At 34.8% G+C, this 113,511-nt stretch overlaps 1 protein-coding gene across 1 annotated transcript; it reads right to left on the bottom strand.

Moving 5' to 3' along the window:
- Positions 1-16,223: 16,223 nt before the first annotated feature.
- LOC140148623 (phosphatidylinositide phosphatase SAC2-like) lies at positions 16,224-103,266 on the bottom strand. Its single transcript, XM_072170640.1, has 18 exons — positions 103,073-103,266; positions 90,235-90,315; positions 82,003-82,139; positions 74,712-74,834; positions 66,855-66,926; positions 42,053-42,181; positions 38,570-38,750; positions 37,752-37,931; positions 32,775-32,967; positions 31,216-31,293; positions 29,097-29,217; positions 27,765-28,011; positions 26,799-27,006; positions 25,769-25,846; positions 24,481-24,554; positions 24,046-24,174; positions 23,566-23,653; positions 16,224-20,864 (listed from the first exon to the last, which is right to left on the bottom strand). The coding sequence occupies exons 1-18, from the start codon at positions 103,167-103,169 to the stop codon at positions 19,307-19,309; spliced, it is 3,774 nt and encodes a 1,257-aa protein (XP_072026741.1). The 5' UTR covers positions 103,170-103,266; the 3' UTR covers positions 16,224-19,306.
- Between the last annotated feature and the right edge of the window lie 10,245 nt (positions 103,267-113,511).

Genomic DNA, 113,511 nt, shown 5'->3' with positions numbered 1-113,511 from the left:
ATATGTGTGTATTGTCCCAAATTATTTGGGCCATCTGTTTTTAATTTGTTTATGACTGTATGAATTTTAAGTTAACTGGGATAAAAACAGGAGTTGTTTGTCTACAGCTAGAAATATAAAGCGATTCCTAACAAATAATATGACAGTATTGCATTTGCATAATGTACAGATTTTTTTTTATTTATCACTGTGATATATATCCATTGGAAAACAAAAAGTGAAAGATTCTTTGGACTTGAAATATAGACCCTTATATTTTCCAATCTGATGTTTTACCTAGAAGAATAAATTTAAATAAAATCAATGTGACATAAGCTAATTCAACCAGACAAAAGGCAATTTTGAGCTATATTATTCATCAATTTGCCCAGAAACCAAAGGTACAATTGCCACATCCGTAAATCCCCATCATTCTTTGGTGTGTAGCTTTTAAAATGCCAATTTTATGCATTTTTCCTCTTGTTTACTTCTCTGCTAAATTTGATGCTTTTGTAACCAAGTGCAAATTTGTTGCCACTGTCTACTTAACTAATTTCATAATTGTCACCTTTGGCCTGGCTGAATCAGATTGGGCTACTGCTGTTGAAATCCATATACACCCTGTAATATAAGGCAAAAACTTAATCTCCCACACAGGGATACTGAATTTAAAATGGGTTTTCCGGAATAGGTGACTCCATTTGAAATCTTCACCCCCTGTGTAGGAGATTATGGTCATGTCTTCCATGGATTTCAATTGGAATAGCCCATTTTGTCACTTATGAATCGGCTGGGCAAGAGCAGGGTAAGAGTAAGGTATTTAGGGCAGGGATTTAGAATAAGGGTGACTAACTCAACAGCTTTAAGATTAAGAGTAGGTTTAAGATAGGGGTAACAGACTGGACAAGATTAACATAAGGATTTTAATTTGCAGAAAGATATTGATAAGACTTAACTTTGAGTGACAAAATGTGTGTTTATGTTAAGAATAGGATTGGGTGATGTCCCTTGTTCTGAAATTACCCCCTTCCTATCCTATCATGTAACCAGTGGCATAGCCAAAAGGGGAGGGAGTAGCTTCACCTGGTGAACGTCTTCCCCCCTCCCCATGCCTTTCTCTCACCCATGGGATGCCGACAACCATGATATTTTTAAATTTTAGACCTTTTTAAAACCATTTTTGACAATTTTCATCAAATATAAAGTCACCTTGCCCCGCTGGACCAATCTTTGGAAAAATCCTGGCTATGCCACTGCATGTAAACCAGTGTAATGATCGTACAAAAATATTGACTTGGAATGAGCTAGTAATTCTAAAGCTGACAAACAAGACATGTAAACAGATGGAAATGATATTTATAATGTGGGTATTTGTTACGTACACATGATTTATAAACCATATGTTTGTTAATGCAACCCTTGAGGACCAAGCTATTACTAGCATGATTATACTATGTGTTGGTGTCTGTGTATGATACATGTGTAAATTGTGTAATATGATGCATCTCATTGCTTTGGATATCTACATATGATATATCTGGGCCATATGGCTTCATTTGTCTGTATGTGCCCGACTCTACAGCATCATAGGCCAAAGATTCCAATGATCTGATCATTAGCAAGCTAAAGGATAGATGATATTCTGCTTTTGTTCTGCATAGCAGGATATTTTGTTTCATGCTTTTTCGCAAAGGTAAAGTAAAACACAAGCTGCATTTTTTTAGCTGCATTTTTTTTCTGGCTCATAAGCATCAGTGGCTTGGATGGGTGCAACCTGCACAATTATCCATCCGGCAAATATGACAATTTCACAAAGCCACATAATTAAGTACCAACTCAATAATTATTCCCACAATAAACAAATATTCAATCATACTTTGATCCTGGTACCAGGAGAATCACCTAATAGAGACCTATAAATCAGTATTTGCATTGTGTATTTGATGTACATGATTGATGCATGGTATCAATGTCAAAATATCATTCATCATAATTGGCTTGTGTTGTTATAAATATTACATATTTTTTGCATGATTTGTCACATCAAATGTAAATGAAAAATTATTTATCACTATTTATTACCAAGGACACAATATATATTATTCTTGAGGACAAAGTTTAATCTGATGAGCTATATTTCAATGTATTCTTGATAATTTCTGTAAAAGGATACAAATGTGTTCTCTGTGAAGTTATAGAAATCTCTTCATTCAGTTTAATTCAAGGAAGCCATACAGTGTAAAAATGTATAATGCAAACAAACAGTGGAACATATACAGTGGAACCTCAATAGTTAACACACAATATGATAGTCTTAACACAAAAACAGATAAAAAACGTTTTAAGGTTTAAAGCATATACCTATAGATTATGACCTGATAACAGAAATTCCTGTTATCAACATGAATAAAATATTTTCATACGCATTGCCGCTGTTTCCCTAAAGAAATTTAGTACACTTAAAAACAACATTCGTGTAGGAGATGCCACCTTGTTGCAGCAGCTCAGGGCTTGGTGGTGTTGTGCTATTTACAGGATAAAGGCCTATCCTTAGGCCTACTTGCACTTAGACAAAGAGAAAAGTTGAATTAATTTGCCCAACAAACACCAAAACAGGGTAAACATTCTTGGAAAAACAAAAACTGACCTCGCCTCTTGCTGTTGAGATCTGGAAAATCTACCGGTTTGCCCCTGGCCCTGCCCGAAGGCAAATGTGAAAGTGACAACACTGCATCCTAATATATGCCTAACCGATCAATCAGTGCGTTATTGTCATACAATCGCTTTAACAAAAAAACATTGAACACAAAAACTAAAATTGGAGTCTTGAAAAAGAAGGCTCCACTGTAATATTATTTTGGAACACTTGCATTTTTCACTTCCATGTGGCAGTGACGTCAGTGCGCATTTCATATGGAGCACAGGTTCAAATCTCTAGTTTTCGCTCAAAGCGCTGTTGTAGACATTCACACAGCTGCCTCAATGCATTGACGTCACTGCCACATCAGGGTGAAAAATAGGAAGGCACAGTAGTAAATTTCTGACCAATTTTTTAAACAAATTTAGATTGCAACATGTATTGAAATAATCTAATGATTACTCATCAGATAAGCTATTGTTGTCATTTTATACATCATAAATATGTGTGAATTGTTTGTTGCAGCAAATTTACTGTGATATATTGCAATCAATTGTCTGAGTATATTACCATATGTGGTCTTGTTAAAATGTCAATGTCAGATTCTGCACACTGTAATTAGGGCAGAAATTATCAAAACTGAAGATTCACTACACAAGACTAAAGATGAACTGATAACCAACATAAAGTTATAATAAATTATTTACTGCACATCCTGCATTAAATGGTATTTATTTAATTTTTATCAACTTGATTGTATATGCGTTTGTATTTTGTATATGCGTTTTTATTTGATGACTACAATGATAACCTATTCAAGTGCTGACATGAAATAATTTGATCAGGCTTGTAAGCTTCAGAGGCTGTAAAGCAGTGGTTCTCTACCTTGGAATGCAACCCTATTTCTGTTGGACCACTCAGTGTAGTCTCCATCGCAGCCAGTTTGGTTCCGCTCCCTCCACACAAACAGTCTGCCAATGATGACGAACTGGTCCTTTTTGATTGGCTATCGGTTTTCTGACGACGTCATCCAGCTTGACGTCAAACAAAGCTTTCAATTGGTCGATCGGCTAGACGGCTACTTAATTATTCATGCGCAATTTTGACCCGCCATCTCGCCAACTGACTGAGGTCAATCAAGTTCCCGTATGTACAGCTCTTCAGCTACATACGTGTAGCCAATCAGAAACGGCGTTATAAGTGGCCGTTGGCAGACTGTTTGTGTGAAGGGAGCGTAACCAAACTGGCTGCGAAGGAGACTACACTCATATCATGCATACACTTTTAGAACCACATAGCCAATCAGAAAAGCTGTCAGAAAAATCTGCGGAGTATATAAATATTGTATATTATATATCACTCCATACAGTTTTGCGTACTGTGTTGGGCGTCAATGGCAGAAATTCTTTGTTGTGTATGAAACTGGTTAATAAATGCAGATCCCTTGTTACTCGAGAGATTGGACACAATAAATGCATTTGCGCTGAATGTTGATGTGTCCAATGCACTTTAATCAAGTCTACTTATGTTTAAAAAAAGATAATCCTAAAGCACCAAGATGTCTATTTTTCTTCCAGAACTTTAAACACTTTGAAAATATGTACAAAAATTATATTATTATTCAATTATATTAGCCTCCTAGTGGTACAAATAAATCGATGTATCACATAGTATTGCACTTGATACAAAAATATTGTCTTTTGACTGTGACAATATTTGTTTATCTTGTGCAATATATATTCTTGTATCACACTTGAAGCCATTCAATATTATAATTATATAAATATTCACTTTTGCATGATATTGATAATGATTATAATTATTATAATTGTACTTTTTATATCACAAGAGTACTGTTACCTTTGACCCACTATATCCAAGGAGTGGAATAATTAGCAATGTGTATAATTTATATAAAATAGTGATGGTGAAATTTTGTTTCAAGTTATAATCACATTATAAAGCACGATGTTGCTGTTGGGTGGTAATTGATATCAAAATAATAGAGGCTGCACTTGTCTACCAAATGATGTAAGAGTATAATAAGGAATATTAGGCTAATGTGGCAAGTTCTCTGTGATTTAAAACACCAAATTCCGCAATTTTCCGTGGGTGGTTTTAAATACTAAATTCCGTAATTCTGCGTTCACATTCCTTGATTAAAAATCACATTTCACATATCAAAATTAAATATAAGCGTATGTCTACTCTGTCTAGTTGTTTTAAGGTTGGTATCTTTGTAGACATCCATTTTTGTTATTTTTCATTACCTCATATTCTCATTATTTTTTCTTCGTTTTGATTTTTCTCAAGGAAAAACATGTTTTCTGCAAATGTCTGTGTTTTCCGTTTTTTCTTCTTAAATTCGTGGATTTTTCTGTTTTTCTGTTTCACAGAGAACTTGCCACTTTATATTAGGCTTATGTTTAAGTGAGTCTTGGTTCTTAATTTAAACTTTTTAAAGACATGTAAACAATTGGAAATTTTACATTATTGCTTTTAAGATACATTTTTGACCTGTAATGTCTAGAACCCATAACAACACTTCCAATGTGATGTCACAAATTTCAAATTTAAAAGAACTAATTTACTTTGGTTACTTCAGATCATATTGTGTAACAAAGTGACCAAAAATGTTGTTAAAACATGGTTGTAATAACTGTTTTGTACTCATAATGGTCTATTATGTGTCTAAATTGTGCAATGTTTGTCTGTATGTTTCTGAAGTCAACATCTTTCTAATAAAACATAATTTTTGCAAATTATAGAGATGATTACATTTTGTCTTTGTTATGTCATATCAAGATGATTATTACCCATGTTTCCAGTGAATAAAGACTGCCAAATGAGCACAATATTTCACACAACCAAATAGTATTATATGGTTTGTGCACCCTTAATTTCAATTCTCAGAAAAAATCATTTACTCCTGAAGTAAACGCCTGTTGGGCTTTTTGGCAACTGGGAGGGAAAGAAGGAAGTAATAAAGAGAAAAAATTAACAAGAAGTTGTTTGCTCTGGGTGGGATTCAAACCCAAGCACTAGGTTGCAGACACTTGGCCATGGGTCTTTCGCTTGCTGGCGTACCTATATATCACTTAGGGTGATTGCATCACATCCCATGGGATGCATGCTCTCGCATTGAAGTTGTTTGTAGTATTTTGTAGTCTGCTAGGGTTAAATTAAACCTATATACAGGGTGTCTCAATAACATTAGGCCCTGTGGAATGGTGTACATAACATAAACAATCGGCATGTAAAATACAAAATGTTTCAAGATTCTAGAACCACAAAGTGTCTTCTATAAAGTTCTTCAAAAACAAATAGACACATTTTTTAACCATTCCAATGGGGAAATACACATTAACAATAATGTGCTGTATTGTAGTTTACAATGAAAGAAAAAATGAAGTAAACTCCGAGTGTTCCTGGGTGGGAGTTCAAAGCCAATCAATGATTCAAAACAATCAATCAATCAACATATCAACCAATCTCCCAAAGAACGTTTTTCACCTTTCCCTTTGAGTTAACAATATGACATGTAAAGTATTATCTTCTAAATAATAGTGTTCACATTTCTCAAACTACATACTACAGTTAGTATATTGAAGTGGTTGAAATAACAGATTCTAAAGAAAATGGTTCCTTCAAAATGAAATGGTCCAGGGGATAGTAGTATTGATGGTGGTATAAACAAAAAAATGATAAATAGCCTATCCAGCAACACTGAGTATTCACATCATTTATTTCTCCCATTCTAAACTACAATGCAGCACATTGTTAATGTGTATTGCCCCATTGGAAAGGTGCAAAATTGAGTATACTTGGTTTTTTTTTCAATTATCTCAGTGATGCATGAACGGATTTTGATGATCCACCATTTTATGGAAGATACTTCATGGTTTTTGAATCTTTAAGAAAGTTTTAATTTTGCTGTCAATATTTTATGGTATGTCCTGCAATACACAGGGCCTATTTTTATTGAGACACTCGAGTTTGAATTTGCATCTAAACGCATCCTAAACACTTATACCAATCCTAAAAACTATGTTTAGCTTGTGTTTATATTATATACATGTTGAATTTTGATATCTAAACATGTCGTTTAGCTAAACGGTGGAGCTGTATCACTTTATACACATTAGGCGTTTAGGATGCGTCTAGATACAAATGGAAAGTGTGTTAACTTGTAAACCAAAGAGACGGTGTTGATTTTATTTTGGATTTGTGATGTGTAGGAGAATATATTTCAAAATATGAAACCTGTTTAATAACAATTTGGCTAAACATCTAACATGTTTAAAACATGTTACAGCTGGGATGTAGTGTATCCTTGTCAACAAGTTGGTGGTGCAAGTCCTGTTCAAACACACACAAGCAATGATTGAGACCAGTAAAACACATCTTTACATAATAATCCAAATGAATGATTTATTTGTACTGATTTATATTTTTGCACAAAGTTATAACATCAATTCATCATATATGGCAAGTGTTTTATAAATGGCAATTACACTACAACATTGTGTCAACATTACCACTATCATTGTACCATATTTCATCATCAGACATAATGGGATTCTATTACAATCTACATATAAAATTGGGCAATTAATTCCATAATTTGTGCTATTTATCAATTAAATACAAATACACATTTTACACTTCTTCCGAGTTAATTAATATTGATTATAAAAGACAATAATCTGTTAAGATTCAGAGCACTTGTTAAAAAGTGAACCAAATTGCCATTCTACCCGTGTGTACACGCCCCATGGGATTAGGTTAGCGGCACAATTCTAATCTGGCAACTGCGAAATCCAACATTGCTTTACTCTCAACTTGAGATGAAACAGACTGCGGTTCAAGGGCCAATCACAATTATTCGGCGGGCCGAATCAGGCCCGCGGGCTGCCTATTGATAACCCCTGTGTTAAATCATGTTGTTATCACTATGAATAGTAAGTGAAGCAGATAATAGTGACATGGTATTTGCGCATGACTATATCTTGCTAAGCAATACTGAGTGATACATATTTGAACTCAAAATTGTTATAGCACATAAATGGGAAAAAATGTATTAAATTACAGCATAACTACTAACAATCAAAACCATGTTTACAATTTAGCAGCGGAAATAAAATTAATATATTAAGTAACAATATATATGTGCCTATCAGTAAACAAAGTGGTTACAAAACTAAAATGCTGATAATTAAAATAAGGAAATGTACATTACATTGTCTTACTAAAATATATTGCACTCAATTGAAGCTTGGGGCCTTTTACGAAAGCTGCAGAAATTACCTTGTTACACAGAGCAATAAAATATATGTACACTGACTAGCAGTTGTGCATGTACATTTACAAAATTAAAACTAACAAAACCAAGGTAAAACTAAACAAAACAACGCCATGCATATCTCATATCAGGAGAATGACCAAATGCATGAATAAAAAGGAATAAAGCATACATTGAATGGTACAATGTTAAAATGTCAAATATGAGGAAGTTGAGTATTTGATAGTCATCAAGTATTAACCTCATAATTCATGGGTCCAACTAGATATAATCAGGGCATAACCAATTTTTATTTCTACACAGGTAAAATAAAATGGATACAGCTAAAACTGGTCACCATCTCATTTACCAACAATCCAAAATCTTCAGCCTATAATATTTTTCATCCCAATGTGGCAGTGACGACAACGCATTGAGGGAGCTGCTTCACGCTCGCATATATGCAACATTTTAAAGCTTGTGTGTGTGTGCGCACACCAGCGCTATGAGAGTCAGCTAGTTACTTGAAGCTGTGCCATTGCATTACTGATGAAACGTCTAAAACAAGAGTAAATTCTTGGACTTCCATTGTGAGTGTTTTAGCATCAATACAGCTCATCTAACAGTAAAATATGGGCTATATTTCCTAATTCTTTAGTCAGACAAGCATAAAATTTCATGTGTACAGAATGATAATATCAGTCATGAATAAAAGCTACAGTGTGGTATTTAGCCACAGAATAAAACCAAAAGTAACATAAGTTACATTACATTGCAAACCAATAATAAATGTCACACACATAAAACAACATATAAAGTGCACAGGTGCACACAACAGGTGAAATACATAAATATAACATAATCATATAAACATGATGCACAAATAATAGATTCTTTTTACATTACTTTCAATTCCCATCAATTTATGTAGAGTTCATTCACATTCAAATGTGCTCTGTAGTTTTGTGATGAGATAACTTCCATGTTTGGATAAACAATGACGATAGGAATATCTCACTGTTTTAGTTTCTTTAGAATAAGTTTCTTCAGAACTAATTTACACTATATAGCAGTGAAGACTCTGAAAATGTCAACTTTGCCACTACTTCGCATTACTTAAACTATCACATGCAGTTATAGAAAACATGTAGTTGTAGTGATTTATCCTTTACACCCAAATAATGAGTCTGAAGCAGTAAAACCGTAAATGATTATTTGAAAATATTTACTGCCATGCCAATGACACATTATTTGAGTATAAAGGAGAAGTTAACCCTGTATTTTTCCAGTGTTAGGCATACATGTATTGTGGAAAAAATCTATGCATAAATAATACTTTGCGTAGACTGTGTCACGCTTTATACAGATTTTCAGGGCACATTATTGCAGAATACTGTACCCTCACATGATGCGTTTGGATAAATTACAGAGCGCAAGTTTTGAATAATGGGCAGTGGAGCCAATAGAATTGAAAGTAAAAAGGAACAAAAAGTAAAATACAATGAAAACAAGCATTGACTCCAAATGAAATGGCAACTTAATATTACACCCTTTTGAAACTAATACTAATGATAATTATTCAGAATAACAAATACAGACAAGCTGAGCAACAATGGATTTAGGGTATTCTTAAGTATTCATATAAATATTAATGAATGTTTCAAGTATCCAATGACTCATCAGTGCAAAATTCCAGGGGGGGCACTCACATGTAAAGATGGTACGGGTATGTGCCGCAGTCAAGGGTTCTTTTTCAGGCTCTCCAGCAGTTTGGAAGACCTGCATTGGGGATCATACTCCAGTTCATTAGCTTGACTATTCTGAACAAAACAGTTTTTTCAGTTCTTAAAAGTTTGGCACTCCTTGCTGTACACCTTGACCATGTTTACCAAAATGGAAGTTGAGTGCCTGCTTGCACCCCGGTGCAAAATACATGAAATATAGTATGTAGCAGTTTCAAACCCTGATATTTAAATAAAAAGATTCCATGTCTTTTTTTTTGCTATTCTTTTAAAATAAATGTCTACCATTGACGGCTAAACTTGCAGTTAAACCCTGTACATAAATGTCTGAATACAAAAGCAAATTCGTCGGGAGCATTATATACTGACGGATGTCAAACTCGGTGCATTACACAGTGACGGATGTTGATCGCAAAATGGGCATCGGGGAAAACGTTGAGTAGGAAAATTGTATTGGGCATAGATTATAAACTTGCCATTAATGTCCAGCAATTCATGTGTCTATTAGAAGTAGACCCTTGAAAGGTATTTTCAAAACGTTAAAATGTAATAAAATCATACATTTCACATATGTAATAGATTGCCAAAGTGCTGTTACTATGTCTTGCGCAATTTTTTTGAGAGCTCAACATCCGTCACTATGGATTTTACCGTAAAGTGTAGATCCATTACTATGTAATGCACCCGACGATTATTATCATATCTGACCCTGTGTCCTTTACCTTTGACCTTCATAATTAACATAATGGTCAACTATAATTGATGATATCTGTCTCCTTATGGCTGTATCTTTTTCAAGTTAAGACAAAAACAACATGGAATCTACACTGTTTACATTTTGATAAATCTGAATTATATGATATTTGTAAACAAATGCAACATTATGATTTTGAAATTCAGTAATAAGTGATGAAAATATGATTCATTTTTAAATCAGTTGATAGCTTAGTAACATTTATGCGATTAATTGTTTGATTTACAGTACACAAAGTTTAGTAATCCCATATACCAATATACAAGCATTCATACTAATATAAGCACAAATTATTTACATGTACTTGAGCAAGTATTAAAAATTGAAAATAACTGGTATTATTTTGAGTACTTTTTCATATCAAATCCCTGACTACATTTTTAAAAATATCAAACACAAAGCTCCCCAAAATTTTGAAATCAAGTCGTAAAAAATAATTATTAAAACTTGTGTGAATTTGACTCCTATATGTGCAAGAAAATAAGATTTCATATACAAGAATTGTTAGAAACATGCATAGTCCTTATACCATAAAATGTTGGTAAAATTCCACCGTCATAATAAGATCGGAAATTACAAATGCCTTTTCTGGTAAAACCATTAAACCACTAGTATTGAAAGAAATCTCCAAATTTCAAAGATGTATACAACTGTCATACAATAATTATTTATCAGTTCTCATAAAAATATTCACCAATTTACTTGAATACATAAGACAAAGGCCATGCGCAATAATTACAATTCCATGTTTCAGGAATCATATCCCAATGATGAGTTACTGGAATACTGTAAAAACTCGATAATTAGCACATGTGACATGATCAAGGGGAATGAGTCACATGTCGGCAATTTTCAATTATAAGTTTTTTACATCATTTTCTGCCAGTTTACAAATGCTACATTTTGATGAAAACCCCATCAAAATCGGACATCTGGTTATTGAGTTATGAGCAACTTACCAATGGCTGAAAACAATATAAAACCAACAAATTTAAACACTGTTTTTGCCAATATCTCAAAAACAATATTAGCGACATCCGACTCATTCCCCTTGATCATGTCACAAATATGCTTGCTATCAAGCACTTTTAAAACATGCAAACATGAAGAGCCCCATCCACAAAAGTGTAAAGGGTTTTGAGCAAATCATCGATACACATAGTTATATACAAATAAGTAAACTTGCAAATATGTGTCTCAACCCCATTAGCTCAGTTGGTAAAGCGCCAGACTTTGGTACAATTTCATGTTTTCAAAAACGCTCGATAGTACGCACATATGTTGAAGGATTTTGCATTTATTATCAATTTTTGAGAAGTCATTTTTCCAGTCATTTGAGCAAATGAAAGAAGGAGCCGCAAAATAGATCATCAGTTTTTATAGGAGTTGTAACATGTGTATAGCATTAAAACAGTGGGAAGGAAACTCAACTGTTTGTCTCATCTTGAAATACACAAGCACATTGTAATTACTGTCCATCCTATCAAATCTACACGTCAACTCTCTGGGCACTTCACAGCCAAAGCACACTATATAATACTGTTTTGTGTGTGATCTAGAAAGCACGATCAGTCCATACCTTTGAAAGCACATGCTTTTTAACAACTACGATTTTCAGAATATATGCACAAATTATGTTACAATCTATTTTCCATGTAAATTCTGTTCTGTCTGCCATCAAAGTAACAGGAGTAAGTCCAGAGGATGTATAAAGACATTCCCATAACCCAATGGGGTTTCTGACCTTGGTATGTCTGGCTTTTGTACACATGTGGCACAGTTGACCATACCTTGCATTGGGATTGTGTGCAAATATCTGGTGTTTTCATCCTTTTATTTAACATTTAAAACATTGAGACTTACAAATAAAATTGATGCAGTGGGACAGTAAGAATGTTTTCTATAAGAAAATCCAATTTAATTTGATAAGTCTCAACTATTAGCCTGTTTGCTGCCATTTTAAAATTACCATTTTGTGTGTGTGGTAATGGGGACTTTGCCTTTAAGATTAGGTTATATTGATCAAATTTCCCAATCATAGTGCATTGTAGGAATGTATGTTAAGCCTCCTCTGGAGTAAGTCAGTCTCTCTGTAATGAACTGGCTGAGTGGAGTTGTCACTTTAAATGCAAATATCATATGACATACTGGAAGATGAAAAATATTTTGAACATGTAGCTTATACTCTGAAAATTACAGTACCTGTTCACATCATTTACTAAATTGATTTAGAAGACTAAACATAAAATAGAGCTTGGTGAATAGTCATAAGATTTTCCCACTGTATCATATACATTACAGCATCTCAATGCTAGCACTTCAGCACAACAACCTCTGCTGTGGTGGACAAAATTTCAACCTGTTATAAAACAGTTGATACACCCCATCTGAAGTCAAACATGCATGTATGCTTGGGTTTGCTTCAGTTGGCTTGACATCCCATTTCAAATTATGCGGCAGTAAATGCACAAGTTATCTTCTTGCTATGACTTAAATGCATGTGATTTATTACCCCATCCCTGGCACTGTACATTACTATCAGTATATCACTACCAATTCAAGACAAGATATTGAATAACACACCAGCATAGCAGCATCAATTGAAGTATTTCACTGCATAATCTCTTACTATGCTGCAGTACATTGCAGATCATGTTCATATAATGTACCACAAAAATTGAACAGGCCAAAACCCTATCTCTTGGTGTTTGGTTCGAATCCTCTGAATGATTTAGAGAGAGAAGTAATAGAAGTGCAGGGCCATGTAACAATCTTGTGAGTAGGATGTGCCGCTTGAAGTCCTGTTTGTGGAAAATCACTTGACCATTCACCATGGTCAGTTTTCACAAAAACTTACAAAAGCATATCAAGTGCCAACCTATCACAGGTATCCACATTGAACACATGGTACCAAGCAATGGGAAACTTATGCCAGATTGGCACAATATGGATATGCAATTATGCATGGGGCTATTCCAGTTGAAATCCACATACCCCCTATGGAAGACATGACCTTAATATCCCACACAGGGAGTATAGATTTCAAATGGAGTCACCCGAGTATAGATTTCAAATGGAGTCACCCATTTTGGTAACCCCATTTGAAATACACACTCCCCATGTGGGTGATTAAGGCAATGTCTTCCACAGGGGGTGTATGGATTTCAACTAGAATAGCCCATTTGGTCTTTGTGAAGCTGGCCTGTTTCAATATAAGCAAAAGGCTGAGGTATAAATACAAAATCATCAAGTACAAAAATAACAACCAGCATTATAGTATCAACACTTGGTTACATAGTATATCCCGCATCAGAGGACATCAATATACTCTAATAAAATAGTATTTTGGTACCAATTTTACTTACAGCACTGGCTTCTTTATATGTATATTTTCAGCATATTTTCTATTCACATATAAATTATCTATACAGTATGTATACATATGATCTATACATGGTAATCAAGCCTGGATTGACTAGGCTTTGGTGCATAATATGCTAGTTTAAAAACTTCAGAGGAATAGCTTTCAAATTGAATAATACATCTCATAAAATGATAGCAAAATAATATAAAACTGAATTTCATTCAATGAAGACTAAAATAACAGCAATATCCTTATATGGGTCTGTGAATGGGTTGACACTAGCATTAACAAGTGATACCTATTTGGTTTACTGTGACCAATATAAGGATATTGCCAACAACACAGATCTAGTCAATATCCTCAAATACCTTCACAACATGGCTGACTTCATCCCTGTAAATCTCAGCATCTTGGCACTAAGCTGAGAGTTCCAAGAGCACAGATCATCGGACCAAATTATTATGTTTTTGTTCAACACGTAATACTAGGCAAAACTATTTGTTTTTTGCTACTGTGCGCGTCAAGTAAGTCCTAACTTAATTCACATAAGCTTGAGCTGGTAATGCAATACGCTTTGACTATGTGTTATGCCCAAATGTGTGCACATCATTCCATAATCAATCTACAATGTTACAAGTTTGTCCTCTTACGAGTTGCACAAAGAATGCAGTAACCACAACATAGATTTTGCATTACTAGTCACTTTCATTCAGCTTTTTACATGTAACATGTAAAACGGGAAATTGACCCTCTAATGCATGATCATCTGTGCATCTGAGAAACCAAAGTCACACAAGGAAGCAGTATAATATAAATCAGTGGATCCAATTGTGATTGAATAGTATCATTGATACTGGATATTTATGAGGATATTGCCTTTGACCGGATATATGCTGCATACTGGAAGTTTTACAGTTTGGCACATGGTTATCTTTGATACTCTCACACATGATTTCCTGAAACTTACAGCAAAATAATCAAACAAAATTGTGTTTAATAAATTTCACTTTAGACAAATTGATATCTTATTAAAGAACTTAAAACATATATCATGTTTTTTAAAGGAAAGGACCCTCTTGAAATGTCTCTATGAACTCAGTCTTCCACAATAAGCAGCCAGAACGCACAGATTGTTCTATTCTTGATTTTTGAGCCTTTGATTAAAATTCCTTCATTTTAAAACACCAAACAAAGCTTTTAGAATAGAATAAGGAGAATTTTATATAAAAAGTTACTTAAAAATATGAAAGATTAATATCTCAATTCTGCCAATTATATAACACATAAATGTTAATTTACTGTAAAATGTAACTTGATCATATCGATTGAAAATAAATTTACCCAAATCAAGGGTGAGGAGCTGTTGTTTGCCCAAAACAGCCAAATAGGGCTTATTTTGAATGACTGCACAGAAAACCTATGGTTGGCGGGTTTGAATTTGAGGCCCCAAAGTTACACCGAGTAAACCCAGATCATTTTACTGAAAATTCTTGTACAATTGTTAAACTTCTGGTAGTAAATATTCCCTTCTATTCATTTCATTCTCACAAAATATGATATTCCTAAAAATCCATAAACCACACTCGAAAAAAACATTCTACCATGTTAAGAAAAAACATTTTTACTATGTTAAAATTCAAAAAACAAAGTCACTTCGTTACTGCATATTTGTTATGTTTTACTTGCAAACATGGATAAAAGTTATGTTTGGGTAAAAACTACTAGGGATATCAGATTACAATGGGTTAATACAATGTTAATATACAATAGTTCCTTCAAAATAGAATTCCTTTATTTCTTTACAAATACATTTTGAGAATGTTATGGTTAAAAGTCATTTGTACACTTACAAATATCCTGTTTGTCATTAAGTACACATTTTTGTGGTTTAAAATATAGTACAGAGCAGTGCATTATGGGTAACATACAGGAAGATCATTTGAATTAAAAAGACAAGATATAATGCAAGATATAATTGTGAATGTTGGATATGCTATATTTTTTTTTACATTTGACGTCAAAAATTGTTTCTTTTTTCCTATTTTGTACAGTTTCATTAATTAAGTAAAAGTATAACTTTTTCAAAGAGAATTGTGAAACACTTGATTAAAATTGTTATCGAAAGCACAAGTTTTATGTTGAGTTGAAAAATCCCAATTGCGTAAATTTCAAAATTAGAGTAGGTAAAAGTAATTTTCCCCATTATCAGAAAATCTCCTATTTAAAATACACGTAGCTGTAAAAAATTGTATGTACATTTCTGATAAGCCGTGTTACGGAAAATCCTGAAAAATGATGCTTTAAAGATGTGTTGTGTTCATGGTCAATGACACTTATGTTGAGAAATTTTTAAGAACAAGATTTGATCTATTTACTGAATATGCTATGGCAGCAAACAATTGTGACTAGCCACACGTTACTTGGACAGGGAATTGTGACTAGCCACACGTTACTTGGACAAGGCCATAGCAATACATTTTTTGAACACACTATACCCTTATAATCAAAGACAAAATTAAAAAGACTAGTTTGCGTTTGACATCATCCGTCAATCAAACTTGTGCACGGTTTGTTTACGAGTATCATGATGAATGAGTTTCTGAATGCAGCGGTATAACTGCATGCCTTATGATTAATTTGGCACCTTCAAATATACAAACCATCTCAAAAGTTAGATCTCAGTAATAGGAAACTTTCTTTCCTGAAGACACCATGTCAAAAATGCAAAGAAAAGTTGCTTTTTGCCTTGTAAAAGCACCGCAATTTTTTGTCATTTTCTGTGATTCCTTTTCTCCAATCAGCACCAGATGAATCAACCTTCCTTTTTTTGCGCTACTAACCAAGGGTTGTGAGGAGTTTGATTGATCATGACATCAGACGCAAACTAGTCTTTTTAATTCTGTCTTTGATTATATTATGCTGCTGATATAGTCTTGTTAATGTTTTAAAGGTCACATTAGGGGAGACAAATTTATTCAAACATTGGGTAAACCTAAATTCTAGCTAACACACTGATGCATGGTCACAGTTCATTGCATTTTTAAAAAGGTCAAGTTCAAACTTGCTGGAGTTGTAAATTGTAATAATATACAGTACCATATTTACAAAATAAGTACTGAAATATCAGAAAATTTACAGGCAAGATTATCCAATTCACAGACACTTGGGACACATAAAGGTTATCATAATTTGAATGTCTTCAATTGACCAATCAGACGTGAAGCTATGTCATTTAGATTTAGATGTCTGACTGATCTTGCCTGAGAATGGAATTATTTCCCCAAATTGGTGTAAAAAATTTGAGAATCAATTTGACAACAAAGTTTCATGTATTTTGAAGTGTACTAGAAACAATATAATTTGAATAAAAACAAAATTGGACAATTCATATAAAAAATGATTAGACAAAGCAGGAGGTGAAAGGTCATGTACAATCACTGGGATTTAAGTTTGTTCCTAAAGCAACAAAACCAAGCACAAAAATCATTTATCCTCCTCACTTCGACCCATGACCAAATAAAAGCTCTAAGCAAAATATTGGCATATTTTCTCCCCAAAAGATGGCATGACAATAAAACCAAATGATTTTTGAAGTTGCACATGATACACATTTTGTTTCAAGTTTCATGAACAAATATGAATAGCTAGCATATCATGCTTTGTTTATATTTACAATAAAATCTTAGTATTAAATATCAATAAAATATTAGGTTTGTTAAAAATAGCAACCTTTTATGTAGATTTCTCATTTAAACTTACATCTCATCACAGGTTCGTATTTTTCTTTAATAAAATGGTAAAATTTGTATCAAGCAATCCATCTTTAGCTTTATTCAATTTTAAATTTGACTGAATACTATTTCACTTCTCTCTTCATCATCTCAAGAGTCGATGTGTTTTATTAACCTGTTGTCCCTTTACTAACCTCAGTGAGTAATACCATGCTATATCAGAAATATAATCACATATCTATTCTTGAGTTTCCAAGTTTTTGCAAACTCTACAACTGAAAATTTTGGTCGATCCTTCATGTACTTATTTCGTGTAAGCTAATCCTAACCCTAACCCTACTCATAACCCTAATCATAACCCTAACCCTACACTAACCCTAACCTTAACCCTAATTTCGTGTAAAATTACATGAAGGAATAACCCAAATTTTGTAGTTCCATCAATAGTGTTTCTGCACTGAATGACCATTTCAACAACAGACTCTTAAGCTGAATACTCCCTACGTCATTAAGAGTGATACACGGTTGATTTTTGACCATTGAGGTAACCTCGGCTTTCCATGCTGAAGCGCTTGACTACTTCATTGGTCAAAAGAGTGTAAATTCAGCTTTACTATTCCAAAGCCTACAATATAGTGCTCTACTCAAATATAGTGCTTAATTATCTTAAAACATCTCTACTATTAGAGCATGTTATTATGGCATACCACAGCACTACACTGTCACTATGTCACAAATATTGAATATTTCCTTGATTCAACACTACCAATCTTACCTATCTGTACTATTTGATAATAACACCCTACAACGGTATAAACCACAAATTCATCTGCTCTAGCATATATAGCTATCATATATTTGTATTAAATTTGTCTTTAAATTGTACAGAATCTGCTAATTGAAGCTAGACTAGTTGCAGCAGTTTTAGGCAAGTGTTATTTCAGATAGCTTTCCCTGATTTGGGGAAGGTATCATTGCTAACAATGATTTCATTCCCAATTAATTTATTAATATCACAGACGTAACAATTCCACAACAGAACCCTTTGCACGGTCATCTCAATATGAGGATCTACTTGTCAAGTGTGTACTGTATGTGTGTACCTGATTCCAGAAAAATACAGCACAAATTTTTAGGAATTATAAAAATTATTTCTTTGTTATGCCAAATGAAACATAGTTACATCCTTATCCTTTAGGTAGTTCCAACTGGTAATAAAAGTAAAGTTTACTATTTTTGCAATTTGTGGGAAAATGAGCCAAAAACATGCAATTTTGCATGTTTTCTTACAACTTTTCTTAGAATTGCAGTTACAAAATTCTATGACTTGGCACAAATCAAGTAGCATTCAAAATAAAATATAAGCATAGGCCAAGAGTTGGGTCATAAATGTAATATTTTTTTGATAATTGGGAATGCATAACTTGAAATAATTCTTTGAACAAGTCATTGGGCTTGTTTGTCACAGCATACAAAATTATTTGGCAGAAATTGACCAAATATTAAAATTTGACTTTTATCGCCAGTTAGATCTAACTAAAGGATTAGGATTGAGCTATGTTTCACTGCAGGATAATATTTTTTAATCAAAAAAAAAAATGAGTGTTGTATTTTTATGGAATAGAGAGTACACCTTTCATATGCATGCTATAATTAGCACATAGGCTTGATAAACATATTCAAGCGTGTTGCGTAAATGCATGCAAAGAAGTAAAAGCAGGAAAGAACACAATGCACTTTTGTGCATGCTCTTGCATTGAGAACCTCGCTTTGGTAGCATGATGGCGGACCTGTGCAGAGGGTCAATACCGTTACCATTACACTTGTATAAACCTGGTCTGAGACTTTCTCATCTCTGTTTCCAGCTGTTGCTTAGCTTTCAAAAGACTTGCTCTCAGATTCCCACCTCTGTTGAAATTCACATTCAGATTAAAATTCACATTTCTAAATGGATTCTTAAATCTCTTGACTCCGCCCGAATCCTGGCTTGACTGGCTGAACTGGTCGCTCCCTGTCGAGTCATCCCGCTTCAAACCTTCGTTTCTGAGGTAGTCTGCGAGAGAGTTTTCGCTATGGGATTTCTGTGGGGACTTTGAAATAGGGGATCGTGGAGATGGTGCTAGATCGCAAAGTTGAAATTCATTGTTAAGGAATTCGGGCAGTGGATTCTCAGTTATTTCCATATCTTCTCCATCATCATTTGGCACAGACACATGGAGTTCTGGTCGTGCATGCTTGGACCTTCTCCTTCTCTGCTGATTATGCACTGGTGTTGAAGTACCTACTGGTTTGATGCGAGTTGTTTGATCACTACTTACTACCTCATCTCCTGTATTTTCTTCACCTACCCTGTTACCTTCTACCCCATTTTTACAAGTGTCTATGCCACCCGGGTTGCTAGGGTGGCCATCTTGTGTGATGTCATGTTCAACATTTGCATTTTGTTCTTTGTCATTTGACACAGTTGTACTAGAAGTGACCTTCTCCTCATTGTCATTTGGTGTTCGTTCCTGATCTTCATCATCAGAGCGTACTGCTTCGGATTTTGGCAAAATATCAGGGAGCGGTTCACTGGCTGGAATGTTTTCATCTTTTTGGCTTTTATTTTCTTCTTTGGATTGCACTGATTCATCAAAGACGTCATCGGCACCATTTTCCTCACCATCCTTCCGCTCTTCTGCCGAAGATTCCTCCGGTGCACTACTCAACAACATGGGACTTACTTCACCTCCAAATTGACCCATTAAATCTTCTGCATTTGCATCTTCATATGGCCCACTTCTCGACCTGGAACGCTTGCTTATATGTCTGCGGGATAAGATCCTATTGTTTCTTTTCAGACTTGTTGCAAGAGTTCCGCAAGAGTTCAACATCACCTCTTCATCTTTACCAATGTTAGGGATGTTAATGAATAACTCGGGATCTCCAGCAACATTTCCCCCAATTATATCCAAGCAATCTTCAATGCTTAATGCATCAAAGGAGGTGGCTGAAGATGACGACGACGATGACACAATATCATCGCTATCTTCATCATCTTTGTCAACTTCAAAGTCACTATCATGTGCTTCCCTACTCTCAGAATCTTTCTTGAATATGACCATGGGACCATTCAGTATCTTCTGCTTGAGTCGGACTTTATTCAGAGGATTGAGATTGGACATTTTGTTTCCCATGTTCTTGAAGTAACGGCCGACAGCTTGGTGACCTTTGACCCCTGGTCTATTGTTGAGTATCCTGGTACGGGCTGGATTTGATGGAGGTTCACTGTGCTTCTTGATGACAAGTTCTGGAACAAACTTATCCTGCAACCACATTGTCAGACGCTTTTGTGATGTAAGCTTGATGAGCTCCTCTGGTGGCTTCCGACGTTTTCTGTGAACAGTATTGAATAGATAATGTTACTGTTACTGTCTGTCCAATTATCTTAGAGACCCGTTTTTATTATTTATTTAAATATACATATGTCTTTAAAAGTATGAGCAACTTCACAACAAATTTTGAAAATAAACCGCGAAATGTTGGGTACCATTTAGTCAAATAAGGAATATTTCGATCAATATGGTACATCGGTAGATAATTAAATTTTGTTGTCTCTCTTTCTTAAAAAGGACTTGTAAGCAGAATGGCATTTAATATGTGACTAATATATATCTTGTGTATTAAAAATAAAACAAAATACATTGAGCATTTAACCTAGAGTCCGAAGTTTACCGTTTTCTAAAATCCATTTTCCGTGTTGTAATCTGTGTTGTAAAATTTGTAAATCCATGTTTTATGAATAAAGCTTAAAATGTATAAACAATGATTATGAATGATATTAATGTCACAATAAAGTGTTCAATATCGCGATCAATATGCTCTGATTGGAATATTCTCACGATAATAGGCCGACTGTTACGATGTTTGGATGGATAGGGGGTTCATGCCTTGGTAATATACCTTTATTTCGGTATTATTAAACAATATTTTTATCATAAAAATTGACACACACAACTCACGATTGTTTTTAACATATATTTCTCTTATCTTTTAACAATTTTGTCACATCATACAAAAATGTCATTTTCTGTGCTGTACCTCCGATTCCGTGATTTTTTTTCCGTTTTCCGTAAAACGGAAAACTTCGGACTCTAATTTAACCCAACTCTCTCTGGTTCCAATCATGAATCAGTACCAGTCAGGCCTATATAGCTCTCGATCACCCATAAATTTGAAATTCACTTTCCTTTCAAAAGTTTAAATCATAAGGAAAAATGATCTGGTCTTGACATGTTGTTGAAATGTAGTCAAAATTAAATAAAGTTAACAACATGTAGAAAAACATTTTCAAAATGTTTCCAAGGTCCACTAGAACATTTTTTTTCATGACTTTTTTAAACCCATATAATTTTTCAAATAATAAAACCGAGTCTCTAGGTTAATTGGACAGAAAGTAGCATAGTAACATCCAACACTTGCTTCTTACAATCTCACTCAAGTATTAAGATAAAGTTACACTTTTGCTTAATAAATGTTCAAAGAAAACAAGCACGGATGCTATATTAATGTTCAAAGACAACAAGCATGGATTCCTAAATACTCTGTGGACATAGTTCAAGGCAAACTTCAAGTAACCCAAAGTGGTTTATTATTAACCCAAAGTGGTTTATTAGTTAGGAAGATTGGCTTCCATTGAATGCACATTAGCAAAAGGCCATTATCTTTAATCAATGTATACTATTCTAGTTGTTTTAGAGAGAAAGAGAGAGAGAAAGAGAGAGATACCAACAAGTCATGCATGACTTTAGTCAGTAAATAAATTACAACCACAACTTGTATTTAAGGAGAGGATCCTGCACTCAATATTGACTAATTCTACTCAAGTATTATGAACAAGTTATACAGTGCAGGCTTACTTGCTTATCCAGATGGGTAGTGACGTTGATGTGTATTTCACTGATCGCGGTATCGAATCGGGCGGATAAAGTTAATCGCGCAGAGTGAAGATGCACACGTACAAGGGCGATTTATTTGAAAGCTTGCGGATTATAAAAGCAAAAAAGTTTTGACGTCACTATCAAACTTGAGGTGCACAAAACTATTCGACTAAACCAACCAACTAAAATTAGGCAGTACTAAGGGGATGAACTAAATGATAAATGAGACCCTATAAATGAAGCTAGTTACATGATCTAGTGCTATAATAGTCCCCTAGCTAGAACATCAGATGGATGATGGACCAAACTGGTTACAGAATGGATACCTAGAAATGGTACTAGGCATCCAGGAAGACGGAAAGGAGGCATGAAATTACAACATTTCTTACTGTGACCTGGATGAGAAAGATGTGGGATAAATCAGAGTGGCGTCTCCTTGGAGAGGCTCCAGTAGGTTGACGATGGCTTAGGATGATGATGATGATGATGATGACATGGGGGACCAAATGATCAATGAGGCCCTATAGATGAAACTACTTACATTGGGGTGGGGTTAAAAATTCAGAATTCAGACTACATCTCTTATGTACACTTAAACACATTGATGTTATTTTTGAACCACTTTCACCATCTATACATCGATTTGCCTCATATTCGGTAGTGATGTAGGTGCATTATTTTAATGGTCAGTTTCTAATTGCACACGTAAAGTTAATCACACAGAGCGTACACGGGCGGTTTGTTGGCACGCTTGCAGTGCAACTGTGAAAAAGCATTGATGTCACTACCGAACTTGAGGTGAACCAAATAATATAAGGCTTTATTTATTTTAAGCAGGTATTTAAGTACATGTAGCTGTTGAAAAATAACTCTGAAAAGGTGAGAGCGAAGCGAGTATGTAAGTGCTTGCTCGGGCACAATCTTTTTAGTGAACCTGAGGGATCAGTAAATAGGTTACAGGGGTATCACCCTCTAAAATATTTTTGCTCGTTTTATAATGAAACAATCATTTGTTTTAATTTTTATATCAAATCTGGGAAACCATAATCCGTTAAAAAAAATAGAAAACATGCATCTCTGATTTGTTCCCTAAATTGCTTAAAATTTACTGAAGAAGTATGATTGATTGACAGCTGGTATGTTGTCTATATACTTACTTCTCCATTTTGTCTTCAATCACTTTGAGTCCCAAACTATTGGAAGCCCTGGCAGAAGCAAATGACTCAACAACAGCATGGAGCATGTCTGAAAGGAGAAACCGATACACGCTTGGCTCAAGTTGTATAGGTACATTATCGTAAAGTACCATGCATTTTTGATGAATAGTCATGAAGAAATGTGGTAATATTTTTTCATTTTCATTTTTCATATAAAATATACAAAAAGATGGATTTCAGAAAGTGTGCTACAGTCTGTACTCAGCTACAAGTATTTTACAGTCCAAATTCCTCTCCCCCAATGCTCATGAATAATTGGCTTGCACTTTCTAATTGTTCCTACGTGTTAAAAACACAGACTTCCCCAGCACATATACATGTACGCTGAGCCAACTTCACAATTTATAGAGAGAAATTGCACCCATTAAGATGGTCATTTTGCTTGATTAGATCAGAAGAGATTAGGAAATTGTGTGTTACCTTCTGCCTCCTTGGAATCCTTTGTTGGCAATGCTTTGAGTGTGTGGAAATAATCTCCTTCATCACAGAATGAATGATAGATACGAATACATCGATGCTTGGTATGACTGAAGAATGCAGATGCTGAACCTGAATGCACAGATATAGGAAAGTATTATTTGTGAGATATTTTACTGGTGATTTTATTGACCTGAGTGCTGCAAGTTTTTGTGTGCACTCTCCCATTGTCAAATGTAGCAATTGGGCCATTCCACTTGAAAGACACTCCCACTTTAGGAACATTTTGGAATTCCAAGCAAATTCAATGGTTTATGTTTCCAAATATATATATATCTTTTAATTTGATTCTCACATGAAAGTGCACCAATGGGAAATATTCACTTTTATAGTATTACATACAAATATACCAACGACCAATGATACTGGTCAACTTACCAATGCCAATAGCTTCCATATCCTCTATGTTGATTCTCTCATACTGTGTGATTTTTTCGGCATCATCATCATAGCTACAAAAGATATTTAAAAAAAGTATTTATGAAATTGAAATTGATCTCTATCGTACAGTGTTTAATTTCATAGCGGGAGATTCAGGGTTTGATTTATAATGGCAACAAGCAGTCTGGATTGACTTCATCGGCAGGGCGTTCTATCCTTAATTACCTAGTTGATGACACTTTATATCCACACCACAAGTTTGAGTCCGCCAAAAGAATTCCCCAAAATCGGCCTGACCATAAATAGCACAATACATACATTTTGTTGGGGATACAGCACAGATTTTGTACAAGAGTTTTGATCACAGTTTCTCCATAGAAAATAATTCAGCATGAAAGCTTCAGTATTTCCGATATTAGGCGTGGGCTTGTCAATAAATCATTTAAAATTGGCGTTAACAACACAATTACAAACTCACACTGGCAGTGTGGTGCACTTATACTGCTTTCCATCATATTTTTAATGCTCTAATTCACAGTGACCATAAAGCATAGCTTTAATTAAGTGAAGGAATATAATAATGATCACTGACCAGGAGCAGAGCTGCTAATGCCATGCAATCTTGACCATGAAAATGTTGTTACTAATCTCATGTGAATTAAGGCCAAAGTGACTTGCTGATCTTCCCAGCCTCCTGATAATATATACTATTTTTACTCATAATGGGTTTCCATGGTGACATGGTCAGTAATAGCAAATTTGTTTACGTCCAATGTTAAGCCTCCAGCTGAGTCTAGTGAGCATGTAACAACCTGCCAAAAGATTTGTATTTTTTAAATTTCTGTATCTTTTTAAAGGTAGGGCATACGACACTTGAAATAATGAGAGAGAAAAACATGTTAGATAATATCAAAATAGGTAATCATTTGTATAGGTAGAAATTTGACCATGCATCACATAATTTCTGGGGCGGAGGTGACACCAAGGTCATCAAATTGGGTACTAGTGACCACCATTGCATTTCCGTCCAGAAACCGATGACGTCAGGGTAAGAAATTTGATGTGATATTTAAGTTTCATTGTGTTTCAAACAAATATGTGACACAATCAAAGGGGATGAGCCCAATGTCGCTAATATTGACTAAAATGTGCACTAATTATTTTGTTTCTCAATGTATTCAAATTGATAAATTTACTATAAATTGGTAACAACAAGTTCACTTTTATGGAGTTTGCATCAAAATGTGGCATTATTGAACATTTAATTATAAGTTGCATCTCCTACCTTGCAATGTAATATGCTTTCTCTGTCACCAGTAATATGACATCACGATCATTGATATCTTCAGTTTCATCAGGATCTCTGGAAAGAAAAATACAAAAATAATAAAATAAACATTAAATTAAAAGAACCTGTTAGTCACATTTTACATATTTAACATTTGTGAAGCTGATGATGTGGAAGGGTTGTACATTATTTATCAAATAAATAATGACTTCACACATGTTAGTAGTAAAAAAATAATCCCTTTAGTTCACATACAAAGTAACTCTACACAAGGTTACACATTACCCTAGTTCCTCTGTGATGAAGAGTCTTTCAATTGTTGACATGAAGTCTAAGCTTGAGTCTGGATAAATCCCTATGATTAGTATCAAGCCTTGAAATTGCCACTTGTCTGTCTGCAGACATTCAAAGTAAGCTGTAACAATGTTGTTAATTGCCTGGGTGTATAGTTACAAATTTTATGCAAGCATCAAGGCATATTATCGATGTTGATTCGATGCCGATGATTGAGGCTAACAAAAGAATGACCTCAATCATTGGTATCGAATTGACATAGATAATATGTTGAGGCTTGAGGTGGGCAGGTTCAAGCTTCAAATTGATGCTTGCATAAAGACACTCACTACACTAAACCTGCATGTGATCATGTACTTATCAAAACTATTGAGAAAAACATATTGCAAGTGGGAGATGCCTGTGGGTCAATGAAAACCATAGCAACTCATCTAATCTTCGCCAAAGAGTAAGTTGACAATTAAGTTATGCATTGGCCCTACTCCATGCAACAAGGTATGTCATCAAAAATGGAGACGATAGTATGAATTCGCATTAGTGACAATCCAGATGAACCTAATACAACCCTACTCACTATGTTTGTATTATACATACAGAACTGGGATGGAATTGGCTTTGAGTTAAACACAACCCTACCTCACATCTGGTTAGTTGATTAAACAGTCTCAAATTACGTTGTAACATCCAAGGAATATATGTATCTTATTCTACATGTATTATAGTGATTACTTACGAAGGGTCACAGTTGATGAGTACCCATCCTCCAATGTAATGCCTGACCTCATGTTTTGGTACAAGTAATTTGAGACAATGTTGTATGAGTTGTTTGATGTTCTCTTCCTTCACTTCTCTCCACATTTCTTCTACTGTCTCGTCTGCTTCCTTCTGTTCAGTAATCACTGATAAGTCTTCTTCTACATCAGGAGTACCTTGCATTAAATCTGCAAAGGAAAGGAAGAGCATACATATTAATATATGAAACAAGAGAGGAAAATCAATTATGGATGAAATAAGATGTATAACATAATGGCAATGCTAAAACTTTGAAGGTGAGTAGGACACACACAAAAAAGGGGCACTCAAAAGATAGGTATGCAGATATTAACATCATGAAGACCAATTTTCAAAAGGACTCTGTTTAGCCATCATATGTGACACGATCAAAGGAAATTAATCAGATGTCGCTAATATTGATTTTGAGATATTAGCAAAGAAAGTGTTGAAATTCTTTTGTTTTTTATTGTTTTCAGCGATTGATCAATTGATGTAAATTCAGAAAGAAAAGTCCTATCAAGACTGGGTTTTCAGTTTCTAAAAGCTCTGGATGTTCTCTTTAGAAAAATATGTAAAACTCATTTTTTTTTTTTCAACCAGGGTCGACATGTGACTCATTCCCCTTGATCATGTCACATAATATATATTATAATTTTTAAAGGTGGAAACAGGAAACATGATCCTGCCTGGGAATTAAACGAGGACCTCTGGCTGTGACAAGACCTGCGCCTTGACCACTTCGCCACAAAAGCTTCACGATTAGAAAATTCGATATAAAAGTGGTCACAAATTGATAATTTGATCAAATAAGCAATAAACGTGCCAATCCTAACTGTGGAGATGAATGTCAAGGAAAATGTCTGTCACTTCAGCCTCCCTTTTTCCTTATCATGAAGACCAATTCATTGAAAATCTGTATCCTTACCGATTACTACTTGTCTGTACGCATCCTTGAACTGAGTCTGTAGGTACCGATTGGCTGAATAATACCCATCTTTCATCAGTCCTGTAACCTTCCTTTCCCCGGTCCGGGTGAAGTCCCCTTTGAGTGCTGCTGTACCTGCGTATTGACGACTGATTATATCACCGTTGTTAGCCCACATCTCCTGATAGGTTGCTCGTATGTCAGGAGGGATAGTCTGCTCAGGAAGCAGTAAGCCTAATTTGCGTAACTATTGAATGAAAAGGGGAAACATTGCAAAAATAAAGGTTTTCATTTTCCATAAACCTGATCATAAAGATCTACAAATGAACACCAAGACACAGAGTCATGTCAAAAGCCCACATGTGACACAATCTCTTTCATTCAGACTATTACTAACTTATTGATGTTGAAATCACTATGTCCCTGACATACTTGGTTGCAAAGTTATCAACTTTTTATACATCAATTTTCTTATGCTTTTTATCGTCTTTCCCCCTCCTTATCATTGCCTATATCTCAATTTCATCATTAGCAACTTTGGTCTGACTGGATGAGATTGTGTTAAAATCTTACTTGTGAGTAAAGGCTCAGTATCTACGAGTAACAGGTATTGCAACTTTCAGAATCAAAGAAGTCTTGAAAATGCAAATGATAAAAAAGTGTCTAGAATGCTTTGTGCCAAAATTGAAATGACCTCATGTAACTCCAGTGTGAATGCTTAAACCCACTGCACATGCTTGAAACTATGTCATACAATGTCAATGTACATTTTATTGAGCATTAGCATTAACAGTTGATGGCACAATCTAAATTCTGGTGTAAATTATTTGAGCATGCAAATTGATCTTTTCAATTGGTGCTGCAGAGCAGGATATTGAGGGGTGGTACGTGTTGCCCACCACTGTCCGAGGTCAAGAAAATATTACCACGTTCAAGAATCTCCTTAAAACCCACCTCTTTCCCACTGATTAGCTCTTTTTCCTTTCTTGACTTTCTCTCTTTTAGCGCTTTGCCTAATTTTGTAAAAGGCGCTTTATAAATCACATTGTTTATGTTTATGTTTATATTCCACAATATCTATAGTACATGACATTTTTGTGGGGACTTGTCCAACATAAATCTGAAGCTGTAGTTACCAAATATATTTTAAAGGTCTTTAGACACACCTTTATCCTTTCACCTCTGAAAAGCTTTAAATAACAACCTCTTTTTAAAATGTCCTGTTGTGTACATACTTTGAACAAGTTGATGGGAATGCAACACTATAACCTCTTGTTTATACCTACAAAACCCCTAGATCATATTCATAGCACAGGAGTCAAATCCACTTACTTGCATACTGAGAACTGTCCTGGCAAGAGCCGATTGGACCACATTGGTCCGGTCCAGACAATCCATACAATTAATCCGGAATACACTGCGCTGCTCCAGGATCACTCCCACCTTGTCCACCCTGAATAATAAAACCAAAGTATGTGCATTACTCTTGATGCTAGTCTACATTTTACAAAGCTTTATGACATCTATAATTAAAAAATAATTGATCATGTCGCAGTAGCTAGACTGGGTTGATATTTCTTTCTCAAAGCAAGTATCAACTTGTTAAAGCTTTAAAATGGGTTTGGTTTATTCAAGATTTTGTTGATTCCATTTTTTTTCAGTTTTAATGGGCTAAATTTGATCATATCTATGAAACATACTTCTTGATACAATAACTTTTTTCTTTGTCACATTTTATATTTTGTTAAGGGCTCGGATAGCGACGTTTTCACATATTTTTTGTGGAACCTGAGAGCACATCAGACATATCGAATTGCATTTTGAATACAAGGAATGTCCTTCTGATATCAAATAATTTGAAATTCGCAATATAATACACATTTTATGGCAAATGATTAAAAATTGATATTTTTGAAATTTAAGGTGGTACTACATCCCCTGATAAATTTTGTGACCAATTTTGCATCTTTCTCAAAAAATAACTGCATACTGGTAACAAAAGTTATGTATATCATAGGGGCAAGGAATCCAATAACTTCACTGAAATTTCAGTGATTCAAGACAAGTGGTTCATTATATGTTAAGAAATGAGGTACTTTCTAGCGGTACCTCTTTTCTTATCATAAATAACGTACCGCTTGTCTTGAATCCCTGAAATTCCATTGTAGTAACTGGATTCCTTGCCCCTATAATATACATAACTTTTGTTACCAGTATGTTATTATTTTTTGAGAAAAATGCAAAAATAGTCACAAATTTATCAAGGGGTGTAGTACCCCCTTAACAATCCTCAAAGTAAATTGTATAAATCTAATGATATGTACTAAAATGTATGTAGCTGGGATGAAAAGCAGTCCATCATATGAAAATTTTGAACTTTTGTCATTGAAGATATAGATTTTTTTCCCAAAACACCAAAAATGTAGGTCTTTTTGGGAAAAAAATGTGTATCTTCAAAAGGTCAAAAAAAATTTCTAGCATAAATACTGAACTTTTTCAAACATTAAAGTCTTTCACCATCTTGTTAATAAAATCAGGTCACAGATATGACACAACCCAAAATATGTGTTCTTTAACACACTTCTCTCTACTTCAGCTGAAAACTCAATTTCAACAAAAAGGCGACGTTAACACCTATAGAAACAAGCTCTTTATTTATTTTCATATCCCATAGAAATGAAGATGAATTTGGGGCATGATCTTGACACTTCAACTAAAATGCCAAATCCTATATCACAAGAAAACAGCTATTATCATATTCCATTTCTGTATTTGTTCAGGGCAAAAAAAATGCTTGGTAAAAAATTCTAGACAGTGCTTTTATGACCCAGTTCAAAGTACAAAATTTAAAACATGAAAAACATATATTCCCCACACCAGATGTTTCATTTACAAGCCTATTTTATGAGGTATATATATTAACTCTCTCCACGCGGGTGTCGACTGCAGACGACAAGCTTCAAACATTTTTAAAAATTCAAAAATTTCCCAATTGTAAATTGTCTTGACCTTATTTGGAATCAGCATGAAAAATGCATTAAAATGAGCACAAACAAGCCTAGTATTGCTTCAGTGCTTCTTATGATAACTCTTGAAATTTTGAAAAAATATCTCAAAACTTGGGACTCGGTGGATAGTTAGAATTGTAACATTTCTATATCTGACATTTTACTCACTCTGTGTAAATATTTGAAAAAAATATCTGTTTTATACACTAGTCTACTTCATAGCTCCTTTTTGAAATTCATATTTCAATATCAAATCATCTCAAAATGAAATTACAAGTTCAGACCGAGAACCCCCCCCCCCCCATCCGAAAACTGTGATGCCCCAAGCCTTTTTCCCCTCTGGGCAGAGCAGTCACTGTGGATGCTGTGTGTTGTTAAAGGACACACCAGTTATGATTTGTTGATGAAAAAGGGACTGTAAAGCAGTCTAGTTCTATACTTACCAACAGAATCTCATATCCTTCACAACATCCTTGATGGCATCAATCAGTACTGACACATTCTCAAACTTCAAACCACGACTGCAAACAAAATTAACATATCACGTCTTGATCAGTGATTCACATAATATAACACCTGTTGTTGATTTCATTTGTTTTGAAATCTAAACATAATAATTTTCTACTTTTAGAAATAATCACCTGCTCATCACTATCTTTCACCAACTGTTGTGTGAGATCTATAGGATTATAATTATAAAAAATATAAATCACATCCTTGATATTCCTGAGATACAAATGTGTACTTACCTAGATTTGAGATAAGTCATTTATTGCCAAGATTTAGACTAAATTACTTAGACTTAGATTAAGTCATTATGACTTAGATTTAGGATAAGTCATTATGCCTAGATTTAAAGCCATTATTACCAAGATTAAGGTCAAGTCATTATTACATAGATCCTACCTAGATTTAGTCTAAAGTTGTACGTATATCTAGATTTAGGCTAAGTCATCATTACATAGATTAAGGTTAAGTCATTATTACCAAGATTTAGGATAAGTCATACTAGATTTAGGCTAAGTCATCATTACATAGGTTTAAGTTAAGTCATTTTCCCCTGAATTTAAGATACCGTATTCATTCTAATAAGCGCCCAGGGCACTTAACAAAGTCATTTTGGGTGGGCGCTTATTTTTTACCTGGTTTACCTAATTTTTTTGTAAGGGGCGTTTATTAGAGACAAATTTATGTATGTTTATAAAAGGGTCCTGAGATGTTCTAGTAGCTTTTCTGATGCAGAAAATGTATTGCAAGTTTATACAGGACTTCTAGTCCTCCAGCTATATCACTGTATCGACGTCTATCCAACACTTCAACATTAACGGTACCCTTTAGCAAATTGAAATTACTCTGGGTGGGCGCTTATTGGAGTATGGGCGCTTATTGGAACAAATACGGTACTTTAATTCACATGGATGTAAGAAGGCCTGAAGAAGAAACCTGAAAATCTGGGAAAAAATCAAGAAAAAACACCAGAATTTGGGCTGAAAAGCCTTCAAACGGCCTGAAAATAAGTTCTAGATTAATCCTAAAAACTTAAATCCTGAAATCATTTATAACCTAGATTAAAGATAAGTCATTGTGTGCACCTGTGAAACTGGCAGCAGATTGGCATAATCTGGGGTCAATTTCACTAAACTTTACGAAGCTTTGTAAGTCTCAAAATCATTCGTAAGTTGCATTTCATTAAATATACTTACGAACTGTATCCTTCGTAAGTAATAGGCATTTAATACAGGGACCCTTCGTAAAGTTACGTCTAGTATTAGGTATTCGTAACTTTACAAATGGTCACTAGAGTTACGAAGGGTTAAAAGTTTAGTGAAATTGACCCCGGAGGATACAAAATCAACACTATTCAATGACGATGCCTGATAAATATGAAATTCAGAAATCTGTCTAGGAAATGTATATTATATAAGAATTGTTCTTTCACAGTAATAAAAATATGTATGATATTATGGGGCAATGATTTTATAAGCATTATTCACAAACTTACCAATAATCATGGAAATCAAAGGTGATATAAGTAAGATTAGGACTGTTGTATTTGAGCATCTGTTTCATAAAGGCCTGTCCAATAATATCCTCCCTACCACTCTGTTCTATCAGGTTAATAATGGCTACATGTTTGTAAATGTTCACTTGCTCCTCAACATGCCGTGAAAATGCCAAGTGAGTCTCGTCAAAATCTGTAAGCGAGAAGAGACAGAATGTTGCACAGGATTAGACAAAGACAAACAGTGTCTGCCATGACAAAATATAGCATTGGTTTGGGGCATCAGGGATCTGGGATAGTATTTCTTTCTTTTTTCTCTTTCTTCCCTAGACAACAAGAAAGATAAGTACAAAGCCTATAATGGGCCTATAATGAGAACTTGTAATTGTTGAGAGCAGTTATAAGATATAAATTGGGATCAGCAATTGTATGTAAACCATGACAACCAAGACAGCTAGTAATCTGATACAATGACAGCAGAGGTAGGTGGATAGGTCATACAAAGATCGGAATAAAAATAAATCGAGAAGCAAAAAAAAACCAAGAAAAAAAAACCCAACAACAAAACAACCAATCCCAAAGTCCTGTTGCCTTGAACTGAAGCTAGACAAAATACTGTATGGCTGGATATTTTAGCAATATCATTTTTTTTGTGATTTGGGTTTTTTAAATTCATAGTTCCTGCTACACATAAAAGGGGCATGGTCCGATTTTTTCATGTTCTGTTTCTTTATTTTACATTCCATTAAAACAATTTTATGTCCAAATTTTGAGATGTATTGCTCCAGCAGTTTTGATATGAGAAGCAAATATAACGATACCCCATACGATAGTATATACTTCCATTTGTGGTTATCATAATTCATCACATATATTCACACCATCTAAACGAAACATATCTCGGGCATTAAATTTCACTAGTATGAAAAAAATATGAGGTTTCATGTGATACCAAATCAGTTTTGATTAAACAAATGAGGGACTAAGGCTGTTGACTGGATCATACCCCTTAAAAGCCTATAGGTAAAAAAAATTCATATCTTTTAATGTGGTTCTGAAATTAAAAGCACAAAAATAAAAACCGTGTGGAAATTTCCCACCATAAAGTAGTCTGATGTAGATCAGTTGCAACATCTGGGAGTAATCAAGTAACTCTACCATTCTGCGAAGAAATGCGACCAACATGTATTAATGAGGCTCTTGATGATAAAATCAATTTCAACATAATGATAGTGGGCAGGGAAAGAACATGGAACGTCTTAAAATATAAAAAATTATTTGAATCCAACTTTATAATTACAAAAAACAAAACAATTAAAGACACATAAATAAAACATTTGGGCTTTTCAAGTTTTCACTTTTCCAGCCTCATTTAAATCTGTTGCCCTGCTTAAACATTGCGATATATAATTTTTTTGGGTGTGATTTTTATTTGTGGATTGCGCTACATTAAGGGTATACGATGTATTGTTGGTCGAAGCAGCAAAAAAAATTTAGTTCACAGCATCTTGCGAATGGTAGTGAGCTTTAGCAAAATTGCATTGCTCAATTCATAGCGAGCGTGTAGAAGAATTCAAATATCACAGATATACTTTTGTAGGTCCTGTGGTTCTTGAGTTAGGTTGTAAAGAGGGCTGAAACAACAACACTTTTGTAAAACGTACAGAACTCATTAACAACACTAAATTAAGCAAGTTTTCAAAGTATAAGATTTGTAGAATGAACTTTTGCAAAACACCAAAGTGTTATTTTTCAATAATATATTGATTCAGATAATGAAAATCAATTTTTTTTGGCTGCTTCGACCAACAATACCTCGTATACATACCCTTAAGCAATCATATGACATAAATCTGCCACCCAGACACCAACAAGATTAGAGGAATTTTGCTATCTCAGCAACACAAAAGGAGTTTCACATTTTCTCTAACCCATCAACTGAATATGTAAATCAAATCTGGGATTCAAAGCAAAACCATTTAATAATAACAGAAAACTTTAAAAGGCCCACTATATATCTCAGAATTATCTTCTGCAAATGATTCATTATGTTTGATCATGTGCCTTTAAGGTATTTTCCACTTCTGCCAAATCACATTCAGAGCGGTAAGCCGTTTGAAATTGAAACTTGGTGTAAGCTCACTAAGAATGAAAAACAAGTGTATATATTCCTGTGACATTTACAGCGTTTTCTCTCCAATTCTCAAGGGGCGACAAAAGTAAATAGACTTTGCCTTACATTATTGATTTGTAGGACAACAGATCCACTTGTGTAGACACTGTTTGAATGGTTACATATAGTCAGTTAGAATGTCAAGATGCACAAATATTATTGTTTTCAACAAAAGTATTTGTCTCAGTATTACATGGTACAGCATTTGGCTTTTTATTTAATTAATGTTCGCTAAAAAATGACTTGTGAAATATGTGTGTTATGGCTTTTGTAAACACAGACACACATGAGAATCTATGTGCAATTGCGGACACACAGGAAATATGGATATCAGCAGTTCCTGGATGATGTTTCTAGACCCCAAACAGCATAAGAACGCATGACCATTGACTGCATTTCTGATGTAGGGTTAGGTCTGTACTTGGATAGTAAAAACTTGAAAAAGTCCAAAATAAGTTGAAGCAAACTCAAACAGGTGTGTCCAAAGTTAGATAATTAAAAACTCTATTTGGGTCAATATCCATGATTGCAGGTGTTGGTGTGTGTGTGGTGTGGGGATGGGAGTTTGTTTGGGAAAGTGGATGTGAGTGTGGGTGTATATTTCCGAAGAGCAGATCAAAAACCCACATTATATCTCCTCTCAAAAAACAAATACCAAATACACAAACAAAAATCCATACCTATTAATCATTAAACATTTAGAACTGTCAGTCTTGAATATTATAGCTTTTACGAGTTCTCCAAATGTGACCTATCACATCGAAACAGACCACTTCACGGCAGGAATGAAAATAGAGATTTAAACACTAGGATAAACTGCTGTTTTTTAGCTTTAAAATGACATCTTACTTGTTGAAATCAGATACAGTAAAAATGTTTTATGAGGCAAAACAAGCTCAAATTTCTCTTTATTTTCTTTATATTTTCTCATCTTCTTTCATTGTTATCAGCCAATGAAGCCACCCGCGAAGTGATCAGTTTCAATGTAATGGTCACAAATGTCATTTTAAATTTGTTTTGTTAAGTATTTGCCAGTGGAAAACTCCTCTTTATATTTTACATCAATTTCTAGTTTCTATGGGGCAAATTTATATGCAATACATTTGTGTAAGATGGAGCAAACCAATTCAGAATTTGTCTACGTAAAATCGCAAACCTATGCATTGAGAATACTACCTGCAGATGGTATATCAATTATACTGCAAGTCAGTGATTGTTAGGCACATCATTACACATGAGACTAGTACATTAATCATTTTTTCAGACAAATCCCTTACATCCAAGGCATCAAATTCCAACTGACAAATTCAAACAATAAATGAGCACAGGCAGCTTAATCAGGGTTCTCGCACAATTATTTCACTCGTTAATATCAGGGTATAGCCAGGAGGGTTTATCTGATGTTATATGATTACTCCAAATTCCAATAAAACTTGCACTTTTTTAATAGGGGAAAAAGTATTATTCCGTTTTGCCTGATGGAACAGCTAAATGCTAATCCTTTATTGGGCTATTCCAGTTGAAATCCTTAGACCCTCTATGGAAGACATGACCTTAATCTTCCACACAGGGGGTGTAGATTTCAAATGGAGTCCCCTGAATGAGCCACTCTATTTGAAATCTACACTCCCTGTGTGGGAGATTAAGGTTGTGTCTTCCATAGGGGGTGTATGAATTTCACATGGAATTGCCCATTTTGTCGCCAACTGGGAATAGATTGAACTTAAAATGTTCAATTTGATCAATTCTTTAAGAGAAGAAAAGGGGAACTGTATTTTCCCCCTGTTGTTTTGCGTGGGTGGGTTCTAGAACAATCAAGAATAATTTGCGCAATTACTATTTTAATATGTACTTGTGATAGTTGGCAAACATCTTTTCAAATATTGAATCTTTCAAATATTGAATCTCAACTAACATTACCAGTAGAGCAAACAGGGCTTCAAGCTAACCCTTGCAAAAATAAAGGAATAATATAGGAGCATTTTGAATGAAAATATAGGACAGCGGAAGTCAAATACAGTGGGTATCAGAGACCAGTAGCTATTGTTAAGGGAAAAACTCCCAAAGATATGTTAATTGTTGCATGATGTGTGCATCATTTTGGACTGGTATGGTGTCTATATGAGACATGATCAAGAGGAATGAGTCACATGTCGACCCTGGTCGAAAATCAGTTTTACTTATGTTTCTAACAAGAACATTTAGAGCTTTCAGAACTGAAAACTCTATGTTGATACAACTTTTCTTTGTGAAGTTACATCAAATTTAGCAATCGCTGAAAACAATATAAAACAAAAGAATTTAAACACTTTCTTTGCCAATATCTCAAAATCAATATTAGCGACATCCAACTCATTTCCCTTGATCGTGTCACATATACTGGGCAAAAAATAAACTGTGCATGAAATGTGCCAAAATTTTCAATTTTACCTCAAATTCCCTAGCGCAAGTGAAAAAAATATGATTTCCTAAATTTGGAAAAAATATAGGAATTATAGGACATTTTCTAACAATATATAGGAAAATATAGAAAGAGTTCAAAAATATAGGCAAAATAGGAAATATAGGGCTGTTTGAAGTCCTGAGCAAAGTTTACGCAAAGGGTTCATATTAAATTTTGTTGTAAAATGGTATCCTATTTATATTTGTTTAATTTTGAAAGATTAGTTCTGGATTATTTTGGAATAGGCATATATTAGTACATGTTTGTATGAACATAGCAAGCCATTAAAAGCGCTCTTTCAAAATTATGAAACATATGTATTGCGGTGCTCTTTCTCTCATATTTTGTTCATCATACCCACCTTTTTCTAGCCTTGGAGGAGGCTTATACTTGATACCAGGTTGACTCCAGAAGACAGGCACCGAGCCTCTTACTTGTACATATGATACAGTGTGGTCATTAGTCTCTATGATCTGCTCAGTTTCAACATAATTAGCACATGCTCCATCCTCAGCAATACCACGCCTTCTGTACCTAGTACCTGAAAAATATCATAACCAGCATAATTTAAAAAATAGGAGCAGCAGCAACTGTTTTTTTGATGAACTTGTGGCTTGAGATTACAAATGTTGTTAGTAAACATGTAGAAAAATCAGCTAAGTTTTGTTACTTTTGAAGGTTATATAAGAGAAATCTTTTAAAAGATACTTTCCAGCATCTCCAGTCTCAGGAACATAAAATAAATGACATGCACAAGTAACCTTTTCCACCAGTTATAAATTTTTAAAATTATCATAAAGTTATTCACAGGAATGGCTCTGATTTCTTAATATATAAATATTAAATGTGATAAATAAATTATCTCCTTTACTTAAAACGGTCTTTAGAAAGAGAATTCTTTAAAAAAAATCTTAATTAAGAGAAAATTTATTTGTTATGAAAACAAATTTTCCATTATAAAAGGAGCAAAATTTCCTCCCAGATAAGAGTTTTACAATTTCCCAGTTTTAAAAGGCCTGCTGACTGAGAAAACAGTGTCTTGGAAATAAGATGCTTTACACAAATGCAAACTACAACTTAATATTTCACTCCAATAAAAGTAACATAAATCTACATCTTAAAGATACCAAAATATTGTCGATTATGATTTTGACAGAAATCATTGTGAATCCTACCAACCTGCTCTGTGTTTGCTCCTCCTAGATATCAGCATCAATTTGAAATCTAAACAGACATCAGGATTAAGAGTTGGGATTTGGGTTTGATCTGGTTCTTCCTCATCAAAGCTCATGGTGCAGTCACGGATCTGAACATAGCCTTGAATGATTGGGATCATCCAATGGGATGCAAGCTCTTGATCCTGGAATCAAAACAAAACAATGCAATTGTGAATGTTGTTTCAGATGAATTGATGTTGGTCTTACCTGATTAATCATATTACAGAGGGTATTTCATGATTTTAGCATCTTTTTCCAGGTTATGTTTCAATAGATAACCTAAAAAAAAAGCTTGTTTCCAAAATTTCTGTTCATTTAAACATTGATTTTGTAAGTTATGCATAATTGAATATGTATTACAGTGCCTCATAAGCCACCGTGTTATATTTACAAATTAGATGTCTTTGTAAAATAACCGAATATGTAAGAAAGTTTATACAAAAAAAAAATATTAGTCCTAGGTTTCTGATTGTATATGTGACACGATCTGCTCCAAAGGAGACATTTTTTTTAAATTTGAGTTACAATAATTATTACCTTACACAAACATTAGGCTATCATATACTGAAAACACCAAAGATCTAGCATACTTGGTTCTTAAGTTCTGACGTTTTGTGAGGTCTATTTTAATATGTATTTTTTCTCCATATTTGTGCCTTTATCTCAATTTCAAATTTGCCGCCTTTGGCCCCCGTGGACCAGATCATGTCAAATATTAAAGCCTAAATCTCAATTTCTCTGGAATAAGTTGGGGGGGGGGGGGGGGAAGCTGTGGTTCACAAAGTGCCCTTTCAGAATTATGTAAAATGTGTAAGAAACATAATATTTGTCTCCCCTACTCATTACTTTCTTTCATACTCCATCATGCAAAGTAGCAATGAAGACAACCATGTATCATGTTCAGTGAGTGGGAGTGCTATGCTATACTTGTTCATCATGCCTTAGGCTTGTAAACATCAGAAAACCTATGCCTATACTTGACCAAATTGTTGAAGAAGTGATTGAAGCCCTATAAATGTAACTACTCCCTATTCCAGAAAAAATACAGCACTTATTTTTTGGAATTAAAAAAATATTATCTTGTTTTGCCAAATGAAACATAGATATCCTAATCCTTTACTTAGTTCTCACAGGTAATAAAAGTCAAATTTTAATAATTTTGCAATTTGAGGGAAAATAGGCCAAAAACATGCAAATTTGTATGATTTCTGACAATTTCATTCACACATTTCAAAGACTTGGCACAAGACTAAGCATTCAAAATTTGTAGGATGGGCTATGAGTTTGCTTATGAATAAATTTAACATTTTATGTTAATTTTGATAATTGTTTATGAAAAAGATTAGAAAATGTGTCTTTAGAATGCATTATTTGAAATTAGTCTTTGTACAAGTCTTTGGGCTTGATTGTCACAGCATACTTTTATTGCCAGTAAGTAAAGGATTAAGATTTAGTTATTTTTCATTTGGCAAAACAGGATAAAATGGTTTTAATCCAAAAAAATTAGTTCCATATTTTTCTGGAATCAGGAATAGTTTAGTTTCATAGCTGACCATGTCCCTCCCTGTCTGTAATGACACCAGAAGTGGTCAAATATTGACATTTATGAGCATCTGAGAAATGTAACAAACATTTTTAACTCTCTCCCTCTCTAGTAGTACATAAACTACTCCCATTCCAAAAAATACAGCACTAATTTTTTGGAATTAAAAAAATATTAGCAAGTTCTGCAAAGTGAAACATAGCTCACTCCTAATCAATTTCTTAAAAAAGAGCCAAAAACATGCATTTTCAGCATGCAATTAGACTAGGCTCCTGTTAGGCTTAAAAAACTCTGCGTCCGATCGGACGCACAACTGTAAAACCTGGTCGGGAAATGCGCGTCCCACAAAATTTGTGTGTGTCCGTACATGTTAATGTGTTGGGCAACAGGAAATACAATTTTACAAAGTCCCCGATTGCCAAATATTTGACTGTTTCCTTTCAGATTCCTGATGAGATTTTAAAGATTTATGTAAATATTATTGTCAATAACAAATTACGTGAATGCAAACTTGCTGACAATGTACGATAGTTTAGAAAGTTGTATATTTGCTCCTTGTGTTTGAGCAAAAGCTTATCATGTCTCGCTGCCGTAAGAATTTTCATTCATTGACTGGTTGACCGGGTGACCCGGAAGTGTTGCGAAATGGGAGTGGTTAAATGTGAAAGGTCAATAACTCGTGTGCTGATTGGTCAATATGCTGCTAAAATATTAATTTATACACAATAGAGGTTTAGAAATTTTCATTGCAAATGTTGAAATTCATGTATCCAAAGGCAGTTAGGGATATGATATAACATGTAACAGAATGTTAAGAGATATGTAAACTATTAGCAGCCAGTATGACAACCTTGACAATGCTAAATAATATCTTCGTGATGGGTATGTGGCAGTTTAAATTCAGAATGCATCAATAAGAATAATATCTTTCAATGGATCTTAAAATTAAGCGCATTCAATCTTAAGGTGTATGAATCAATAACTCATACTGCAAATGTTAAAATTCAAGTTTGTCAAAATGCAGTGACAATTCACCATTGGGCAATTCCAGTTTAAATCCATACACCCCCTATGGCCCGGTGGGGGTACTCAAGTTTGGTTTTGGTAACGGACGTGTCGCTGAGAATTTGAAAGTGGACCCATAAATATACCAATTTTTCAAGAAATTTGGACCCATTGATATACCAAAAGTCAAAATTTTTCGGCCGAATTTAACCCAAGGAAAAATTGGGCTATTTTCCGAAAAAATTGAGAAAATTTTGAAAAAAAAGTACCCATTCATATACCAAAATAGGTTGACTGGTTGACCGGTGACCCGGAAGTGTTGCAAAATGGGAGTGGTTAAATGTGAAAGGTCAATAACTCGTGTGCTGAGTGGTCAATATGCTGCTAAAATATTAATTTATACACAATAGAGGTTTAGAAATTTTCATGATTTTTATGATGATTAAGTTACGAAATAGGATCATTGCAAACACCAATTTGGTAAGCTTATAATCACTCATTTTTGGGCTGAATGGACGCAACGGGTTGATGAAATTTGTTGAACATTGCGTCCAGCAATACAAAAATGCATCTGGACGCAAGAATTCGCGTCCAGCAGGAGCCTTGCAATTAGAACTAAATGAATGATTAGGATTGAGCTATGTTTCATTTGGCAGAAGTTGATAATATTATTTTAACCCAAAAAAATTAGTGCTGTATTTTTCTGGATTGGGGAGTAGTTTTGTTCACATTATTTCTCATTGATCTTTTGGTTTGTTCCCTCTTTATTTTTTGCAGCACAACCTTGCACTATGAAATTTGTCACATATTATCCAGGTCCCTTTGCTATTCCAAGATTGAATACAAACAAGATACTATATTAGTATGCACCTTGCGTGTCAAGCCTGTGTTACTTACGGCTTCAAAAAGGTCTTCTAGCATGTGTTGATTCCAAAAGAACCTGTAATCGGGACCCGTATGAGACCTGCCACGATCCCTCTGCTGTGTGTTGGTCAGGTCACCTGTTGGACTGTAGTAGAACCATTCTGTAATAAAAATAAATAAAAATAGAAAACAATATTTTTTTTAGATTATATGGTTTAATTTCTTACTATAACAACAAATCACAAATATATTATTACCAGGCATGAGAATAGATTTCAATGAAAAAACATGAAAATTCTGAAAACGCACGTAAAATGTGAGTAATATTCTACAAAACTGGCTAAAAATAAATAAAAATTTGGAAATTTGAACTACAAAAAAGCAGGAATTCCTGCTTGGGCAGGAAAATTCTCATGTCTGTATTACACTGAATAATAATAAAAAATATTAAAAATATTCAATTCTACACTGGTTTCAAATTGTAAATAATCACTTTCTTTTGTTGTGTCAGCTTTTTGTTGTGTCAGTCTTGCATATAATGTAGAGCAATTAACTTCATCAAAATACATGTAGAGCAAACTAATTTTATGAAATACGCGGTAATCACAACAGTTGGCTCTACTTTATTTTTAAAAGATGCCATAGAAAAGTGTCTTGTAAATACTGTAGACACAGAAGATGGCGAGAAGCAATTTCTAGATGCGTTAGGAAGCATCCATGTACAAGGTTTTGATTTCATTATAGGGCCTAGGGAGGCAGGTGGTACGCATACACTAGTTCTTTCCTATGTACCTCTGAGGCTCCAGCTTTAATGCAGTAACTGCCTGCCAGACTAAATTACAATGTGAAATTTGGTTTACTTTTAGTAGGGTTTCTTTGCCATGGTTTATTGCTGGGATCCAGGTGGTACTATCTATACTGGTTCATCCCTATGTACCTTAGCCCTCTCCATGCGAGTGTCGATTGCAGACAACAAGTTTTTTTTTTTTAATTCAAAATTCAAAAATTTCAGAATTGTAAATTTTCATGACCATATTTGGAATCAGCATGGAAAATGTATTAACATGAGTACAAACAAGCCTAGTATTGGTTCAGTGGTTCTTCAGCTAGCTCTTGATATTTTGAGAAAATATTTCAAAACTTTGACTTTTTATGTTGAAGCCTATTTATGGCTACATTAGCACGCAGGGCATTAAGTGACGACAACCAGTTGAGACTTGAAACTCTTTTGCACTTTTCTGAAACTCATCAGCATGGAAGTTGAAATAACTAGGAGCTGAAAGGCTACAATTTTCTCAAAATACACTGATTTTTCATGATTTTACAAAATTTTCTAGGGAGACACCACTGATCAGAGAACACATCTTACCCTTCCCAGAATCCTTTGCAGCATGATACTTTACCTAATTTCATCAATTGACACTCCTATTACTTTGTGCATGTCATTTTGAGAATAGACTGGCTAAACATGGGTCGATAGTCAAGAAAGAAACATAATTTGCAAGATCTGGATGTGCTCTGTTCATTGAGGTACATTTTGTCACTATCAACCCATATTGCACTAGATAGCAATCAGTACAGAAAATTGAAATGGGAGAAATGCATTATGGGAAGTGTAAGATATCTTCTCTGACCACTGATCAGATTTGGTCATTTGGTATAAAGAAATAGCAATACATTTAATTCTATCTGTGAAATGCATCAATGTGTGATGAAGTCTTGGGAGAGCAGAGTGACATTTACTTGATTAAATCGAAATTCTACCTAAAATAAACATTCTGGTAGGTCACCTACATTTTGATCAAATTTGATCAAAATTACGATGATGTTATTAGCAGGAACATTTATAAATAGCTCATTCATTCATTCACATGCATAATAGAGCGCTATACTTCACTTGTTCATTATGCATGTTGATAAGGTAAGGCAAGCTCATCAACTCTACTCAAGCTGGTGTCGGCAACTATGAAATTTGAGTTATTATTAGCTTGCTCAGCCACTACACTTGCGAATGTTGAAATTCATGTATCCAAAGGCAGTTAGGGGTATGATACAACATGTAACAGAATGTTATAGAGATATGTAAACCATTAGCAGCCAGTATGACAACCTTGACAATGCTAAATAATATCTTAGTGATGGGTATGTGGCAGTTTAAATTCATAATACATCAAGAAGAATAATATCTTTCAATGAATCTTAAAATTTAAGCACATTCAATCTTGAGATGTACGAGTATGATTCAATAACTTATATTGCAAATGTTAAAATCCAAGTTTGTCAAAATGCAGTGACAATTCACCATTGGGCTATTCCAGTTTAAATCCATACACCCTCTATGGAAGACTAAGGAATAGGACAGATACAGTGGGTATCAGATTAACTATTGTTAAGAGGGAAAGTTCTAAAGATACTTTAATTTTTGCATGGTGTGTGCATCACTGTGGACTGGTATGAAAATGGTACAAAATCAGCATGAACAATGTATTACAATGAGTACAAACAAGCCTAGTTATTGGTTCAGTGGTTCTTCAGCTAGCTCTTGATATTTTGAGAAAATATCTCAAGTCAAAACTTGGACTTTTTATGTTGTAGCCTCCTATGGCTAAACATGCAGAGCACTAAAGTGATGACAACCAGTTGAGACTTGAAACTCTTTTGCACTTTTTTGAAACTCATCAGCATGGGGGTGGATCCAGGAGTGGAAATAACTAGGAAGGCTACAATTTTCTCAAAATACAATGATTTTGTACGATTTTAAATTTTTTTCCAGGGAGCCACCACTGATCAGAGAAGATATCATACCCTTCCCAGAAACATTTGCAGCATGATACTCTACCAATTTCATCAAATGACACTCCCATTACTTTGTAAAGGTTCTCTTTGTTTTCATTTTAAGAATAGACTGGCTAAATGGGTTGATAGTCAAGAAAGAAACATATTTTGCATGATCTGGATGTGCTCTGTTCATTGAGATACATTTTGTCACTATTAACCCATATTGCACTAGATAGCAAATCAGTACAGAAAATTGAAATGGGAGAAATGCATTATGGGAAGCATAAGATATCTTCTGTGGCCACTGATCAGATTTGGTCATTTGGTATTTAGAAATAGCAATACATTTAATTCCATCTGTGAAATGCATCAATGTGTGATGAAGTCTTAGGAGAGCAGAGTGACATTTACTTGATTAAATCGAAATACTACCTAAAATAAACATTATGGTAGGTCACCTACATTTTGATCAAATTTGATCAAAATTACGAAGATGTTATTAGCAGGAACATTTATAAATAGCTCATTCATTCACATGCATAATAGAGCGCTATACTTCACTTGTTCATTATGCATGTTGATAAGGTAAGGCAAGCTCATCAACTCTACTCAAGCTGGTGTCGGCAACTATGAAATTTGAGTTATTATTAGCTTGCTCAGCCACTACACTTGCGAATGTTGAAATTCATGTATCCAAAGGCAGTTAGGGGTATGATACAACATGTAACAGAATGTTAAGAGATATGTAAACCATTAGCAGCCAGTATGACAACCTTGACAATGCTAAATAATATCTTAGTGATGGGTATGTGGCAGTTTAAATTCAGAATGCATCAATAAGAATAATATCTTTCAATGGATCTTAAAATTAAGCACATTCAATCTTATGTATGATTCAATAACTCATACTGCAAATGTTAAAATTCAAGTTTGTCAAAATGCAGTGACAATTCACCATTGGGCTATTCCAGTTGAAATCCATACACCCTCTATGGAAGACTAAGGAATAGGACAGCGGTCAAATACAGTGGGTATCAGATGAGGAACTATTGTTAACCGTAACCCTCCTGTATACTACAAAATACTACTTGATATATGCGCTGCTTGTGCGTGCATCCCACGTGGTGTGATTACGCAATCGCCCTAAGTGATATATAGGCATGGTTTCGCTGGCCAGCGAAGCCCAAGACCTGTGGCAAAGTGTCGCCGACCGAGTGCTTGGCATGCGAGGGGTCTCGGGTTCGAATCCCACCCAGAGCAAACAACTTCTTTCTTTCTTTTCTCTCTTTATTCTTTCCTTCTTTCCCTTCCTGTTACCAAAAAGCCCTTAGGCGGTTAGGGTTAGGAAAGAAAAGTTCTAAAGATACTATAATTTTTGCATGGTGTGTGCATCATTGTGGACTGGTATGATGTCTATCACATTAGGCGGAGGGCCCTATTTAACGTTAGCTTTGGACATTTAATCATTTATTTATTTTTTACCTGGGTAAGTCGGGTAGGAAATAAACAAAATAATTAAATATTCAAAGCTAACGCTAAATGGGGTGCCTCAGCCTAATGAATATAATGGGTAAAAAATAATGGCCAATAAATTATATCGCTGACCTGCTGAAAAAATGACAACTGCGCGCAAAAGTGCGCAGAAATTTTCAACTTGACATAAAATTCACTAGTATAAGTGAAAAAAACAACATGTTAAGTTCTAAAAAATTTAAGTCCTGCCTTTGCGATGGAATCACAAATAACGTTGCCAATAATGTTGAATCTGATTTAAATGCACAATAAAGATGTGTATTGAATTGATGATACATTTATTAGGGGTTCAATAGCAAATACTTTTGGGATATACCAAAATGGCTGGTCTATTGTATAAGGTAATAAAGTCACCTTGAAAATAATGGTATCTGACAGATGATAGAGAAGGGCTTCTGCAAAACGGATCCCCAAATGTGCATAATTGAAATTTTCCATTTAACTCATTTGAAACATGACTTCCACACAGACTATTAACAACATTAAGTGTCAAAAGTAATTTTAAAATAAAAAAATGATGTTAACTTTGCCCTTTAAATTGGCAATAAAATAAAGCCACCTATTTCCGAAATGCCCTCTGAGCGAAAGGAAACGATTATATCTTCTTTCCCCCCATGATAAAATTGGATTACACAGTGTTCCTTTCACAATGTTGTAATTTGATTGTGTGTACTTGACACATTGCGCATACAGCAGCTTGGGAAAAATTGAGCATGAAAAAGGTCAAACATTCGCAGAAATAGCAGGCCAGGTAATAATCGTGAGAGTAAATTCTGCCCGCGGCTTTGCTGGATGTGTGCAGTATGCGCTAGCTGCCATGCTATATACCATAACCATGACTTGGTATTTTAATCAGCTGCGCTGTGGTGCCAAAGCCATGATTACTTTTAAATGCACTTTTTTCCGCTAGATGTCAACATGACGATAACAAGTAGTGGTGGAATCAATCGGTGTGAATTCTGACAAGATTGAAGCAAAATGTTGTGCTTCTTTATTATGTTGAGTTCAAGATGAAAAAGGAGGAGATTTAGAGGACAAGGACTGGGAAGGATGAGTGAAAACTAACCATGTTATCACACACTAAAATTGGATATTAAAAAAAGACACTTGGAGCTTAATCAGGAAGCCCCGCTTGGCCAGTTCTCCACAGAAGAACTGACTTACACCTGTTACTTTGATGACAGACAGAACAGAATTTACATGGATACATTTTAACCTTGACCAATTCCCTAAGGAATTTAGACCAAAAGCGGCGCTTCATCTTTAAGCATTTCCTAACCCTGATGTGGCAGTGAAAGCATTGAGGCAGCTGTTTCTTGCGTGCATCTATGCGGCATCTTTAAGTGTGTGAGTGTGTATGCCAGTACTTTGACCGAACACTAGCAATTAGTAGCTGCGCCCAATGAAATGCACACCCATGTCATTGCAACATCAGGGTGGAAAATGCTTTACAAAGTAATATAAACTTTTGAAGCACTAGAGTCATAGATTATCATGATATGGTTTGGTTGCAAATTGTAAATATAAGCTTTTGAATTATCTTTTTAGTTTTATTAATATATATATATTTTATGTCAAAGCTAATTAAGATGCTGTCCCCAACATAGCAGTTTAACTCCTGCTTGAAGCTTTACGTAACCTGGTTGGAAACAACAAGTTCAGGATGGGCATCCCATATACCGGCAGAAAAGGGAAGAAATGATCTCTGGTGGTTGATCAAGTTAGATCTAGGAACTGTCACAGCAAGGTTGTGTGATCTAACGAAGGTGTGTGCATCAATATTCTTTAAGTAGCTGGGATGACAGGTCTGGTGCTTCAATCATTCTGTTTCTTTGTACCACAGAGGGTTCACCTTAACTCTTTTGTTTTGCATAGCCACAAATTTACTATGCAACTTTTGCTTTGTAGAGCAATTCCCAAACTTTACATAGCAATTTTACAAGGCAGTAGTACCACATTACCAACATGTTATTTTGCATCCAATATTAATTACTTGAATGATCATGGAGTCAATGTACATTGACTAATGAGACTAATGAGTTTTAATGAGTTTAAATGGAATGTCAAATTAAACAGTTGCAAAAAAGATGTTTTACCATGTCTGTTTTAATTGCACAGGTGGAATTAAAAACAAAATATCAATCAAGATAGTCATGAAAGGTACTACCTCTGTTTGTTTGCTTGTATCTTTTATATTTTTATCGCCAATGTGGGGAGGGTTATGCTTGAACAGCATGTCATATTATGATAATTGGGCTGTTCCATTTAAAATCCACACTTCCCATTTGGAAGATTTTGGAAATAACTGTCACAGGAGGAGTATGAATTTCAAATGGAATGAACACGTTAGCAGCTCCATTTGAAACTCATACTCCCTCAGTGGAAGATTCAGGTTGAATCTTTCTCAGAGGGTGTATAAAATTCAAATAGAGCTGTCTAATGTGCTAATTCCATTTGAAATTCATACTCCCCTTCTGGCAGATATTTCCAAAATCTTCCACAGGGGTAGTGTGGATTTTAAATGGAATAGCCCATTGTTCAAAATGTACAGAACTTTGAGTGTTTTTAGAAAGCGCTTAATGAAAAGTGTATAGGCCTAATTATTATTTATTATTACAGTATACGATGGTTGCACTTTAACACCAAGATTCAACACTCTTACTTGTGGACTATTTCCTCGGTCTACAGCAACTCGGATACTTTCTTTACATTGAAAGCCTCACATTAATTTGGTTGTCATTGATTTTGCTTACAGGCAAAACCTCATCACAAAGTCTTTATTAGCATTCACTTAGCATTCCTAAAAGTACCCCATGGCTCAACACATTCTTGCACAGATTGTACCGTGCTACAATTGCAGTAGGTACATTCAAGCATATATTGTCAACACATGGATAAACAACTGGATCTTAATTCTAGAAATTTCACATTATGCCAAGTTCGAGTTCTCATTTATGTACGCTCGCAAAATGTGTTTATCACATGATTTGATTCAATCCCAGGATTCAATGCCTGATAGGTCATGCATAGATTATATCAGAGGAGCTTCTTTGATTATTATGTAGGCCTACCTACTAATGGTAACAGATGTCTGAAATTAAGCAAAAAATTGTCTACCAGTACTGTTATGGGACATTTGGGAAATTTGCTGCATTCTGACATTTATTATCATGCAGTAGACCTTACACAGAGGTGATTAAAATGTGACATTTATAAAAGCATTATTAACCCTTACAGAACAGATGTTGTTTTTTTTTGCTATCAGAAGGGGAAAAACAAATGGAAAATAAGAGAAGATGAACAAAGAAGTCACTTGGCAGGATTCGACCCTCTGACCCCTCCCATGCCATGCACAAGATCACCAGCCTGTACCCACAGGGTTTTCACTGGCCTGGCCAGCGATGTCATCGCATCACAAAATCCATGCATGCACAGTGCTTTTCATAGTGAGTTTTGTGAGTTTCAGTTCGGTTAGGGGTAATTAATGTTCTTTTCTATAGGAAAAGGCAGAAAAACAACAGCTGAAATCTGGTGTATTGAAAATTATTTACTCAGGGATTGAGTTTTAAGGCGTGCGAGTGCGATTCGCACGCGCCGCACGCCTGAAAATACGCCGAGGGTGCGATTTTTCGCACAAAAAAAAAAAAAAAAAATTTTTTTTTTTTTTTTTTTTTTAAGTTTTTATTTTTTATTTAGAATGTCCCTGAAACTTAAAAATGTCCCTGGAAATATTTTTAATTTTTTTTTAAAACTTGAAAAAAAAATTACAAAAAGATTTAAAAAAATTATAAATTCATGTTCAAAATAGGCAAATTTATAATTGATGTTCACATTACAACCTATTTATGAAGTAAAGAAGCATACAAAACAAATGCATTTTAAAATCATTCATAGATTATTATGTGAACATAATTTACAAATTTGCCTATTTTAAACAAGAATTTATAATTTTTAAATCTTTTTTGTAATTTTTTTTTTTAATTAAAAAAATTCCAGGGACATTCTAAAGTTCCAGGACATTCTAGGACATTCTAAATCAAAAAAAAAAAACTAATTAAAAAAAAAAATTACAAATGACACTAGCAATAAGTCCAAAGTCCAGGGACATCTATGCAGTATACACCATTCATTACCCCAGAGCTTTTACCATGGCCATTTAAAAAAAGTACATGTATGTTGTCACAATTGCTAAGTTTTAGCTGAAAATGAAATCATAGTCATACACCAGTTTTGAAAAAAGCACACCTTGGTTTATTTAGGTGTGCGATTTGCAGCACACCTAAAAGCACACCTCGGGTTATCCAGGCGTGCGATTTACAGCACACCTGTCACATTGCAAAACTCAATGCCTGATTTACTTCAAAAAACCTTTAAACAATTGGAATTTGGGTGAGATAGTAAAAAACAAAATACCCCTGATTTTCTTATCCCTAATCTCAAAGTCATGCTTGGAGGCTCAGCACACAATTCCATTGGATGGTTTCTGCTAGTGGATAAGAGAGAGAGAAGTTGTCGCACTTTTGTTTGATACGTCCTTAATCGGGTAGTGCTCGCATGTCCAAAAACCTAAATGTGCACCTAAATGGCATATCGCAGACAGTCAATTATGTACCCCTATATGGCGTAAAACTGCAAAAGCTACCCTAATGGTGTAAAAATAATAACAAGTTTTAATTCTATAACTTCCAATATCACCTGCCGAAGATAAATAGTAGCCATGGGTAGACAAAACAACTTACTTTTCTTATAAAACAAAACATAAAATAAGGCTGATTTCATTATATTCATGTTATACTTAGTCAATCAGCAACCCTAAACATCTCTGTTTTTGGCTGTCAGGTACCCCTTAGGTGTGTTGCCTTTTCAAAAGCATCCCAAAGATGATGATGCTCCCATACATAGAAAATGACACTATTTTCTAATACTTTTTGGGATGAGGATGAATAGCAGGTCACATACTGAGTGACCCCCTCTCGGACCTTGATATATTGACAGGTTTGACAAATCTTGACTTAAAGAGATACTGTTCATACTCCCTGTGTTGAGACTCTATGGTTCCATCATACTGTCTGCTTGATATGTTTATATGTAATTTCTTGCATGAGGAACTAAAACGATGTTTGCATATAAATAGGTTAATTTTGTCAGTTTACGTAGGCAGCACCTGCAAACACTTTCAGCTCACTGTAGTACAAGATTGACCCATTTTGAGTTAATTCCAAGGATGTCTAAAAATTATGCAATTGCCATGTATAGTTGCAATGATTAGCACATCCACATAATTGTGACAAATCGTGTCAACTTCACAATTATTTCATTGACAGAAGCAGCATTTTTTTGGTCAATGAAGTCAATTTAATTTTGGCTCCAAAATTTCTCAAATTGACTAAATTGTAAAACAGAATTGTAAATTCTTGTGCGCCCAATCTTATTTTTCGCTGGGCCAAAATTGTAACATACGGCCTCTGAATAAACACTGGTTCTGATAATACTATATTTGTGCAGTGAACAGACATCATAACTACTATAACAATTTATACATGCGACAAAATTAATATTTCATCAGTTTTTAATGTCTAGGCATTTCGTGATCCATATCTTCATCTCCCCACTTTTCTAAAAAAATGTTGAGACTATCAGAAACCTCTAGCTACTAAATGTTTTTGTGCAAAGAAATCTTGCAGATTTATTCGCTTGGCAAAAATATTGTAAAATATGTATTTATGTTTGGTTTTAAAAGCAAACTACAACACAGTGGCCTATGCAGCCTATGTAATCATGCGTAATTCGCAAATGCAAAATCAGAATCAACTCAAATTTTGAAAATAAATTTTTTTCATGGACATCTACTGAAACATACCATAAAGTAAATGCAAGAATCACAAATACCCCTTTAACAAACATACAAGCTGGTCTAATTTTTATGTATTAGTCATGAACCATAAGAAATAACATGATCATTGATGCTAACAATATTATTAACTGGACAGGCAGGCAGGCAAATCACAGTTGCAGACACAAATTACACTAGGCAGACATTCCCTTTTAAATTCAAAAAGCTAAAACACAGACAAGGGATCAATCTCATTTTTTATGTGCAATCAATTTTTTTTCTGAATTAATTATTTTGGCTGTCCTTATTTAAAGGCACATATATATATATCGAGACAAGACCGTATGATGGGTATAGTAGTCAATCATCAGATATTCATGTGAATATTTGTAGATATAACTTGCGCATATTAAATCAGGATTGGATTCAATGTCTTTCCCCTGGGTATGTATTTAATATTAATAAATTCCTGGAATGGAAACCAACTAGCACTTCACTGCCGACTATATAATGATTTCATTTGACCAATACCGATATGATAGTAATATACATATTTGAAGTGAGAGGTTCCAATTTGTCAAAGATTGTTGATAGTTTGTATAATTTTGACGGAATTTCTTTTCTGGACATGAAAAGAAAATCCAAACAATAACTTTTGGCCTATTAAACATGCATTATTGGTGAAATGAAGTTAATGAACACCCAAGCTCTATTATCATAGTAATAAAATTATTTACATAATACATTTTGTCAACTTTATATTGCAGTAGTATGTCAGGCTAAATGCTGATAAGATCTATTTTCTATTATTTTGATCCATGTTCCAGCTTCCAGGGCACACATTTATGCTGTTGTTTCTATGGCTAATGGAAGAAATTGTATCTCTAAAAAAATTCTCTATGTATCTAAATTGTCTATGACCCCATTTACATGTAGATAGTTGCACTAAATGAAACAAACTAATGTACAATGTACTAATGCTTTCAATTTTACTCGTACCTACACTCAAATGTTGTAAACGCAGGATATAAATTGAAAAACAAAATCATAAAAGCAATCAATCAATTCCTTAACCTCAACAGCAAGTACTCAAGGCATATAATTATGTTATTCATGAAAAGAAGAAATTCAAAACTAAAAACATCACATCAAGTGCAGCTCACCCTGCTAAATGACAACATGCCTAAGATACACAAACAAAATAATCACACAAATAATAGCGAGCAATGTAAAACGACACTGATCTACTTCTTGATGAGAAGGTGCTGACACAATAATCATCATATCGTATTAATATGTAATCTGTTTGTGTGTACGGAGGCAACTGAAAGCTGGAAACTAATGCATCTGAATATCAACATGATCAATTTCAGAAATATGATTTCCATGATTTTTTTGTGTAATTGACTATTTTTTATAAATGAATTAATAACATTCCCAATAAGTTCTTATTTTATGACACAACACTTTAAAGGAAAGGATTTTGAAACAAGTTCACAAAATTAGAAATGTGGTGCAGGGGGAATTTCCCCAAATCTTGGGATTTATACGCCGACGAAGTGACGTAATAAATCGGATTAACTACCATAGCAATAGGTGAAAACAATTTTGAATACACCGCACTGCACTAGAAGCAGGTTGCACTCATCACTTGTGTATGTCTGCAATCATAGTATTGAATACAGACAATACCGGTCTTTTCAAAGATACTAATCTTACAGGTGCCAGTGCAGCGCGGTATATTCAAAAATTGTTTTCACATATTGCTATGGTAGTTAATTCTATTATTACGTCACTTTGCCAGCGTATATTACCTCCCCCCACTCAAAATTAAAAATTAGGGATATCTTCACTTTATTAAAATCATTTTGGATCCCTCCTCGACTAAAATTATGGTACCATCACTGACAACGTTGCTTAAGGCCAATTAATTAGGAAATGGGTAGTAACACAATTTATTCCTTACACCAAACTTTTCTTTGTAGTTTTATGGAAAGTTCATCCAAAATAAAATTCTATAAATAGAATTAATTAAAACAGAATGTGAAATGTCACGGAATAAAAGAAAGTATGGAGATTGTCAACGCAAACTTCAATTACCTGAAAATGTTTTCTTTTTGTAAACACTAAAATCCAGCAGTGATGAAGCCACTACTCTTGATACCAAAAAAATACAGCACTAATTTTTTTGGGTTAAAAATATATATTAGCCTGTTTTGTCAAATGAAACACAGCTCAATTAGAGTCCTTTAGTTGGAACTAACTGGCAACAAAAGTACAAATTTTAATATTTGGCAAATGTATGAAAATAAGGGCCCAGACCACACGTTTTACAGGTGTTTTTGTATGCTGCGACAATCAAGACTATGAAAGTCTAATATCAGTCTATGAACTCCTAATGTATAACAAACACATTTTCTATTCTATTTTACAACTAATTATTGAAAATTGACATAAAATAATAAGATTAAGAGTACCATAATATCTCCGTCCATATTCATGATTCTGAATGCTTTCATAGACTTGTGTCAAGTCTTTGAATTTTGTGACTGCAATTGTAAGAAAACATGCACAATTGCATGTTTTTGGCTTTTATTTCCAAAAATTAGGAAATTATTAAAATTTATGCTTATATAATCATCACCAGTTAGTTCAAACTACGTGACAAAGATTGGGCTATGTATAATTTGACAAAATAGGATAATCTTTTAATAATCCCAAGAAAGTGCTGTATACATTCTGAAATCGGGAGCAGACTTGTGTAACTGAGTGGGTGGCAGATCTAGAAGAGAAGGAAAACACAGGGTCTTAGGGATAGGGTAGGGTGGGGGTGAAAATATGGCCTTCTCCAAAGACACAGTTATAAAATGTCAGTTCACTGGGGTAGCAGAGGGATAAGATCCTTATTCAGGAGGGGTACAAGGGCCCCCTCCCACTGGTTACAACCATGTCAAAATAGTATGATATGATCCACCCAATTACCACGCCCATGACACTGTGATTGACTCATACGTCTTGTGAAGATGTACAAATGGGTAAATATAGGGTGTGGTCTATTTTCGTATAAACCTTTACTGAATCATGATGATATTTTTACACAATTCAAAAACCACAGACAACAAGCTGCTGCTGAGAGATCATATTCACCAATGCTAAGTGTACCGTCCCACGCAGCCCTTACCTTGAGTTTATGTAAATGAATATATGATACAGTAAGATCATTTTCACCAATCTAATTGAGTCTAATTCTAAACTTGAGTTTGTCCTCCTAGAAAATTAATAATATTGGTACATTTCAAAAGTCTATGATTGCTATACATTTAGTCTACTTTCCATGGCTGTTTTTTGAAATTCATATTCTCATCAACTCATCTCGCAATGATATTACATTCATAACGAGAACTGCTCCCATCAGAAAACTGTGTGATGACCCTTTCTTCTCCGGGCCATAGACCCTCACTGGGGATGTGTTGTGGTTTGTGGAAGGGCACAGCTGGGGTACACATGGTGAATTATTGAGCAAAAAGGGACTAGAAAGTAGTCTACTATACAGGCGAACTGATGATTACTCAAATAGTGTGCAAGGACAGCAGTCATGAATATTCTGGTAAAAAATAACCAGTTTTGATTTGTCTCTTATTACTCTTTAAATAACATAATCATTGAATATTGAAAATTACTCCCACTTTCAGTGTAATTAAATCAACTGAGTTTTATTTGAAAGGATTAATGCAGTATTTTCTAATGTAATTTATTTTGTTCAATATACCACAAATTCATGACACTTGATTTTAGGCAGGTACAATATATCTAGTTCTCAGAAATCACACAACGTGTGCAAAATGCATGAACATTTGCCATTTGGAAGCTAAAATGCCCAAATATGATGATGAATTGGAACAAATGTGTGTGAAGCACGTGAAATGTGCAATTTTTAAAGCTCAATTGGTCAAATATGAGGTGAAGTTAGTAAAAAATATATATGCATTAGCATAACATTGGGGGAGGAATAATTGCATGGACCATCTCAGTGGTCGAATATTGGGTGTGTGGGAAATCCCCATCCCCCTGGGATCTAAGACTATGGTCATATCATTAAGTTCAGAAGCTACTATCAGAAACACCTTACTGAAATATTTTAACGAATTACTTAATTATGAAAGGAAATGAAACCTCTTTAACCTGTCATATTGTATTCTATCTATCTCTGACAATACCTCTGTACCTCCATCAATATATACTCAAACCAGCTGTTTCTGCTGCACAATCCATACAAAAACGCTTTAACCTGTTTACTCCATATCTTTCACCCTAAAACCCTTTACTCTTATCACACAAATTTCCCCGACTTGCAAACACTGCACTTTCTGTTGAAGAGTTACGTGATATAGTCCATCATTTACTGATGAGAGCAATCTCGCGATGACAGTTTAAATCCTGTGTTTACGACATTGCACGGTAAACCCTCATTCTTTTTCCCCCAACATCGCAAATGGCCTGAAGCCAAGCACACTAGCTTGAGTTTATACATGGCGTGGACTATCAAGGCAAATCCATTATGCATAAATAAAGCTGGCTGGATCTTTGGCCACGTATCTCATGTCTATCTTGTGTCAATTCTCTCTCTGATGGCTTTGCTATGGCTGCGAGTCAATATCCTATTTGATAAACACAACACTTTATAATTGAAATGTACAGTGCTTCATCCATGCAGACAGTCATTAAAATAATACGTCCTGTGTTTGTTTTTCTTTCCTCATTTAGTGAAATGTCAAAGGGTCAATAATATTTGTAGTGTTGTTTTGATGCTTTTTGGGAATACATTTCAGAGGCAATATCCTTTAGAATAGTTATTGCATGATCGCTTGATGCCTTAAAGTTCCTCATCAGAAACATCATAAAAAAACAAAACATCGAAAGCGCTTTTTCATAAATATTTTTAAAGGTAAACTACTCAAGAAAAAGATGACAACACAAATACAAATTCTGCTATATTATAATATTATCCCTTTCTTCAAAATACACCAAATCCTTTGCACATTGAATTTCAGAAATTCTTTGATCAAGCAACAACTAGTCTGTGACTCTGTGCTGGCTAAATTTGGAATAAAAAAAAATCAATTTAATACCCAAAACTGCAAACCTTGTTTCTACCCTAGGCATTTCAGTTTTACAGTAAGTTTCATTAAATCCAAGGAAATGATGAGTTCACAACTGCTTGTTTGTCACTATCAAACTGCTTGTTTCTCACTCAAGTAAGGCTTTTGGAAAGTCAATTAAGTTCCGTGTCCTGGATAGGTTGAAATCAAAGCTTCATTTCAATTCAGCATCATGTACATGTATGCACGTATGTCTTTTTCTTTATGTTACTATCTTCAGTAGATAGCACTTGCTGAGCAAAACACACAAAGCCTGCCATATTGTGCTGAGTTAGCGCATGTTTGAACTACCTGTAAATATTGTACCGTTCAGTAGTTTAAATTATTTTAAGAAAACCTACAGATGATGGAAAATATTTTTTAAAATCTTTTCTTGCTCATTTAAAAGTCATAATGTAGTGACGTCAATTAAACTCGCTGTCTGAACTTACTTTTTATTAAAGTCAGAAATGTGTGAACTGGCATTAATATCAACATTACAACCATTTCTGAATTCATTTGAACAGTTTCTTGAAAACTAGATCAAAAATGCAAAGAAAATTCCATTTTCAACTTCCAATAACCCAGATGATATTCACCATGCAACACTTGCTGCATTAACGCAACTCCCTAAAATCTATACCAATATTTAATTACATCACAAATTTGTTGACAGGTCTTTCCTGCATTATGAGAGGATCAATCGATGCGCGGTACTTAGCTAAAACCATCAAGGAAATTACATCTTCATCCTGTTCTTGAACATCTCCATTGGAAACCACATCTTTCTCAAGTTACTTTTAAAATATGATGCACTTGAATAGAGTTACAAATAAAGCTAGCTCATTGAGTTTAAAATAGAAACAAAAAGATTGATTTTTTTTGTCTGTGTCAATTATTGCCCTCACAGAGCCAGTACGCTCCTCTGTAGAGAGCTTCTTTTGTCTCTATACAAGTTTGTCATACATGTTTGCTTGCTTGTTGCATAGCTTTTAGTATTTTGTATTGTTCTTGTTTGTCCCTGTAAAGGGCGGCATATTTGCTTGGAGTATCACTTATGTAGTTTTTCCAAAATTAGGTTTGTCTTCACTGTGGTTTTCTATTTTTGACTAGTTTTACATTATAAATATCTTTCACATATGTGATGTGATCAAGCAAAATGAGTCGGATGTCGGGAATATTGATTTTTAGATATAGCCAATTCAACTTCCTTTATATTTTATTGTTCTGAGCAACACTAAAATGGACATATCTCAGGAATGGTAAGTCTAATTATAATGGGGTTTTCATGCAAAATAAAGCTCTGAGCATGGCTCATGTAATGAAATTGAAAACTGAATTTTGATTTTGATCGACATCAGATTCATTTTGCTTGATCGCATCACATATTTGGGAAGACAATAAACAAATTCAAATGACTGTAGCAGACTATACAATCAAACTATACAGTACTATGCTTAAGTAAAGTATTAATACTGATTTAAATTTCTGTTCATTCCTTATTATAATATAAAACAACAATAATTATTAAATAGTGAAAAGAGATCCAATTTGTATATGACATTTCCTATATGGTCCAGACTTTGAACTACAAATCATACTTGACATTAGTAACACTTAAACCATGGCTAACATGTCTGTGTAAACCTCGATAATGGAGTGCTGTGAAAACCGGACTGTCGCCTGCAAATGAAAACCGAACTGTCGCCTGCAAATGAAAATAGCATCATCTTTCATTACAAAACCAACATGATATCTATCACTTCTGACATAATATACAGACTGGCTGCAATTATTAATGCTCATGGCATGTGGCATTAGCTAGCATTAAAAAGAAAACATGCTTGAAAAATATAATTAAGTAGTTTGTGTGTGTTGGTGTTTGAAATCAACTGAGGACACACAAAAAATCACTGTGCAACATAAACAGTGGACATGCAAGATGTCCACAAACTATTATTTGTTTTAAAACGGTTAAAATGATTATTTCAATGCCTGAGCCTTTTAAACTCCAGAAGCTTTTAATCCTCATAAATCCACATGTAACAGAGGCTCACTGTTTGACGTAACAAATCCATGCTTGAGGGCACAGGTGACTTCTCCCTTGTTTTAATTCTGGCTATCTAAATCCATCAATTTACTAATACACTTTAATTGGATTGGGTGAAAACTGTTATTTAACCGGTCATTTCAATTGAAGCTATAAATCAACAAAATCTCATCCAATTTGTTTCCGAATCTCAATTGAGCAATGGGGATATTAGTCAGTCAAACAAAAACGTAACCACCTGCCCAATGTTGATATAAATGGTGCGGTGAAAATGTCATCTTTGGCCCCATGGGCACTACTGCCTTTATAACAGTTCCCCTGATTGGTTAATTACATGATAAAAACATTTGAGTAACCAATGAACATAGAGCTTTTAGATTTCTCACCAATTTTAAGATTAATTCCAATCAGCCATTACTTACTATTCTTACCATATCTCTGATTGGCTCAACAGATGATATAGCTCTCTTAGTAGCCAATCAAAATAGTTCTTAGAGGCTGATATATCCGCAGGTAGTCCCTATGGGGTTAAAACTGCACCTGGGCATCTGGATATTTCCAGGAAATCATTAATAATTATTAACAAGAGAGAAAGAGGCCACAAAAACTACTAAACTTGTTGCGATACTGTTTTTCTTGTTGACGTGGTTGGTCCCAGTAGCTTCTGTAAGAGGCTGGGATTTAAACATGAGTCTCTCATCAATATATCCTTAAAGAAGAAGCTTGAGTTCAAACAAACCGGTGACTATTAACTTAAATATATGGCAGGTGACAAATTCTTTTAAATTTGACTTTCTTGAAACACAGCAAATAATACTTTACACGTCAGTCTAGTCTATAATGATATTGAAGAGAGCTGAAGTAGGTTTAAATTAAAGTCACCTGAATGTCTCTTTCATATTAAAGACATGTATGACTTGACAGCAGTATATGCACATGAGGATTTATGTCAGTAATTGTAGTTGCATTTACTGGAACAAATTGAACACATTAAATCTTGTCAATTTATTGGATTGTTGTAAGATGAGATTAATACATATCCTATCAGGCCCCTAACTTAATTTGTTTCTGAAAATGTTGAGGGAATTTGGAGGGGTTTATTTCCCATTGTCGGATTGACTTGCTTCCGACAAGGCCTCAATCACATGCCTTGGGTCACAAATACAAACTAATATGTAGCTTGTTTGCCATTAAAATACACTATTCAAGAAGCAAAGCAGACAAGTTCCATATGACTTACACTTACAGAACCCTGATTCAAAATTTGTGTTTAGTTTTTCCATGGAACTTTCATACTACACTTTGATCAGCTCGTAATCGGCGGGAATTATTAGGCTTTTACCACTACGCCGAAAAGTAGACCCGCGTTAAGAAAGATATAATTGATCTGCCTGGTCTATATTGTGTGTTAAAGAATGTAGACAAAGTATAGGACTTATACTTCAGGCGAGATGTCACAAGACATTTTTCCAAATAAAATATATTGCTATTAATCCACGATGGAAAGGCCTGCAGATTATGAGCTGATCAAACTATAGACATATTATAGACATATTATTTTTAGTGTGATCCATGTTTTAATGTCAGCAAATTGCTCTATAAACCGGAAACCACACCATAATAACTCTTACCATCTGTTATTCCACATTGCCATACACGTTGTTCATTATTCTACAGTTCCTGGCTGAATATACAATATATCAATTACATACTGAATTTTGATAATGTTTTTCATTAACCTGCTGGTTACTAAAATATGTTCATGTAAATCTGTGATTTTAAACACAAGCAATAATAGTGCCTATTCAATATTTTCTGCTCATTATTTTTTCCTGGTGGTGCATGTGCAGGATTTAGGGGGAAATTGCCATTTGCCATTGTATATTTTGAGTGCTAGTATCAAACAAATATGTAAATTTGATGTTTTTTGGCTTCATTGCAACTAAATGATATGCCATATGCCAGTAAAAATGAATGAACACATCTGCCTAAAATTTAACACTGTATACTGTATTATGCGATGATCACAGGTGATAATTAAATCGCTTGCAGATGTAACTTATCAATATTCAGGAAAGCAATGCTGTTGCAACATTTCCTATCTATTCAAAATATTCTGATCTACATCCATGTAAATTATACAATACATGTAATTATGGGCAAGCACCTGCTCCAATGCAAATGTCACCAATGTCTCTGATCAAATAATTGAGTTTTTTGGAATTATACTTCCATGGGTTTGCAGAAAACAACACACTCATGCACAATTGTGTGCATACCTCAGGACCTGCCTTATCTAAGGACGGAAAAAGTCACTCCAATAAAATATGCAATTAATTAGGAAGGCGAATTAAAGAAAGTATCATTACAGCAAATTAAAGGAGTATTTCGTGATCCAAGCATCCTCTTTTTATGACATCTTTCAGTAGAGAATCCAAGAAAAAAGCTTATTCCCAAAATTTCAGTGGATTCCGATTTTGCGTTTGCGAGTTATGCATGATTATGTGTATTACACTGTACTGCTCCATAGGCCACTGTTGTAATTTCGTTCTGGTATACCAGAACGAAATTCAAATTTGACGATATTTTTGCTAAACGAAATAATCTGCAAGAAATTTTTGGTACACAAATATTATGTAGCCAGAGGTTTCCAGTGGTATAAAAATCTCAACTCTTTTTGAAAAAAGTGGCGGATGAGGCTATGTATCACGAAATGCCCTTTTAAGTAAATGATTTTTTAATTAATTTTTAATTTGTGACATTTCATACATGTAAATGTGTCAATGCCAATGGCATTTGCCACCTGTGTTTACAAACACATTTTTAATGGAAATAATATAGGTCTACACGTTATTACTAAAATAAATTATGCATCTATATTCCATCAATATGTATTGGTGTTAGTGGTGTGCAACCATACAATTTCTTCAGATATTTAAATATTACCAATTTAACAGTTGATAAATGCTAGTTGATAATTACTACTCTAGCTATATGCCTTATGTATTAATTTCCGCATAATTTAAAACCCATGTGTGTGTTGTATAATTGATGCATCACAGTTTTGACAGATGGTCTATCTATTCCCATATATCCAACCTGTCCATGTACAGGTAGTATATTTGCTAGCTGACATAGAAGTAGATTGTTGAATGCAAACCTGAACACCTACATCTATTTCATCTGTCTAGAAATTAAGTGGCTGACTTGCAGTGTGGGACGATGTCAAAACGTGTGACAAAAATCAAATAACCAGAATCACGCACTTCATCATTGTTATGTAGCAAGATGTGGGGCACCTGTTTGTGGCTGTATTTTTGTTTGCTTGTATGCTGCCGTACTTGACAGTGCTTGTCTGTTTGTTCATTACTCAGGTGTGATGTGCTTTTAGTAGCGTTGCGATGCCAATAATGTCCTGACCTAATTCAATACGCTAACCTTTTCACTTATAGCATTGACACACCAAACGATGAACTCTCACAAATAAAGTAGACTTAAAAGCACTTCCGTTTGTTTCCATGATCTAAATGTTAGTTTGCCAGTATACATAAATAGTCTCTGTACATGTATGTGCATAATGAAGACGCACCTGACAGAGAATATACGATATAGTCTTAAGATTTTTGTCAGGTTTGAAATTTCTTTGGAAAAGGAAGTAACTGTTTATTGTCTTGGTTGATTCATACAAAAACTAGAGATTTCTATGGCTATTTCAAGATGTAGGCTGTCGCTGACTTCTGTATTATTAACCTCGTCTGTTGCTGCAGTTGTTTTTCATTGCAACATTGTATGTAATGATTAGTGCATTGTATTGTTCAGTTCAACTTCATACAGCTGGTATGACACAGAGGTCACATAAGAGCCTCTTTAGCAGTAAAATGCTGATTTTGAAAGGTTCTTTTACTTACTTTAATCATATTTACCTCAATCAAGAGTCTAACGCCGTAAGTGCTATATTTGACCACATAATGTTCAAGATCTGATTTCTTTTGTGAAAGAGTTCACTAGATTAACATAACATTTTTTTACCAGTAAATTAACATTATTATTCACAAACACACGCATAACAAAACCTTTATACATGTAAATAAGAACCTATATCTAGTAAAATATAAAATATTTTGGTCATACAGTAAACATTTTAGTAACTATAAGTAATCCAAACACTGATACTAATTATATAAAGAAATCAACAGATGTTAGGTAAATTTTCATTGGGGCACCCTGTATACTGCCAGCCAGACAGCCGCATCAGTCACATTGATGGATTCATCCATGTACTCCAATAAATGCATTAATGCTATCAAAGTAAATGTAGGATGTTGTTCTTAGATAGCCACAGTAGACATGGTGGAGTGAATGCAGTAATCACCATATTGAAATGGAATTTGCAAATGGTATGATGATAACTTCCTTTGCTCTGCAATGCTTTCCAACAGGAAATGCTATACCAATTCAGTTATTTTCATTAAGTCTGATGTTGACTGAAATCAAATTCCACATTTTTATATATTTTTTGCATTGACTAGACCATTTAAAGTTTGCAAATTGGGAACCAAAAACAAAAAAGATTATTTGGCAGGCCGAGGGGGGGGGGGCAAGGAATCTTTGGCAGGCAGAGAGGGGGGTAAGGAATTTTTGGCATGCCATTTGAAAATTTTACTCCCCAGGCTTATAATTATTGCACAGCCCCTGAGTTGAGAGGCTTTTACAATGGGAATCCATAGCAAGCACCAAGGGTTCAACGAGTGTACCTTTTCAATCCGATGGCGCACACATGATTGTGGATGTTTCATACGAAATACTGACATGTTTCTCGTAAGTCTGCAAGCTAGACTTGCTGACTTTCATCTCATTTTGCTTGATCATATCACATATTATTAAACCTAAGAATGGAGATGTATGCATGATTTCACAAACTGAAGATCTAAGTTTCATATATGTGGTGTATGTGACCGTGACACACAGACATGGACATGGACTTATCTTTTCATTTTTTTTTTCAATTCCAACTTCCCCACCAACAAATTTATGCTATACTACATTACTATGGGGTATTGTACAAATATTCACCTGTCATTTTGCATTTATTTATTTAATGTGATGCATTGATATGATACAAATGTACCAAATATGTATACAGATTGAATAATTGAACTCCTAAGCAGCAATGTGACATTCAAATACATTGCCCAGGATACATCGCTACCTGGTATGTTTATCTAAAGTCTGCACAAAAAGTCACTCAGCTGTTATAAATACACCTATAGATTCAGAACTAATAATTGTTTTCACAATATTTTAACATAAAAAGAAGGATGATTTATTTACGCGCATTTTGATACCCCATTTGTCCAATCTTGTTCAATATTGACAATACAGCAGTGTTTTGAAAGAAAAATACCCCAATTTAAAAGTTGCAGTTATTTGTATTGATTTGAAGTAAGCGCGAAGATAATGGCGGGCTTTACGTGATGGTTATAATTTATAACCATTGATCGCTGTAAACTGCAACTTTTAAATTCGGGTATTTTTCTGTAAAAGCACTACTGTATTCTTAATATTGAACGACATTTAACGAATGGGGTATCAAAATGTGTGTAAATAAATCATCCTTTTTTTCTATGTTGAAATATTAGTTCTGAATCTATAGGTGTATTTATAACAGCTGTGTTACTTTTTGTGCAGACTTTAGATACATTTTACTACATTCAATGGGCTATTCCACTTAAAATCCACACTCCCCCTGTGGAAGATTTTGGAAATATCTTCTACAGGGGGTATGAATTTCAAATGGAATGAACACATTTATCAGCTCCATTTGAAACTCACCCTCCCTCAATGGAAGATTCATGTTGAATCTTTCTTAGAGGGTGTATGAAATTCAAATGGAGCTGCCTAATTTGTTCATTACATTTAAAATTCATACTCCCCCTGTGGAAGATATTTCCAAAATCTTCCACAGGGGTAGTGTGGATTTTAAATGGAATAGCCCAATGTAAGACACTCTGTATCGGCCCAATCTCTTTTACAACACAAGTGTATTGCTTTTTTTTACTCTGCAATCTTGAACTTGTCTATCTTGTCTATCTTTTTGTTGTTGTCTATATCTCACCAGCCTGTGGCCTTTAGTGACTGAAGATAAGTGTTGGACTCAATGGACTGTATTAGTCAAGGACTTGTACATGCTGGGGCAACACACACAATATAAGGCATGACTTGGCAAAACCTTCACTTGCTAGAGCATCTATTGAAGTTGTCAAAGAGTGACTTAGTATGTATGAAGTGATACACAGAGCATATGGAACCACTTTCTGATTTCATGAAGTAAATTTCTGTTCATGACAGAATGGAAACATTCAATGTACAATGTATCACTTCTTATTATATGAATGTCAAAAAACTTGATAAGAGAGAAGTGACAATATATATTGAACACAACCTCCTCTTATATTTTGTAAATGTCACAAGTAACTTTGTAAGTGTGTAAGAGAAGCATATTGCCCATATTATAAAAGGAGTTACTTTGTACATGTATCTATGAGTATTAGTGAATCATATCGAACATACATGTAGCTCCTCTTATATTATGTGAATAAATGTCAAACCAACTTTGTATGAAGAAGCGCCAACATAATGAACATGGTGTGCAGGTAAATAAATATGATGTTACAATGTGATTCCAACTTTAATCAAATGTACTTAAATTGTACCTAGATGTGTAAACATATGTTGACTCTTTGTATGAATTAAGGAGACAACTTTGTATTCTAAACACTAGAGCTGAACTGAAATGACTTTTGTCTACCGATCCGATATTGATGTTTGTACAAGGAAAAAAAGTTATTTTGAAAGTATTTTGGTCAAAGCTAAGCTGGGTAAAGTTGTACATTTGCAATTACTTTTGCTTCAATTGAACAGCTCCCTGTCTGATGAATCGAAGCAACAGAAAATAAACCAGACAACTTGATCAAGCTTTGAAAAAGTATTTCTCCACTTTCCAACCTTGAATAAAAAGCAGTTTAGGGTCTATAACTTCTTTTGTTTTCAATTTTGTACCAATTCGATAACCGATCCAATAGTCCGTTCAGCGCTACTAAATACATCTACTCCTGATTTTAAAATGTGGTAATTTGTTATGATTTGAATTTCATATTGAGGGGAAATGTGTACAAATATGACATTTTACTGCATACTGCATAGTCTACTGCACAATAAGAAAATATGAGGATTGAAGAGACAATTATCATCACCCAATCATCTTTCTGAGTAATCCGTCTATGTATTATTAACAAATCACTACATACCACAAACCTTGTGCAAATGAACAAACCTGTGATCCATATCTTTTTACTTCATGCAAAATTAACACACCATCATGCATGCACTCCAATTATATAAAGACTGCTTGTCAATGATAGATGACCAATCATTATATCTCAGCCAATGACTATTTAAATACGTTTCATAAGACTGGTCACACCACCCCTGAGACCGACTTACCGATTCAGTGAACATCTTATGGAGCTCCTCTGTGATTCTCTTCTCATGCTTCTCACGCTCCTTGACTTCCTTCTAGAATGCATAAAAGGACAAGATGTAGGGGTATACAGAGTTAACGCAAATGAACAGGTGATTCCATTAAATGCATTAAAGATGATATACAATGTATTAGAAGCAATGGAAGAAAAATTGTTTTGCTTAATTCAATATGACAAAAATGTTTCTTTCATTTCAAATGTATTCAAAGGCTTGCTATCTAATTATTCTCACTTTTACTATGTTTGCAGGTTTTACAATAGATGACTTTTAAATTACAGATGAATGATTGAATATGATTTTGATGAGTGTAAATGATAAAAATCAATGCATGCACCCTTTAAGTTTTTCACCAGAATAATGCACAAGCCCAAATGTGCATTGCGATCTTCGAGAAAACTAAAGGTCAAGATATAAAGATATTTTTAAGGGCAAGATATAAAGATATGTATTGTTATAAAGGTATTCAAATTACCAAAATCAAAAGCAACATAAGAACCCATCACTGGCATCCCAGAATTTGGCTTTGCCTTGTGTATGTATTTTATCTCGTTACCCAAGAACTTCCATTTATCATCTATCATTTTTGGCTTCATCTTCAATTATCTTCATTTATGATTATTATGGCATGGATTTGAATTTTTCTCCAAATAATCTTAACTGATTCTGGCTGTTTTGATATTTATTATGTACACTATACTATTATTCAGAAGTTTGCTTGAATGCAGAAAACTGGATAGTTACAATGTAGTTGCAACCACATGTATATATTCCAAAAATATGACCTTCCACAACTAATGGAAATATTTTATTTGTGATAGTTGCAACAACATTACAGTGCATGCCAATTGTTTTCACTGAATCTGTCAATGCAATATATTGTAACATATTGTAGAATCCCAAAAAAAGCACTTAAATAAAAGTACATTGAATGTTCATTTGAGCTAGACAGCGTTAGGAGACTTCAAATCCCGGGGCACTTTGTACTCTGGATCTTGCTTGTCCCAGATACATACCCACAAGTTTCTACAAACATACAAATAATGCAGGAGAAAGAGGTGAGGGAGCAGACGTCTGATAGGCAAATTGACCAGGTGAGAGGATGTTCAAGGACTGTAAAACTAAATATTTCACAACATATTTTTTTCACAAATCTGTTTAAGTCTGATATTTTACAGTTTACACCTTGTGATCTCCATTGTTTTTCATTTACCATTACATTGTCTTTAAAAACAAGGATATCACAATAACTTAACTTTGTTAACTGGAATCTCTCGTACATTGCACAATTAGCAAAACTGAATTGCTAACCAAATGAAGTTGATTTGAAGGAACATTTCCTGTGAAGTTCTCTCATCCTCACTTATATGCTTACATTTTGTCAGTAATATTTTACTCAATAACCAAGAATTAGATAACACTTTATTCTAAATGGGATTAAGATCTGCAACATGTGGGCTTTACCGCTCCTGTCACAATTTTGATGAAGTCCCACGGATGCGGTTTAGAAATAAAAGTCACTATTTTGTTGAGAGAACTGTCTAAAACATTTATTTTACCATGTGTTGCATAATAAAACTCATCTATAGTGTTACATTTGCTAAAACACTATTGATCCACCACTAACGATCACAGACCAACACTCGTTCTTTACATGAACTGTCTGGGTTTTAAAATAGGTTTCTACTTAGTGACCTAGCTTCTTTACTGTTGGAGTGATTGACACACTGCTTTTGTAAAAGCTTGACTAATGGATCACCTATGAAAATGAGACCTATTTTACCGACGGCAGGCCACAATGATGTGAGACTATTTCAAATTGATCAAGCCTAGGGTTTCATTCATGTATTGTAGTGTCTTGCCTGTTTGATAGATCTATCCAATCATTCTAGAATTTCTTTGCAGGTTGCATGATGTTTAAAGCGAGCTAATTTATTTGGAAACTTGTTCCAAAACTGATGGTACAAATTAAGGAAATTACATTAAGGATTTTGATGGTACAAAACAAGGATATATTACAGTACCTTAAGTTCATTTACTGGAATCTCTCGCACATTGCACAATTACCAACATTGAATTGGTAACCAAATTTTGTTTGGAAGTACCTTTTCTGCTAAGTTCTCTCATTCTCACTTATACAAAATGTATGCTTACATTTGTCAGTAATATTGTTCTTGATAACCAAAATAGCACTTTATTCTAAATGGATGAAAAAAATGCAACATATATGTTGCAAGTTTCATATTAAAACTCATCTATAGTGTTAAATTTGCTAAAACGCTATTGATCCACCACTAACGATAACGATTTATTCCAAACCTTGTCCCAAAACTGATGGTGCAAATTAAGGAAATCACATTAAGGATATTGATGGTACAACAAGGATATATCACAGTACCTTAACTGGAATCTCTTGCACACTGCACAATTATCAAAATTGAATCGCTCACCAAATTTTGTTTGAAAGAACCTTTTCTGATAAGTTCTCTCACCCTCACTTATACAAAATGTATGCTGACATTTGTCAGTAATATTTTCTCGATAACCAAAGATAATACTTTTTTCTAAATGGATGAAAAAATGCAACACATATGTTACATATATATGTGTTGCGAGTTTCATAATCTATGGTGTTAAATTTGCTAAAACACTATTGATCCGCCACTATAACGATAACAGACCAACACTCGGTCTTCACATGAACTGTCTGGGTTTTAAAAATAGAACACTCTATTCTAAATGGATGAAAAAATGCAACATATGTGTTGCAAGTTTCATAATAAGACTCATCTATAGTGTTAAATTTGCTAAAACACTATTGATCCACCACTAACGATAACAGACCAACACTCGTTCTTTACATGAACTGTCTGGGTTTTAAAATAGGTTTCTACTTAGTGACCTAGCTTCTTTACTGTTGGAGTGATTGACACACTGCTTTTGTAAAAGCTTGACTAATGGATCACCTAAATGAGACCTATTTTACTGACGGCAGGCCACAATGATGTGAGACTATTTCAAATTGATCAAGCCTAGGGTTTCATTCATGTTGCTACGTACTGTAGTGTCTTGCCTGTTTGATAGATCTATCCAATCGTTCTTTGCAGGTTGATTTTCAAAGGGAGCAGATTTATTTGGAAACTTATCCCAAAATTGATAGTACAAATTAAGAGCCCCAGATCATTGCCCACTGGGGCACTTACTGGGTACCTACATGTATGGGGAAAATCAATTTTAATCAAATTTAATACTGAAAGCATCTATAGACAACAAAAATCAGAATGTTGTTGCAGCCAGGCAAATAAAACACACTAGTGGTACAAAATGTATGTGTACATCATTTTATACAGAGAGATTCAAACCCAGTACATATAACTGTGTCCCAATCAATTTCAGTTGGCGGTGTTTGGAAATTCAATACATGTATGCATGATCTGTAGTTGGGGTTGTGAAAAATGATATCAATTTTAAACAGCAGTGAGACCCATATAATATATGGTATATTGCTAATAAGGATGATAACATGCCCTTTTTCAACCTTATCATTAGTAGTTGGGATTGGGTTAACAGTTTTCTTATTTATAATCCAAATGCTGACAGCAAAATTGTGTCGCTTGATTGGTTGGGGTGGCCTTTCTTTTCCAGCAATCTTTTTTCTTTTCCCTCCCCCAATACAGGTCAGCATACTTTATAGACAACCTTTTTAAATTTGCTTGAGCCTGGTTCCATTAGGACCCTAAGCGTGTGTGTACCCATGAACCGACTGGTTGAACAAACATTGATGCATTCTTGCACAGACTCTGTGCTGGGACTTTTATACCTGTATGATATGATAAAGATGTCCGGACAATCTACAATGTATGGTTAACTATGTTAACAGCTACAACTACTGATCAATCATTATCTTTCACCCTTGACAATTGTACCATCTCAACTGAAATGGGAATGGTTCCAAAGGATGAAGGTTCTGTCACATAGAAAAAAGTCCACAATACACTAATTGCTATCACAAAAGGAAACATACAGTACTTTACATCAGTAACTACATCCCGAACTACATTCAAATTAGTGATGTACAACAAAATCTATGAACTTTTATTATCAGAATGACAAACATTTACAAAAATAATGATAAGAGCCTCCATTGTAAGTGCTGTAATTAATGAAGGTTGCCTCTCGAGACGCCACTGTTCATGTATTTTACATGAAATGTGAAGGTTAAATAAGACTGTTTTATTTTTTTAATTCTAAATATAAATATTCATATGGTATAACTATAATAAATGGTACTTATTGCAATGATCTAATAAGCCAGTATATATGCAACGTACATTCTAATTCAAATAATCATTGATCAAGTTAATGTAAATTGTTGTACTGTCTCAATTAGCCAAATATTGGCTAATATGGTGTCCCTAATAAAGTGCATATTAAAAGGTTAATGCATTTGCAGTAGGTTCTGACATCAACCAATGCACAATTTCCTACATGGGGATCCTAATAAACATTTTCTGTAATTTACAGTCAATGTACTAACATTTAACATGATTCTTAATCAAGAGTTCATTTTTATTACAGAAAGAATGTTTATTGGTACTAGATCTTGGACCCTCTTTCCACTAGGAAAAGTCGCAATTTGATTTTGACCGCAAATTTCATTACAACAGAGGTTACAGGTAAAGTTAAAGGGGACAAATCTGTGTTCATATGCTGGAGTGCCTATCTCTCTTTCGAAGTGATTGGGCCAGACTCTTCCATATAATTAATGTTGCTGCAGGGGAATCACTACACTTCCTCCACAGCTAGTCTTGTTACGTTCCCTGCATTAAATCAAGCCAGTACACATTTGCCTAAGTGCACAACATGTCAATGCAGCAGGATTCTAACCCATGACCTTGAGCTACCTTGTGACTATGAGTCGAACTCAAAAGTCTTATATCGCAACACCACCGTAGCCCCAGAGGATGACGACCCCAAATTAAATTAAGTCAGAGGCACGTGTTTGCACTATCAGGGAAGTTGACTTAATGTTTATTCAACCAGGGAAGTGACTGACCATTTATACCAAGAAAAGTCGCACTTTGATAGCAACAATGTCATGCTCCTGAGCAACATTCCTCGCCAGTCTCTCAAGTGAGTCTCAACACGCCCAAGCCGCGAAACACACCATCGCGTGGAAGGATGTTAAAGTGCTAGACCAGGACTCCAATTGGTTTAATCGAGGTGTAAGGGAAGCCATCAACATCCGACGCCACCCCAGTTCACTGAATAAGGACAAAGGCCGCCACCAGCTACCACCGGTCTATGAACCTGTTCTGTCACATGACACCGTCAGTTCGTCATGTGACATCCCAGATTAATAAACTAGTCACCATCAGTTTGAAAAAGACACAGAGTCGTTGTGTCGAAAGCTCACGTAAGTGAATAAATTTAGTTGTGTGTAACGGTTTAAACTCTACCAATAACATTTAATACTGACTTTTGAAACCCGAGTGTGACTTGAGATTTGGCACTGAATTTGATACACAATAAAATGACATCGAATTGCAACTTTTCTCTAGTGTAAACGGGGTCTTATAACATGTTTCCACCAGGGCAGTTAAGCCAGAGCACCAGAGGACTAACACCACAGGTATATGGTACTTCACAATATAGCAGTAATGGAAAGAAAAGTGCATGTTTGCCTTTTTTTGGTAAAAATAATTTTGACAAATTTCAAATGGTGTCACGAATGTAAACACCAGTCTTCTAATTTGCATATTCCTCCAGCTAGTTGTCAAAATACAACAACTGTTATTGGTCTATTTATATAATGTCTATGGTTTCAACCAACTTGCTACTGTTACATTAATTGATAATGGTATTATCATTATTTTATCTCAATTGGCAAATAGATAAGTGAAGGAATTACCAAATCAAAGGAATAGTTTACACAGCTTGAACATTTAGATACATATGTCATATTACAATGTATGCCGGAAAAGGAAAAACAACTGAAAGTTTAGATTTGGAATGAAATTGGGACACATGTAAAATCAAAATTACAAATTATTAGCTCTTCATCTGGTTGATTATGTTGTTTAATTTACGGTGTACAAATATGTCAAAAAGATTTTGAAACTTTAATGAAGATACATTTTATAGTGAATGTGTTCTCTTTATAATATAGCTCCAAACCTCCAACAGCATTTCGTCAGCTCCTTGCATACATTGGCAATTTATCATTTCCACAGGGTTCGCACACACACATATTGATATCATCGTAATGAACACAAGGGTGATAACAGTGTGAAAAATCATTCATCATTTTTTATTTAAAATATTCACAAATTGCTGTTGTCAGGGTGATTGATTAAAAATGTATTAATTGTATGGTTCTTGTAATCACTGTATTGAATGAGTTAACAAAAATATATGGTGTCACCTATAACAGAGGCATATTGCATGTCTAATTAGTACATATGTATTTTTGTGATAAAATATATATATGTACACAATTTCACTTATTGGCAAATCCTATTATTCAAGTGATTTAAAGGGATCATAGTGTATTTATCTCTAGGCTGGTTGTGCTGCAGAGGTTGCGCTGCTTTCTGTGAATACTACAATTTTGTCCATTAATTTATTCTTCTGTTTTTGATTTTTTATCTTTGCTATCTGATAACATTCATGTGACGTGCATATTTGAATGGCTTAACTTCTACATTGTACCTCCTATTTAATTCCAGATGAAGTGTATGTCTACCTTTTTCAATTTGAATTTGCATTTTTGGTTAGTAACCTTTGCCTGACAACAATAATTTATATTTGTTAAACAATGTGTTTACCTTACCTTGGATTGTGTCAAAATAATTATGTCAACCTTTTATCGCAAGTTGTACAATCAAATATTCTAGTATTTTTGATATGTCAAATAATGTCCTCAAGAAATTGTAATTACGAGTTCAAATGATGCATCTAACCTTTAACATGCATGCACCCATGATGTGCAGGATAGGTCCCAAGTAGCTGGATTAAATGCCTACAATGAGATGTACAGCAAGCTACTCACACTAGGCTGGGGCTATTCGGCATGACTTCTACTGCTAGGTCACTGATCATGTCTTATAAAAGGGAGCTGAAGTCTAGGGTATAGATTGTCACTAATGGCTGGTATCAGATGTACCTTAGTTTTATATATGCTGATTCATCTTCAATAGTAATATTAAGAGTTCTTGTTTAACAGTATAGGCAGTAATGGAAGACATGCCTTTTGTCAGTTAGGAATCTCAATGATGTAAAGCATCCATTGTAACATGCAACACGAGGAAGCACAACCTGGCGTTAATATTCCTGGCAACATTCTGTACATATATATGATTCAACAAGACTTTCTGAAACTAAAACGTAGTACAAGCCTCACCAGAAGGATTGATTGCATCAATCTTGAAAAGAAACAGCGATGAATTGATGGTGGGAAATAAGATCTATAAGGGAACGGGCCAAAAGAGGCATGATGTCCTATAAATGAAGGGGTAAGTATTGCCCCCAAGCAAATAGGGGTCGAAACTCGGATCCTCCATTGAAGCATGTACAAATGGTCAACTCATGAAGGAGGGCTTCCACCTACATGGTTGTTACACCACTGAGTTACAAAGACACAAGTCATGAAAATTGTCTATCAAGTGGGAAAGATAAAAAAATTGTCTTTCAAGATGAAAATGTATGCTACATGTGAACTGTTCTGGAGAAGACTACATGTATATATTGTCAACACAGTGACAAATATCATGTATAATATATTTTGTAAAGAGAAACAAGATTTAAACCAGCCCTATTTACCTTTTTGACTGTTGCTGCAGCTTTGAGTTGGTTCCATGTTTTGCCCAGTGGATTCTGTTGACCCTGTGCAGGTATCATTATCATCTTGGTTTTCTTCATTCCAAAATGGTGCTTCTTGCATCTCTGTAGAGGAATAAATAAAACATGAATCGCAAATTAACAGAAATGTTAACTCACTTTAGTTTCTTTGATGCACAGTTGCAGCGCCAAAAAAAGGGCCATTACCCTTCACATTTGAGCATTTTCCCCACAAACTTGGGTTCTCCCTCACCATCAAAAAAAAAAAAAAAAAATTGGTATTGTAGAATTGTAGATGGAGGTATACATACATGTATGTATTATCTTTAGTTGCAACTTTTTCCAATTCCTATAAAATATGAAATGCCTTAAATATCACTATTAGCATACTTTTAAAGATAATAACAATACATTAAAACAATATTAACCAAAACCTTTCTTGCACAACACAGAGTGGTAGTGCTATTAAAATGATACACATTCTAACTATTTGGTGCTTAATCTTGGTACAATTTACAGAAAGCTTGATTTTAGATTTAACACTCTCTTAATTCAAATTTAATTTTCATCAAGATTTAATCCTAAAATGAATCTTTCTACTTTCTCTTGGTAACTAACAAAATCAATACATGTAGTACTTGATGAAGAAAAAAAAACTGACACAAACTTTATTGTTTCAATTGCTTTAGTTTCAAACAACATTCACTGAGAGCCAAGTCTTGAAATGGCAAATTGAGACAAAGACAACAGAAAACAAAGTACACCAAACAGGTGTAAATGATACAGAATGTCAGTATGTCACCCATCCACCCATCAATCATGATTACATAACACCCTGCAGCTGGTCATCTATACATGGTTCTCCACTTGCAGTGCCTCTCTCATATTTACACTCCTCCCCTATTCTGAGGTCTATGCACTCCAAATCTATTGTCCATTGTTATGGGTGATGTATATGGGGAAATCAAATCAGAAAACTGTATTGTTCCATTCATTGGAAATGAGGTTATTCCAGGTCTGCAAGATGGGTTCATCAGTTGCTTATGATGATGTAATAATATCTTCCTTAGCAAGTAAAAAGCTTAAACTGGTTAAACATGTTAAAGTGTTATGCATACATTTTTTATTGTACCAGACATTTATTTTTGGAAATGCATCAATCTTCCAGGCGAGTACGAGCAGAATACACAGTCTGCAGCCTCTTTGTTTGTTATGGTTGGTGTCATTTTTATTCTTTACAGTACTTTATCACAGAATGTATAAAGTAGCATTTACTTGGAGAAGACACTAAAATAGTATTTTAAAATAAAAAAAAGTTGTTCTACGATTTTTAAATAAAAAATGCACAAAATAACTTTGAGGAACCTTATTTGCATAAATGTGTTATTCATTTTCTTTCTTTTTTAAAAATGACACTGAACTTATTTCAAATTATTTGCCACAAAATAAACCCTTAAATACATAGCACCTTTCTGCTAAGACTGCAAAATTAGCTTTTAAATCAACTAAATCCATTAATAATTAATGTAATTTCTGGAATTGTTACATGACACCACTGCCAACATGACACCACTGCCAATGAACCAACTAAAATTAAATAAACTTTGACCCACTTAATATACATTGTACATGTGTATCCACCTGCAACTGACGATAGAAAGGAAGAATTTTTATAATGAGATAAGTACTGATGCATATTTGTAATTGATACACTTTTGGTTGGTCATGATCAGATGATGCCATTCCCAATTGGGTCCGTGGTCAATTTGCTATAGCTGATACCCGGTACCCCAGGTCAACATAAAAAGTGGTAACCATGTGTGTTCTAAATTTCGCAGAAAAGGGGTATTTTGTTGACTGAAATCGCGGACCGCGAAATCGCGAAAAAAGGGGGTATTCTGAGCATTGTCTTCGCGAAATTTAAAAAAAAAGGGGTATTTCACAGGTTCGTTTGATCGATGTCTTCAGCCCTACATACATAGGCCCTACTGTGTAATTGCCAAAGGAATCTTGTAAATTCATTCCCTTTCCAGAGATATCGGCAAATATATTCGATTTGTATTTTTGTCCCGGTTTTTTTGTCTGTCGACAGACAGAAAATATACAATCCTATGGCTATGGACCATTGAAAATATACGTTTTTGTCTATATCTCGTCAATGGTAAGTCCCGGCGGTAAGTCCGATTTGTGGGAGTACAACAGACACAAAGTAATGTTCATACTTGCACATTTTGAACTTAATATATTAAAATATTTGGAAACATTTAAAAGGGGTGTCTGGAAATCTTCTCATTGAAAACCTTGAAAAAGGGGGTATTTTTACCCTGATTTTGTCAGTGATTTGGCAAAAAAAGGGGGGTAAAATCAATGAAAAATCAGTGAAAAGGGGGGTTTTGAAAAAAGGAAGAACACACATGGTTACCACTTTTTATGTTGACCTGGGGTACCGGGAGCTGATATGTCCAGATATATGGCATGGTCATCTCTCTCTATCTCCAATATATTTTATAATAATTTTATAGTGAAGGTAGAAAAGATATCATACACTTCTCACGATGGGGATTGGGTATATGGCGAGTTAAGGGATAGGTGAGTTACCGAGAGGCAAAAGGCAAGTTAGTGGACAAGAATGAAAGGTGAGTTAGTGGAAGGTGAGTTAACACAAGGGGGGAAAGGAGGGTTGGTGCACAAAGAGTTGGTGAAAAAGGTGAAAATCAAGCAAGTTAGTGGAAGTAAAGGTCAAATTCAACATGGTGAGATTAAATGCAAGTTTTTACCTGTTTTGACCTACATAATAATGCAATGAAGCAACTGAGTTTAATTAATTTGCTTTCTATTCAAAAATAAAAAAAAAAAGAAATATGAAAGTCAGCTTCTGCATTTTGGGCAATGTGTTTAATGTCATGCAAAAAATCCTTTTAACATTAGACTATTTCAAGGATATCATTAATATATGACAATACATTTACAATGCATGATCAATTTTAAGTGAAATGCTTTTGTAAGGGGGCTGACATTTTCTTTGGAAGGGGGTCCCAAATATGTTGGCGACCGGAGTCAATTTTTTATGACCCCCCCTATCGCGGGCAATTTTTTTTAACGACCCCCCATCTTGGGTCGAAATTTTTTATGACCCCCCCTTCCACCTACACAGACTCAAGACAAATTATTCATTGCCGGAACTAAGGTGTGGAGCGCGCCAAAACTTAAGAGTGAAGAAAAAGTGTGCGGAGTACGATAACATTTTTATCGTAAGTGTAAAGAAGGTGCGTGGAGCGTGTAAAAATTTTGCATAGATTGTACGCACATTTCGATTGTGAAGTTAATGAATGCGCACGCTGCCGCACAGCGTGCGAAAGTTTAATAAAGCCATTAATAATTCTATACCCCCCCTATTTTGGGTGTTAAAAAATTATAACCCCCCTATTTTTGGTCTGAAAATTCTATGACCACCCCCCTGTATTTTTGGGTCCCCCCTCTGAAGAAAATGCCAGCCCCCTAAATATATAGACTCTTTTAAGAGCCTAGACATGTTAACAAATCTTCAAATAATTTAGTCCTTGATAATAAACAAAAAGTACCGGTAATTATACTTTTCCAGCTAAAAATTACAAGACACAAGAAACTTTATAAAAGAAAGCTCTGCAATTTATGTTATTTACAAAATACAACCACAAAACCTGTACATGTGTGGTGCATAAAACTGCACTGGATGTGTACAAGGAATTGTCAGAGTTATTGAATGTAAAAAAAGGGTAATCGTAACACATCACCTTCCATTGAGGTCGGAACATTTGAAAGCTAGGCAGCAAGCAGCTAGCGAAAATAGCAGAAACTGTATCATGCCCACAGCTACAAGAGAAATAGGAGAGTGTCGTTGCCCTGCTGTGCTACTTGAATAAGGAGGGAGCGGAAGAGGATGTCATTATTGAAAATAAAGATGACTTCTACTCACTGGGAAATTGTGCACAAACCTGGCATGCTGAGGAAAATATATGATGCTTTAATTAGGAACAAGGAGGTATACTGAAACATATACCTGGGTGGATTTGGTCCACATCTTAATTGAAATTCCAGTGTCCTGGTGCATTTATTTACAGCTATATTTGTGTATGACGATTTTCATTGCGAGTTATTGTACAATTTTTTTGGCTGTTTATTTTGTTTTATGTTAAATTAAGTTTTTGGAATTGAGCACAACCATAAAAGCTCATCATTTAAAAGGGGAAACACTGAATAAATATTACTAATATCAGATCATTGAAAAAATTATTTTATAAGCGAGTCACTTCAAATTTTACTGAATGAGAACTTGCTAAGTTATATTAACCCTAACGCTCCTGAATACTACAAAATACTACTTGATATATGCGCTGTTAGTGCATGCATCCCACGTGGTGTGATGACGCAATCGCCCTAAGTGATATATAGGCACGCATGGTTTCGCTGGCCAGCTGAAGCCCAAGACCCGTGGCAAAGTGTCGCCGACCGAGTGCTTGGCATGCGAGGGTCTCAGGTTCGAATCCCACCCAGAGCAAACAACTTCTTTCCTTCTTTTCTCTCTTTATTCTTTCCTTCTTTCCCTTTCCGTCGCCAAAAAGCCCTTAGGGGGTTAGGGTTAGGTTACCACTATCGAAACTCAGTATAGGCTTCCTTAACCCAACCGCTCCTGAATACTACAAAATACTACTTGATATACGCCCTGTTCGTGCATGCATCCCACGTGGTGTGATGACGCAATCGCCCTAAGTGATATATAGGCACGGTTTAAGCTATTAGCGAAGCCCAAGACCGTGGCAAAGTGTCGCCGACCGAGTGCTTGGCATGCGAGGGTCTCGGGTTGAATCCCACCCAGAGCAAACAACTTCGTTCCTTCTTTTTTCTCTTTATTCTTTCCTTCTTTCCCTTTCCGTCGCCAAAAAGCCCCTAGGCGGTTAGGGTTAGAGTAGAATGGTCTGATGGGGGGGGGGGGTCCCTATCAACAACCTCATCCCCACTTTTCCAGAAGCAATGGAAAGACCATATCTTTCTCATTTACCCTGTGCAATATTATTATGGCTGAAAGATGTTTTGTTCAGCTATTGTGATGCGTGACATGTCTGCAGTAGATTAATCCACTTATTATTTATAATGTATTCTATAGGCCCTTTAAATGTGCATTTCAGGAAGTTGAGGATTAACAGGGCATTTGGTTCATAATGCAAATTAAATAAGCTCATTATTATCATGCCTAAAAAGGAAATATTAATGCACAAAATGCATGACTAACCAGTAACCACCCAGTCAATCATATTCATCACATCAATTGTTCCCCAATATTGTAGCAGGGAACAAAACTTCACACAGAAAATGGTATGGAATTGATTTATGTAGTATCTTGTCTCTCTCATCAAGCATAAAACAAACTGCACCGGAGTCACAACATGTCTCTATGCCTATACTTACAAAATAAAATTGCAAAATTACCCTAACATCTATTAACATTCATAACAACCTGTTTTTATTACATTTTGTACACAATGATAACTACATCTCAGATATCAATACCTAGAGGCAAAAGTTTTCATTATTTTAACATTATATATTCTGGAAAAACATTTCGTATGCATGAATGAAGTTTTGAAAACCGAAGGCAAAATATAAAATTACATGACGTGAATAAAAGATCTGAAGCATTGGAAAACTGTTGAAAAACTCCTAAAATTTCCATTTTGCAGAAAGGATTTTTAGTGTTTACAAATTGATTTACACGGCCTACTTTGGTGGGAACACAAACATAAGCATTCATCTTATTTGATTGAACATCAATTTTAGGATTTCTTGAAACACAACACCAAAGCAGCCCCGAGTAAATATCAAAGTGCCTCTGAACATTCATTTTAAGGGCATGCACACTCATTTGACAAGTAAAATAATCTTATGTCAACTCACATCTATGATATCATATTTCTTGTTTCAAATCGGTTGTTGTTATCCGCATTTGATCAAATCCAATAAGTGTATAGCAACATTTTTTGTTTTCAAAGCATTCAATTTGATGCTTATGCAAGCCCCCATAAGTTAATCCCAACTGACATTTTACAAGGAGTGTTTGATCTTTGTTTTCTCTTTGGTTCATCCGAGTGTTCTAATCAAATCCCTCAATTTGATCATCAAGCATCTTCCCTGATTAAAGATTTGAAGATTGCAATGATGATACCTTTGAAAGGTCACCAATTTCAAGTTGTTCAGTTGACTAGAGGATTGTCAAGTGCTTCAGAACTTGGATTTTAGGATGCTTATGGGTGAGTGCAGGAGATACTTGTGATAATTTACATTTTGTACAAGAGATGAGCTGCATATTTATTACGGTATCTTATAAAATGGGTCATAATGCTGACTACATATGCACAACTGGAATGTACATGTTATATCGAGTCAGTTACAATTAACATTGTCTTGAAGTTGAAAGTATGTATATCTTTCAAGAACAAATTTTAATAATCTTATTGTTTTCTTATATACATTCTTTTGATGAACCCCTTCCTCATCAAACAATAATTAAAATCATGAGAGTACATGTACACACACCACTTGGGCATTATTTTTAAACTACCAATAATGCTCATTTTCTTTCTTCACAGGCTGTAACATTTTTTAATGATCAGATTTGTACATCACTGTTGTGGTGAAGTCCACACCATCCAAGTTGAAATCCGAATCCTAGCCATCTGAGTCCGAGTCCACATCCGAGTGCTTGATGTCCGACTATCCGAGTCCGATACACATGTAGAGCCAAATTGAAGACTCCGGAAGATGCCAACAAGTTGTTGTTACACTGATTATGCAGCATGCAGCTGGTTAAAAATTTGGTGGGCTGGAAGCCTGGAATAATTCGCAAGTGCGGTTTTTGTTGTTTCCCTGTCATGCGCTATGATTGAAAGATAAGTCACCTAAATTGGAGAAAAGTCAGCCAATTGATCACGAACAATGCCGTAAGTCCCACAGATCACGAACAATGCCGTAAGTCCCACAGAAAACTGCAGTAATAAAATTGCAGAGAATAGTAATCACCCTCTGAAGTCACCATTTGGGATAATGGAACCGGATTTAAGGACATAGCTGGGGGAGGATTGGGGGTCCAAAAGGACCAAATTTGCCCATTTGCCCTTTCACTACTACTAGACTGGCAAAATCAGCAATATAATTTAATTTTTGACAAACAAAATGTATTCTTGTGTGGGGGACAGAGCAAGGGAGGGTGTTAACTTATAAGTTTTATCGCCTGATTTACCTCAATTTCCAGTTCAGGATGTCCTGTGTCAGACAAAGGCAAGATGACAATGCGTGTGATACTATAGACTTCATGTCCACCAGGGAGGGTCCCTACCAGGCGCCGTCCAGCTATCAGGAGTAGACGCCAGTCTGACTCTGAAATTAAAAAAAAAGGAAGGGAAAAGACATTATTTAGCTGAAATTATGGATTGTTAACAAATTAGTTAAAAGCGAGGACAAAATGTACTTTTGAAAGCAGGAATGCTAACTGTTAAAGGTTCAAATCTAGTAATAACTGACAAACAGAACAAGAGTAAGTAAAATGTTGATAGACTTTACACACATACATGTATGTAGCACCACAGTGATGTAGTATACTACACTTAAATTATGTTATACTTAAGATAAGGATAATGAACTGAGTGCAATGCATTCGTCAAGATAATCGCACGCGCCGTGGAGTTATTGCATTTAGCTTGAGAGACGATAGGATCGAAAGCTAAATGCAATAACTCCATGGCAAGTGCAATTATCTTGACGAATGCATTTACACAATACATTATCCGTCATACACTTTGAGTGTAGGCCTATTAAAACAATAGGCAATATTAATTGCTGCATTCATTATATTAGTTTTAATATTAGGGAAAATATCTTACATTTTAAAAACACCGTCAGGACATTGACCAGCTACGTAGCATTTAACTGGTAAAGAAAATCAATCCCTGTAATCAATGGTATCGATTGCGCCATACGTCATACTTAGGTAACTTATTCACGCATGGTTTAATTGACTTGACTTTATGTTGTGATCATTTAATATCGTGGCAGGCGGCTGACACTGAAAAATTTGCATGGAAAAATGACCCGTCTCCTCCGCAGCCAATTTGGTTCCGCTCCATCGAAATCAAGCCGGTCACGGAGGAGACTACCCTCCTTTGTGTTTGTTCATTTGTGTATGGAGAGCCCTTTTTGGAGTCCGAATGACTTAGGCTACGCTCTCAGCTAGAGTCCGACGCTGCATTGCACTAGAAATACCTTTTCTGTGAAATCGCTATAGAGCCAACCGGGAGCACGTATTCGTTTTGAAAATATAGCATTAAAATTAGTATCACCCTTGTGGCCACCGTGCAGTGGAAAACCTTCATTCTTTCATTAAAAGGAAATGAAAATTAAAACAAACACGGATCTACTTGTGCACCAATAAATTTGGCACAGCAATTTGTCTCAAATATGAATGAATTTTAAGAAACATACGGGTTATGATGAACATTGACCTGACGCCATGATAGTAGGATCTATTAGTCGTTTTATATACAATGTATATACCGTATTGTCATAATACCAATATTTGTCATTATATATAATGAGTAATATCTAGCAACGTAAATATGTGCAGTTCATATGCACAAACGAATACTGATCTTTATGATATTCAGGTTTTTGTACATCACATATAACATGTCACATAGGAGGTCATACGTGTTGACCTTCATCTATTGTATTTGTTCATCTGTGTATGGAGAGGATTAGCGCCATTAAACGCCATTAAAACGCCATCAGTATTAGGGCGTAGTTCAGTGAACTCACCGGATTGCTATTCCAAGTACTTTGATAATACAGATAATATGTATTAATGGGTCGAGGCGATTGCATTGAAAAACCTAATAAATTATTCATAACAGTTACGTAATCAATCGATAGTGCGGACACTTTTTATTTGCAAACCACCAAAATTCGTGATCTTTTAGCGTTGGAAAAGAAACCACGTGAATAGAGTGCCCTCTCAAGAATATCAACTCTCTGATCGTGGTTTCGAACACAGAGAGCACTGAACCAGTTGGAAACGATCGATTTAGATGTCAGACTAGTACTACGGTGAATATCAACTGGACTTTATAGCTCTATAATTTGAACTACTTATATTAAAACACACGACATTGGGATTTAACAATTTGTTCAGTATTATCATAGGCCTTCAAACACATGTGTTTGAAGGCCTATGGTATTATAAAGCATGATCATGATATTATGCGCTAGTGTGTGTTTCCGGCCCGGCTATGTTATTTTAGATATAGGCCTACATGTATTTCATTTGTAAAATGCTGAATATTTTGCAATGGTGTCATCTTGTATAATTATGATCCACCTGTTGTTGGCGCTTTTTAATTAATAGAAGCTCGATTATTCTCATTTGATGTTTGATTTATTTGAGGTCATTAATCATAATTTATGACAATGATATTTGCAAGGGTGCAACTCTACTAGTCTTATTACAAGACTGCCCTATCCCAACCCTAAACCCTAATCCTAAACTCCATAAACGAGGACTGGACTCAAGTCTAGCGAGTTGCACCTTATTCGATAATTGTACACTATTATAGAACACCGTTTGTAACTATACCATTTTAACACCACAGAATGTATATTCGTACTTTTTTGTTGGTATATATATCGAACAGACAATTATATAGTTATGTGATCTCTGTGTCTAAAGCGCCACCTAACTCTACTTTATGGTTATGTGAAAGTAGTATTTCTAGTATTTGGCGTGCACGTATTATCTAGAATCTATTGTTTAGCGTGCAGGTTTTAGATAATGCATTGTTTAGCGTGCAGGTTTATATAATTTGGGCTGTGAAGGGTAGTTCGCGAAAATAATGCACGGGAGAAGAATACATAACGATGAATAGAAACGGGCACTAGAAGTGTATAATTGTATAACTACCTGTTTAGGCCCTGCGTGTTTGTTGTTGCTGTTGTTGTTTTTGTTATTACACTTGTCAGCATTGCTGTTATTATTATTGATGTTGAACATTGTTATTGTTGTTGTGATGGAGGTATTTTTGACAAGCAGGAAAACTATTGGCACTTTTCATGTTCCGTCCATCAAACTCATCTTCATGAACAATCGGCAAGTAATCTAGCTGTCTGTAGCTTTGGTTGCATTCATACATGAAGAAATTGTGATTGCAAGCGTGGTAGACTTTTCCCCAAAACATGTTCAAGCGAGACAAAGTTGATTATTTGCATTAAGTATGTCTCTGGGGCACACACAATGCTAGCGACACACAGAAGAAATTAATACTGTACTAAGATTAAAATTGGATTTAATATCATCAGCTGAATTGTGCCTTCCTCCTTAACTGGGTCATCTTAGTTTCAATATAGAGACACTGCAATGTATCAGATGGTATCTACTCAACTATCTTGCTCTCATCTTTGGATTACCAAATAGGACATTCCAACTCAAATCCATACACCCCCTATGGAAGACATGGCCTTAATCTCCTACACAGGGGGTGTAGATTTCAAATGGACGCACCAATTTAAGTAATCCCATTTGAAAATCACACTCCCTGAGTGGTAGATTAAGGTCATGTCTTCCACAGGGGGTGTATGGATAACTGGAATGGCCCAATGTGGCTAACCAGATTTAACACAAAGAAGTCTTGATGCTCACTCAAATGTATTACTTTACCTAGCCTGGCAAATATAGACTAGACAAACAATAGGATGCAATTTCATATGCTGTTATGAAGTGTTCTACATGTACATAAATACAAGAGGTACACATACACACATTTTCCTTTTCATTTCCTTTGCTTGAGCTGCACTATAACAAACAGCTTAAAAAATAAAACAAAGCTAACGATAAATTTCTGTTCACTTTGAATAATTCAACATAGTTGGTTTCAAAATGATTGAGCATAAATTGAGCCAGGTCTCAAAGTTTGAGCTGGATTTATATTTCATTGAAGGTTCAAAATAAGCAGGAACCAGGGACAAGTTTGTCCCTGCTGAATCTGCAAATACCATTGGTTACCATGGAAATCTTCATGACCAGGGGGAACTTTTTATTGAAAATTAAATTGCCCCAATGCACTGAGGCACAATCATCTTCAGAACAGCATAATATTCATTTTTGTTCCGCATTTGCCCCAGGTTGATGTGAAATTGCTACAGTTTAAGAGAAAGACATACAAACCAGGGGTAAATTTCAAAAGAATAACTTTGCCCCTGCTTCATCAGATCTTATTTCGACCCCTGTATTTTGTAGCATCAGGCTTTATGAATGCAACTGACCTGCCACGTGTAACTACTCCACAGTAAAAGAATTTACAAACCTTCTACATCTTGAGTAACTTCAAAGAAAATTCCCAAAATAAATTATACATTTGCAATTGTGTATTCAAAAACATTCACAGCTGCACTGTGTGTTCATACATTGTACATAATGTACAACGTACATGGGCAAAATTAATTAATTGATCAATGTACATGTACATGTATGATGCATAATCATGTATCAGGACTATCCGGTATTAGCCCAATTTGAACTAAAGCAATGATGTACAATTTCCATCAAATTTTAATTTTGTTATTCTTGACTGAAAATGCTGAAATTATATATCAGGAAGGTTACCATCCATTTTCTGCTGAAATAACAAGGTACAGTCTAAACAAACCCCATTGGCTATTTTGCCCATACATGTACAATGTATAACATGGAGTTTTATGGAGGACTTAATGTCTGAATGCGACATTACCAATGTCTGAATATAATGTCTAAATATGACATTAAGGTGGTACGAAAGGCAAAATCAAGTTGCTCTGATTGAGATTAAAATAGACTTGTTGCAGAGAGATATGCAAAATAATCTTAATTCCAAAATTTGAGCCATATCGGACAAACGGTTTTTGAGATATTGCTGTTGAAAGATTCTTTGTATTCTATTGTTTTTGCCAATATATTGATGAAGTTAATGAGGAAAATTGGCAAAATGTGCTCATTAATATTAATTTTGCCAATATTTTGCCAATATTTTATGAATAAACCTTCATACTACTTTTACCTTTAAATTTTGACCGAAACTTTGCCAATGTGTCTCTATGACCTAAACCTTTAACATGTGATTTTCCGCCCATCTAATTTGCATAATTAATTAGCTTTAAGTATAATGCTAATTAATTATGCAAATATGCAAATTAGATGGGCGGGAAAATCACATGTTAATGTTTTAGGCCATAGAAACACATTGGCAAAGTTTCATGTCAAAATCATATAAAATAAAAGTAGTATGTAGGTTTATTCATAAGATATTGGTATAATATTGGCAAACATGAATATTCATGAGCACATTATGCCAATTTTCCTCATTAACTTCATCAATATATTGGCAAAAACAATAGAATACAAAGAAACTAAAAACATGTATATCTTGACAACCGTATGTCCCATTTCCTTCAAACAAAAACTATTTTGCTCAGTGTATTTAGCTTAACTTATTCAATCTATTCAAATGGTTCTATATTCAGTTTCTGTTTTCCAGAAACATCGTTTCGAACCCCCTTAAGTCAGTGTCTGAATATGACATTATGTCAAAATTGCTCTGTTGACCATGTTAACCTGACAAATACAACAAATTTTGGCTGATTCCATTTAGGTGTAAGTTGGGACATACATGTATGTATATTTACCTGAGTTATATTAAAATCTCAATAAAATTCTTCATCTTGAACACAGTGAAACTATGCCAAATAAAACAAGATTAAATTTTGCTTGTTGTTGCAAAACTCCATTTTTAAATTGTTTTCTACTTGGAATTATGTGAAATTTCTCTGTTTTCCATAAAACAGAGTTCTATGGTCCTAACATAAGGCACTTTCAACCAAACCCCCTCAGGTTAAAGGGTATTGTGTAGAGATAGAGATGAAAATGCCGGGTGAATATGATGTGTGAAAATCGGCATGTGCTATAATTTCACACCTACATTGTAAGCTATTGACTGTCTATACAATTCTCATCCCGGACAATTCTACCGCACATACATCCATAGTCATGTATTGACTAACACAGCGAGCTCAAGCTGCATTCAATTACTATACCGACTACCTTAAATGCTAGCTATTATAAGACAAATTACATCATTGGGTTTGCAAGGAGGAAAATGGCTTCAATTACCGGTACTGAAAAGAAATTAAACAACTTTCTTGTTGTTTCTTATACTACATTGCATTTTATAAGATGATGTTCAGCTAATAAAAAAAATCTAATTATTTTAAATAATTGGTAATTTACACATGTAGGTCAACAGTACTGTATATTGTTGTGTATACACCTTAAAATATTTTTATGCCCCAGAAATTTTAGATTCGACTGTCTTATTAGAAGCCACTGGTACTCTTAAGTATGACTATAAAGCATTAGGAGAGACATTGAGGACACCATTTTGGTAACTAATTTAATTTCCCAGGTTAGTGGATCGTAGCTAATGTGAACTGGACTTTAATTAGGAATGAGCTGGTAATATCACTCAGTAATCAATGATTCACTATGGATTGCTAACCTGTCCAAGGCTAGGTGTGTATGCAATTTATAAACGTGTAGTTAACCATAGACCATGGAAGACCTTCCATGGTCTATGAGTTAACTTAGCACAATATGATAAAGGATTATTATTTTGAGAAAAATAAATCCTTGCTTGTAATATTAGATAATCTAGAATAATCAGGATGAAGTAACTTGTTTTGTATCCTTAGTCAAAGGCAAGGGAAGTAACATGAATTTTGTCTTTCCTTCGTCAAGGCCAAGGGAATTTTTTTCATAGACTACAAGTACTGAGCCAGAGCCACATAGTGTCTGCATTCAAGGGACTGAATTCAAACTAAATTCTAGGCACATGAAAAATGTTTTTGTATTTTTTTTTGGTATTGCAGTTTTTTTTGTAGATTTTGTCAAATGCATTTTTTTACATTTTGACAATATGCGGGCCATGCATAGATTTATCATGCTGAATTATGTAACTATGTTATTGGCTCACCCTAGCCTGCTATTTACATGTAGGTTGTTTAATCTATATGTACATGTATCTAGCTACAAATAAAAAACAAATTATTAAAGTTGTTACAACAATGTAAAGAAGTGTATGGAGGAATGGATGGGCAGTAATTATATAATGTCAGAGCATGTTTACATTATGCAAAGTCAACATTCATTTAATATTTACTGCCCATTTTCAGGATACTGTTAAAAGTAATACTTTTTTCCTGTACAAATTAGGTATTATTCTTAGCCGCTGCCATGCATCTATCATATTATATAACATAGTTAACAGCATTTGTATCTGAAAGAGGAAGCCCAACCAGTGCAGTTCTTCTGGGGTGACAGGGTTATCTCTGAATTTGACAGGTGCTAATTGATGCAATAACATTAAACCATCAATTGGCACATCTTTCAAATTCAGAGATAAACCTCATCACTCATTAATTTGATACCCAGGCAGGTTTGGTTCACCCCAGAAGAACTGCTCTGGCGGAGCTTCTTCTTTATAAAGTAAAATAATGGGCCAAAAATAATGATGTCGCCTGTGTTAATGAAACTATAGATGCACAACAGCAGCTAAAAACATACATTTATTCTTATTTTTAAGGAATCAGATAGCAATGTTTGCACATTATTTTTGTGGGAATTGAGAGCACCAAATTGCATTCTAAATACGAGGAATGTCCTTCTGATATAAAATGATTTTGATTTCTTTTTTAATTCACGATGTGATACATATTTTATGGCAAATTATTAAAAATTTATATTTTTTATATTTAACAGACCTCGAAGTAAACTTTATAAATCTAATTATATGTACTTAAAGTGTATAGCTGGGAGGAAAAGCCATCCATCATTTATGAAATCTGACCTTTCAGATTGCAGATATATTTCCCCAAAAACAGGTCTTTTGGGAAAAAATGTATATCTTCAATATTTAAAAGGTCAAATGATGGTCGGCTTTCGCTCCCAGCTACACACACTATATACATGTCATTAGCTTTAACATCACATTTACTAGGACTGTTAAATGTCAAAGATATCAATTTTTAATATTTTGCCATAAAATTTGTTTCATATTACAAAAAAAAATTATTTGGTAAGGACATTCCTCATATTCAGAATGCAATGTGTCTGGTGTGCTCGCATGTCCCACAAAAAATAATGTGCAAATGTTGCTATTCGATCCCTTAAACACTTCAATTAAAATAAAAATATTAATCATACCAAATTTTAATGAAATTAAATCGATCAGTCCTGTTGTTGCTATATGCACCTCCGATTGGATCAAACAGCATGTACAAGTTAATTACAAGAACTCTCAAGTTTTTAAGAATTCACAATATTTTCCTGTACACACTGCTGGACCTGCCTCTGCTAATTTACTGGTAAGAAATCATTAAAAAAGAATCCCAAACTACTAACCTGGGTGGACCTTCAGCTTCCCAATGACACCATTTACGGTCCCTAAACACACTGGATTCCATGCTGTTGCTATTGCTGCTCCTGTAATAAAATAATAATGTGTATAAAAGTCACATAGTTTTTATTCAGAAAGGGGGAATCTTTACAATCTCAATGCATAAAGTTAGACAGTTTTAATTACATAATTTCAACCTTGTTCAGACCTTGCCGTTTGAGGTGTCGCCACCGCTCCTGGGCCACCGCTAGCCCAAACTTTTTTTCCCTCGCCATAAATATCGCTTGCTGTGAATGACCCAAAATTCAATCCAATTTACATTAAAGTTGGTATGAACCATGGCATGTTTTTTAAATGCCGAATTCCGTTTTCTTGAATTATATTCATTATTGTGTACTTTAAGGGATCTAAAAAAGGCGTTTATTATGTTTCGACAGTATTTTTTGTGGGACATGAGAGCACCTCAGACCTGTCGAATTGCATTCTGAATACTGAAGCATGTCTTTCTGATATCAAATAATTTTCATTTTTGAAAATCACAATATAATACAAATTTTATGACAAATTATAAAAATTTGATATTTTGCAAATTTTGATATAATACAGTCCTCGAAGTAAATTATATAAATCTAATGACATATTCTTAAAGTGTATGTAGCAGGAGGAAAAGCCGACGGTCAATTGAAAATTTTGACCTTTCATATTGAAGATATGGATTTTTTTCCCAAAAGACCTAATTTTTTTGGTGTTTTGGGAAAAAAATCCATATCTTCAATACGTAAAGGTCAAAATTTTCAATTGATCGTCGGTTTTTCATCCCACCTACATACACTTTAAGTATAAATCATCAGATTTATAAAGTTTACTTCAAGTACTGTTAAATATCAAAAATATCAATTTTAATGATTTGCCATAAAATGTGTATTAAATTGCGAATTTCAAAAATCAAAATTATTTGATATCAGAATGACATTCTTCGTATTCAGAATGCAATTGATATGTCTGATGTGCTCTAATGTCCCATAATAAATACTGTCCAAACGCTCATACCCCAGCCCTTAAGTTTGAACTGAAAAATTTTAGGTTTTTAATTTTTTTGACCAATTTTCTATCATTTTTAAATATGGTATTTCACCATTTTCCACATGAAATCGTCCACATGGTCAATGGTGGGAAATCTTGCCAATCTCGTTGCTAACGAGCGCATATTTATTTTTACGGGTACAATCGTTGACTGAATAATTACCACTCTTTTCAAAGACACGAGTTAGTCTTACACTTACAGGTGCTAGTAAAACATACAATGGACTCAGCATAATGTGAAATTTCTATAGAACTCGCCAGCAAAATGTATGTAATCCGATTATCACCATGTCAACTGAATCACGCTTTTGAGTTCTACACCACGATCCAGTTACCAGGGAGTTACATAACCACTTCGCTGGTGAATTACAATCCCAGTCAGTTAATGATTAGTGCAGGGCAATACATTTAAAAATCTAGTGTAAACCCATTGCTATGGTGGACTGTTACATCACTACTTCTACAGCGAATACAGAATGATTCAACCACTCACATACATGTATGTAGTATCATGCTAGTGAGTGATTAACCATATGAACACGTTTAAAATCTAGACGGAAAGGCCGGCTTGTTACACAAAATATTACATGTTGTACCTGTTAATATTAGGTATAATCCATTTCTTTCGTTCTTGTTTCTTTCTTTGACAGGTCCATTGTGTCTTCATGCTGAAGCCTATTTTGACCATTATGTTCTGATGAATCCAAGTGTGAAAATGTTGGATCCAAAACATTCTAATAATATTAATAATCAGACAAGTTGGGACTCAACTTAGCTGGTCAAAGGTCCTTTAAGAGTCACTTGCGGGGAAATACCTACATGTATGTTTGTATTAAGGGTACTTGCCTATCAATTTCATTCAGGGGCGTGTTTGAGAAACGGCACAGCGCATTAGTAAAAAGAATAAAAAATACTAAAATTTACACAAGGGTTCGAACCACTGCCAAGGCACTATGAATGCTAAAGATGCCTACTGTGCCACGGTGACTGTGGTTAACATTCGGCGATTTTCAAAGATATACAATACACATTTCTAGTGTATTGAAAATCAGATTTTCGTAGAAATACAGTCATAGAAAGACATATGACTCTACTTGTCTGTTTGTTTTTCATTTAATACAAATTAATTTTGATGAATTGAACTGGTATGACTCTTAGGACTCGTGATAAACGACAATTAATTTTGTAATAATAAAATGAAAACGATGGGTCATTCACGACATCATTTGTAATTCATGTCAAAACCTGGGGAGTGACCACGTACATCCGTGTATCGTCTTAATCGATACTCAATGATCCAGACAATACCATTTGAATATACCGCCCTTATGTATGCACCTGCTTGACACATCTTGTCACTTGCGGGAAGATATACTATACCCTAATAGCTTTCAATAGATACCCCATCGTAAATAGCTCTCTTCATTACATCGCTGTGCCAGTACATGTATATACGCGCAGTGTACATACTTTTGAACCATATTTTGTTCAAAAATGATAGGAAGGGACTGTTTTCAGCTAAAAGGTTGGCTATCAGCAAATGCCCAATGACTGGGCGGCCAAACTGAGAAGTCCCTAGTGATGTAATTGGTTGAAACAAACCCCAGAAATAAACTGAGTGAGTTGCTGAATATTAGGAAGGCACACAATCCGGGAGTAAATTGAGCAAGAAATGGTAAGATTTCTTGGGATTTCAACATTCTCAGATTCACAACAAAATACCCTATTTTTTAATTTCACGAAAAAATTCATTACATCGCTGTGCCAGTACATGTATATACGCGCAGTGTACATACTTTTGAACCATATTTTGTTCAAAAATGATAGGAAGGGACTGTTTTCAGCTAAAAGGTTGGCTATCAGCAGATGCCCAATGGTATCAGGAAGTGTTGCTGAAAGGTAAGCGTACTCATTATTTATTCAAAATTTATTTAAATTTATAAAATCCGAATGGGAAATCCGAAAAAAAATGTCAGGTCAAAATTCTCACCCTAGAAATACTGTGAAATCAAATTGAATCAAATTTAGGCTCCGCAAACAATGTTCAATTATTCCCAGAGGGGTTTGCTACACGCGTATAATAAATTATGATTTGGGGTTAATTTGAGAAGAGTTATGCCTCAAGTTTCAAAATACACCGAGTGCACCTTTTTTGACCAAAAACCTTGACAATTCAACACTCTGTAAAAACAAATCAAGAATTATCTGGGATAATTGCAACTAAATATATGAACGTTATGATCTTCAGATGCATCATTAATTTCATGACTATGATATTTAGTTGTGGAAAAATATTACTTTAATATTTTGGCGGGATTATTTCCCACCAAAAATTTCAACCAAAAAGAGAAAGTACCCTTAAGGGGGTACTACACCCCTGCCCAATTTTGTGCCTATTTTTGCATTTTTCTCAAAAATAACAGCGCATTGGTGACAAGTAAGATATGCATATTATAGGGGCAAGGACTACAACTACTGCACTGGAAATTTTATTTGAACAGCACAGACAACAGTTGTGGAGTTACAGTCAAAAATGAGGGAAAACCAATATTTGATCAATAAATCATAACTACTTGCCTTAGGTTGCTGAATTTTCAGTGCAGTAGTTGTTGTATAATATACATCTTACCTGTCACCAATGCGCTATAATTTTTGAGAAAAATGCAAAAATAGGCACAAAATTAGCCAGGGGTGTAGTACCCCCTTAAATGCTACTTCTCACACAAATTAAGCACCTTTGTACCCAGGTGTTGTCACTGCCTATTCAAAGGCGTAACGCATGATCGTTCCCAAAGTCAAAAATACTCCCCTATTTTGCATGGTTTTAAGTACATTTTCAGCATTTGTTACCCCTATTTTACACAAAAACGGGTACAAATTAGCCTTGAAAATTACCCCCATTTTTTGCATTTCAAGTACACTTTTACAAAAAGCACCCCTTTTTTAACATTTCAAGAACACAAACCAAAGAACACAGCGGCCAAACTGAGAAGTCCCTAGTGATGTAATTGAGTAAATTGAGCAAGAAATGGTAAGATTTCTTGGGATTTCAACATTCTCAGATTCACAACAAAATACCCTATTTTTTAATTTCACGAAAAAATTTCCTCAAATTCAACCTAATAACGAATTTATCATACCACTAAGTCATTCTAAATATTGAAATAATTATGTTTTTAAACAGTTTAATTCCTGCTAAATAGGAAAAATATTACAAAAAATAGATGACTGTTCCACGATTACATGTTGCGTGCATTGTATGCGTGCCGGTTTACGCTGATTCGCCTTTTATACGCGTACCTCCCGCACATCGCCAGATCGGCCTTGCGTAAATACGCCTCACTGACTAGATATAAAGCATAAAAGTACGACTCACTAACTAGATACGAAAATATATCAGGTTAGCTGTGTTCTTTGATGTTTACCTTAGTGGTATGGTAATTTAATTTATTGGAAGCAGTGCAGGGCTTCGAAAAGTGAGGAAAATAATGAGGTCAAAACAACTTTTTGAAAACAAGTGAAAATGACCAGGGAGTTTTTGTCTCAAAAATTAATTAAAATAATCATAAAAGCAAGAAACGTAACTTTTTAATTAGCATTTAGTTCCGTCACATGATCAGATCAGACATGCCAACTTTGAAATCCAGATTTCCGTACTTAGAAGAACAAAAATCCGTATTTTGCACCCTAAAACCGTATTTTTTTAAATATGTACCTTTTGCATACCTGCCAACCCCAGAAACCCCAAAAGTAGAACACATAATTGTGCGACCGAGCACGTAACGGCCGGGGTCCAGGGGCCCGCCTTACGAATTTGTAATCAAATTTGGCAATACCAAAGAACCATTCCATCAAGGTAATAAATCAATACAGAAAGATGCTTCCTTTACGAGTTATCACTCATTGAAAGTGCTACTTTGCTATACTTTACATGGAAGCAGTCATCTTAAAGTCATCATATTTCCTTAATTACACAACTGATCAAGCTGATTTTCGGATATGTGATGCACAGTTATAAATTAATTATTAAAAGATTTGGTGACCTCAAGTCGACCTTTGACCTTGTATGTGACCTTTGACCTCACAAAATTGGATAAAGTATGTAGGCCAAACAAATTGATATATTGGGTTTTGTTACTTCTAATGTTGTTAGAAGCATGCTTTGTTAAAACTTTCAAGTTCAGAAAATCATTGATCATCACCATCATCATCATTATATAGTATCAGTCGGTAGGCCTAACATCCGGCTTTGTTCATGTTTTCCAAAAAAAACATTCTCAATGCCAATGTTAATTAGAAGATTGTACTGGGTATAGCAGTTGTTATGCATGGTTAAAGAAAAATATTAAAAATATTAATGTGCCATTGCATGCACCATTGAGAAAACAAAGTCGGAAAGCATCTTGCAGGCTTATTCTTTTGCAGACCTAAATTAAATAGTTAACTAAATTCCTCCAGAAGACATAACATGTGTAGCAGTTAGATGAAGATGCTTAATAAAAAATATTAATGTGCATGAAAAGAAGTCAGGAGAAAATTATTTCGGAAACCATCTTGTAGGCCTATAAATATTTCTTTAATGTGCATGCATCGTGCCAATGTGGAAAGTAAAAGGAGGTCGGAAACCTTCTTGTATGCTTATTCTTTTGCACCAAAAGAGCTAAATAGTTAACTAAATACCTTCAGAAGACATAGTATTAGGTGGTTAATAAAAAATAATAATGTGCATGAAAAATCTGCAAGTCAGAAGAAAATTATTTCAGAAAGCATCTTGTAGGCCTATTAAATATTTCTTTAATGTGCATGCATGGTGCGAAAGTTGGAAGTAAAAGGAGGTCGGAAACCTTGTATGATTCTTTTGCACCAAAAGAGCTAAATAGTTAACTAAATACCTTCAGAAGACATAGTATTAGGTGGTTTATAAAAAATAATAATGTGCATGAAAAATCTGCAAGTCAGAAGAAAATTATTTCGGAAAGCATCTTGTAGGCCTATTAAATATTTCTTTAATGTGCATGCATGGTGCGAAAGTCGGAAATAAAAGGAGGTCGGAAACCTTCTTGTATGCTTATTCTTTTGCACCAAAAGAGCTAAATAGTTAACTAAATACCTTCAGAAGACATAGCATTAGGTGGTTAATAAAAAATAATAATGTGCATGAAAAATCTGCATTATTTCGGAAAGCATCTTGTGTAGGCCTATTAATTTTTTTTTTTTTTTAAAGTGCATGCATCATCGAAAGTCGAGAGAAAAAACACGTAGGCAACCACTTTAAGGGGTACTACACCCCTGTGGTAAATTTGAGATTATTTTTGCATTTTTCTCAAAAAATAATAACACACAGGTAACAAAAGTTATGTATATTATTGGGGCAAGGAATCCAATTACTATACTGAAATTTCAGTGACTCAAGACAAGCGGTTCAGTATATGATTGGAAATGAGGTACATCCTAGCGGTACCTTATTTCTTATCATAAATATCAAACCGCTTGTCATGGGTCACTGAAATTCCAGTGCAGTAATTGTATTCCTTGGCCCTATACTATAGTTATACGCAACTTTTGTTACCATTGTGTTATTAGTTTTGAGAAAAATGCAAAAATAGACACAAATTTATCGAGGGTGTAGTAATTTTAACAGACCAAGAAAGTGGTCAAATGATACCAGTAATTCAGTCGGTAGTCTAATCTTGCAGCTGTTTATCTTTTTAAGACACAACATTTTATTATTTTGGTCAAAATTCTGGAATTCCGTATTTTTTGGGGGGTGACCGTACTACCGTATTTTTCACGTTTTACCATACAAAATACGGTGAAACCGTACTAGTTGGCATGTCTGTCAGATGAGTGAAAAGTTTCAGGAATTTTGAGAAATATGGTAATTTTTTGGGGAAAATACATTACTTTTTTTGAGAAATTCACCATTTTCGCAGTGCAAAGATGTCAAACACGCTTGAAAATGCATGAATCGCTGGCGTCAATTACTGTCAAATGAGCGGTTCTTACATTAAGCAGACTGGCAGACTGAGCAGACTGGCAGACTGAGCAGACTGGCAGACTGGCAGACTGGCTTACTGGCAGATGGCAGAGTTTAATATCGGGCATATAGGAACAACCCCCAAACTTGATGCCAAAGCAAACACAAAAATTTTGAATTCATTCTGTTTTTCATAAATTAAATGATGCTCAAAAGCCAGTCTAATCACCTAGTTTTACAAAATATTTGAATTTGAGATTTATAGTGGAGACCACTTAGTTTTATGGTTCACTAGATGGGCCCACCCACCTCATTATAAAACCTTTTCCCAAAAGGGAGAAAAGAATTACCATTTTACTATGCTACCCAAAATCAGTGAGTTTGAGTATGGTGAGTTTACATAAATTTTGCAGGCCTACCATAATATCCCAATGCTAATATGCATTGGCACAATTTCAGATTTGACAACCACTCTTCATCCTATTATAAATCTAGGCCACCACCATGACCACACTAAATCTTTCAAACACAGCTTACCCAAACGACATTATAATGGCTACTAAGTATCATAATAGGATCACTAGAGGATGATCTATTGGCCTGTGGGTCAACCTATTATATTGCTCAATACAAGAGGGGTATTTTGTTCAAGAATTAAATTGACTAGAGATAATTTGCGCCACAGAGCGCAGACAATCGCAAGGCATGTAACCCTTTTAATGACCTTTTGACCTGACCTTTGACCTTCATGTTTCCCGAGGTTTGTTGTCACCGAAATTGAGCCCCATACCCCTTACAGAAAATGAAATTACGGTATAAGATTTGACCCCAGATAACCTTTGACCTGACCCCTGCAAAGTGTTCCAACATATTCCCTTGGTCATTAAGTTTATTGTCACCGAGTTTGAGCCTCGCACTCCAGGGGCATAGCCAGCTTTCTTGATGGGGGGGGGGGCAAAATACAATTTTGGGGGCACAGCAAAAAAAAATTGCAGTTGCATCATACAATACATAGAGACTGTATGTCTTGAGCTTCCTTAAAAGGGCCTTATTGGGATGATGTGCGGGCGTAGCTAAAAAAAATGGTATTTTACACTATTTTTTGCCCATTATCCGCTAAAAAGGGGCTCTATTGCAATGCTCGCGCGTAGCGTGAAATTTTTTTTTGTATTTTACACTATTTTGGCCCTGATTTTTTCTAGAAAAGGGGCTCTTTTCCTTTGCCCTCCTGATTTTCTCTTTCATTTTTTTGTCAGAGGGCACCTTTTCTTTCATTTTTGTGCCCCGCTGATAACTGATGGGTGTTTACAAGTTCCCTGATTGATAAAATTTGACCTCTGCATGACCTTTGACCTGACCCTTGCAAAATGTTCCCTGGTCATGAGATTTGTTGTCACTGAGTTTGAGCCCCATACCCCTTACAGATGTCCAGAAAAGGAAATTATAAGATTTGGCCCCAGATAACCTTTGACCTGACCCCTGCAAAGTGTTCCAAAATATTCCCCTGGTCATTAAGTTTGTTGTCACAGAGTTTGAGTCCCGTACCCCTTACAGATGTACAGAAAATGCATTTCTAAAATTTGACCTCTGTATGACCTTTGACCTGACTCCTGTAAAATGTTCCCTGGTCATGAAATTTGTTTTCACCAAGTTTGAGCCCCATATCCCTTACGGATGTTTAGATAATGCAATTGTAAGATTTTACCCCCTTAATGACCTTTGACCCCAATTCTTTGTACAACTTTTAGACACTGGCTAAAGGCGATGCAGGTATGTAAGTGACAACATTGTGTTATGTAATTTGTGGAAGAAGAAGCATTTTAAGTGTTCTTCACCGATGTGTCTTCTTTTTTCGTTTTTGCTGGACCATGGCATCCAACCTATATACATTGTAAGTACTATAAGAGTGTACTATATTATTTACCAAGTAGCCTTTTGGTACCCTTTTGGACACATTTTGGTCTAATCTCAAAATGCCTAGAAGGTATGACCCCTCCCCTTGAGTGGTGTAACATGCAGTGGCGGCACCAGGAGAGAGGGGCAAAGAGAATTTTATAGGGGGTTCAAAATCGACAAATTTGGCATAAAATTGCCTCAAAAAGTGGCAATTTAGTAACAATGGGGTTTGTGTTTCAAAAGTGGGGGAGGGGATGGGAAAAAGGCCCTTTTTATATCTCGAAATGCCAAGAAGGTATGACCCCTCATGGTGGCAAATGAAAGAAAAAAGTAAAAAACCTTATAAAAAATAATTTCCCCACCAGGGTGAGGAGTGCCATCCACGGCAAGGAAAATATTTTAATTACATTCTTATTTTTGTTGTCTTTCATTTGACACTGCTCAGGGAGGGGGGGGGTCATACGTTTTCTGCATTTCCAGATATTAAAAGGACCCAAAATATGAATATTTACCTGGGTCTTGTGAGGAGTGTTACCCCCGGTGAGGAAATTATTTTTATTATATTCTTTTTTTCTCATTTCTCTTTCATTTGACACAACTCCCGTATAAAACCTGACACACTAAAATGTATAAATAAGTGTCAAACTAAATAAGTGTGAAATAAAATATAAGTAAGTGCCAAATGAGGTCTAACAAAATATCACCGGAAAAAGGTAGATATGTGAGCTAGTACTTGACTTTATAAATAAAAAATAGTCTTATAGAAAAGGGGTGATGTAATGCTTAGTTGTACAGCCTGTCTCAAAAAAAATTGTGCAAGTGAAAAGCGCCCTCTGTGGCAATTAGAAAATACCGTTGTGACATAATGCTTACATCAACGTCAAGGGCATAGTCTTAGCTCTCAAATGCCGTTTAGTCTGTTCAATTTGCTTGTTTTAATCTCGAGATATGCTTACTTAACAACGAAAGGGTAAAATCACAATTGTGCCACTTTTACTAGGGAAGAGGGCTGTACATGTAAATCAATGATAGCATCAAGTTTATCAAGAGTTCCTTCGTGAAATCATAAAAATGCATCAATTACACAACAATACAAAATTGTTTTTAGTGTTTTATCATGATAAAGGTATAATGATTCTCTTTTTCCACTTACGACAAATTAAACGATAAATAAATATTTCACATTCTGCTGTAAAATTAATGTGCATGTCAATAATTTTACCATGGTAAATACTGTTCTCTTTGTCATTCAAGACATGTTAAAAGACAAACAAATATTGCACACTTATAGGTTAATGAACTTTGACAAGTTCATAAAATTTGACAAATTAATGAAATTAGACAAAATAATGCACGCACGCTGGTGTTGATGCGTCTAATGCACGAGCCCCGAAGGTGGAGTGCATTAGACGCATCAACATCAGTTATCATTGATTTACATGTACAGCCCTATTCCTAGTAAAAGTGGCACAATTGTGATTTTACCCTCTCGTTGTTAACTAAACATATCTCAAGATTAAAAAGAGCAAATTGAACAGAACAAACGGTATTTGAGAGCTCAGACTATGCCCTTGACGTTGATGTAAGCATCATGCCACAACGGTATTTTCTAATTGCCAAAGAGGGCGCTTTTCACTTGCACAATTTTTTTTGAGACAGGCTGTAGTAACCAAGCAAAGAAAATGGATGGCCATATCATAGAACACATGTTCGGATTCATGAGATTACATGGCAAAGCAAGCACTCCCTATATTAGCATAATTGTACACCAGTTTATGGTAGGCTCCTATTACATGTCATACACATAATAATCATGATACATGTATTATGATTAGCATGTGGAAAACTAGTAAATTTATAGCAATGAAAAAGTACAGAATCTTACTATAATTTGGCTAATGTTATATGTATGCATGTATGTATGTGTGTAAAATTAATTAATTAATTAATGTCATCCAAGGTCAAAGGTCATCAAACAGAGGTCAAAGGTCATATAGGTTCAGGCTATGTTGCTGTTGTGCATACGGGCATATGAGCTTTAATATGCATATGAATGTATAGCTCTAGTGATTTATAAACCAACTATTAAAGGAGTATTTCGTGATCCTAGCATCCTCTTTTTATGACATTTTTTCAGTAAAAAAAAAAAAAAAAAGCATATTCCCAAAATTTCAGTCGATTCCGATTTTGGGTTTGCGAGTTATGCATGATTATGTGTATTACACTGCTCCATAGACAATGCGTTGTAATTTCGTTCTGGTGCACCAGAACGAAATTCAAATTTCACAATATCTTTGCAAAACGAATTAATCTGCAAGAAATATTTTGAACATAAACATTATGTAGCCAGAGGTTTCAAGTGATATAAAAATCTCAACTTTTTTTGAGAAAAGTGTTGTGCAGGGATGAGGCTGTGGATCACGAAATGCCCCTTTAATAAATCAACAAAATGTATTAATAGAAAAAAATAACAACAAATAAAATGGAAGTTCCCAGCACAGAATGTACAGTCAGTCTACTCTGAAGTAGGCCTACAAAGTGCCGACGGACATATGCATTGTGCCGACTTTGAAGGTACGCATACCTGCATCAAACACACTGAACACATTATACGCACACACCCCCACACATTAAACCACCTCAACTTCCACCACCACCATGACTAACACCGTGGCTCGGTCAAAATGTAACACCCATGCCATATAAACACCACACCAACACCACATACTCGAACTCCAATATGGACTCTGCATAATTATAACTCGTCACTTAGAAACTCTAGAAATAAAATGTATGCAGAATGGTAACAATCTCATAATACCACAATGGATTCATTCAAGTAGTAGGCTACAGAGCTCTAGAGGATTCATTCATGAAGGGTTTCTGTTGGTTATTGATGGTTATAACATTTGGTATGCTGACCAATTATAGGCATCTTAATCAGGACATTTATTATATAAAACAGGGAATTTCAGTCCAAACAGTTTAATTTTTGTGGGTGTTATAGCAAGGCATGGGTTATAGAATGAAACTACAAACAACTAATGGTACAATGTATGTCATACCTATTTCCATGGCCATACAAACTTTTTTTATTACACTTGACATTTTTGTTCCGCCAATTTTCATGAATCTGCAATACTGAACCCCAAATGACTTTGACATCCTTTTGTTTCACTTTAAGTTCTATGACTTTTTGCCAAATTTCAATCCAGTCTGCCAGTCTGCCAGTCTGCCCAGTCTGCCAGTCTGCTTAATGTAAGAACCGTCAAATGAGTGTACATCATGCACTTGTGCTTCATGAAAGCTTCGGAGCTCCGCGGAGCTTGTAATAGCCTTGTAATAATACGTGGATTTCGGAACAAAAGCTTGTTCGACAGGTGGTCTAAAAGTCAGGATCGCCAGTAAAATAAATGAAATAACATGTAATTGTACAAAAAAAAGTCAATGCTGATCGACTAGCGACTGACAAACAATAGCAAAGGAGTCTAGCATTGATGCGTAACTATCACATGCAATTTCTAAGCTCATGAGTTCTCGAGTACCGATAACTCAACTCATTAACTGCATAGCCATAGGCCTAGGAGCCCATGATTACATCTGTGCATTTACCCATAGACAGTAGTAGAGATGTTTACTGCGTGCACACAACTTGTAATGAAAAAATCATGATGATCTGGCTTGAAATTTCCTACACAATTTCACATTTTTTTAAACGTCCTTTCCATGTCATTATCTAGTCTTTAATTACATGACATCAGAAAACAAGTGTATAATACATTTCAGTCCTGGCGTCATGTCTAGCATGATGATGACAAGTTTAGACAGGACAGTCACTCAGACACATTGGGCAGTGTCAGTACAGGTAAACAACATGGTAAACTTACCCGTCTGAGGGACCAGTTTACCGTCTGTTCTACTACACCACAGGCTGAAATCACCATCCTGTAGGATGTAGTGGTCATCAGCTTGATATAATTCCATTGATATCCAATGACAAAAAAATATAGTGTAAAATTGGTTTATTTCAGCCTAAATAAAGGCGACCTGTCGATTCTGCTTCCATTCAATCAATCGCCATTTTTCCTCGATGGATGTTTTGATGCTGTTGCGTTGGGGGCTGACATTCCTGAATCAGGGCGCTCTGTCATCAGCTGATCAACAGCACAGAGGGGCACAGCAGGGTGGAGATGTAATATTGAATTGAAAATAAAAAATAAATAAGAATAAATAAATAAATAAATAAATAAATAAATAAATAAATAAATAAATAAATAAATAAATAAATAAATAAATAAATAAATAAATAAATAAATAAATAAATAAATAAATAAATAAATAAATAAATAAACAAACAAACAAACAAACAAATAAATAAATAAATAAATAAATAAATAAATAAATAAATAAATAAATAAATAAATAAATAAATAAATAAATAAGTAAATAAATAAATAAATAAATAAATAAATAAATAAATAAATAAATAAATAAATTCCTTTTTAAAAGAGTCTATAATAAGACGGAGGTGCAATCTACTTTATATTATACCAGAAAATGTCTAAGCTGCACATGCACATAAGTGACTCTTGTAAACGATGGAAAATAAACAATTTACCAACAAAATCATTCATCAGAATATTTTTTCCTTAAGTAATCTGCTCTTGGACTTGTGTAAGCTTAATGAACATTGTCAGCGTTGGGAATGAAATATAAATTTTTATGAATTGCCTACAATGTACTAACTATCACTCCTTGTATTGTGCAGAGACTGAGCTATCTTCTGAAGATAGCTGTGACAAAATGAGCTCAATGTAGAGGGCGCATGACTGCTCGCTTGTCTGGTCTGGGGCAGGGGCAACCTGTCTGGGGCAGGCATGGAGTGACTGGTGAGACTAGACCTATACGTCTGCAGCCTGGCTTGACAAGGCTCCTATAACTATTTACTTCTTCAAGAAATTAGAAAGCTTTGTTTTAAGAATTCGTGCAAGGGAGGCGAACATTTTAGTGTTGTTGTTCTTGATATTAATAATAATTGGCCCGAAACAATGTCTTCAGAAAAACTGGCTGAACTGGCGCATATGCCGGAACACTATACTAAAAATATTTGTGAAGGTGCGCATCAGCAACCCGGAGGGGCCGGGCACTCACAAGTAAAGGTGGGACGGTTGAGGCCTATGTGCGGCGGTTAAGTGTCCAGTTAGTCTCCGGCAGTTCCTTAAGATCCACATTTGGATCATGCTTCCTCTCTTTGAGCCTCAAACTCTGACAATTGTAGCTCTCTACTAGTCACTAGACCCCCCCCCCATGACATTTCAGTTCATCAAGCCCATATTTTGCCCGAAAATCAGTTCTTAGTTCCCAATCCTCAGCGCTCTGTGCTGCACACCACATACGGCACCAAAATTTAAGTTGAGTACCCCCCCCCCTCTCCCGATCATGTGGCAATTGAGGCTATTGAGCATACCCATTCACTGCCTGTACATTGAAAGAAATGCTTGTTTCCCCACGTGGTGCGTTTTGGGATTTTATTTGCACCCATGCAGTGCCGTCAAGTTCCAGAAAAAAGTGTACAAAATATTTCTCAGTGCAATATGTAAATTTTCAGCTCAAAATAGGGAGGGAAAAGTGTTCATACACCGGGTTTCGAACACGGTACCTCTCTGATGAAGTCTCATGTTCGCTGGGTTCTATAATGGCTCAGTTAGCCACTTTGACAAAAAATGAGTAAAATGAACCCCACTAAAGTACACGGTTGCCAAAACCCTGGCCAATACCCCGGCTAATACCAGATTTCATGAGCTTGTGCAACCTTCTTTTGGTACCCATAAAGTTTTTTGTATTGGATTTTGCATGCATCTCAAAACTTTTTAAAAATTATGTTACTGGAACGCGGTCAGCATTTGTGCAATGCAGTTTGAAATATTATTGCATTGCTCAATGCTGACCGAGTTCCAGTCTAAGACGAATATACCTAAATTTAGGTATATTCGTCTCAGGTTCCAGTAACATAATTTTGCTGATTGAATCAGCAAAATCCCAAACTTCCTCCAAAATACCATATTCTCCGTCATAATTCAGAAGAATAATGTAAAACACTCTTTTATGAAGGTGCGCACTTTGGCGTAATCCAAAATCTTCTTTCGCACAGGAACACAGCGGTCCACAATACTAAAGTAAAACATCTTTGCACAGGAATAACACTCGGGGTGGACCAATGCGCCCAATTCGGGCACATTTAGTCCAAAGTACCCCTCAAAGCGCCCAATAATGGCAAATTTGGGTGCGTTGGGGGTGTTTTTTGTAAAAAAAAAATTGGTACACTGATGGGTGGCAAAAACAAAAAGTAGGAGTAAAGATAGTCAGCATCCCATATGAGACAAATCCTTAAACGAATTAATGAGCCGGGCATTGTTTTCACAGACTCACTCGTACAGACCGCTAAGAGAGGAGGCTCCCTTAAAACTGCACTGCAAAAACAAGTGTTTATATTTAAACACCATATTGTGTTTATTAGAGCAACACTTAATAAACACATAATTCATGTTAATGGTCTAACACTAATGTTCATAAATTAACACTTGGTGTTATATTACAAACATTAGTGTTTGTAATATAACACCAAGTGTTAATTTATGAACATTAGTGTTCACCTTGGTCTGGGGCGGACATTTTATAAATGAATTTAGAAGAGCAGCAACGACACCACTTGCATTATATTCCAGATGTTAAATCTACATCATATGCAAAATTTGAGGAAAAATGAACGAGTCCGTTTTATTTTAGGGCCATTTGTCTATAACTGGTCTTTACATGTAGCCCTATGGAGAGAGTGCCGTTGAGGGCGCTATAACCCCATTTTAGGAACAAAATGTGATTTTTAAAAAACGGACACGTGCGAATTTTCTAAAATTTTCAGAGTATGTAGTATGAACATGTAGAAATATAATCAAGTAGTTGCCCTACCTGCTCTTCTCCAAAAAATAAAAAGTCCTATACCTCAATGATAATGAAACCTAGGTGTTAACCATTAACATTAGTGTTAGACCATTAACATGAATTATTTGTTTATTAAGTGTTGCTCTAATAAACACAATATGGTGTTTAAATATAAACACTTGTTTTTGCAGTGTGGGAATTAGAAATTTGATGTTGTGGGTTCTTGCTGCGGAGATAAGATTGACACATGTTGTAGGTAAGATAACAAACCTTAAAAGAGGAGCGTTAACTACCGTACTTGAACAAAGCTTTTTAATTATTTACCACTCCTTAAAATGTAACACTTATAATAATGCTAATAACACTATCGTGTCGAAATGTTCAAATTCTAACTGTATAGAATTTAAACATAATTATGCTAATGAATACAAAACAATTTAATAGTGTTCAAATTCTAAAACAGTTAGAATTTGATTTTAACGCTTTCTCGTCGGTCGCAACACATAGTGGCGTAGAGTGATTTTCAAAATTTTCCGTTTCACATAGTGGCGTATAGGTTTAGAGCTAGCCATTATCCTATAATATTTATTCCTGGTTAACTATTAAAGATACAGTTTAATAGTTTGAACCTTGAACTTCAATTACAAATGGAATCGTGCCACTGAGAGAACACCGTGGAGGAGTATCGACTTCGTTACTAGTAGCATATCCTTCAAAAACGTTTTGATCGGAAACGTATTTTGTCCTTCACGTACGCCACTATGTGTTGCGACGTTATTGTAATATAAAGGTGTTTAAAAATGTTGCTCCTATTTTTAGAGTGTAGTTCTGTAATCTAATCATAGTCATGTGCGTTAGCTATTATAATCATTTTGGCATAAGCTCTTACCTTTTAGAAATAATCAAGGTGGGATCATAATTTGGGATTTTAACAATATCGCTTAGCTTATTTTAAAAAGGTTCCCATGGTTTGATCATGGAAGAAAGAGATAAGAAGGAACCACAACGACTTCGATCGGCCAAGTTTTAATCCGCTTATCTATTGACGCATGAAAAGAAAAGCTATCAATGGTACTTCCTTTCATGTATGATCCATTTACCGCGATCGAAGCTTGGCGAAATCATTACTGGAAAAAAACTATAACAAACCCATCCACGAACAAACAAACGCTAACCGGGAGTAAGATTCTGGAATTTCACTGATGCTCTGAAGTCTGAACATGTATAGTAGCTTTGTTTTAGGATCTACAGTCAAACTGTTTTCTTGATCGTGTTGTGTAGAAAATGTCTTTTAACACATCGAAAAGGTCATCAAAATCGGCCGTTTTTTTGCTGAGTTTCATCTTTATCAAATAATGTAAGATTTTGGTGACTTTTTCGATGAAAAATAGATGTAAAATGTTCTTAAATAATGCACAATGTTCCGGTTGAGTCCGGTACATGAAACCTGTTTAATTTAATAGCTTATATGTGTATAATCGTAACTAGCTAACTGCTAACTCGTTTCAGTGCCAAAGATTGCCAACTCTGAGAAAAACAGTCATCAAAGTTCGGGAAAATTGGGCAAAATGGAAGAAAGAGATGTAGGCCATCAATGACCGATGATCACGTCACCAGAGAAAATCCTATAGGGTGCTTGCACGAAAGGTCATTAGTTCAAATCATCCTCCAGACACGCTCCAGAAGACATGCAAATACATGGAGTACAATACCAATCATTCCATGGTTTAGGGGTGTCTTTCCCGCTGAAATGCATGATTTTTCGGAAAGTGGAACTCGAACAAAACTTTCGTTTTTTATATATATTATTGACCTTAACTCAAGAACCGCAAGACCTATGATGACACAATAAATGCAATTATTGGTTTCCTTCATTCGTTGTTTGTTAGATCAATAAAGCGCACAACAGTTTTTTTTTAGTTAAAAGGGCATTTCGTGATCCACAGCCTCATCCCCCTTCATCCCCCCACTTTTCTCAAAAAAAGTTGAGATTTTTATACCTCTGTCTGCATAATGTTTATGTACCAAAAATTTCTTGCAGATTGATTCGTTTAGCAAAAATATCGTCAAATTTGAATTTCGTTCTGGTATCAGAACGAAATTACAACACTGGCCTATATGGGGCAGTGTATACACATAATCATGCATAACTCGCAAACGCTAAGTCGGAATCAACTGAAAATTTAGGAATAAGCTTTTTTCGTGGATATTTATTGAAAGATGTCATAAAAAGAGGATGCTAGGATCACGAAATCCTCCTTTAAATGGTTAAAACTGGAAAAATACCGTATGGCTCCTGTCATCATACTCGCCTTAACAGTAAAATATGTTAATTTCATTCACTACCGGTACTATATATTTATCATTCATAGCATTCATTCATATACATTATTATTACTATTATTATTATTATCCAAAACGACAAAATTTAAAAAGAATTTGTAATGTATGCATTATTTTGATGTTTATTCAGTATTTTGTCTGTAAATCCAAACGTTTTGGTTTTGAACACTTTAATACCTAAACACTTCACTTGTAATGCTTTTTGAAAAACCTAAACGTTTGGATCTACAGTGTATTGACACTGAGGGAATCCGGACATGGTTTCCTTTAGGCAGTCATGGTTATAATTTCTGAGCCCTGGTAATTTCCCACCATACTCAATGGTTCTAAGTAGAGAACCTAAAAAGGGTATTGGTCTATTCTGTATAATTATGGAACCTTAAATGGTTCTAAGAAGAACCGAAAATGGTTTTGGAAAGGCTAGAACGAACCATTTTAGATCTGAAAAAGGTTCTGGAAAGGCCAGGAATAACCATTTTGAGGTTCTTTCAATTTCATAGAATCCTTTTTTCTTGGGCTGCATGTATAAATCAAATGTTGGATTGTTTTAGTTCAGCGCTACCTTTTTTTGTCACAATATGAGGGGTATAGGGTATACCATTTCTAAGGGGAGGAGCCACAACCTCAATTTTGATAAAGCCCGATTTGAATAGTTTACCCGCTTTATAATTGTAATATTTATATACTTCATGCATGTTATAAAATAAAATTTATTTGGGGTCGTCACCGAGGTAATACGACCTACATAATCATTAGACGGCTGCGGTAATACGACCTACATAATCATTAGACGGCTGTGGAGCAGGCGAATACAACCTTTCTCCAACTGTTGTTGCGATCTTGCGGCTAGCAACACAATTTTGTTTGGCTGCAACATCCCTTCAGTATCTCCCAGGAGGCGCTGGACAAACTGCAAGTATCAACATGGTGTGAAAAGTGTGCCAACAGATTCCATAATACCATTATTACATAACAAATTTCTATCTTCTGTGGTTTATCATTAGGGTGGGTTTGTCCAGCTGGGAGTGGATTTGACCAAAGGGGGGTAATTACTAGTAATTGGTCCTGGATAAGCATCCCTTTTTCATAGAGCAAGAGCACTCTACAGTGTGCGCGGCCGTCCTGGTTTCCTCTTCCCATGTGGTGGAAAATAAAGGGCATACCGTATTCTTTCACAGGCTCGTTGTCTTCAAGACGCTGTATATGGCCGAGAAATTTGAGTTGATGAATCTTGCTTGACTCTGGCAACCAGTGGGGTGGTGTTGGTCAGATTGTAGGTTGTTTCATTTGGAATCCGATCCACACACGCTAGATGTTTAACATGACTCTGTAACAAGATGTTGCTATGATGTTTTTCTATGATTTATAACATTTTTGTTTTTGTATTTTTTGTGTGTCCATGCAGGAGACGAGAAAGGATCTATATGATCTATTTGGTTTTGCTGGATGGTGAGGGAACAACAGCAACATGACAGTGTCTTTTTATATGGGTTTCTTTTCTTTTAACTTTTGTTAAGCTGAATAAATTCAGACTGTTTTAATGGATTTAATCAGCGCAATTCGATATTACTTTCAGAAAGTGAAAGATTTCTCAAATTGAAATTGCGGTCTTGTTTGACTGTAGTACAAGAATTGGCGAGAAGTTTGAATATTAATTTGTAACAACAATGAATATTTAGGTTGAAATATACTTTAACCAATTAACTTTCTTATTAGACACTTCTTATAATTGGTACTTTCCTGTCGTTGCTGGGGTGAACATGAACTTTAGCGAGGACAAGAACGGTATCACGTGATTACAAGAAGGGTAAATTATGTAATCACGTGATGTCGATCTTCATCCCTACTGCAGGAAAGTGCTGATTATAGGAATGGTCTATAGTAATCCCCGAGATGTTCACAATTCTTTCACACTATGAGCCCTTTGCTTCTTAAAACACCGTTACAAAGGACACTGTCAAATCAAAGTAAATGAAGAAGTCACGGTCATACCCGGGGGTCACACAGCAGTCATTCACCAGTATACAATGCGGAGTATTATGGACCTATAAAATGATAAAGCAGATTTATTATCACTCGGAACGCTGATATAGATACTACTATGAATAATAATGACGTTATATCATAAAAGTATGTCGTAAATTACGTGAGCGTTGGTATTACAATTATATTGCTATCAGGTTTGTCATACCCGCGATATGGTAACCCAGTCATTTGCAGCTTTTCCCGAATTTTAACAATTATTTCATAGAATCTAATGGTTAAAATAAAATTGAGTGACTTTTCACCATTGACTTCGGTAGTTCCATGTCCATAGACACCAAAAACCAAAATTGGGCGACTTTTCGATGATTTTACCTGCAATTAGAGCTGAAAATGTTTGACAACCCTGGTCGTTATATAAGCTTATGAGTCCAGTCAAAGTGGGTTTTGACTCACCACTAATTGCAACAGAATTTTTTTCACTGCTATGAATGTCAGAGATGTCCCCTGAAAAGAATAAAAAAAGTATACTAAAATATACTTGGTGGAAAGGTAGTTTTTGGCGGGAAAAGGTCATACAGAGGCCAAATTTCAAAATTGCTCCAATCATTTAAAAAACTGTACCAAATTATTCCTCTAGTCATAAGGATTCAGAAAAAATATAGTTTGCCATATCTGTGATGTATGGTTCTTGAGTTATAACTGAAAAGGTCAAAGGTCAAATGTTGGGTTCAACAGAGGTAAAAAACTAAAAAATTTCTGATTTTAACCAAATTGGTCCCATATTGTTCGGCTTGCAAACATAATTAAGTTAAAGAATATTTGCACTGTAAAGGTTGTTTAATTACATGCGTAACATCGAAAACTAGATCGGGGTCAATAGAGTTCAATGGTCAATGACCTCTTTTATCCTGCTACCTAGGTAAGATAACATCCAAGATATAGCAAACTATTCTTATTTTGGAGTGTTTTTAAAGTACGAACACATTGAGACCATTTTTAAGGAGATCGGAGCATTTTTTCGAAGTTGACCCATGAGGAGCCTAAAATTTGACCTTTGACCTTTTTGCTTATAACTTGAGAATGGTACATCACAGATATGACAAACTATACTTTTCTGAATCCTTAAGACTAGAGGAATGCTTTGGTATAGTTTTTAAAAAGATTAAAGCAATTTTGAAATTTGACCCCTGTATGACCTTTTCCCGCCAAAAACTACCTTTCCACCAAGTATAATTTAGAATATTTTTGGTATGATGTTTAGGGGACATCTCTTAAATGTATAAAAGTGAAAAAAATTCTGTTGCAATTAGTGGTGGATGACACCACTAATTTGTTTAGATTGATATTGGATTCGGGGTACTGTAAACCGGGTTACCTTGTCACGTGTTTTTGATGTTTTAGTATTTGGTTTGAACAAGTACATAGGGTTCAATATGATCTATTATACGGTTTTTAATGGGAAATGGTTAATTTCGGGCGGGTGGCAAAGTATAGCCCCAGTATTGGATGGCAAAGTAGCCCCATAATTTCCGTGGGCTTAAAGAGTATAAATCAAGAGACGGACCTTGTGATATTGTATGCAATTAGTAAGGAGGAGACATTTCATTGAACATTAGTACATCGAGAAAGTTGTGGTAAATTTGTGACTATAGCTGTTAAGACTGTGAGCTACTGTGGGATAAAGATTTTGTAACAAAATATACCATGTGTAAAAAATGCCTTTTCTGTTACCCGAAAGTATCCAAAACAATATACATTATACCGGTAGGCTAACAATGCACAAGAACAATGCTTCCATATGGACCTCCTAAATGCATTTTAGTGATTGAATTCCCAGTATGGTGGTTATCCCGAATGTGACAAAGTAGCCTGGGTTAGTATAAAAGTGGCAACAAAAAATAAGATTCTTAATAAATAATATTACGCATTAAATGAGAATTAGGCCTATTCACCATATTTTGTTCTGTGGATTACTTTTGTAAATTCAAATATTAAAACTGGGTACAACACCAGCAGAGAGCTATATCTAAACGGACGAGTTAGCTAAAAAATAAAATACTATTCTATTTACGCATAATTATTGAGGTGAGGTTTGTGAAGTATGGGCAACTATAGTGGATACCGTAAAATAGATTCTAACGCGGTTGTATACGTTATTGCAGACAGGATTCTACTAATTCAACAGTAATGTTCATTGTATGGAAAGCAAATTAATATGGGTTTATTTATTGCTATTGAGTTCATTTTATATTTACAGCAGTAGCGTTGCCAGGTTTTCGAAAGGGTGGGCACAAACCTGTGAATGTACCGAAAAAGTATGGTGTCACCGACAAGCGTTCTTGTGTCATGCATATTCACGTCATCGTACTGGCCAACATTGTTTGAGAATGAGTTCCCAGCAAACACAAAACGTTTTCAACATCATTCGCAAAAAGTTATAAAAGGTTGTCAGAAAACGATTAAATGTCGGGTTATATAAAGGGTATATAAAGAGTATAAAACGTTTAAAAAAAAAAAAAAAACATTTTTTGATAATCTACTACTCAGCAAACAAAATGTTTTACAGAAAACGTTTAAATGTCGGGTTATATAAAGGGTATAAAAACGTTTTAATAACATTCCAAAAACATTCTTGAAAACTTGATACAAAACATTCTAAACAGAATGTTATTTTGGGAGTTGAAAAAATATTTTGCGCAAAATGTTTGCCCAAAATATTTTCAATAACGTTTTAAAAACGTTTTCTTGACCTTTATATAACCCGACATTTAAATGTTATTAAAAGGTTTTGAAAAAACATTTTAAGAACATTTCTGTGTTTGCTGGGTTCAAATATTTTAACATAATGTTATTTAAGTATTGACACAATATTTGGCAAAAATGTTTGCAAAAATAGTTTTAAATAACATTTTTGAAAACATTAAAAAATATTGTTGTAGTGTGTTTTCATACAAAACGTTTTAAAACGTTATCATGACCTTTATATAACCCGACATTTTAATGTTATTAAAACGTTTTACCTAAACCAAAAGCCAAAATATAACTTATTTAAAACGTT

The sequence above is a fragment of the Amphiura filiformis genome, chromosome 3 (genome assembly GCF_039555335.1).
Source record: "Amphiura filiformis chromosome 3, Afil_fr2py, whole genome shotgun sequence".
Taxonomy (NCBI): domain Eukaryota; kingdom Metazoa; phylum Echinodermata; class Ophiuroidea; order Amphilepidida; family Amphiuridae; genus Amphiura; species Amphiura filiformis.
The sequence above is the reverse complement of the archived record's forward strand: the minus strand, read 5'-3'. Positions and strand labels throughout refer to the sequence as shown.

What these genes read in the sequence shown, in the direction of transcription:
- LOC140148623 (XM_072170640.1), bottom strand. Translation starts at nt 103,169, where the DNA reads ATGGAATTATATCAAGCTGATGACCACTACATCCTACAGGATGGTGAT. An exon ending in TAAACTGGTCCCTCAGACGG is followed by an intron (nt 90,316 to 103,072) that starts GTAAGTTTACCA and finishes ATTTTATTACAG; the next exon opens with GAGCAGCAATAGCAACAGCA. An exon ending in GGACAGTTCTCAGTATGCAA is followed by an intron (nt 28,012 to 29,096) that starts GTAAGTGGATTT and finishes TTCATTCAATAG; the next exon opens with TTACGCAAATTAGGCTTACT.